Raw genomic sequence first — 144,179 nt, 5'->3', positions numbered from 1 at the left:
ACGAACATTAATTTATAACCCACAAGAAATTCGTTTCTGCTTGTTTTTACTGACACTGCGCGCTAAGTTGAGAGAAATAAGATAAAAATAGTGGCAAGGTTCAAAAATCAACCGATATTTTCTTAAAACAATCATATTCAAAGTCAAAACAGACATTAGATAACTTAAAGAAATGTCTAGATTCATTTATACCCCCTAAGACATGATTGGATCTTTGAATGGGGACAATAGGTCATTTAACTGCAAAAAAAGATGACAAACGAATGTAAATTTTTGCCTATTTTTGTCATTTTTTGTTGTTGCACGGCATATAAACTGATAACAATAGGTCTCAACTGCTTTCACACTACACATAACTCAACCTATTTAAAGATTTCAGTTTATAGCTGTTTGCTTTAATGACATTAAAAATGAAATAAGAATTTTGTTTAAATGTATCCCTTTGCTTTCATTTGTTCTACTGAAGTATAAAGACCAAACTATTCATATATTTACAAGGCGATTTTGAAAATGAAAATATTTAACCAAACGTTTTTTTTGTGGTTATAACTTTAAATTTATATTTTTGAAGATTAAAAAAAATTCAAGAATAAAACAAAAATTTTTTTACGAAAACATTTGGTCACAGCCACAAAAACCATGAGCCTATTTTGAAACCGTGTTATAATCTCGTTGGACCTCATTTTTTGTGAATGCTATCTGTCACTCATTGAGCCCTGCTTTGAATTTCTTGTAAGTAAAAGAAGTTTACATAAAAAACTTTTAATAGCCGAAATATTTTAAAAAGTCGCGACCCATTAAAACCTAAAAAATTTATTCTCTTGAGCATCCATGGCGAGATCAAGATCATCCCAGATGTTACTACGCGTCTAACAAAATATTCATTTTTTCAAATGTTTGCAAAATAGATCAATTTTTGAACAAAATTCTTCAGTTTGTCAAAAATAAAAATGCATTCTTTATGGTTTTGATTTGCAAAAAACTGGCAAAATATTAATTCCAGAAGACTCTCAAAGCCAGCGGGTGTAGAACTACCTCGTTTGTCAGCTTAAACAGAATATTGCTGCTGTTTCAAGCTATCTATTTCCAGCAAATATAAGATAAGCAGACTAAAAAAGCGAATTTGGTCCCAAAAAAATCGAATTTTGAAAAAATTTTCTAAAATTCTAGCCAAAAAACTCACATCAAAGAATTCAGCAAACCTCCTCTGAGTAAATTTTAGCAAAATTGACGAAAATTAGGTCAAAAATACCAAAAACTTGAATAAAAACAGATGAATTACGTCAAATATTCACAAAACAATAAACCTCGATATCTCCCTATAAAAAGCGAAAATTGAAAAAATCTTTTTAATTCCATATTCTACGCTGGACAAGCTTTTTAATGGTACCACTCACAACTCTCTACGATCATTATATCGATCGGCCAAAATTGACTGAACAAAAAAAACCCATTTGATTATATAGTTCCTCCCCCACTAAAGTGGGTCGGAACAAAAATAATAAAAATTAAAATATAGCAAAAATAACAAATCATTAAAATTACAAAACAACTTCGTTGAACTGCTTCACAGGTAGTTAAAATATCAAAGATTAACAATACAGTAAATCATTAAAAATTAATTTCTTTGGATTCTAATCTTGGTATTAACAAACAACTTTTTTCACAACCAGGTGTATCAGTATTACTATTATGTTGTTTCTATCATGTGCAGTATTTCAACTACAGCTGGCAATTGAACTAAAATAAGGACATCATTTTACTACTATGCAAACTTTATATGTACAATTATTTACATTAAAACATTTTATTTCTTTTTAAATTACATCTACTTCATTTCCTGTTTTTAATAACTGTGTAACATCTTTTTGATCTTTTTAACAATTTCCTTTATAGGCTTTACCAAAACTTTGTTGATCTGTGTGCCAGGTTTCTTTATCAGTGAAACTGACTCGCATATCAAGTTGCTATTACATTGGTTTTTAACAACTTCACCATCTTCATTGGTAATTAACTTCGGTTTATTGCTGACCTTCTTTGAAGCCAACTTGTGTGTGACAGATTGATCTGTGTACCAGGTTCCTTGATTTGTGTAACCGGTTCCCCGATGGCTTCACATTTATTTTTAATACAAACACCACTGAAACGACTACATTCACACCCATTACAGCTCATAATATCTAAACCATGTTTTTGAAGACATGGACTTAGATTTGATAATAGCTTATACTTTCTTCTCCTAATTATTTAATATGTTTTATAAACTTGCGAAGTTTTCTGACTGAGAATATCCTTCAGTAATTTATTATTTCTTTCAATTAAACCTTTATTAGTTTCATCACAGTAGATAAAACTGTAAAAGAGTCTTCACAATAGATCAAACAAAATTTACTAACATCTTTAAAAACCGTTGTTTTCCATTAATGCATCATAAACTAAGTCCTTTGCATAAAACTTCAGAAGTCTAGTCTTTTTTATTAATACGTCTCTTTAAAAAGTGTTTCAACATTACCAGATAGTGGTTTTTCATAGTTGCAGCGTTTCCTGTTTTCATCGTTGTAGTGCTTGCTAACTTCATCATTTTGGTCTTGCCGTACTTCATCATTGTCGTGTTGGCTAACCTTATCACTACCTTCATCACTAACTTCATCTGTGTTGGCGCTACTTCAAACCATAAAAAGAGCCATCAGACAGCAAGAATTTGAAACTTAAAAAAAACTTTTGAACCTTTTGAAAAAAAAAACAAATGAATTTGTCAAAACTCAAAAATGACAAAACAATTGAAAATTTTACAAGTTGGGACTCTAAATTTGTCCATCCCCCCACCCCGATTTTCTGAAGGAAAAACCTGAGCAACTAAAGATCTTTGCACTAAGCTAACCATGGACCCCACGAACGCTCTTGCATCAGACCAACAAGTGTGGATATTAACACTAATTTGGTGCAAAAACGCAAAAACGCAATCCGTCATTATGTCAACAAAAACAAATATTTAAGTAAATTGACATCAACAGTGTAAATTTTAACCTAAATCACTTTATTTCATTGATAAATTAGGATCGAGTTATGATGATGTTATAGATTATATTTACCAGATTATTCGCCTTTCCCATTTATTTGGATAAGGAAATTGCATCGAATTTAGAACCATTAGAAACTGTTACCAAGAGCAGTTGGCTCTCAGAATAGACTCTAATTTGATTTCTCATCAACTTTAATCTTTTATGCTAAGTTTTGCTAAATATTAACATCTTTCAAGTTTTAAGCTAGTGGAGCTCTCTAAACGAAAAGTTAGCAACAATACTAGCATTCCAATTAAGCAGTGCTGAACTAAATACAAAAAATGCATAAACATGTTGCAGACAAAACATCAACAAAAGGATGCCAATTCCAAAATGTTTGAAAAAGTGTTGAATAGTTTTTCACATTTGGAAGAGGAACGCTGATGTTTCTCAGAATAGACTCTAATTTGATTTCTCATCAATTTTAATCTTTTATGCTAAGTTTTGCTAAATATTAACATCTTTCAAGTTTTAAGCTAGTGGAGCTCTCTAAACGAAAAGTTAGCAACAATACTAGCATTCTGATTAAGCAGTGCAGAACTAAATACAAAAAATGCATAAACATGTTACAGACAACACATCAACAAAAGGATGCCAATTCCAAATTGTTTGAAAAAGTGTTGAAAAGTTTTTCATATTTGGAAGGGGAACGCTGATGTTTCTACATATAACAAATATGAAACAAATAGAAACACGACTAAACGGCAAGTGAAAAATCTATTAATGAGTAAAACATGAAAAGTTTTGCTCCTGAATCAAATCAAAAATAGTTAAAAAAACAAATCTCAATTAAGGCGCTAAAAAGTATTCAGAAATTTTTTTTTCAAGTTTGAGTGCATTCGATGGCGTGAGAGAAAACGTTGAGTTACCAAATTTCTTTTAAACTTAGACAAATTTTTCATACAGATTTATAAATTAAAAAAACTATATGACGTAAATTACCAAAACAACATCGAATAAAGCATTGGGCCCTGGATTCTTTCCCAAAAGGTCTTCTAAATGTATAAAACTTATCTACTGGACCGCTTTTACAGTTTGCAATTAAAGAAATTAGTGCAAAACCATTTTCCTGATGTCTTTAAAAAGCATGTAAGGCTGTAATTCACAAAAATGTTGTGATCCTCGTGATTTAGAGATGTGCAGGCCAATTTCAGCGACACCAACTCCTGCTAAAAAAATTTGTACTCCAACAAACATGTAGAAAAAAAGCGAGATATCAATCATTCCGGTTTCTAAAAATGTATTGAATGACTTTGTCAGCTCATTAATGGAATCAATAAACAAAAGATGGAACAAAACAAAACTGTTATTAGTATTTTTAGATAAAACAAAAAGCGTTCAGCCCAATTCTCTCAAAAATTTTCTCCAAAAAGTTATTAAGCATGCATTTGGCATAGAATACCAAGCGATGCTAGAATCAATTCAGTCTTATAGAAAACAAACCGCTAAAACGGATACATATAAATAGATTTTGTGATAATGAACCATATAGTAGCTGAGGCAACAAACCTCGTGGCCCCGGAAAAAGTGACAAACAAAAAAGCTTTACAATTAGCAGACTACGCACGTATTATATCTCACTTCAAAACAGATAAAAAACATTCTAACGAGAAGTTGCAGCCTTTTCGAAAAACAATAATTATATGAATTAGGATATGTTAAAATTGTATACAAATAAACACAAACTTATTGTTCTTTCACAGAGAGATCAGCTGCACAACCAGGGTTTTCGTTATATAGAAAATATCATAAAAACAAAGGGTCGTAATCTGGGCCGAATCAACTGATCTCTCACAGAGAGATCAGTTGCACAATCAGGGTTTTCGTTATATAGAAAAAATCATAAAAACAAAGGGTCGAATTGTCGTTATCTGGGCTTACTCACTGACAAAAAATTGGAATTTGATGTCAAGCTAAACAAAGTTGCTAAAACTGTCGACTGCAACTAGGTCAATCTACTTAGTAAGGCATCTAAATCAAAAATTGTACTTTTTAAATCACCTTTCAATTTTAGAGCAATTTTTCTCCTATCTTTGCCAGCTTCATAACTTGGCCAAAAAACCGACAAAATGATTGGGATATTAAGGCTTGCCATATGCGTTAAAAAAATTGATAGAGCAAGGGATTTTCAGTCGAATATCACAGATCGAGATTTTTAGAAAGTATGAGATGAGAAAAAATTCTGAAGGTTTTTTTCTAAAGAATATTTTTCAATCTAATTGGAGTGACCGATTAGTAATCAGAAACTTCTCGAGAATGTGGAACAATGTACTAATAAAAACCGGAAAGAAAACCAAAAAATAAATTTAAAGAGAAATTAAATAGCGAAATGATCAAATTACATGAACGTCTTCCAATACACAGACCAGTACAAAGTTTTAGAAATTATTTCTGTGGTAGTTTAAGGACGAAAGTATTCATATAATTATAAAGTGTTTCTCAGAATGTAAACGCTTAACGCAAATTTTTTGTTATTGTTATAAAATTTTGAATTTTTCTGTTTTAGATTAAAAAAATTGTTTTGATTGATAGTATTTAGAACCAATTAAAAAGACAAAAAATCTACTATAAGAAATATCCCCGACATAACGCCATCAATTTGAGAAAAAATGAATCCTGAGATTTTTAACTACAAGACTAAAAATCGAGATACGTTTAAATAAATTTCAGCAAAACTGTCATTAAATATAGCTACAGTATGAATGTTCTACTCGCAACCGGTTTATGTTGCAAATGGTAATCGCATCTTGCTATTTTGTTCTTCCTATCACTGTTGAAGATTACCAGTGTTAATTGCGTAATATTCGCTCGATCCCAGTCTCTCAAGTGCACAGTGCAGTGTCGACACTTGCGCTTTTATCAGTCCAGCAAGTTGGCTTAGCTGCTCTTTTGTTTCCAGAATGTCAATGGACTCCGTGAATGCGTCGTAATGGAGAGTGAACGGCTTGGCGATTTTGGCAGCGAATTGTTTCAGTTTCTCTTGTGCATCTTCAAAACTCTGTGTGTAGAAATAAGTTGGCTGGTATTCTGTGATTGGGTACTTTGTCACTGAAGTCACTTCTGGGTCGAATTCTTTGATTGCGGGCTTGTCACCTGTAAAAAAACTATTCAGCTAATTTTTTCTCACAAAAGAGCTTTTGTGGCTCCAGTTTGGGATAACATTGATGCCCGTAATTAAATCCAAATTTGATGCACCCGCCCAAAAATTAGCTGTAATCAGAATTCCGGTTGAAAATTGCAAAATGGCAAGCCACTGTCGTCATCCAGGGTATAATTAAGTGTTGCAACCCTATTTCGGGGGAGAGGGTGGTAAACTTAATGCTATTTATGCAGAACTACACAAAAACACTAACTCAACGCATACTGTAGCTCCCCAAAACTACTCAGCAACCCCGCCCCGAATGCTCTCAATTTGCCATCCTGTTTGCACAGTCCAAACTCAACAGTGAACCAGTAGAGGGCGGCCAGTCTCTCTATCCACACATCTGATGCTCCCAAGGAGGCAATTCCGATCTCCTGCGAAAATCTGGCGAAAGTTGGGTCACACAGCAAAGGCACATGACCTGGTAGAACAAACAAGATATTGGCTTACATTTATTTCTCTCTTTTTTGAAACAAGTAAATCTCTGCTTAAACATACTTGCGATCCTGGGCATAGGTGTCAACGCTAAAAAACGCAAAATTATGTAAAATAGGCGATGAATGAGTTGAATTTAATTACGATCTACGCTCAAGCGCAGATCTTACATAATTTAGCGTTGATTTTACCCAAAGTTGCGTTTCTAAGCGTGGATCTTACAAAAATTTGCGTTTCGAAGCGTAGATCTTACATAATTTTGCATTGAATTTAGCGTAGATTTTACATAATGTTGCGTTGAGTTTAGCGTAGATCTTAAATAATTTTGCATTGAATTTAGCGTAGATCTTAAATAATTTTGCGTTGAGTTTAGCGTATATCTTAAATAGTTTTGCGTTGAATTTAGCGTTGATTTCATATAACATAAAGAATGTGATTCTTAATGGTAATTAGGTACGGTGGCTCAGTGGTAGAAAAGACGACAAGCACGCAGGAGGTCAGTGGTTGAATTTTGTAAGGTATACTAAACGCAACGCAAAATTATGTAAGATCAACGCTTAGGAACGAAAGATTACCGCAAAATTATGTGAGAAAACCGCGGCGAATTTTTCTTACTTGTCAAGGCCATGTAAGAGATTATGTAAGAAAACTCTTGTGAGTTTTACTTACTTGTCAAGGCCAGTTACCGCTTATCTTACATAATTTTGGCAAAATTCCTCGGCCTGGGATAAAACAAAAACAATTATTTCAAATTTTATAAACCATACACACATCAATTAAAGTTAATTCTTTGTTAGGTTGGAATCATTTTTTAAAACATTGAATTTTATGTTGCATTCTTCCTAAAATTAAAGATAACTTTCAATTGCTTCGATCTTACTGAACTACAGAATTTTTTCAGGCTGACGAACAAAACAATCTGTTCAGCTTTTCTTTAAAAGAGTAATAGTTTCTTGCTGATGGAATATGTCGTGGCAACTTGTTTTTTATTGGTATAAACTGACATAAAATTGAATTCACACCAAAGCTCATTTTGATAATTTGCCTAATTTTTAATTGTTTAGCTCGAGAGTTTTGGTGAAATCTCTAATCATATTTTTCATAGTATTCCAGCTGAAACACTTCACATCAAAATGTTGTCGTTATCAGATGATCTCTAGTTCAATCGAGGTTTCGGTAATGAAACATACCTTTATGACCCAATGAATTTGTCGGTTTTAAATTTGTAAGTTTTTCCGAAAAAACTGTTGCTAAATACAACTGCCAGAGCAATGAGGACTTCAAAAGAAGATATCTTTTGAATCTATTGCAACAATAGACGGTGCAATATTCACCCTAGATGGCACAATATGGCGAAAAAATTTCTTCGATGGTCATTAAGAAAATCAAGGAGACCTGATTTTAACAAAGTTACAATCACAGATCCCAAATTGAAATTCAGAACAATAGAAGAAACCTGTGCCCCAACTTTAAGCATTTTGACGATATTGTCAGCCTTTCGTTTATAAATCACACAAGACATGTTATTATTGAGATAACAAAAAGAGACATGACAAGAAACAAATAAGTATGGACAAGGCTCAAAGTCCACTAATTATTTTTATACCACAATCGAAGTCAAAATCGATCGTAAAAAAAATCAGTACAGATACTTGCCTGGCTTCACTGGAAAGAGGATATAAAATTTCATTAATGAGACTAAAATACAAGTGCAGAAGAAAAACAGTAAAAAAGAGGCGAAAGTCAAAATTCAGTTATTATTTCGAAGTCAAAAATATTTCAAAGTATAAAGGCAGTGTAAACTTTGACCACTTTGAAATAAGCACAAAATATGAAATACTAAAAAGAGTGAACTGATGAATGCTGAGAGAGCCTGTTCGTCTTTTAGCTAATGAGTTTTAGTGATTATACCACATAAAGACGTGGTGTCAAAGCCACCAAAACCATATGTGTCCTACTGAAATCATATAATAAAAAATGTCTCGTCAAAAAACCTATTGGCACCTGTCATTAATTAGATTTAATGACAGCAAAACTAAAACGACAAGTAGAGGTAAAACTGAATAATCCAATAAAAGTTCAGGTAAACATCTTGATAAAAGTTTAAGTAACGTCTTTCTAAAGCCATAAAAACCATGCACTATTGACTGAAAACACTGTAAACGGGTACTTATATCTCCTTCCAGGCCCCAATTTTCTTTGATCAACTTGAGTTATCAGACCCCAAAACAAAATAAAGGTGACACTCAGAAAATAACCAACATTTTAGGAGACCCTAATGTCAATCGTAAAAACAAATAAGCTGTTAAAAAGAAATTTTGTACATGTTCACATATGCCTGTTTTAACCGTCCATTAGACCTTTCGTTAGCATTCGTTAGCAAATTTAAGTGACAGCAAAGCAAAAAACAACAACTTACACGATTAAAACTAAAAAAAAAATAAAACATTTAGAGAAAAAGCCATAAGAAATAAATTGGTGTACATTGATCAATTTAAACAAAAGCATCTATGCACCATTAGATCGTATCAGCTTTTAAAGCATTTGCAGAAAATCGAGAGAAACAGCAAAAACAGCAGTCGAATCGCCGCTCGCAAAAAATTATCAGAAATCAAAAAATCTATTTACTTTATAATTGACATAATTGGGCAAAATATCTAAAATTGGTCAAAAATGATGCCACAAAGGGCAAAAAATTGCGGTAAAGTGTCGAAAAATTTAAACCTGGATTACTCCTCGAAAAAGACGAAATTTGAAAAATTCTTACTAAAATATTCTACGCTCGAGGGGTTTTATACTGATATAACTCATGTCTTCCAACGTCAAATATATCGATCGACCAGCATATAAATCCCACCCCCCCCCCCTCCAATAAATGGGATCGGAACACATCAATAGTTCACATAAAATGTTAACGAGCGATCAAGGGAGCTCTCTACTTTTGTCACCTATCAGTTCGTGACAAACATCTGGCTCGGGTGTGTACAGAGGTTTGGAAGGGTGCCGAATGTACTGCGTCGAGTGGAACACCCGAAATGCAAGTCCAGCCAGGAAGTCACGTGACGAAAGTAGTCCTGCCACTGGTCGGATTGAGAAGCCAGTGCAACTCTTGAGGAATTCAGACACGTCCTGCAGTTGGGGGATGTTGTCCGGAATGTAGTCACAGTTCGTGACCTAATTAGAACCAAAAGGTTATTGTAATTTAAACACTTGTCAGAGAAACACCACTGGAATTAACAAACAATATACAAACGAAGTAAATGTACACAAAATTTCCTATTACTGTCGAAGCTGTAGATATTTTAGCGGCACTAATTTGCAGAACGTTAACAGTTGAAAAAGGTAGCTGCTGTTAGGGGGTCTATGCAGGTGCAACTACTGTGAAAATGAACCAGTACTGGATTCGAACCAGCATCTCTTACTTGCAAGCCTAGTGTGCTACCCATTTACACCAACTGGTCTTAAGCTCTCGAACTTGGGCATCTCTTATAACCCGTTCTCACATCTTCATTTCTCTAGCCAAGTATACGTTGAACAAGTAGAGTTTCTTGCCAAGCTTATCTTATTCAAAATCCACATTAGGTTGTTCTTTCTCGACCTTCTAACAGCTGCGATTGAGAAAAATGGTTTTAGTAGTTGACTTATCCTTTTCTAACCAGAAGAGGAAATATGTAATTGAACTCTGCACAGGCGTGAGTCTTAAATAGAGTTGTGAGACTGTTCAGCACGACAGACCATGTCTTGATTTCTTCAGCTGTATACTCCACCCTTGGAATTGGAGTCCCATGACGGTAGTTGAAGGCAATGTCCGCAAACATCTTCCTCCGTTTTGTGTACGTTATGTCCTGAACATAGAAGCATTGCTCAGCATTTCAATACTTTTCAAAAACCACGTTAAAGTAGAGGCAAAAACTATTGGTTGGCTGGATCTAGTACCAAATGTAGAAGCCATCATCTAGCATGGAAAAGCGAGCCAAATAATCAGAATTTCTTCTCTTTTTTAGAAATCAAATAAGCAATCATCGTAGCCGGCGCACAAAATTGGTGCGGTGACGTGTGCCACCTGTTCCACATCTGAATAGACCAGTCAAAAAATTTTATGTCAATTACACTATAATAAATGCATTGGTATTATGCTTAACAATGTTATAGTTTCAAAAATCAACAAATTAGCACAAAATTAATTAACATCTCTTGGTAGGGGTGCAAGCTCGTAATGTGATGGCAAAAGCTGGATGCAAAACGAGGAATGTCTTTTGAAAAAACTTGCGCAGAATCGCTCCTATCAACTTTTACCAGCCCACAAAATTTGGTCTAATTTGGTCGACAAGTTTCACTGTTTTTCGGGGAGCTTTTGCATGTGAGCCTACATGGGCCGATCTGCAATGCCTGATCACAGGTCTTATAGATCTGGACCTAAAACCACCATGGAAAAATTTTTTACGGTATCCTATTAGAAAAAGGCACCCGACCGTGAAGCCTGGATGATCAGAATCAAGCTCAGATCCATAACTCAGAATCCTATGAGCGAACTGGTCCAGGTCCTTCTTCTTACGCGGGAACCAAGGTACTGACTCCTGGGATCTCTCACTTCTGCTCAGGACCTGTACATAACTCGCATTGTCTGTCAACTCGCCCAGAGCCGCTTTCACTTCGTTGTCATTGACTTGGCTGTCTGTCGTAATGAGGAACTCGTAAGTTGCCTCGGATCTCTTCGAAGGTCGCGATTCGATGTAGTTCAACGTAATTCCATTGGCTTCAAATGGTTTAAGCGCAATTGCAAGTGCGCCCACTTTCTCTTTGATTCCAAAAATTATGCTAGTATTGCTTTCAGATTCACTGCCAGAAGGTCTGTTTTTATTTCCGACTACCATTACGGCTCAAATATTTTTCAATTGGCAGAAATATTTCTAAGACCTTTGAATACTATTTTAGGCTATTTGATATAAAAGAATAGATTTTGAATCTTTTGAATTTCAAGTGAATTAATCAAAAATATGATTTGAAAAATGAACTATTAAACCTAAATCCAAATTCTGAGTAAATGAATCGAATTCTAGTTTAAGATGATAGATAGCACGGCTTAGAGGGCAAGATTTTAATCCTTTGAGTCAATTGAATCGCCAGGTCATCGCCCATTTTCTCACACCGTCAATTGATAAAAAGAACAAGTTCTTGCGTAGTCACAAATATCACAAGACAAGAAGACAAATCATATTTGTGATTCCCACACTTTACAGAGGTCAAAATGGTACTTGTTTCTGTACTTGTTCCTCATTCAATTATTGTACATTCTACAAATCGAATTGCGCTGAATTAATGTAGAGAGAATAGCCCAATAATTTTCTTGGAAAGCTTCAACACAGAGAAATGTGGCAGCTCGAATATATCTGCCATCATTAGCATCAATGTTTTGCCAAAAATTAAGTAAAATTGACCGAAAAATCGCTTAATGTATGATTGTGAGTTTTTTTGTTGCCAGGTAAAGCCAAATTCTAACATTTTGTGTTCAAAGTGCTATTGTATATTTACGTTTCCTACGTTTGATTAATATAGCTTCAAAATGATACAAACTTGGGCTCTAAACTTGGGCTTTTTTAGAGCCCAAGTTTGATGTTCAAACTTGGGCTCTAAAAAAGGAAAATATGCAAATGGTACGCATCTGCTATTAGTTTTTTATTATCGTAATCAAAACGGTTTTTTCTAAAACATGCATATGTCACACCAAATCATTAAAAAGGATCAACACAAAAATGAGCAATTATTGACCAATTTCGGTGACACTAACAATTGCTTAACATATTGAAAAACTTCTGCTTATGTAAATGATGAAATACATCAATCAACAGAAAAAAGAATTTGGATCGAAAACAAAAAGTCTGAAACAGCAAAACAAAACATGGAAAAGGGAAAAAATGATGCAGCTTTAAAAAACGAAGCTTTTAAATTTAGCTGCCCCTGTAATCAATTTATTACAATCTTTTTTGGAAGAAAGATCTCGGTACGTTAAAATAGGCGCTGAGATATCTAAAAAAATTGCATTAATCATGATGTGCACCAGCTTACAGCCTTAGGCTCCTTATTTTTTTATACCTTCACGCTAATGAATTCTCCCTAAAAATCACAGGCTGCTGCTATTTGCTCACTATATCTTATCATATACCCGTATCAAAAACCATATACCCTTGAAAACAAAACTGCATGTTTTCAAATCTTTAGTCCTCTCTCATCTGTCCTTAAGTGGAGTTTTCTTACAAAAATTGTCGGCAAAAAATTTACAGCTTATAAATTAACAGATTAACTGGGGCATAAAAAGATTCCTATATGCGCCGTAAGTATCAAAGCCGATATTTCCTTCTAAACTTCACACAGAATTGAGTCAATGAGTTACATCAAAATTTTTTAAAAATTTAAACCACCAACAGTTACAGCAGAACAAACGCACAGCAAAACAAGCTCATCGTAAGAACGCAAATGCATACTGAGCAGAGAAAAAGGTCCTTGGTTTTCAAGTCAAGAGCATGCAAAAGTGGAAAAAAATTACCATTCAATGTAAGAGCGAAGGGTTAAAATTACGTTTAAAAAGGACTTTAACAAAGTTTTTGCAATGCCAGCCAGGAAATATACCAGTAGACAGAAAATTAGGATCATTTGATTTTTAATTTTATATATAGGAACGAAAAGCTTAATGGGTAATATCAATGAATAACGAGATCATTAGTAGAATAATGTATAATAATTATTATTTCCATAGTTAATTTAGACTATTCACGTGTAATTTTTAACCCCTCCGTTATATTGTTAATTGTTACGTATGGGAAAAAATTACAGATATTCAATTTGGTTGAAGCTCAGAGCTCATCAAAAACATTAATTGAACTTAAAATAATGTAACCCAATCAGCACTAGCTTTTCTAAAGCGATTTAATGTTTATACTGGGGAAAATAGAACTGCCTCATGCAACAAATAAGAAACAAACTCATTTAAATTGAGTTGTAATGTCGCTAATTTCGAGTACTTTAAAACATCAAGAAATATATTTATTAAAATTTGCCGATCTGTTTAGGCATTAAACATTACTCAGCTTTCTTCCTGCATTTTAAATATTGACGTAATCCTACAATTGACAGACTGGTGGCCTATAACAATCAAGTTACAGATTTTAGAACCTGACCGGTGATTTCATTGCATTTTGCAAACAAATTCCGGATCTTTTCCGTTTGTGCCCCAGCTTAGTGGGTGCATATTATTTGCATCCCCCCAGACCCACGAGCGGTATTCTAACATAGAGGTTTTCTATTAATGGCACGTGCTGTTACGGGGGGGGGGGGGTGCATAACGTACTGGAGGGGGGGCACAAATGGAAAAGAACCCAAATTCCAAATTAAAAATTTTAGATGTACAACTTCTTGCACAATGTATCACATGAGACCGACTTATATTGCAACAAACAAGCCCGAAGCATATGGAACGACTTGGACAGAGATGTTGAAGTTCTTAAATTTCTTAAGTTGCACGTGTATTCTACAGATAGAACCTGTTTAACTGAAAATTTTCCAATTTATGATGTCAAGGATCACTACATTGGAATCCTTGTTCCCATCCCGCTTAGTAGGGGGACTATATGCTCATGTGGCTTTTGATCAGTCAACTTTGGACGATCGATATATTCATGGTAGATAATTGTGAGTGGTATCATGAGAAATTCCGTCAGGAAAAAGTAACAATTAAGTTCGAGGGTTTCTTGAAATTTAAACTTTGCGAGGACTTTTTCAGCTCATTTTGCTCACTTTTAGAGCAGTTTTTTTCCCACTCACCTTAATATATGCAATATTATATGGCCATTAAATAATAATAAGTTACGAATTTTGTGGATTTTTTCAGAGAATGTGCCATTACCCCCAGTCACACCCCAGTTACAGAGCATCATCATCATCGGGTTTTTCAGTCGGGGTTGACCATTATCGGCCACAACTGTCACGAATAAGAGCTCTCCATTGCGGCCGGTGCATATTAGTTTCTTTGGCGATGGTGAATCACTCTTCATTCCACTTTCTGTGAGACATCCTTGGGGGCTCGAGGTGTTGTTTCAATTCTTCGCACGCGATGCTTCTCCGGGTGGTTTTTACACGACCGGGTGGCCGCTTCCAGGAGGGCCCCTTGACGAACTCAAGGATGGCGTTGGGATGACAGTCCTCAGGAATCCTAGGAACGTGACCGAGCTACCTCAAGCGTCTACGTTTGATGGAGATGTCGAGGTTGCTGGTAACTGTGGGGTCTCCAAGAGTTCTTCGCCGGCAACTCTTGTCGAATCCCATCAGACTTTTTAGCTCTGAGGGGCGGAGCGGCCAGGTTTCGCAGGTGTAGAAAAGCACACTTGTGATACAAGCGTTGTAGACTTTGATCTTCAAGGAGCGCTGAATGTCATGCACCAGAACTTATCGAGGTTCTTGTAACTCTGGGCGGCTCGGCCTATGCGGGACTTCACTTCTCGGGCTAGATCGCCGTTTAGTTGGATCGAGCTCCCCAGATATGTGAAATGTTCGACCAGATTGAGTTGGGCGCCGTTGCAGGAGAGGGTGGTGTCTTCTTGGTTGTGCAGAATTCAGTCTTCATTACGTTAATTTTCAGGCCACAGGACTCGGCTTCAATGTTAGGGGCATCAAGAATTCTTTGGATGTTATCAATGTTGTCATCTATTATTGCTACATCATCAGCGTAATTTAGATCTGCCACGGCAGTGTCGTCCAGTCTGACACCAAACACACCTGGTCGAGGCCTGGAGATCACGATATTGTTGATGACTAAGTTGAATAGAAAAAAGGCTAAAATAGAGCCTTGGCGAGCTCCGGAATTAATATCAGAGGATCGCGGTGTCACATTGTACACTCTAACTTGCCGGCTCCCGCTCTCTGTATACATCGGGCGTAGCATACATGTCACTTTGGCGGGAAGGCCAAGGCTTGCAACAATCTTCTATATGCAGTCGTGGCTAACGCTGTCGAAGGCTGCTTTGAAATCGACGAACACCAGAGATGTGAGGCGTTGAAATTAGTTTCTCTGCTCCAGAAAATTTCTGAGGGAGGAAATTTGCTCCCTGTAACCAACACCGCGTTTGAATCCTGCCTGATTCTTGCGCGGAAGGCGGCATAGGCTGGTTCAATTCTCTTGCGCATCAACTTTTCAAGCCCCTTAAACGCAATGTTCAGTGAGGAGTTGCCCCGATAGTTGCAACAAATGGCCTTGTCTCCCTTCTTGCGCACAGGGACAATAATGGCGTCTTTCCAATCACTGGGAATATCTGTGCCTGTCCATATCTTCCCGAACAAAGCCGAGAGAGGTAGCAAGAGCTCGTCGGCTGCAAACTTAAAGACCTCGGGGGCAGCTGGGACTTTGAGCGCAAGGGTAACCTCTGCACTACTGGGGGCGGACTCGTAGACTTTGGCAAGGGTATCTGAGACTCGCGGGTTGATATCTGCTGAGTCGTTGACAGAATTGTTCAGGAGTGACTCAAAATAGGCTGCCAATGCTTCGATCTTGTCCTTGCTGTCTGCGATGGGTCATTACATAGTAAATAATTATCTAAAAAATAGGGCACGCGCTTCCTGGGGTGCAATATGCACCCATTGAGCTGGTGGCACAAACGGAAAATATCTTTTGTCTCTGCTAACCATACGTACGTTATATCATTTTGGACAAATTTTTGCTAATTTAACCAACAATAAAATATTTTGGCAAATCATCTTTTACCAATTGTGAGCCAAAAACCAACTTTTGAAGAAACGAGAAATCAGGATTCTAATCTGATTTGATCAGTTTTAATATTTGTTCTGACCCCACTTTTGGGTGCAGGAACTATATACTCAAATGGGTTTGCCGATCAATTGTTGCCGATCGATATATTCGTCGTAAAGAAATATGAGTGGTATCATTACAAAGCTCGTACAACGTAGATTTCGAAATTAAAATGAGTTTTTTAAATATTGGTTCTTCTGAGGAGTTATCAAGGATTGAAATTTTGTGTAAACACGGGATATTTGGCATGATTTTGTTCACTTTCATTGTATTTTGTAAAAATTAAGATATTTTCTACAAAATTATTAATTCAAAACTACCTTGACACGCAACAAACTAATCAATTTTGTGTTCCTAATAGGCGATAAAAAACTAGAAGACTAGCTCTGGTCTCACAGGGAAGTTTACCATACAAAAATTAAAATTCTATTTGAGAATTGTTTTTTTTTAGAAAACTTTTCTTTTTTTTTTAGGTCACCTAGAGAGTAGTCACTTCTCAAATCGAGATTTCTTTCGTTGATGGCAAACCTCTATCAAACTCAAACTAAGCCCAATGAACGCAAAATTCGTTTTCGAGGAATCGCTCATGTTTTTTTCTGCTTCGACTCAGTTTTCGTAGTTTTTAATGAAATTTTGATTTTCTTTTGAGGTTAAACTAAACTTTGGAGTCTTATGGCATAATTTCGACGGCTAAAAAGGCAATAGACTTCGTAATGAGCATGAATTGAACCTATCTAGAGCTCTGAGTGGACAGCTAATGGCTGTTGAGACTTGAAACATAATTTTTCAAAAACTTTTTTTGAACATTAACCAATCTCAAACCTGTTTTCCTGAACTGCAAGTCCATCTCAGTAATGACAGGAACCCATAACTTTCTACTGCAGCCAAAATTACTCTGTGAGGCGGCTTTATCTTGTAACTATTGGTTCTGTGGCTTCAATTCCACAAGATTTCAGAAAATTTTTTTAAAAAATTTGGGTATTTTTGTATTTTTGGTTCCTGTTGACATATTATCACATTATCTTAATAATGACAGCTCCCATTGGCTTAGAGAAAAAGTTCAGTTGATCATAGATCAAATTTTTAGAGAAAAGCATATGGTTTTAGTGGCTTCCACACTTTCTTCTCGCTCTTTTCTACAGAATTTTGGGTTTTTGTCTGTGTCTGTTGTTGTTTTCATAGTCATGAGACTTATTGTGATGTCGTATTGCATACCTATACATGACGATCATGCTTGTCCTCTCAATGAGGCTTATCTTAGTGTTTTGATTGGCTTCCGTTGAAAGATATTGAATTTAATGGCTGTTAAGTCTTTAAAACTAATTTTTCGATTTTTTGGATTTTAACCGATCTTAAACTTATTTTAGAGAACTCTCAGCCGGTCTCCGTATTGATATGACCTTTTTTACTGCAGCCAAAATTAATCTAGTTATCATCTAGTTTTATATTACAATCTAGTTTTATCCTCTAACTATATTTGATTCCATTTCATAGCTGAAATATCCTATTTCTCAATGAGATTATACAGTGGCTAATATCAATACCAATAAGCATTAGAGATGGTATTTAAGACTTATATATAAACAAAGTTCAAATAGCAGTTCTCCAAAATTCGGCTTTATGAAACTATCCCGTTCCTAACTTTGATTTCGTTTCCAAGCAACGAAAAAACGACCATGAAAAAGTATGACAAAAAGCTGTCGCAAAAATAAGTTGGACATAAGCTTATTGATAAAAACTTGTGATACAATTGTTCTTCACTCGTCAAACCACCGCCAATTGAGGGATGAATGAATAAAAAATGCATATACGAAGAAAAACGAGGAAAACAAAACTATATTGTTCCGGAAATTCTCGATCAAAATGATCCAGAAAATGCTAAGACGCCAGTACACGACCACCATTTTGAGAAAAAATTATTATTACTTCCTTTTCTCGAGCATGCATCCCTCCAACACCTCACGGAAACATTAAAAAATAATAAAACAAAACGCAAAAAATGAAAATTGGAAAATTCTGTTTTGTTTTTCGTATAAAAAGTTCCTGGCCTAGTTTTAAGGGACAGACTTTAGGAGTAACCCTTAAAGAATAGCTCAAAATCAAAGAAAAAAGAAAAAACAAGGAAAGCTACAGCGAGAAGCAAAAAACAGAACAAAAATTCACAACTTGCCGTAAAATAGCCGCCGTTGACCCGCTTGACGCACGTAGGGATTGAAACAAGAAAAATGAGAGATAGAAATTGACAAGATTTTCTTACTGTCAAAGTGTTCTTATTTGTTGTGTAGATTCTGCATTTTCGGATAGATTCTAAAATTACACTTAATTCAGAGTAATGTGTATATGGTGGCCTCCGGGCCCCCGAGCCATGGAGACATATACACATATTACTCAAATTTTCCATTTTTCATATTTACCTTATTTTGATTGATATTTACACAAAAATTTTTTTTCTTGTAATTTTTTACTTAATTTAGAAAAAATAATATAAAAAATAATTTAATATATGTTGTCATACAAATATTATAATAATATAATAATTTATTATTTGTTCTCATACCAATATTATAATTCAACGAAGTTCTTTTGCAAATTCACTGATAGAACCTAAACTCACCATTACTATCTTTAATACCTTTATCATCAAATGGATCTATAGCTATTTTATATTGTTCTTTTGTTTCTAAATTATGCCTTTTGCTATCAATAGTATAATTAGTTACATATTTACTTTTACCTTCATATATAGCATTAGTATAATCTTCTAAATTAATTTGGTTTCTAATAGTAGCCTTAGTTATTCCTTTTAACTTCAAATTTTGCTATTGGCTGAATCCCTTGTTTTATCCACTAAATATTAGCTCTAAATTCAATAAAAACAATCAATTAAAATAAAAAAAAATAAGATAAAAAAATTAAAAGATTAAAGCAAAATTTACATTTCACTCTTTAAGAGCGATTCACTCTTATTCGGAGTGATGTCCCAGTAGAGAATATCGCTCTTTTCACTCTTAAGGAGTGATTCCCTTTTTTTAATATTTTTTATACTTTTATTTCAAATTATCTATACTTTTCAATAAATTTATATTTTCTTTTACTTTTTCTATATTTATTCCATTATTAATAAGAAATAATACAAAATCATAATATTTACATGAGCAATCTTCTTCATTTTGTCTAATGGCTAAAGTACTTTCAGTTCTAGAACTTTGTTTTTCAGTTAGATTTCTACTAAATCCTTTAGTTAATTCTACACCTGGATGCTGTTTCTTTACATGGGCTCGTATCCCATCATATCTCACAATAGAAGCACAATATGGACAATTAACTTTAGCTGAAGTACAACTTCTACATGTATACTTACTCTCATCAAAATCAGTTAGTGGTTTTATATAATTACATTTATTACAATTTCTGATCTGCGGGGCAGTTGGGGTACCCAGGACTTCGTCCCTTTCACTGATTAATACTTCTGAGTTATAGTTAGGGTTAGGATTAGGGTTAGGGTTAGGATTAGGGTTAGGGTTAAGGTTAGGGACTGAGTTATAGTTAGGGTTAGGGTCTGAGTTAGAACTGGTGTTATAACTAGAATCAGAACCAGAACTAGAGCTAGAACCAGAATCAGAACTAGAGTTAGAGCTAGAGCTAGAACTTGAGCTAGAACCAGAACCAGAACTAGAGCTAGATTCATTTTTTAAAGAACAACCCCATGGAGAAAAATCATTAGCACAAATAGCACTTATTGTTATATTACCACATATACATTTATCAATTTTATCTTTATGACATGATTCGTAATGATATTTTAAACAAGCAATGTTTCCACATTTATAGTTACACTCTAAACATTTTATAACCATTTATAATTGGTCAAATCTGCGAAAATGTTTGGTAAACCACGAACAAAGTTCGTTGGAGAACCACGAACAAAGCTCGTTCACTGATTTCAATTACACTCAACATATTTACCCAAGATTTCAATTACATCTTTAGTATTATCTTTAGATTTGATACACTCTGCTAAATATTTATTTCCTAACGTATTGAGTTTATTAGTTTTACATCTCTTATCTAAAATTGCTTCAAGGTTTAATTGCATTTTATTTTTAACATAATTTATAATTTCGTTTCTAAATTCTTCATTATTTACATATAGACTGTTTAAATTCTCTCGTCCCTCTTTATTTAAAATTCCAGTATATTTATGTATATAACTGCTTCGCTGATCTGTGTAACAGCTTCGCTGATGGGTCTTCGACCATGTTTCTCCATCTGTATATTCCCTTTCATGTTCCAGATCTTGATCTTGATCTTCATTTCTGCCAAATCCATAGTTCAATAATGTACTTGTCCTATTCAACATAGAACTCGCTGCAGTTGCCACATGTCCGGCATTTCTTACTGTTATATCAGGACTCATGAAATTATATATCATTAAACCTGAACTTATAATACGTAAAATAGTTGAAAATAATCTAAGACCATTTGCTTTAACCACTTCCTGAGTTAAAACATCATTCTGTATTTTAATACCTTTTAATGTAAGAAGTTTATTAAAATAAAACTGATAATTATCATGACTAATAGTATTTCTATCTGTTGCATTTATCATGAGTGGTTTCATATATGCTATAAGTTTATTTATATCTTCTCTTCCTAACTCATCTTTTAAACTGAGAGCTTTTAAATCAAGGAAACCAACTCTTGAATCATATATCATTGTTCTATTACTATTAATAATAATAAAAGTATTTTCTTTCTTATTATATTTAATTATACCATAACGAAGTTCATCTGACATTCCGTCTGTACGATTATAATGGTTACTATTTAACTCATTAATTATTTTACTAAAGTCATGTTCACATTTATATATCTCATTAAAGTTTTTAAATAGATCAGATCCATTATAAGTTGTTAAATAAATAGTTAAACTTATTAGTCTCGGGATTTATCCAGTATCTGTCATCTTTACACACTATAGTTATATTTTTTGGTTGATCAGTGAAACTGCTTCGCAGATTTTGATCTTGATTTTGATCTTGATTTTGATCTTGATTTTGATCTTGATTTTGATCTTGATTTTGATCTTGATTTTGATCTTGATTTTGATCTTGATTTTGATCTTCATTTTGATCTTGATTTTGATCTTCATTTTGATCTTGATTTTGATCTTGGTTTTGATCTTGATTTTGATCTTGATTTTGATCTTCATTTTGATCTTGATCTTTGACTGAGTATAATTTTAAGTATTGTCTAACAAAATATGTTTTACCCGTACCAGTTCCACCATAGACAATAGTGTGTAATGGTGACTTTTCATATTCAAATCTAACTAGATTCCTATTCATAAATCCACCAAAGCTTTCTCCTAGTTTTGCATATTTACTCGGTATTGAATCATATACTATAAAACAAAATATAATTAAGAAAATAACAATTATAACCACGCTACCTGTCTCCATTTTTATAAATGAAAACATAGATAAATATAGACTTATAATTAGACTTATGGGTCTTCGACCACCCGTGTAGCGGTTCCACCGATGCTTCGCAATAATTAGAGTTATAATTAAACATTAATAATATTTATAAGAAAATGCTTATCCTAACTTTTGAGGAATTCAATAATAATTTTAATATTGATAATAGTGCTATGAGTGATATCAGAATAAAAGATATAGGTAAAGATATAAGTCTAACACCAATTGAAATTGTAATGAGAGATCAGACTCCAAATAACATAAGTGAACCCAACTCCAACATTATTGTAAATTTACATCCAACTGAAGGTACACATTGGGTTTTAGTTATAAGAAGAGAAGGTGGTCCAGTGTATTACTTTGATAGTTTTGGTATAGAAACTCCTCCATTATTTTTAGAAGAGTATGTCAATCTAGGCTCTAATGAAAGAATACAACAATATGATGAATCTTATTGTGGGGCTTATTGTTTATACATGATCTATCTTATTGACAGAGGATTTAGAATTAACAATGCTTTGAATATTCTAATTAATCAATGTAAATATCCAGGAATGTATAATGAGTGTTTTTGTTTAGGTTGTAGTAAAGATCTACGAAGTAGCTTTGCTAATAAGGTTGATGATAATGCTAACCAGGGAACGGACTCTGTCCGTGGCATGCCAACCTGCTTCACATATGATCTACGAAGTGGCTTTGCTAATAATGTTAATGATAATGATAATGATAATGATAATGATAAAGATAATGATAAAGATAATGATCTACGAAGTAGCTTTACTAATAATGATAATGATAATGTTAATGATAATGCTAAGGATAATGATAATGATAATGATAATGTTAATGATAATGATAATGTTAATGATAATGTTAATGATAATGATAATGTTAAGGATTATGATAATGTTAAAGATAATTTTATATATCAGGGAACCTGCTTCGCAGATCTATTTGATGAAAAACATCGAAGGGGTAAACCTAACAACAAAGAATGTCCTACTAATAATATCCGTGAAGCGGTTTCACCGATATCTGTAAACATAAATGATGATCTACAATCATGGCTAAATGATGATGATATAATTACTGAAGCTGAATTCCCAGATAACTTTAGATGTATAATATCTGGTCCTAGTGAATGTGGTAAGACATTCTTATTAAAAAAACTATTTCTAGCTAGTATATATTTTGATAAGCTATACATCATTGGACCTACTGGTGATCAGTAATATGATAGAAAGAATAAACCCAAAAGCAGATGTTGAATTTATTAAAGATATAAAAGATTTACCATCTCCCGATAAACTACCCAAAGACTTAAAGAAACTAATGATATTCGATGATGTTAGAGCCAAAGAACCAGTTATTAATGAATACTTTTGTAGAGGTAGACATAATAACTGTAATATGATATATCTTAACCAAAACCTGTTCTCACTGGATAGGCAGAGTGTTAGAGAGAACTGTAATCTATTTATTTTATTTGAACAGAGAGGCAAAGTCCTCATATCTATATATCAAGATTTCTTTAATAATGTTAAACTTAGTTATAATGATTTTGCTAATATATGTAATAAGGTATGGAAAGAGCCTTATAATTACATTGTCATTGATATAACTAAAAACAAAAATATTAATGGTAAACTAAGAATTAATTGGGATCGGAAAGTTTTGTAGTTTAGTTTAAGTTAAGTCAAAGATTAAGATTAAGATTAAGATAAAGATAAAGATAAAGATAAAGATAAAGATTAAACTAGATGTAAAGTAAAACTTAATACATCACCATTAAAGTCTATAGGTCTTCCATGCTCATCTTTAATATGAAACTCTATATATTCTATTCTATCTTTAGTTACATTTTGATATAAGATATTAGTTGATATAATATTTATCAAGTAACCTGGTGGTTCAGTTAGATTAAAAGTATATAATATGTCTTTATCCTTACCATTATCTTTAACACCAGATATCACATTACAATGAATGTTAATATTACTAAAACCCATAATATCAATAATCTTTTGAGATGTATATTTACCTTGTTTATATACTATTTTTCTAAATCCTAGTAATGAGGCTATTGAGTTCTCTACATCAAAACTAAGTGCTCCTTGTTTGATTTCCATTATACATTTCATTGTGTTCTTATCAGGTTCTATTATAACATTACCATCAGTTTCTTCTTTTATTAATTCTGCTATTTCATATAATTCATATGCACCTGGTGTAATAGTTGAATATAACAATGGGATTCCTTTATAATTATAATTAAGAACAGATGTAATGTTAGATTCAGTGTTATTGTTATTGTTAGATATAAGAGGTTCTGCCACATCATCATGGGGCTTCGCCCATGCTTCACTATTACCATCTATAACCGTACTAGCATATAAAAATTGATTATTCCTTCTATTCACATTAAAAACTGAGTTATAAACTGATAATCTAATTAAACCTAATTTTGTTTTTTTAAGTATAGGTTCACTAAAGTTAAACTTTTCTGTTGGCTTTATCATTCTAAAATTAAGTGTGTGTTCTTCCTTAGTTTTAGTTAAAGCTTCATGTATCTTTTGTAGTTCCCATAAGATTAAGTTATCAGTCATTTTTTATCTAATAAAAATGGATTTTAATTTGGATGCAACTTATGGTTATAATAATGATATACACAAAAGTAAGATTATAAAGTATAAACCAAATAATCTGGCAACAATGAATACAATCAATACTAACATTAATTTTATACTCAATAGAGAAGAGAATCATTTAAATATACACGATTCATATCTAGAGATAGAGTTTGTTGTATCAGATGATGCTGGGGGTGTATTTGCTAATAATGCTAATATTAGATTAGTTAATTATGGTATGATGGCATTGTTTAGTTCAGTTAAACTTGAAACTAGTGGTGGTAGGACCATTGAATATATAGATCATTGTCATCCTAATCTATTGATGTATAAGTTATTAACTAGTACTGATGATGAATATGAGAGTGGTTTTGTTAGAAACCAAGGTAATAGAGATAGTCAACTTAAAGGTGACCATATTGCTGCAGAACGAGGTCATATGTATATGATGGTTAAGATGAGTGATCTATTTGGTTTTGTGAATGATTTAAAAAAGATTATATATGGTTTAGGATTTAAACTAATATTAGATTAAACTAAAGAAATAATGATAGAGCTCTATATAGAATTAATGCTGGTGCTGATGCAGTAGCTAATGATGGTAATATAGAAATTAGAGATATATCATGATGTGTGCCTAGTATTGATCCTAGTAATGACAATAGAATTATAGAATTATTGTACAGAAATTATTAAATAAAAAGAATAATATAGACTTCGGTTATTATGAAAGAAAAACATTTTATAAGAACGTACCTAATGCTACTAATTTCTTGTTTGATCTAGGTATGGAAAGTGGTATGGAAAGACCACAATATATAATAGTTGGTTTTGAAAATAATAATGTTAATGAACAAACTCATGATGCAAGTACCTTTCATATAATGAATGTTACTGAATGTTATTGTAAGATTGGTAGTGAGTTTTATCCCGAAGATAGAATGAATATTAATTATGGCACTAATAATTATAATGAGGCTTTTAAAGAGATTGTTAGCTTTAATAAAGATTATAATGGGCTACCATATAATATAAAACCGTATATAAATCATAGAACATTCAAAAGTAGTTATAGAATATATGTATTTGATACTAGATATCAAAGTGATCATATAGGTCCACAACCAATAAATTAATTTTAAATTTAGTGCTGCAGTTGCCGATGTTATATGTCATGCATTAGTATTAACTAGAAAGGTTATTAGTGTTAGTAGTGATGGTAATAAGATGGTTGATATAGTCTCGTAGAGACTAATCAGTGAAACTGCTTCGCAGATAACCGTAGGTCTATCATATCATAGATATAATTATAATTAAAGTCCTTATCATTGTTTCCTACTAGTCTTAACAAAACCTTTAGCATAAATAGTATCTAATTTCTTTTTATTCTCTAGAGATAGGACTCCGTCCATGCTACGCCATAAGCCTCTAGCTTCAAGTTTAGTTTGTGGTTCGGGTTTAATCTTAGGCTTAGTCTTCGAGCTTCGCTCGCGGGTGAAACCCGTAGGCTTAGTCTTAACAACAAAAGGATTATACTTTTTAACTTCCATTATTTTTTATATATAGAAATGAGTCTTTTAAATAAGTTCAAAACCAATTCATATTGTGTTGGTGGCAGACATTATAGTGGCACTAATAACATAAGAGGAGCTATTACACCAAAAGGTACTAAAATGTTAAGAGGATCCTGCACTAAATGTGGAAGGAATAAATCAATGACAGTATCTGATGCAACAATAGAAGCAGAGGGATTGAAAGATTTCTTTAAAAGTGTTGGTAGAGCTACAGTTAACTTTGGAAAGAAAGTTGCTAATAATCCAATAAGAGCATTAGAGATTGCAAGTAAAATAGGAACTGCAGCGGCATCTAGAAACCCTAGAGTTGCTTTATCAGCCACACCTGATTTAATTAAATTTGCAACTACTGGTGAAGGTATAAAGGTAGTACAAAAAGGAAGAGGTTTATATTTAGGTACAAAGAAAAAATAATTATTTGATTATGATTATATTTATGTTTATGTTTATGATTACGATTATCGGTAAATATTTATACTAATATTATTATTACTAAAGACATTGTTATTACTAAACACTAATAACTTTAGTTTAAAAAAACACTTAATTTATTTTTCTTGTTCTTCTTATAATCCTCATATACCTTGACTAATTCATTATATTCATCATTATCTATTTTATTATCATTCATTGATTTAGTATATAGTTTATTAAATTTATCACTAAACTGTTTAGCTAGAATATACATTTGTGAATACTTTATAATTTTATTTCTTATTTTAGTATTAATTGTTTTTGATAATGAACCACAAACAGTTGCTGTAGCAAAAGCTGTGGGTATAGAATAAGGTAATCCTATACCTGTTAATGCAACTGATGTTGTTGTTGCTGTTGTTGCAATTGATGATAATAGTATTTCTGTTATCTCAGCTACGTTAATATAATTTTTATATCTACTTAACTTCTTATTATAATTATTAGTTTCAGTTTCATAATAATTTCTAATACCTTTTATAATGTTAATATTGTTGTTAAATTTATTATTAGCTTGAATCTTTTCATTTATCTGCTGTTCATTGAAAGCAGCAGCTTCGCGCATCAACCGTTCCGATACTGATGATAAATCTGGATACAGCAAGCTCTCACTCGGTGCTGTTGGATCAGTGAAACTACTTCGTAGATTGGTCATTTTCATTAGTGAAAAAACTTTCTATTTCTTTCGTTATATCTTCTTGTTTAAATCCATAATGCATCTCAAGTCTGTCTTTTTCTTTATTATCAAGTAACTTACTTCGTAAAAGTATAGAAATTATATATATTACTATAACACCTCTAAGAGATTTATTGTGTTCTTTCATTTCCCTTAGACCATTAGTAAACATATCATCTAAACGTATGTTGGTAATATTCTGATTAAACTTATTATTATCAATCTCTTGTTTTAATTGATTATATTTAGAGATAGTATCAGCAGCAACTTTATTACAAAAGTTAACAACATTTGTGACTTCATTTGCTGATTTAATGAATTCTTTAATTAGATTTTCATTAACTTGTGTTTCATTTAGTTGTAATGTTTCAGTTGTAACTTTATCAAAATCACCTTTTCTTAGCTCAGTTATGTTTCTACTTAAAATATCAATTTTATTAGAAGAGGATAATAAGTTATTGTCACAATACTCTTTATTAACAACATCCTTTTCTTCTATTGGAGGATGAACATTTGTAATTTTATAGGTATCCTTCATGTCAATATTATCATTATCTTCTAGGAATAATCCACGAGCCTTACTTAGTGTTAGGTTGTTTGTTGATCCGAGAAGTGAGTTCCCTGATTGATTTTTAGCCTGGTTAAATCTATTTCTTGTCATTATTTATATTAAGAAATATCTATATTTAATGTTTCCAAGACTTTATTATTAGATTCAAAGTCAAACTCGGATTTTAATAATTCCTGTTCGTAATATTTACCTTCTATTATCTCTCCATTAATATCTTCTATTTTATATGTTGGTGGTTGTGTTTTTAGAACTTCATTAACTTTAAACAGTTCTCTATTCCAATTAGAAGTGTAACCTTTAGAGAAGATATTACGTTTATCTGCGTTTCTAACATAATCACCAACTTTAAATTTTGGCTTAATATTCTTAAAATTAAAAGTGTATTTAACCTTATCAGGATTATTAGAAGCATCAACTGGTGTCATATTAATTGTTGAATGAATGTTATTGTTATATGTTAAGACTGCATCATTTAATATATTTACCCAATTACCATCACCATTGATGAACATTGGTTTATTTATTATGTGTAATAATGTTCTATTGAATCTCTCTATAAACACAGCTTTTAAATCACTATAAGTAGAATATAGTTCTATCTGCGAAGCAGTTTAACTGATCCCTGAAGCGGCTTTGCCGGTTTCATATTCCTTAAGTAAAGATTTAAATGTTTTATTGTAAAACTCACTACCTCTATCTACCCATAACTTTTCTGGTTTTCGTCCGTCTGATAGGATTGTTTTCAAACCATTAGTTATAGATAAACCAGATTTATAATTTAATGGAATAGCCCATGCATATTTTGTGAATATATCTATAACTGTTAATATAAACTTATAATTATTATTGTATTTACTTAAAGATGACTTATCAATTAAATCAGCTGACCATGTTTCATCTTTATATAATGGTATTATTCTTTCTCGTCTAAACTTTGTTATTTGGGGGTTGAATACTTCTTTAGCTAGGAGTTGTTGTTGTTTATCCATCATTATGCGCGTAGTCAGGTTTACCCTTTATTTACCATAGTTAAAAACAAAATTATCTAGTTGTTCTTGATTAATAATATTCATAGATAATAGTTGCTTAGATATATCTAGCATTTCATCATATAATCCGTCATGACCAGCTTTTGTTTCTAGTATTAATAATTCTGATCTTTCTACTAAATTATTTGGATCTGCAAAGCAGGTTCCCTGATCCACGTAGTGGTGACAACTTTGCTGGTTGGTATCTAACCCTCTGCCAAATATATCATCTCTTACTTCCATTATACGTTTTATTGTTCTATATCTAGCGCTTTTCTTATCCCCTTTTCCTAAATCATATCTAATATCCTTTAAAAACCTTTTAATTTTGTTTTCATCTTCTTCGATATCATCGTTATATGTTACATTTGGGTTAGTGAGAAATTCAATAAATCCTTCTGAGAATTCGTATATATTATACCTAACTAAAAATGCACCCTGCTCTAGGGTTATATCAACACCATTCATTTTGTATCTTCTAGTAGGCAAATCTACAAGAATTAATTTTAATTGAGGATTAGTTTGAGTACCCATTTTATGAAGATTCTTGGCTATCTTTGTATCAACAAAAACTGGTGCTATTTCTTGAGTTTCCTCTATGGTCCCCTTTAACGTTTCATTAATCTTAGAAGTGTTTTCACTGATCTGGGAACCAGCTTCCTGGATCCGTGAAGCGGTTTCACCCATCTGAGAAGCGGCTTCTCCTATCTGAAAACCAGCTTGTTCGATCATCTTAGTTTGTTTATCCAACTCTTGATTTTGCCAATCTATTGCTCTTAATGTTTGTTCCTTATGAGCTAGCCATGTTTCATTGTTTGCATTTAGTGTTTTAGTTAAAGGATCAAATAACTCTTCTATTTCACCATAATATTCTTGTTGTTTTAATTTATCTTCTAATCTATTCTTTCTGTTTTGTTTTTCTAAATAATTTAATTCTATAAGTGTTTCTAGTTTAGTCATTTTTATAAAAATAATTATCACAATGCATTATATAATCTAATAGCGGCTTCAATAAACTTTCTATCATCATTAATTATTAATTCTTTTATAAACTTATTATAATTAGTTATAGCTTTACTTCAATCTGGGAACCAGCTTCGCTGATTGGTGAAACCACTTCGTGGATATTATATTTCTTTGCATGTTCTAAGAATCTTTCTTTTGTATGATGAAACCTATATCTATGGAGATATATGCATAACCTACAAAAGAAATGTTTAAATCTATACTGAGAGATGTGTTTATTTACTTTACACATTCTGCATACTAAATATTGATTAGGATCATTATGATGCTTACTCAAATGATCATGTCTCTCTCTATAAGTTATAATTTCCTTACATACAAAACATTGGAATGGTTTACTCTGACAATCGTCGCAACACCAACACCATGCCTTATTTTTACATTTATCACATTTGATGCTAATCATTTTTATAGTATTGAAAAGATATAAAAATAATATTATTTCAAAATTTGGTATATAAAAATGAATCAACAAGATTATACCGGTTACATTCATTCCACTAGTGAGCAAGTCCAATCTGCAAGTGAGCGAGCTCAATTTGGAGGTGGACAAGTCCAATCTCATGGACAAGTCCAATTTGGGGGTGGACAAACTCAATCTAGTGATAGTAGTACAGCTATCCAAATGTTAAAAAACAAAAACAAACCAAGGGAAGAAATCAAACCTGAAGATCTGCGAAGCAGTTTCACTGATAAAGAAGCAAAAAAGAGGGAAGCAGAAAAAAGTTTAGAAGCAATCAGAAGGTTTAATCAGGTAAATGAAGAAGTAAAAGAGTTGCATGATAAACAGGTTGCTAAAACAAAACAAAGGAGTGAGGATATGAAAAATCTAATGCTTGAGGCTGAGGCTAAATATCATCCAGATTTAGATCTGCAAAGCAGTTTGGTAAACCACGAGCAAAGCTCGTTCACTGATCAGTCTAAAGACTTAGATCTGCGAAACAGTTTCATTGATCAATCTAAAGATTCAGATAGAGATTCAGATAGAGATTCATCTAATGATTTTGTCTATGTCCAAAAGCCTAAAACAAATAGGTTTAAATGTGAAGAATGTAATGAAGAGTTAACTCAAAAGAATTCTCATAGACACACTCAATCACTTAAACATTAAAAGAATGTACGATTATACAATAGAAATAAAACTATTGAGAGTGCTAATGAGGATTGAATAAAATTTACTAATGAAGATATAGAGCAAAAGATAAATGAACAGTATTCTGAACTAGAGGGAATAAAGTATTGTAATAGTTGTGATATGTATCTTGATAACAATACTGCTTATAATAAACATGTGACAACATTAAAACATAAGAATAATGTAAGACTAAATGATGGAGAGATAAAAAATGGAGATAAGTTTGATTGTATAACATGCAAGACTAGTCTAAGTCAGTATAGTGTGGAACAACATTTTAAAACAAAGATGCATCTAGATGATGTTGTAGGAATAACTAAAGATAATGATAATGATAGAGACAGTTCAGGTTATTGTGGTATATGTAATACTAGATATGGTAATAAAAATGAACACAATGAATCAGATCATCATAAAGAAAAGGTTAAACAGAAAAAGCTTACTGATAGAAAGTGGAGAGAGAAAGTAAATGAATTAGGATTAGATCATAACATGAAGCATAATCAAATAATAATAACGAGTAGTGATCATGAAGATCCTAAATTCTTGAACATACTAGAGTCATTGCATAATATACATCCATATATTAAGTTTAACACCTTTGATGTAGTTAAGTATACAAATCCTACAGATGATCTACGAAGTAGCTTTACTAATCAAATAGAAGAAAACGAATTCTTATTTAGACTAATGACTAGACAATATAATGGTCCTAATGATTTGGATATGTTGAATAGTGAACTAGAGACTAGAATGCAAGAACAAGAGATGAATCAATCTGGATGGAGTATGCAAAGATTTATCAAAAGAACTATGTATATACACAGGTTTTATCCTACTGGTGGATGTACTACTGAGTTACCATTCACATCTAGATATATACTTAATATAATGAATACTGATAACAAATGTCTATTGTGGTGTTTAATTGCTTATCTACATCCGGCTAAAGATCATTCCTATAGAGTTAGTAATTATAATAAACCAGAATATATTGATGAGATAAAATTACCAAATGGGGTTACACCTCCATGTGATTATTATCATTTAAAGAAAATACAAGAATTAAATAAAGATAAAGTATTATTTAATGTATTTAATCTAATTAAAAATAAAACTATTAATCCTGTATTAATCAATCATAATGATTCTAAAGGATGTAATATATTATTTTGGGATAATCATTACTTCCTATGTAAAGATGTATCATTCCTATTAAGAAAATCAACTAAACATAAATGTTATCCATGTCTGAAGTGTTGTGTATCATTTAGAACAGAAGATGCATTAAATAAACATTTAGAGATGTGTAATAATACTGGAAGAAGAACATTCCATAAAGATGAATATCTGAAGTTTGATAAGTTCCATTATAAGAATAGAGTACCATTTGCTATGTATTATGATTTTGAATGTATAATAAAAAATGGGAAACACTTACCTATTGCTTGTGGATTATATTTAAGAAGTGACTATCCTGATATATTAGAAGATAAGTATGAATGTTATTGTGGAGAAAAAGTAGTTGAATGGTTTGTAGAAAGAGTAGATTATTACAATAAATTATTTGAAGATATATTTAGTATAAATATTCCAATGAAAGAAGAGACTATTACTCCGTTATATAGTATATGTTATTATTGTAATGAGGAAATGGGTGAAGACGTTGTTAGAGATCATGATCATCTAAATGGTAAATTTAGAGGATATGCTCACAATAAATGTAACCTCCAAGCTAAGAATCCGCGAAGCGGTGGCAATGCCAATAATATTGTACCAATGTATGCATTTAATTCTTCTAATTATGATAATCACCTATTTATAACTAAACTAGCAAAGAAGACCAGAGTTAAAGTATTAACTAAAACTGATGAGAATTATATTAGTATTGATAAGGGTTATGTTAAAGCATTAGATATGTTTAGGTTCTTCCATCCACTTAGCTTAGATGCCATAAGTAAGACATTGAGTAATGAAGAATGTATAACATTAAATAAATGTGGCTTAGAAAGACGTAAAGGTATATTCCCATATGAATGGTTTGATAGTATAGATAAACTACATGAAACAGCACTACCACCTAAGGAAGCATTCTATTCTAAGTTGAAACAGTGATATTACAGATAAAGAATATAAGCAAGCAATTGATTGTTGGAAAGATACTAAATGTGAGACAATAAAGGATTATATGATGTTATATCTTAAAAAAGATGTATTGTTATCAGTTGATGTATTTGAGAAATTTAGAGCTATGTGTTTAGAATATTATGAAATAGATCCATGTTACACTTATTCTACTCCTGGGTTGACCTGGTTGTGTGGGTTGAAATATACTATTGTTTGGCTTAAGTATTATAAAGAAAATACAGTTAATATTTATGATACAATACAACACGGTATAAGAGGTGGGTTAGCTTCAGTATTAGGTAATTGTCATGTAAAATGTAAAAATAAAGAAATAGATCCTGAGTATACAGGGACAGAGAATTATTTAAAGTATTTAGACTTCAACTCATTGTATGCTTCTGCTATGGTACAACCTTTACCTACTGGTGAGATCAGAGTATGTGAAGATCTGGCATACACTAAATCTAGCTCTAATACTGGATACATCTATACAATTGATATAAAGTATAATGATGAGTTGAGACAGAAAACAAAGAAATATCCATTCTTTCCTGAAAAGACAAAAGCAAACATTGATCATTTTACAGATTATCAAAATGAAAATAAAAAGAAAGGATATAAACCTAATGAGAAGTTAATGCTAAAGTTAACAGATAAAGAAAACTATGTAATAGATGGAGAGATGTTAGATTGGTATTTAGATCATGGTTTAAAATTGGAAGATATTACAATTAAACAAAAGTTAGAATATAGTAAGAGAGAATGGTTAAAACCTTATATAGAGTTCAATATTCAGAAAAGAAAAGAAGCTAAAGCTAAGGGTGATAAATTTGGAGATGTATTCTTTAAACTAATGAATAATGCCTTTTATGGAAAAACAATAGAAAATGTATATAATAGACAAGATGTAGAGTTAGTTAATGATGTAGATAGATATATTAAATTAGTAGAAAATATTAGTTTCAAATATGCTGTAGAGTTTGATGATGATCTAGTAGCTGTACATAAAACAAGAGGTAATGTTAAATTAGATAAGTTTAATTATATTGGATTTGTTATATTAGAAAAAGCTAAACTATTCATGTATAAAGCCATATATGATTACTTTGAGAAAGAGTTAGATTGTAGTTATCATTACACAGATACTGATAGTATATTTATAAACATAAATGTTCCATTGGATAGTACTATAGAAAAAGAAATGAATAAGATAAAAGGTATATTGCATAATAATGAATTAGGTAAGATGAAAGATGAAATACCTAATGATACTATTATGGAAGCTTGTTTCCTTAAAGCTAAAGCATATTGTTACAATACTGTTAAACGAGAAGAAGAGAAAAAGTTAAAAGGAATAACTAAGGCTACTATTAGAAACCAAATTAATTTAGAAGATTATACTAATGCTATATATGAAGGTAAAAGTAAATATGTAACTAATTATACTATTGATAGCAAAAGGCATAATTTAGAAACAAAAGAACAATATAAAATAGCTATAGATCCATTTGATGATAAAGGTATTAAAGATAGTAATGGTGAGTTTAGGTTCTATCAGTGAATTTGCAAAAGAACTTCGTTGAATTATAATATTGGTATGAGAACAAATAATAAATTATTATATTATTATAATATTTGTATGACAACATATATTAAATTATTTTTTATATTATTTTTCCTAAATCAAGTAAAAAATTACAAGAACAAAAATTTTTGTGTAAATATCAGTCAAAATAAGGTAAATATGAAAAATGGAAAATTTGAGTAATATGTGTATATGTCTCCATGGCTCGGGGGCCCGGAGGCCACCATATACACATTACTATTCAGCTTCTAAACAAGGCTTTCAAGCACAATACTAATGCCAGCTAGCAATCGCTTTAATGACTTTCAATAACCTAACGCATTATGACTTAATGACCGGGTTTTATACGTTTATCGTGGGATTTATACTGTTAAAAACGCCTCTAACATGGCAAAATGGTAAATTAGTCTTAAAGTGCTTTATTTGCTTGAGATGGTCAAAAAAACTTTTTTTCTCTCTGCTATTTAATCCGTTCAACAGCTTGACATAAACGTTTAGTCTGCACTTGCGGCATTTACTTTTACATCCTGTTTAAAATACACTCCAATAATTATTGATAAAAGACGCTCAACTAATACTACTCTGAGTCGTACTTTGGTGCGCAATAATAGCCGGTTGAGAAGATGACGGTGGCTATTAATAATCACCAATAGTTAATAGTTTTAGTAGCGTGGCTGTCTATCCACATATTGCTTAAAATTTGGCCACGTTTCTGTATCTACACCATGGTGGTCGACATAAGATCCCGAGTACGTAGAACCAGATGAGGAAACGAAAGCTGAATTCTATGCGGCTTGCGATCGTGTTAAGACCAGACCAATGATAATGAATGAAACCAATCTGTAACCGCTAACGGTTATTCCCAAAGGTTCTTAATGCAAGTGAAAATGTGCTTGTCAATAGGCCTTTCTTTGCATTATGGACAGCAATTTCAACAGTACAGATTCACGCAGGAGTTTAATAGGAGCGCAGTATCGCGTTCGGATCGATGCGTGCCAATTCGACCGTTAAAATTCCAGGAACGTTAATTTCCGTTGTTGATTACTCAAACGCATGCGAACCTTGCTTCCGTGTATGCTTTAAGCGCGTGTTTATATTCTTAATAGTTTATTCCCTCTATTGTTTGTAGGTGTGTGACGCAGGAACTATAATTATTACTTGTTGGTCCCATGTCATAGATACTAGTGTACTGGATGATTTGTAGTGGCTCTGGTATTTTATTAACCCATTCTTCGGTGGACCAATAAATGATGCGGCGCAACACCTAATTTTGTTGATTTGACTTGATTTAAACGATACTAAAGAAGTCAGGCTCTAAATTGTGATTTTCATGAGCAACTCATTACAGTTTCAGGCCAAACAAGATTTAATCTATTTGACAAAAATACTTTTTTTAAAAAAAGCAAAATTTCCTTAAAACAAATTTCAAAAAAATCAAATATTTGTTTTCTGCTGATTAAAAAATAGCGTAACTACCAATGTCTTTCTGCATCGAAAACTCATTGAAATCAGAGCTCTTAAAATACCGAAAATCTACATTGAAACTGTAAAACTACACGCAGAAATGTTTTCTTTTCTAAATTCCAGAGTTGTTGAGAACAAATCTTCGTATTTCATAAGAATTCACCATTTCCTCAATTTAAAAACCGCAGCCGAGACGTAAACAATGTTTAACAAAAAACAAAAAAACAGCAAAATTTAAAATAGGAAAGAGAAAATGGAAAAGTGCTTTTTTGTATTTTTTATTTTGTCAAAGAAGATCGCTCTAACTAGTCTGCTGTAGTATAATGCATTATTAAATAACTTCAGAATTAGAGGGTTAACAGATCGCCAGGCTTGTTTTGATTTCTTGTCTGCGATTCTGTCCATTGAAAATTGAAAAAACCGTTGATTGTGAATAAAACCAAATAAAAACTAAGAGGTTTTTGAAAAGCTAACAACAATTCTCTTTCTCAGTTCTTGTATAAATTATATAATCGTTCCATTTTCATTTAAAAAAGAATCTAAAGAGTCAAAGTCCACCACATGAAAATTACCGCAAACAAATTTCTTCAGCATTACTAATAAACTTCCCGTTGGGACAACGAAACCACTCTTTTACATGCAAGAGACAAAGTTGGTAAGCCGTCCATGGGGCTTTGGAAAATTAATCGGCCAATAAAATCATTAAGCATCAATAACGACAAACTTTTTTGAAAAACTTAGAAAAGTTTATTTCAAAGTTTGGTGTCGAAGTTTTATGTAGCCTTTGTTTTGTCAAAAGATTGTGCAAAATAATTTGCTATAACATAATGCAGTACCAACGAAACTTTGAACTACAGGGTTAGCATGGCATCAGGTTTGAAAATATACAAAAGTTGAAATTACTTTTTTGAAAATTTGAAAATTATTTTGAAATAGCTCTCCGACCTGATCAATTCAAGTCGGTGAACAATTCAGTCAAATGAAACCCGACAAAATCCATTGATTGTGAGACTCCAGCAAGAAAAAATAAAAAATATCTTTGAAAAATTACTATATTAACTTTTTATTCAGTTCCTAAAATTTAAAATTTTGACTACTTTAAGAATAGAACTTATAAAAAGAAATTATGAGTGAAATGGCCGCACCACAAAGAAAAATGAAAATAAAGGTACTTCGAGTCAGAGTAACGACCCTTTGGTCCAACAAATCCTCTCCTTCGCATATAAGACCCAAATAGAAGACATAATAGAATATTAGATACAAAAGACACACCTCAATTTCATACCAAAGAATTTGAAAACGAGAAGGTTAGCAGATCGCCACTTTTTAAAATTGACAAAAGTTTGCAAATGAAATTTTTTTTGGATTACTACTTATAAAATCGCTCTTCGACCTGGTCTTTTCATGTCTGTGAGCGATTCTTTGATTCTAATTAAAAATCGAAAAAGTTAAATGTTTATTGATTGTGAAATTCCACGCCTAATAAACTAAGAAATTTTGTGAAATTTCTTAAAAGTTTCTTCTGAAATAATTTTCATTCATTTTTCTTTGTAAATTTCTTTATTTTTCGGTTCTTGATAAAAAATCAGAAAAATTTTATTTGTGCAAATATAGAATCCAAAGAGTGCAAACTCCGCCACTTGAAACTTAGTGACAGATTTTCTTCAACAATACTAATTAACTGCCCGTTGGTCAAACAAAACCGTTTCTTTGTATGTTGAACACAAAAAGAGGCAGACTGTAAAAACTGGTTGAAATCTTACAAAATTAGAAAAATTATCTATTTTTTTAAAAAGCTTTTTAAAAACTTTTCTAAAACAAATTCGTTTTCATTTATTTAAGCTAGTAACCCATGTGCAAGATTATGAAAAATTAATTGTCCACGCATCTCAATCATTGAAAATCACACAATATTTCGAAAAAATTGTTTTCACTAAATCAAAATGGCAACCCATCTGCCAGATCTATAAAAGTTTCAATTCGAATTTTAGAGACAAAATTACGATTACCGATGCATTTGCCTCAAAAGTTCACACCTCGTATCCTAAATAAAGAGGCTAAAGACTTAAATGGATCGTGACGAAACGAGAGTTCTGAGAAATTACCGATTCTTGGTGTCGGTGTTTGAGTTTATGTATGTCCGTGTGCATGTGTGTGTGGGTGGGTGTGAGTGATTTTGTGTGTGTGTGTAATAGGTTTTGTGTTTCGTTGACTGAAGTAAGAAACAACTTGCTTTCGGATAATCTGAAACATTTCTCTGACATAACCTGAAGTTTCTTCGGCCTTCTATAGAGGTATGTTGGAACATTATGTGCTAAGCACAGACTCGCACGAGCCTTCATGTTCTGATCATAACCAGCCGGAAATTAGCTTTGGAAAATACAGCGAGCACTCTCTACGTTTTCAGATTACTTGTAGTAAACATAGCCGGCAGATTGCCGGAAAATAGCCGCGATAGACGCTTGTGGCCTTCCATGAATTGAAACAACTACAGAAACAAGATTGGCAGATTGATCAAACGTCCTTTAGTAGACCACTAGATTTTTTGGGTTAGATACCTACTGTCATTTTTATGATACACATACGTTCTATAAGGAAAATTCACTATAAGAGCTTTTTCAAAATTAATTTTCAAAATCAAAAACTCAAGACTAATACTCAAGAATTAGAGCATATAAGTTTGGCACTCCTTAGATGCACACTATTGATCTTTAACTAGTAAATGTTCATAAAATAAAGTTCTATAAGTGAGTTCGGAAATCAATTTTTTGAGTGATGTAAGGCACACACTCGACGTAAAAGCAGAAATGACGTCACGCAGAGAAATTTTAATTGCAAAGCAGTAGAAGCCACTGAGTCATTGAAAAAGTCAGGGTAAGACAAAACAAAAATCTGTTAGACGAAGTAAAACATGGCAGGACAAGTCCTGACGTACAATTCAAAGAATTTTCATTAACTAAACAAAAAACTAGACCTAGAACGGCCTATCAGTGAATTGCGAAAACAATTTCTAAAACAATCAGATAAAAAAACGAAAAAAAAAAACAGAAAACCAATGTAAAAATGCCGCATGTGAACGAAAAACCATTAGCGAGAAATGAAAATTTGGTTCAAACAAAAACACTAGGTCTAAAATGAACTATCAATGGATTGGCAGAACCATTTAGAAAATAATTCGATCCAACAATTGAAAAAACAGTATAAATCAGAGTGTAATTGCCGCATGTGAACAAAAAGCCATTAGCGAGAAAACGAATTTTTGTTCAAACACCGTTTTCTCACTCACTTTACTTTAAAATTAGAGCGGAAAAATTTCACGCCACAAAACCACTCGCTTTTTCGCTCCATTTCCTGTTTCGGCGTGACCAAAATCACTACTCCAATTTGACTTCAAAAATCATGAAAATGTGTGAACAGATCTTAGAAAAAAGCCCCCCAATACAATTCAAATTCTTTGAATTGTAAAAAAAATTAGGAGCGCAATAATAGCCGCCTGGAATTGCTGACGCGGCTATTAAACACTAACTAAAAAACTGAAGAATTATGAAAACAACAGAAATACTAAATTGGACAGAACATATTTACACTATTTTTCAGTCAAAACTATGTACAAACTGTACAAACCTGCAATGCAATAAATCAATCTTACAAAATCAAGCTACTTCTAATCAATGAATTCGGGACGATGAAATAGTATTGATGCCGGTTAGATCCGGATAATACGATGAAGCAGTCTTTGGCAAGCGTACATACAGATAAGTTTAAGTACTAGAAAAATGTGACACAGCGCAAAGATTAAGGCGAAAACTTCAATTTTCCATATGAAATTAGAATTGAAGAACCAGTAGCGTGCTGATATATTAAATGTAAATGGTGGTGTGTGTGTCCTAGGTAAAAGCAGAAATGACGTCACGCAGAGAAATTTTAATTGCAAAGCAGTAGAAGCCACTGAGTCATTGAAAAAGTCAGGGTAAGACAAAACAAAAATCTGTTAGACGAAGTAAAACATGGCAGGACAAGTCCTGACGTACAATTCAAAGAATTTTCATTAACTAAACAAAAAACTAGACCTAGAACGGCCTATCAGTGAATTGCGAAAACAATTTCTAAAACAATCAGATAAAAAAACGAAAAAAAAAAACAGAAAACCAATGTAAAAATGCCGCATGTGAACGAAAAACCATTAGCGAGAAATGAAAATTTGGTTCAAACAAAAACACTAGGTCTAAAATGAACTATCAATGGATTGGCAGAACCATTTAGAAAATAATTCGATCCAACAATTGAAAAAACAGTATAAATCAGAGTGTAATTGCCGCATGTGAACAAAAAGCCATTAGCGAGAAAACGAATTTTTGTTCAAACACCGTTTTCTCACTCACTTTACTTTAAAATTAGAGCGGAAAAATTTCACGCCACAAAACCACTCGCTTTTTCGCTCCATTTCCTGTTTCGGCGTGACCAAAATCACTACTCCAATTTGACTTCAAAAATCATGAAAATGTGTGAACAGATCTTAGAAAAAAGCCCCCCAATACAATTCAAATTCTTTGAATTGTAAAAAAAATTAGGAGCGCAATAATAGCCGCCTGGAATTGCTGACGCGGCTATTAAACACTAACTAAAAAAACTGAAGAATTATGAAAACAACAGAAATACTAAATTGGACAGAACATATTTACACTATTTTTCAGTCAAAACTATGTACAAACTGTACAAACCTGCAATGCAATAAATCAATCTTACAAAATCAAGCTACTTCTAATCAATGAATTCGGGACGATGAAATAGTATTGATGCCGGTTAGATCCGGATAATACGATGAAGCAGTCTTTGGCAAGCGTACATACAGATGAGTTTAAGTACTAGAAAAATGTGACACAGCGCAAAGATTAAGGCGAAAACTTCAATTTTCCATATGAAATTAGAATTGAAGAACCAGTAGCGTGCTGATATATTAAATGTAAATGGTGGTGTGTGTGTCCTAGGTAACTGGGAAGTCGACACAGTAAACATACATTAAGCTTTCACATTTTTCAGCAATACATTTTTGTGACTAGTTTTTCAACAATACCGTTTCCGCAGTGACACGCGAATACTCGGACAGAACTTCTAAGAGCAAATTCATCATTTCACCGGCGAAGGGAGCCTTGGAGTTTAATATCTCTTCAACTCTGGATCTGTACGCCTCGGTTTTGGAATAGATCTCGATTCCACTATCATTTGGAGTCATAATCTCATCTATGTCATCTGTGGATAAGTCTAGAATCTCAGCAGCCTTTGACCTTGCAGCTAACATGCCTTGTGAGTACTTGCTTTTATTATTTTCCAGCTTTTTGGTTGCAAGCTCGCGCGATTGTTTCGACATTTTTGAGACTAATTCATTCGCAAATGAGCGAAACAATGTGATGAATTCTTTGACAATTATTCCGGCGTCTTTAAGTTGACTCTGTAACCTTTCAATCGCAGCTTCGCTTTGCATCGCTAATCCCTCCAGCTGAGAGGTGGCAACATTTTCCATTTCATTGGCAAAGTTCTCGTACTCGTGTTTTTTCGTTTCCATACTTCTAAGTTGCTTTTCCAGCTTCTCAACTTTCTGTATGGCTTCGACATTTATGCTTTTGTAATGTGTTAACTGGGTTCGAAGGTTTTCAATTGTTCGCTTAGCCGACTCAGCGGTTTCTTTCAACGCTTGAGTTTTAGCGTCTAAGTCATTCTGTTGTCTGAGATCAACTTTAACATTATCCTCGAAAGTCTTGATCTTGAATCGAAGATTCTCGATTAGAGACCGCTTCTGAGCAATGTCTCGTTCGAGACGCATTATTTTGTCCTGCATATTTTTGGTGTCGTTTTCTTTTTGATCACGCTCTTCTGTTATCGATTTGACTTCTTGTTTCAAACGATTTCCTTCACTTTGCGCATTTCTCAATCTTGTTTCTAAACTTTTCATTTCCGAATCATTTTTGGAAGTCTTTTGACTTTCAGCTTTTGCTTCCAATTCAACTTTGACCTTTTCCAACTTCTCAACTTCCAGCGACCATTTTTGCTCCTTCATCTTGGCGCATCTCAGCTTTGAGTTTATATTCTGCTGCTCATTTTGCAGTTTATCTACCTGAGCGTACAAACTATCGATTGTATTCTGCAATGAAGTTTTAGCTGACTTCAGCACCACATTTTGCTCAGTTAAATTATCACATTTTTCAGACAAAGCCGAAACTTCTAGCTTCAAATTCTTGATAGTCTGTTTCGACTTGTAACTTGCACCCGATGAGTTACTCGAGGCTTTCTGTTTCTTTACAGTTTGGTCAATGTCCGGTTTGAAATTGAGCGAAAGGTCAAAACTATTTCTCGATTTCGCTTTGGAGGTCATTGTTGCCACTGTGTACGAAGACGATTCGATAGTTCCTCCATCATCGGTGGTCACATCTCGAGGTGTATTAGAGTTGGACATAATTCCTACAAGATGCGCTAAAGTCGTCGCATTTGAGAGATCAATGTCAGTCTGAGTTGATGACGTTTTATTCACAACGCGTTTTGATGCTCGCTCAATTTTCTTGTTTGCTTTGGCAACTTCTTTGATTCGCTGTCCGAGACTCAACGACGAATTGACAGTTTGGAATGTGTCTGACTCCTCGTAATCACTTCCCATGATTTCTTCGTACTGATCAGAATCTTCACCTCCATTGGACAACGAGGCTTTCTCATTTATGTTGCGTAATAAAGATAGATTGTTACGTAACCTACTTTGCCTACTTGAGGTCTTTGACTTAACAGATCCAGTCTTTCCCATTTTGGACTTGGATGGTTTTTTATTAGCAACCTTTGAAGCTTTGTCGTTAGTTTCAGTTGACTTTTGAGCTTGCAATGACACTTTCAATGCTTCTGAGACCTCAGTCAACCTGTTACACTCTTTGGCTAAAGCATCTTTAGCCTGGTCGGAAATTATCAACTCTTCTTTCAGGTCCAAAACTTTGGATTCCAGCTTTCGACATTCGCTCATCCACCGTTTTATTTCATCGTCACTATTCTTGTTTTCTATCTCGTCCGCTAGAGTTTGCTGCAACTCATTCAACAGTGCTGAGTCTCTAGCACGCTCAACTCTCAAACGATCAACCGTTTCTTGAAGTTGTATCTTCTGATCTGTCAAACATCTATTCTCATTCTTCATTCTATCAATTTGCTTCACTAGTTTCTCTTTTGGAGATTTGAGAACTTCGTTCAGATTTCGAACTCCTGCTTCCGATTCACGTTCATATGTTTGCAGCTGCTCTCGAAGTAGAATCATTTCCTGTTGCAAACTCTTAAACCTTGACAACCTTCGATCATGTGCCTTTTTGACCTCTAAAAGCTCACTTTCAGTCGCCTTCAACTTACTCGCCAGACTCTCAGTCTTCTTTTCAGACACAGAAAATTTTCTTGCGAGATCTAATGCGTTTCTGTTTGTAGCCAAGGGCGATAACGATCTAGTTCTTGAGTTTCCAGATTTAGGATTACTATTTGAACGCTTCCGATCTGCACTGCGATTCCTAGCATTCATTTCTTTCAGTTCTAAGGACTGTATGGTTCTGTTTCGCTCGTTCAACTTCGACTGGAGTAGCTGAATCTCATTTTCGTATGTGGTCAACTTAATAGTACAGTCGGGATATACGTCACACAGCTCATTTCCAACTACAGTTCTCTTAGGCATCAAATCCTTCATTTGAGCTTCCAAACTTCTGACCTGGCTTCGCAACGAAGAATTCTCAGAGACAAGATCAGTTTTTAGTTGCTCGCACTCTAATCGCAGCTTTTGTTCTTCGCTTACTGATTCCTTGAGCTTTGTGGAGGTCTCGTAATACATTGATTGATAGTTCTTCTTCTCCGTATTGTAGACGTCCTCTTGGTTTTTCATTACACCTTCAGTATCCTTCTGTAAGTTTTGAAGTTGACGAATCAGTTCTGTTTGACGTCGGTTATCAATCGCGAGCTTATCAAAACTTTTCTGCAAAGTCGTTAAATTATCTTTTAGAATCTGATTTTCTTCAGAGAATCGGTTCAACTCCTGAGTTGCAGTCATTGACTCATTGCATTGAGATTTCAGCCTCAATTCGAGATTCATGCGCTCTTCCATGCTTTGGCGATGCTCCACGGAAAGCTTATCCAGCTCAAAGCTCCTCTTTCGCAAATCCTCCTCCAGTTCGTTAACTTTCCTGGAGAGGAACCCATTTCTGCTGCTCAGTTCCAAATTTGTAGTGCGCAGAGTTTCGACCTCGCATATTAAAGCATCGCAGCGCGCTCGGAACCCGACTGACTGCTGTTGCAATTCTTGAAGAGCCTATAAAATGACTCCATGTAGACTATAAATTTTCTTATAAGTCACTTAAAGAGTTCAGCTACTATTTTTCGTGAACAACTACAGGTCAAATAACTTGAGCATTTCTTCTGACAAGGAAAGTTAAGTTATACCTGATTAGTGTTCTGGTGTTTCAAATTCGACGCGTGTTCCCTGTCACTCACGAGTAATTCTATCTCCCTCACCCTCTCCGTGATGGCATTATTGTCAGCCTCTAACTGGTGCTTGAAATGAGTCAGTCGTTCATTCTCCTCACTCTTGGCATCCAGTTCCCCGTTCAACCTCGACATTTGGCATTCCAACTCACGGATGAGACTATCCTTTGTCTCAAGTACAGCAAGTACCTATTACACAACATCAACATTCGCTCAAACTCATATTCAAAACAAGGACGCTCAACTCCTCTCAACCTCAAACTTACCTCAATTCTCTATCATAAAGACAAATATTTATAACATAAAATAGATTTGACATTTTGGGACTTGACAACTGTAACTATGCAATCTGTTCAAAATTTACGTTTAAGATATGATTGGAACTTTTGACAAAAAGAAAAAGCCACTTTTAATGAATATTCATTAACGGGACTTTTTTGAACTGCCGGCAAAAATAGCATTTGCAATAACACTCATGAGCCTTTTTAAATACTGTAATTTAAACATAGCCGGCAATTTTCAATTTTATAAGTGTGCTCAGCATTTTTTGATGAAACTAATGCGTGGCTTTCAAGGTGTCGCTATGCATATGCATTTGTTCGAACATCTCACTTTCATGATCTGCGAAGGCGATTCAAAAACCTTTGCTGTTTACAATTTTCAATTTTCTTTTCAATTTTCTTCTTTTGTCATCTGATTGTCAGTTTTACTTCTTTCTGGAGGTAATTTATCTCACTTCTTAGAGATCTAATGTCATCGCTATTAGCACTTTTGAGTTCTCTTCGCTTTCTCCTTTTCAGTTATACCAATTTTTGTGTCTGTACCGCAGGGAAAATGTTTTCTGTTGATGAATAAACCTTCTAAGGATTTGTGAATCCGTTCCACCAGATTGATGCTGTACTGATGCAGATCTTCCTTACCTGGATACTGCGCTGGCTAAGGATTCAACGATCAATTGAAACATTCACTATATCACTGTAGGACATGGTATTAACAACTGTTCTGCTCAAAACGTCAGCTAGTAGAACAGCAATTTTTCAGTTCAGTGCGTCTTCTGTTTGCTTGCGGTTTTCAACAGCAGAAAATTGGCTTCCATTTAGCTTCTGTGCATCTGCTACCGTTTGCCAATAGGACGGACGATCGCGATACATTGTCGCATGAGATCCCAACAGTTTGAGCTTTTGACAATTTCTTTGTATGGCGCATTCTTTAACAATATGCTCTTGCGAGCAGCGTAGACAACGAATTGTATTAAACTTCTGGCATTTGAAACACTGAATTACATGAGGTGGGTCTAGGATTGCTTCACGGAAGTAAACAGCCAACCTATCTTAACCCCGCTGATTACTGGATTCCATTATAACTCGTATTAACTTTGTTGTTTGCCCAGTTGCTCGACTTGTTATTCTTGCGCCTTCGCTAAAAGTAATTGCGTTGTTGTTCGAAAGCTTAGCTGTTATCTCATCTTCACTAATGCCGTGTTGAACGTTCACGATAAGAAAAGTTGGTTTGGTTTTAGGCATTGCATGTGTGTTTCTATAATTTACGGTGCTATTTTGAAAGGCTCGCTTTAGGTTAGCAGGCAACATTAGGCTTTCTCTTCTCTAGAAGCAAGGTCCTCTGGCTGAAAAAATTCGGCTTTGATTTCAGTTCTCTGATATTCTTGATCCTATTCCTCTCGTAAACTGTACTTGTGATGGTCTTGGGTCGATAGAAACAACAATTAGTCATAGGAATTTGGGATTGGAATTTGAACTTGTTTTCCTCAATAAAATCGCCTTCACCTTGTGTTGTTTCATCTGCTGTCATTTTGGCCTCAGGATAAAAGCCTATCGATTTGGCTCAGTTTAAAGAGCAGTTTCAATGAGGGTCTGGCTTTTCAAAATTTTGCTTTAATAACTAGATTTGGCAAATTTTTTAGAGAAGATTTGACAAAATTTGGTTTTTAAAAGTCAAGGTTTTTATAAAAAATGCCTCAGTAAGGACTAGAAAGACGATAAATATAAAAAAAAGCTAAATCTAAGGAAAGCCAGAGGTTGAATTCAAAATTTTGGAAAGAAGAGTTTTTAGAGGAAAGAATTAGAATTAAAACGTGAGACGAAATATCGATCAAGTGAAAAATTGCGTAAAAGATCAGGATGACTAATTGCTAAACTTTGTCTGAAGTTTTAACGTGAAATTTTGAGAAACAGATGCAGATGACGTAGAGCGAAAATTCGCTTTCGACGTTCAAGAGCATCCTTGGTGTTCTCATCAGATTAGCTTCTATCGTCAATAATGTAATGAGCATTACCTTGACTTGTGGGCTGCCACAACAAAAACACGAAAATGATTCTAAACCAACTTCATCAAGAACGTTCTCGTAAATTCAAGATTTGCAAGCAACCTTAGAAGCAAGCTGTCAGCATCCAAAATTCAAAACCATTCAACTAAAAACCCTACTCCATTTTTAAAACGCCATACGAGTAATGTGAATTGATCCTCTGATCTCGTACCTTGTTATCCCTGTCTTCCTGTTTGGCCTTTTCATGTTTCTGGACATCAGTGACAGCTGAGGTCACATCTGGATTAGCAGTCTGAAGTCGCTTCCAGAGAGACCAGACGAACTCCTTGTCCTTCTCACACTGGGCCAACTCCTCCTTCAAGCGAGAGTTCTCACTCGACAGACGAGTCACCTCGACCGAACTGTCACTCAGCATTCACTATCTCTCAAAAATCCCAAATTATGAAAATCAACTGTGCTAAGCATTTGTTTCCTTCACATGTGTTTCTGCACTTGTCATAAACCCCTTAATAAAAAAGTTTACAGCTTAATAAAACGTATTCGACGGATAAAACGATGCTTAAAATGTATAGACCAGTTATTAAGTCGAATGTATCTCATCTGCCTGCATCGCATTATTACCTCCCTGCTAATTGCGTAAAAATAAGATGGCTTGAAAGTAAGAGATGCGACCTAGACCTTTAAAGCTTTCATTTGCACGAAAGTGTAAAATATGTAACATTTTTTCCACCATTTCTGTGCTGCAGAGCAGAGATTTAATTACTCTGGAACCCAAGAATTGAAATAACGTGAAACCACAAAATAAATATTACTTCTGTGGGGGAAGTGAGCGCGTTTAAGAGCAACCATCGGTTTCTATCCGACACTTCAGAAATCTACAAACCGTATATTTTATTCCAACCGGTAGTTTGTTTTGCACATCACTCATAAACTATCCGAACACACTTAATGACAAATATACACCAAATTCAATACACCTTGATGCATTGTCGGACATTATTTTCAATATTGCTCTTTACAAAAGAAAATTAGCTTTCCATTTGATCATCATTACTATCAACACTGTTATCAGTTTTCTGAACTTTCTCAACTGGTGGCCTGTTCTCATCATCCGAGTTGCTGCCGCCGTTACTGCCCGCCCCTTCAATATTAGCACCGATGGAAGACTCTGAATGCCCATTTATTTCAATACCCCCTTCAAAAAACGACTGCTGCTGATTTTGAGTTTCCAGCACTTTTCGTTTCCTTACTTCTGTTGGAGTCACCAATGCTGAAATTCTAGAATATTCTTCTTCCAGAAGCGTGATTTCTTGATTCAATCTTAAACATGCTGCTTCGATGTCAAAATTCTTATGCACTAAGTGATTCCATTCGTCATTTGCAGATAACAGTTGTGTACTTACAGCCATCTGGTCAGATTTACGTTGCCAATTGGTTTCTTGAATATCTCTTTTCAAAGCACTCAACTGTTTTTGCGCTTGTTCTACCAATTTAGAAATCATTTCATTTTGTGTTTTCCAAGCATTCGAGCCATATTTTTCAAGCAGCTCTAAATTTTCAATTCTGCTTCCCATATGTTCTAATTGGGCTAAACTGTTATCAACACACTCGTTCCATGCAGTTATGTCATTTTTCTGACCAGCAGCGGGTGCTGGTAATTCGTATCGTTTCATACTTAGCATTTCCATAGGTTGTCGAGCCGCAATTCGTTCAAACTCGACCCTCATAGTTTCTGTTTCGAACAAATTCAGTTCTAGTGGTAAGTAATCCAGGTAGTTTTTAGTAGGACGATAACGTCGACACTCTTCTTCAATCAGCGCCAAAGCTGCATCGCGAACTCCCGGTAGTTCATATTCCTTATCAATGTACGGCAACGCATCGATTAGATTTCTATCCGACACAAGTTGACCAATTGTAACATTGGAAGGAGCAGGCAAAGAAAGCTGGCTCGTCATTTACTTCTGAAATTTGTTGACATATTCATGACTTCTTTTGATAATTGAACGCAACTATCTAAGCACATATGTACAATTTATGTACAACCATTCGGTGAAACAAGTATAACACACATTAAAAAAGTGAGGTTAAAAGTAACATTGAGAAAATAGTTCTTGTTGGAACTGAATTTTTGATGACAATGGCTTGATTAATTGGCTAGCCTCGTAGACTTGGTGTGACAGGCAAGTTTCAATTTCTTTAGGTAGGTCTGATGCATTGTTAGACGACTAAAACTGAGAATTTTAAAAGTTCGATGTTTGTGGATCCGACTCGAACCCCTTGTGTGCGGTAATGTTGCGCGGTAATAGCCCACTGCACTATTTGTCTTTTGCGATCGAAGTTAATCTGTTTCATCGTTACGTTCTTCTAATTTTCAAATCATCGCAAGATAACAAAAAGGAATCCAATTTCAACAGGTTGGGTTTCGAACCGACGCACTAATTTCTGATAATGTGACAGCGGACCGCGCTAAGTAAGATGGCACATGCGTTTAGCTTTTCATTTAAATACATTAGAAATTCAATTCGAAGCAAATATAGACGTAATTTTCCGGCGCTCTAATGAAATAATCATGTTTCGAAGTTGGAATCAGACAAGGAGAACAAACGGTTAAAATTATTTAACGTTTTATTATTAAAAAATAATAAAACGAACGTTAGTTTTGACTTCAAAAACAGAAAGTAACAAAATTAAGAAGTGTTCAAATAGAAGTGCTACGCCGACCTGAACCATAAAAAAACTGAAAGCAAACCACGCGCAGCACTGAACTACATTTATTTTAATGATCTAAGCGAATGGTTCTGAGTAGTATAACGTGAGCAGATCAGAGGGGGGTAAAAAGACGTACCTATGTATATAAAGATTACGTATAGCCCATTTTCCCTCAAATCCCAAAGACGTACCTCACAGCATGATACCCAAGCTGTTCAAGCGAGGGGGATTAGCAAGATAATCCCTTAATATTAAATTAGGTCATTTACCCTTTCCCATATTACACTTTAAAAATGTAAATTTCCAAAAGTGTACCTCACAGCATGACAACCAAGGTGTTCACACGAGGGGGATTAGCAAGATAGTGCCTTAACAACAAATCAGTCAGGTCATTGACCCCCTAACATATTACACTTTACTAATGAGTCATCTGATCTGCTCAGATCAGAGGGGGGTAAAAAGACGTACCTATGTATAAAGATTACGTACAGCCCATTTTCCCTCAAATCCCAAAGACGTACCTCACAGCATGATACCCAAGCTGTTCACTCAAAGGACATTAGCTAGGTAATGTTTTAATATTAAATTAGATAAGATGAACATTTACACTTACGTACGTTTTACGTGATTTTCAAAAATGTACCTCAGCAGGATACCCAAGCTGTTCACACGAAGGGGATTAGCTATAAAATGTTTAAATATTAAATTAGATATGATGACTCACAGTTATGTACGACTTACGTGATTTTCAAAAATGTACCGCACAGCATGATACCCAAGCTGTTCTTACGAAAGGGATTAGCAAGATAATCCCTCAATAACAAATTAGTTTGGCTTGCTCATATATTAGCCACTACTATTCATTATTTCAATCAACTTCTAGAAAGCAGTTGGTCAAAATTCTCGTTTAATTTATTATTTTTTCAGATAGTCTTTGTTTCTTTCTCCTTGCAGCAAGAAGAGTTTCAAGTTGAACACTTGCAGTGTTGAAGCGGGTAAGCAAACAATTTCAACTAATACAATTTTTCCTTTGTTCCTGTATTTAAACTGGACCATTTTATCCAGCCAAAATATCGCCAAATAGTAGATATTGCAACACTTTACTTCGCTTCCAAATCCAAAAACAAACTGGTGAGTTTGTTTTTATTAAGCCACTACTCCTATTCCCAAGCCTCTACTCCTATTCATTATTTCAAACAACTTCTAAAAATCAGTTGACCGAAATTAGTTTAATTTATCTTTTTTTTCAGATAGTCTTTGTTTGTTTCCCCTTGTTGACAGTTTCAAGTTGAAAACTTGCAGTGTTTAATGGGTAAGCAAACAAATTTAATTAATAGAAATCTTCCTCTGTTCCTGTATTTAAACTGGACCATTTTACCCAGCCAAAACTTACCCCTATAGTAGATATTGCAACACTTCACTTCACCTTTAAATTCAAAAAAGAAACTGGTAAGTTTGCTTTTATAAAAACCTGTTTTTCAGTTAGGAATCTACCCAATTTTTGAATTTAAACAACCATTGAAAATAAATTAGTCACTATTTTATAGTCATAATTAATCCTAACATCACAATTACATCATAGTACGTCACAATTAGGTCATAGTTTTGACATAATTACGTCATAATGGCATCATATTTACGTCATTCTGTCGTCACAATTACGTCATAGTGTCGTCAAAATGACGTCATGCTGTCGTCACAATTACGTCATAGTGTCGTCAAAATGACGTCATTTTGTTGTCACAATTACGTCATTCTGACGTCATAATTACGTCCTTTTGTCACAATACGTCATTATGTCGTCATAGTTACGTCATTTTGTCGTCGCAATTACGTCATTATGTCGTCATAGTTGCGTCATTTTTATGTCGCAATTACGTCATTATGTCGTCATAACTACGTCATATTTGATAAAGGATATATTATTTCCGTTTTGTTTTCATTTTTCAGATTTACAGAATTGAGTGCAGTTGAGTATAATAATCATTCCAACTTCTGACAAATATTTTATTCCATCGCAAATTCCATTTTAACAATTTTTTTGTACTCCTCGTTTCTCACTTCTAATCTTACAATTTAATTTATTTTCAGAGATGCCTCGAAAGTCGGACCAAAAGGAACTTTGCAGTTCTTGCGATAAGCTTATTTTGAAATCCAATATGAGCAGACATCAGAAGCTTCACGCAAAAAGATGTCAACAATGCTCCCAGTCATTTCCAGACGACCAGAAGCTGCAGCGTCACATTGTTTCTAAACATGTACCATCTCTTATTCAAAAGAAGAAGTTTTCATGCGGCAGCTGCAATTCAACGTTCTCCACATATTATCAACTTCTTCATCATAAACGAAACAATCACCAGCATTCTGTTCCAGTGGCTTACGATGACGTTGAATTATCTATCTATGGAGACTCTCCCGCTCTTCATAGTGAACTACAAACGGTTCAACATTTGCGTGACTCGGTTCTTGAATTGTCCAGAAAGAAGGTTCACAACTTCAAAATAATGAGATCAGTCATGAAACAGTGATAGAAAAATTGGATTGATGTTACAACGAGTTACCCAGTTCAGCTAAAATCAATATTTCGTTTGGATTCGTGCTGCAGAGTATGCAAAATCCTGAAGAGTTTCGCTACTACTACGCAGCAGATAATAACCCCATATTTTTAAATCCTTTGGTTCTCTCTGATTACTCAGATCTCAATTTCATCAAATCAATGCTGAGAGATAATGAAATTCTACCAAACCTAATCAATCAACGTCCAGACACAAAATGGAAGTTTTATTGCGTTACAAATGTCACTTTCTTTGTATTTCTCCTCAGTGGCGTTCCTCTAGGCTGTATCGCTCAAAACATTCCGTCTGTTCTGCTCAAGAACAAGCACGTTAAGTGTTTTGTTTCGGATTGCGATAAAAAGCCCTACCAAGACAATTTGTGTATGTTCCGTGCATGGCCTACGAATTACATGGCAGCAATGAGTTGCAACAAAATACAATGGAACTGTTGCAGACGTTCCTCTCAGCAACAAGGAGAGATGACGAAACCTTTCCAGGAATACATGAGGACGATATTCCTGTTCTTGAGGCTATAGTTGACAGAAATATTCAGATTTACTCCATATTTATTGAGGAACAAGCTGAAATGTTTGCTGAACTTACTCGTCGCTCCTCGATGAAACGTTCAAAGACAACTTCATTACTTAGATATGGAAATCACATTTGTTGGACAGCAGACATCAACAAGTTCCTCAAAAAGTTCCGGTGCTACGTATGCGATCAGTTTTTCGACAGATCCTTTAACTTATTGCGGCACATGCAAAACTGCTCGGAAAACACGCAACACAAATATCCAACAGGAGCCTATCAGTTATCTGAAACTATTTTCGAACGATTGGAAGATATAAATATTAATGTTCCGCAAGAGCTGAGATTGTTTTCTCAGCTTATCGTATTCGACTTTGAGTCTATAACAGTCCCCGACAGTACACTCAAAAACACAGATTTGACTTCATCGATTGGAAAACATGTTCCCATTAGCGTGTCGATAGCTTCCAACCTACTTGATGAGCCCATATTCATTTGCAACGAAGATCCAAATCAACTAATTCGTGAGTTTATATCCAGCTTAACATATATAGCGGAAAAGAGCACGCTTCTAATGAGGGAAAAACTAAATTACTTCGTACTGGAATTGGAGGAAAAATATTGGGCTCTTCGACAATTGGTTCCAGTGAAAGACAAGCAGGTACCCACCGGAGCGGAAGACTTTTTTGACAACGAAGCTGAACCCGAAGAGGAGGAAGACGAAGATCTTGAAATTAGGAGACTGAGAAGCGAGCTCAGGGTGATATCAAAATTCAGACAAGATTTTGAAAACTATTACAGTACCATACCTGTTTTTGGTTTCAACAGCTCTCGGTATGATTTAAACCTGATAAAAGAATATCTTTTGCATCATCTCTGAATAGAAAGAAACGTTGTTCCCAAAGTGATTCGAATGGGTAACAAATATATTGGAATGAACTTTCTTGGCTTGCAATTTCTCGACATTTTGAACTTCCTGGGAGGAGCTACAACTCTGGATAACTTCCTCAAAGCATATGGAGCAAGTGAAGAAAAAGGATTCTTCCCATATGAGTGGTTTGACAGTGCTGAAAATTTGAATGTGACCCAGCTACCTCCAATAGATAGTTTCTGGAGCAAGCTGAAAAACCACAACGTACTTGGGGTCGAGTATGAGAAATTCATGCAAATGAAAAACAGTGGAATGCAAGAGGAAGCAATTTTGAAGAAGATGCGACTCAAGTCCACAAAATGCTGAAGAAAATTACTTGGAGCTCCAAAATATTTGGAAAAGAGATGGAATGCAGACGTTTCGCGATTTCGTCAGGTGGTACAATAACAAAGATGTCGAACCTACACTTGAGGCTATGAGAAAAATGATTGATTTTTACCACTCAAGACAAGTAGACATGTTAAAATTGGGTTTCACTCTTCCCAACTTGGCAAACAGGTTTCTCCATTCCTCAACAGATGCAGCTTTCTTTCCATTTTGTGAAATGGACAAAGACTATGATGATTACATTCGAAAGTGGCTAACTGGGGGACCCTCAATTATCTTTACACGTTATGCAAAAGTCGGGGAAACAAAGATCAGAGAGTCTGAAAATGTTTGCAAGTCAATTGTGGGAATAGATGCCAGTCAGTTGTACCCTTTTCCCTGACAAAAGAGATGCCAACAGGACCCTATACAAAATGGGAGTACAATGAAGAGACTGCAAAATTTCATCCGAACAGGAACTGGAGAAGCTACTTTGAACAGCAGGTCATGGACTACTTCCAACAGGTTCACCCCAATTGTAAAATCCAAACCCAGTTCACACACAAGAAACAAAAGAAGCTCGGTCCTTATTTAGTTGATGGGTTTTGTAGTCATTGCAACACAGTTTTTGAATCGATGGGTTGCTTCTTTCATTTTTGTCCATGTCAAGAGGAAAAACGACTTCTCTTCGCGGACATTGAAAGCGGATTGATGAGACGAGAACGTGACAATGATAGAAGAGAGTACCTGAAGGGATTGGGGTTGAAAGTTGAAGAGATCTGGGAGTGTCAATGGAAGAAGTGGAGGAGCGAAAACACAAATGGGGTTAAAAACTTTCTCAAGTCAAATTATCCCTTCCAACCATCGATGAACAAAAACTCGCTCATTGAGAAAATTAAACGTGGAGAAATGTCTGGTGTCGTCGATTGTAGTCTTGAAGTTCCAGAGGAAATGTATCCATACTTTGAAGACTTTCCTTCAATTTTCAAGAATTGTGAAGTGGGACGAGATGATATTGGGGACCGTATGAAAGAGTTTGCAGAACGCAACAAATTACTACCCAGACCCAGAAAAATGCTCATTTCCAGTTTCAAGCTTGAACGAGGACCAGTTATTACACCACTTTTGTTATTTTATCTAGAAAAAGGTGTGATCCTAAAAGACGTCTTCTGGTTTCTTCAATACACTCCCCGGCGCTGCTTTGAGACTTTTGTTCAAAATGTTGTCGATGCCCGCCGCGAAGGAGACCAGAATAAGGAGTCAACAGTCGTTGCGGAGACAATAAAGCTGATTGGAAACAGTTCGTATGGATATCAGATCATGGACCGTAGTCGACATACGAACACCAAGTACGTGAAAGGATCACAGGTGTACAAATTTATTAACAATAGATTTTTCAAGACTATGAATGAGCTACCAGAGCAGATATATGAGGTAGAAATGAGCAAGACACGCATCGAGCATAAGGAACCAATAATTGTAGGCTTCTTCATCCTCCAGTACGCCAAACTCACCATGTTACAACTTAAATACAACTTCTTCACCCCTTTCTGTGATAAGAACATGTACGAACTCATTGAAATGGATACTGACAGTCTCTATATGGCCCTTAGCGAGGAAAAAATTGAAGACATCATTCGACCAGAAATGCGATCAGTGTGGTACTGGATGAGACAGAGCGACTGCAACGATAACTTTGCAGCAAACTCTAGCAGCAATTTCTTCCCACGAGAATGTTGCAGAAAACATGCTGCCTTTGACAAGAGAACTCCTGGACTTTTTAAGGAAGAATTTAGATGCTCTGAAATGATTACTCTTTGTTCAAAGACGTACTGCTGCTACGATGAGGAAACAGACACAGTTAAGCTATCAAGTAAAGGACTCAACAAGAGCAACATTGAGGAGCCCCTAAACAAGTATAGAAAAGTTCTGTTCAATGAGGAGCGAGTTTATTCAACAAATCGTGGCTTCAGAGTTGTTGACAACAAGAAAGTTTGTACCTATGAACTAAAGAAAGTGGGACTTTCATATTTTTATCCAAAGCGTAAAGTCTGTGAAGATGGTATTCACACTACTCCTTCAAATTTATAACTCATTTTCATTAATCTTATATTTAAATCGCCTCTTTACTTTAATTCACAGTTTTCCTACCAAAATCACTTTTCAACAAAAGACCTTTTTTTTAAAATAAATGAATTAGATACAAATACAAATACAATTAAATACAAAATTTACAAAACCTTAAAATTTTGAAAACCATTTGCAACATTTTACGGATGACTGTTTAAACATTTAAAGATTTTGGTTTTCAAAACTCACAAAACATCAGCAAAGAACTTCAATATATGAAAATCATTTAAATATTTAGACGATACTTTAGAAAAACACATGTGCAAAATAAATAGCATATAAACCACACAATTCTGAATCTTGGAGTTTCTCCTGTACTAATGAACCAAAGTTTGCTTTTGTCCTGATGCCATATTTTTCCAAAACTTCTCCCATCGAATCACCGTAGAACAACTTTCCATTCTTATTCGCAAGCAAAATCCAGTGGGAGCCCGGTTGAGTAGATGGATCTATGTTGATTATACAAAACGTGTTTGTAGGTAAATTTTTTGGTCGAAGATCTGCAGGGAAGGAACCGAGGTATTTGAACTTTAGGTGTGGGAACCTGTTGACAACATATAAGAGTTGTTGGTTATCCATTTTTGGTGACTGGTCCCTCCTTATCAATTGCAATTGAACTTATACGTTCACCACTAACAAATAATTCTACAGTATTGGTCAAATTGATAGAAAAGTAGAGCTCTAAACGAATTCCTGCTCCAACTACATCAGGAAAATGCATTTCGACATTGGCCTCCTGTGTTGAAGTAAGATCGAAAAACAAATGAAAATGGTTTTCGAAATCCTTGTATTGAATGTTAGGACCGTCATCATCAAATTTGAGTGCTTTCATTGTTTCAGCATAAGCTCTCACGTGATTTTCTGTTTTCAAGTTGACTATAGTTTGATTCCCACGCACAATTTTAACTTGCTGAAGACCAAATTTACGAAAATGGAACGGATTCGTGTTGTATGTTCCACTGAACTCATTATTCAGATTCATAGCAATATCAATCATTCGAATTGGTTTGTTTGAAAATATATTTTCTTGTATACACTGGTTCTGTCCTGCGGGAATAATAAACGTCTTTGGAAGTTCTTCATTATAGTAAAATATGGCAGGTTCTCGAAGCAGTCTGCTTTTGAAACTTCTCATCCAGTTATCTGAGATTGCTACCTGTCTAGTAAAAAGGCAAGCTTCCAAAATTATAGCCTCAGAGTTCAGCCCACCAGTATCGATCATATAGAACGCTGGAGAAGACCGGATCAATTTCAGTCTGAGGTTGACATTTGGGAGAAGTAAAGTTTCACAAGCAAATAGACCTATTGCCAACGGACCGTAAAAAGTAAACTCATCTTTATCTTTTTGAAAAACAACATCTGTAAACGGTCTTTTAGTAAAATCGTTTGGCTCAATCTCGTATCGATATCCTTGACATTGAGACAAGCTTTCCTTCGTTCCTTTTGTACCTGAAAACTCAGCAGAAACAAAAGCTTGATGAGCATAAAGAGAATTGGCACTGTGAACTTGTTCATTGTTTAGATAGACTTCGCAATTAGAGAAAAGTGAATGAGCATTGTTTACCAATAATGTTTCTTCGGCATTATCCAAACGTGTTCGATCGCCTTTAATAACCCTTCCTCTGACGAATAATCGAGTAGATCGCAAGTCAGTGAAAATATTACGATCAGTTTCCAATTGAAATTCGATTGTTGACTCGTTTAAGGAATTTGTTGGAAATATTTGTTGTTCATTGGACCAAAGAATTGGGTCTAAAATTGGAGTTTTCCCAAAAAAGTCGAGCATAGAGTGAGATAAGGAATTCATTTTAGCCGACCGTTTTTTATAATGATAATTGAGGAAATGATCAAGATTTTTTCTGGAATAATAAAGTAAGTTGAACTTGACCAATAGGGAAGAAGGGAACAAGGTGTCCAGCAACGTTTCTTAATTCTACATGGATACTGTGGAAGTTCGATTTGATTACTTTATGGAATCTCAAGTGTTCGAAACTGCGATAACTCAGAACTTGCGATCTCTTAATTTCATCATTATGGAACTCTCGGTGTTTGAATGGAAAGGAGCGTAGAAGAGGACATTTCACATCACCGACTGAATTGGGTTCAACTATATCCAAGTAGAGTAAAACTGTATGTGTTCCAGTAATATCAAAAGGGAGATCTGCCGTTGCCCAGGACTTGGTGTTGTATGATCTTTTCGAATAAGGCATAACAGGTTTGTCAGCTTCAACGCCCAAGTTAGCAGCCAAACTTTTGCTGAATGATACATTTTGAGATTCTCTATTGCAAAAAGTTAGTCTTCGACTTTTTTTGTCGATGTTGATGGAAAATTGAGGATCTAAGTTTTTGGGATGTCGTGCTTTTTTGGGAATATCTGTAAGACTCTTTACAAATTCATCCATAGAGTTAAAAACTGCTGGTGGAATGGCAAAGACATGCTTAAATTTCTCATCATAGTGAAAGGTCATCAATCCTCCTTCAACGTTATAACATATACCGGGATATGATACTACGACTAAAGCTACTTCCCAAGATCCATCCAGTTCAATTTTGTCGGGAAGAAAATTAGTGAATGAAGCCATTGTATTTTGAGGATAAACTTGAGAGGAAGCGTTGGATACTAATTCAAGATAAAACGAATTCATGATGTTTGACTGTACACTGTGACGTTTGTTTGGGAAAATGATTAGTCAAGGTTCTTAAGAAAGTCTTTCCGAATTTTTTGCCGAACGATACTTTGTCTCGTGTTTTTCCTCTTTTTCATACCACCACCAACTTGTTTTCGTATTGTTGATTTCGCAGTCTTCTTTACTGCTCTTTTAATTGAAGTCTGTCCTGATAAAACACCTCCAATTTCGGGAATGGCTGACTTGATTACATCTCGTCCAATTTTTTGCTGCAGGTAAAACGTATTTCTTGAGAATTGGGAGAGTTGTTCTAGCGACTGTTCTAGCCAAGGCTCCAAAGCCACGCCCTCTCTGACGAGGAACTCCTTTAAAATAAGGCAGACTGTAACCGTCCATTTTCTAGTGCGACTAATTGAAAAATGATTATTTAACTTTTGACAATTCTTGCTCGTAAAAGATTCCATCAATGTTTTCTCCTTTCTGATCAACAACAAAGTAAGTCGGGAAAGGAGCCAAAGTGTTTATTTTTCGAATTAGGAAAATTTCATGTGTATAGTGAGGCTTATATCCTTTTTGAAAATTGTGCCCTACTAATACCAACCGAACTTTATCACCTACTTTAAAATTAGGCTTCTTGTTTTTTCGTATTTTCATCCGCTTGTACATGACAGTCAAAAAGTCAGCATTTACTACATTTTTGGGTGCCAAACCAATACTTCGATTTATTCTAGAGTTGATGATGTCAACAAACATTTGCAGGTCTTTGATGTAAGATAATGTGTCCTTTTCCTCCAGGTAGCGGTAAATTAAGTTTTTCAGGGTTCGTATAGCTCTCTCGCCAAAAGCTACTTTTGTTTCACTATAAGTGTGATAATATTTGACTCCCACATCCTCGCAGAAATTGGCCATATCTCCGAAAAACTCTTTTCCTTGATCTAGCCATAATTTTTTCGGGAAATTGAGTTCGTTCTTTTTCGAACACATTTTGATAAAAGCTGTCCCCCAAACGGAGTTTCTCTGTTGATTTTATTCAGATCTACACTTTCGTCCAAGCTTCGACAGACAGCCAAAAAATAATTTTTGCGTTTTGTATTTCCAACAAAAAGTTTAATGATTTCTTTCTCCAACGCTACAATTTCCTCAATGTTCATATCAAACGCTACAATTTCCTCAATGTTCATATCAAGCAACTGTACTGGAACATTAAATTTTAAAAAGTGATTAAAGACAAACATCACAACATACAATATAAAAATTTTCAATTACTTTTATGCACGTTGCGATCTTTTTTGGTTTTTGACTTTGTTCAGCACTGAAATAATTTCATCGCTCATTCTGTGTAGTTTCTCCAGCTCGCCAATTCTGACCGAAAGAAAGCATTTCCTTCTAAAACTGTCCTTTTCAGTCCCTCGTGTGAACAGCTTGATTGTGAAATAACATCGATTCGGATCATCTTGGAAAAATATTCTAGTCACAGACACCTTCCGTCGAGCAGTCTCACTCACCTCCCAGAACACATCAAATTTTGCTTTTTCCTCAACATCAGTTGGTTGGAACACAGTTTCGTCAATCACCAGCTTCGCAGTACCTACAGTAAGTTCGAACAGTAGCGCTTCTTTTATCATCTCAGGTATCTTTTCAATAACAAGCTTCAATTCTCTGGCCGATAGCATCAGAAATTGATGCAGAATATATTCAGTTTCCACATTTTCGCGAAATACTTTCAAGTGAGTCCAGTTAGAGTTTGTGTTGATTGTTTCCTCTGGGATGCTGATTTGAAACTTCCGGTTACCGTATTCTTGAAAGGACCAACAGTTGTTTCTTCCATCGTTCTCCTCATTTGGTTTTGAGTCGGTGTTGTCTTTATCGTTCATGTCTTTAAATAGAGAAAACATGCTCTCATTGTGGTAATCAAACTGTGGAGAGGGAACAACTGGTTTTCCCTTGTAATTTCGTTTGCGGATGGGAAAGGAGAATTGTTTTTTGGAATTAGGTGAGACTGAGCTTTGATCCATCAGTAAGTAAAAATGAGAGAAAAAAAAGTAGAAAAGTTGGGTATACAAGGGTAACTGAATATTGAAAGTGGAAAGAAACAAATGAATGAATTGTCTTCAAGAAAGGGCTTGATATCTTGAACCAAAGAAATTTAAGTAAGAACGAGAACAGTAGCGAAAAATAAACTTCGTATCCAATGAGATGTTATAAAATAATTCGTAACCAATGAAAATAGAGCGTGCGTCATGACGTAATAGTTATGTCACTTCTATTTTTAGTAACATCACGTGATGCCAAAGATGAGTTTTCTATATTTAGTCACGTGAGGGTGAATTTAGCATCGAAAAAAAGCGAGTTATCTCACTATTCTATTGGAGAACACCTATAGTTCGAGAAAGAATATTTTGATGAGATGATTGACTCTCATCATTGTCATTTTCCTGGATCGGAGGAAGAATAAGGTCTTTGAAATCGGGCAGATTGAAGGCTTCTGGTTTTTTAGAAAATGAGTCAGCATGCTTGGAGAACATGTCTTCTAACCACCAAACACCGTAGTGATTTATGTCACGAGAGTACGGGAACATAATACCTTTGCTGTCTTTCAACGGGTGAAACCCTTGTTCTTTTCGAATTCTTTCAATGGTTTGAAAATAAGTTTGGAGAGAAAGCAATGAATTGTTGACTTTTTCTTCGGCTAGGTGGAGGTCATGATGTCTAGCTGCCTCTAAAGTTCTCCACAAATCCTTCGGAAGTGTCAAGCTAGTTGTCTGAGTTTTAATTGTTACTCTAGTGCAATCCACCTCAAAAGATAATTCCAAATTGTTATCGGTTACTACCGTTTTAAATATTGATGCTTCCGTGATAGGAACGTAATCTAAATCTGAATGCAGGGTAGAGAGAAAAGATGTAGAAGGAAGTAAAGGAAGAATTGGAGTATTTTGCATTTTTTTTTAGGCTACTTATGTTCAACCAAGACAAAAGACAAAATGAATCGATAATGTTTTTCAGCATCAACATTCCCAAATCAGATCTGACAGATTATTTGATTGGCTGAAAAAATAAGAAATGTACATTTCCAAAACAATAATACAACTTTTTCTGAAATCGGAAAATTGGAACTTCAGTTTAAAACGACACAGTAAAACACTATTTAAAACAAAAAAATTGATTTAAAAATTGTAAAAAATCTGTAAAATCAAAAATTAAAAAATTGTACTTTTTTGTTAATATGGGAATGGGTGGGTAAATGACCTTATTAATTTGTTGTTAAGACACTATCTTACTAATCCCGTTAGTGTGAACAGCTTGGGTATCATACTGTGAGGTACATTTTTGAAAAGTCGTACGTAACTGTAAATGAGTCATCCTAAATTATTATTGAAGGATTATCCTGCTAATTCCATTCGTGTGAAAAGCTTGGTTATCATGCTGTGAGGTACGTCTTTGGAAATTGACATTAGTAAAGTATAATATGGTAGGGGGTCAATGACCTTACTGATTTGATGTTAAGGCACTATCTTGCTAATCCCTTTCGTGTGAACAGCGTGGGTATCATGCTGTGAGATTCATTTTTGAAAATCACGTCTAACGTACGTAACTGTAAATGAGTCATCCTACCTAATTTAATATTAAAACATTATCCTGCTAATCCATTTCGTGTGAACAGCTTGGGTATCAAGCTGTGAGGTACGTCATGGAAATTGACATTAGTAAAGTGTAATATGGTAGGGGGTCAATGACCTGACTGATTTGTTGTTAAGGCACTATCTTGCTAATCCCCATCGTGTGAACACCTTGGGTGTTATGCTGTGAGGTACACTTTTGGAAATTTACATTTTTAAAGTGTAATATGGGAAAGGGTAAATGACCTAATTTAATATCAAGGGATTATCTTGCTAATCCCCCTCGCGTGAACAGCTTGGGTATCATGCTGTGAGGTACGTCTTTGGGATTTGAGGGAAAATGGGCTATACGTAATCTTTATACATAGGTACGTCTTTTTACCCCCCTCTGATCTGAGCAGATCAGATGACTCATTAGTAAAGTGTAATATGGTAGGGGGTCAATGACCTGACTGATTTGTTGTTAAGGCACTATCTTGCTAATCCCCCTCGTGTGAACACCTTGGGTGTCATGCTGTGAGGTACACTTTTGGAAATTTAAATTTTTAAAGTGTAATATGGGAAAGGGTAAATGACCTAATTTAATATTAAGGGATTATCTTGCTAATCCCCCTCGCGTGAACAGCTTGGGTATCATGCTGTGAGGTACGTCTTTGGGATTTGAGGGAAAATGGGCTATACGTAATCTTTATACATAGGTACGTCTTTTTACCCCCCTCTGATCTGCTCACGTTATACTACTGTTCTGTCTCTTTTCTTTAAATCAGGTGAGTATTAAGAAAGAATGAGGTCGCAAGCCCTGGTCTTCGTTACGTGTAGAACATATTGTAGGAAACGAATGTATCATCAAAGAAACAAAAGAAAATAGCAAGACTTCGCACTGCTATTGGCTATCTTTGTTCTTTTTCTGTTCGCACTTTCAACCACTATACAACTTTTTTAAATGAACTTGAGATATGTGTATCAAACAGGTGAGAGGGAGAAGAGCCTAGAAGAAAAAGAAATCAAAGAAGACTTGGCAAGAGTGGGGTTTGGACAAGAATTGTAAAAATGCCGAAACTCTATCACGGTTGTAACAACTGTGCAAAATACCGCAAGACGAAAACAATCTCTACAAATTTCGTTAGAAGCAATTTAAAAACTTAGCCAAAATGTAAATGCAACTAGAAAATTGGAAACAGTAAATCATTTTTTCATGTAGTACAAGAACGCACGCAAACAATTAAATGATTGATGCAGTTTAAGTTATTGGTCCACACACTATCAACAAGCTTTAATAAGCTCACAAACAAACCTACTTCTGAAAAAACAGGAATTCAGAAAGAACAGTCACAAACTTCTGAACTTTGTCGAATTTCATGAAAAAATTTGCTTTATTCCAATAAACACTTTATTCATTCTGGCATTGAAAATTCTACGTATCAAATCCTTCGATTCAGTTAGCAAAAAATGCAAGAAAGCAATACAATGGGGGCAAAATTAGACCAAAAATTTGTAAAATAGTTCAAAAGATTCAAATTAGCTTAACTCTCTTTAAATACCAAAAAAAAAACAAATAAAAAACAACCTGAATTTCATTATTTCAGTCCATACCTTCAAGACAAAAAAAGTTTGAGACCAAACAAGCAGATTCAAATGGCCGAACGTGAGCAAATTTTGCTCACTTAGAAAACAATTTTTCATCTTCATTTCTCGCTCTGCTTCAAAAGAAGGTACGAACAAAATAACTACCTTCTTTTCTCGGCTCCTAAAATTTGTTCATCAAAATTTTTTAAAACTTTATTTAAACCCTAACCTTGCGCTCTTTTGCTCGCTCACTTACAAAACAAACAGAAAACCATTACGCCCCGTCGAGTAGCAAAAAAAGCGCACCAATACAATTCAAATTGTTTGAATTGTAAAAACCAAGAAAGGGCCAATAATCGCTCTGCTGGGGTCTAGCAGCTGTTTAAACATACCCGGCAGATTGCCGGAAAAAAGCCGCCGTTGATTCCAATAAGCATGATTGGGATTGAAATAACAGAAGATATTGAAAAAAAAAAGATTTTTGTACAAAAACATTTTTTTGAGTCCGATTTATTTTGATGGCATTTCGTAGTTGAACATAACGTACTTCTGTTTCTTAGAGAGAGGCTACAGGGGCTACTATCAATATCAATAAGCATTAGAGAGAGGTAACTAATACTTATAGGAACGACGTTCAAATAGCGGGCATCTAAAATTGGGCTTTATGAGTTTATCCCGTTTCTATTTCTGACATCCATTTTTGTAATAACTCTGTTCGTTTTGAATTGCTTTGCTGAGCAACTGCTGTTCAAAATCACTTTTAGCAGAATGAGAGAAGAGAAACTAGCCTAGAGAAGTCAAAAAGATTTCACGCAAAATGTTGAAAAGGCGGCAAAATGAGGTAAAGCGAAACATTTTTTTTATTCGACGAAGTAAAAAAACATAGCAGGACAAGTCCTGAAATACAATTCAAAGAATTGAATGAAAAACTTAGATTTACTCTACATGAAAAGCAGATCAATTCAACGATGCCAGCCACAACACAAACCAAATCATCTCAAAAAATTGAGAAACAAACAATACAACTAAACAAATATATAATCCTTGATAAAACTTGGAAGCTTTTACCCCTAAGGCAAAATTTGACCCCATTAAATATACCTATTTCAAAAATATGTTCAAAACCAAAATTTGTTTCTGAAATTGGTGCAGTATTAGATCTGCAAGGCCTGAAAGAATTCATTGGCCCTTGAAGACCGATTAACTCGGAAATTTTCAAAAACTAAAAATATCAATTGAAATTTAATGAAATGTTGCTGAAAATCGTGACATTAATATCTTACGAATCATTTCTTGAAAAATGATTCTAGTGTCTTAAAAAATATTTGGTTCAAAGATCGATAGGCAATAATTTTTTATAAAAAATTTCATATTTCAAAAAAGAAATTCGTTCTACTAAAATGTTGAAAACCATCCAATTACCCCCCGGCAACTATTTAATAGCATACTATCAAACCCTGTATGAGATTATCTGGCTACTCAGGCAAGAAAAACTGAATAAAAGACAAATGTCTTGAATGAAAACTTTAAAAAATTGCAAGTTTTATCAAAAAATTTTCAAAATCCGAAAGGTTAAATTCTTGAAAACAAATCAATTAAAACTAACAACTATGCAGTAACTGTTTTTAGACCTTGGAATCAGTTTCCTGGCATTTGAGAATGGACAAATGTCAAAAATTGACAAAAACTTTAAGAAACCTCAAAAAAATTGCAGATTTTATCAAAAAAAATGCTAAATTCGAGACATTAAAATGTTGAAAACCCCTCCATTGTAACTAAAAACTATAGTGCCCTAATACCAAACATTAAAGGAAATTCCCTGGCCCCTGAAGGTGGAAAAACGCAAAAAATGACAAAATTTTAAAAAAAAACTTGAAAAAAATTGCAAAAACTAGTATATTTTGTGTGTTTTTGTTTGTAGTACCAGAACATATAGCTCACAAACTGGTCAAAACAAGTACTTTTTTTCTCGCAAAAGGCCTTCATCATTTTTTAAAAACTTCAACCTAAGAATAATCAAGCAAAAAACTTAACAAAAATCACAAAAAACATGAATAATTGCACCATTTTGAGCCCAAAAACTCCTAAAAATGACGTTTTAACCTTCAATTGAGGCCATCCCAGCAGCTGCAACACTCTAAACAATTGAAGTACCACTAACGTCCACTTTGGGTCTCTAATGAAACTTAATGCCCGCTGGGCTTTAGCAGTTTATCCCGTTTTGAAAGATCAAAGTTATTGAAAAACGTGTGAACACATCTTAAAACATAGCAGGACAAGTCCTGAAAAACAATCCAAGTAATTGAATGAAAGAAAGACCTAATGAACTTCACCAGCAGATCAATTGAACAACCCCAGTTAACACGACAATATCTCAAAAGTTGAGAAACTAAAATAATCAAACAAACTAACCAAAAAAACGATCTTTGCTAAAACCCTTGAAGCTTTTAACTTGAAGGCCATATATGACTCATTTAAAAATACTCATTAACTCACGCAAAAACCTTGAAAGAGATGAATCTGCCACTAAAAGTAGATAAACTGGAAAAATACGACAAATGCATCAAGAAACTGAGAAAAAAAATGAAAGAAAATTTCCAGAAAAATGGCTATAAAAAAGGTGAAAACTTTTTTTTTGACTCTGGAGTTCTGTTTTGTAAACCGTCTACATTTAAAAAAGTTTGTTGGCCAGTATAGTTAAACTCAGAGAATGACAAAAAATCGAAAAATTTGAAAACAATAGAAAATTTTAAATTGCAAGCTTTATTTAAAAAATTCCGTACAATTGCAAAATTAAAAAATTGGAAACTATTTTATTGCCCCCAGAAACTATGTATTAACATACTAGCAAACCCTATAGGAGGTTTCCTGGCCACTGAATAAAAATTTCAAAAATTTAAAGAAAAAAATTGCAACTTTATCAAAAAATTGGTAAAAGAAATCAAAATGTTGAATACCATTCCATGGCCAAATATTATTTTCAGTAAACTGTTAGCAAACCCTAGATGAGGCTTCTTGCCCCCTGGGGCTGGAAAACTTAAATAATGACAATGTCAGAAAATTTGAAAAAAAAACAAAGTTTGATTTAAAAAAATTGGTAAAATTCATGAAGTTAAAATGTTTAAAACCACTTCATTACACCTAGAAACTATGCAATAACCTCTTATTAAACCTCAGAGGAGCTTTTTCGACATCAAAGTCTGAAACAACTCAAAAAATGACAAACATTTTCAAACAATTTGAAAAAAATAGTATAAATTACCGTGTTTATGTTTGGAGTAGCAATAGATATAGCGCTTAAAGTGGCCGTAAAAAGCAATTACGTCTTGCAAAGGACCTTTATCAACTTTAACAAACCTCAATTTCAGACTGGTCTAACAAATCCAAAAAATGACGAAAAAGTGCTAAAAATTTCATTATTTTAGGCTCAAAAACTCCCAAAAATGACCTTTTAACCTTGAATTACGGCCTTCCCAGTAGCTTCACCACTCTGAGTACTTGAGGGACTACTGACCGCGGGCCTCTAATGAAACTTGATGACCGCTGAGCTTTACCTGTTTATCCAGGTTTGAAAGCTCAAAGTCATGAAAACAGGTGTGAAAACATCTTACAAAAATAAAAAAAACATAGCAGGACAAGTCCTGAAATACAATTCAAAGAACTGAATGAAAAACTTAAATTTACTCTACCTGAACAGCAGATCAATTCAACGATGCCAAAAAATTGAGAAACAAACAATCAAACAAACTAAACAAATATAAAATCCTTGATAAAACTTGGAAGCTTTTACCCCTAAGGCAAAATTTGACCCCTTTAAATATACCTATTTCAAAAGAACGTTCAAAACCAAAATTTGTTTCAGAAATTGTTACAGTAATATATCTGCAAGGCCTGAAAAAGTTCAATTGCCCTGGAAGATTGATTAACTCGAAAATTTTCAAAAACTAAAAATATCAATTGAAATTTTAATAAAATGTTGCTGAAAATCATTACTTTAAAATCTTAAGAATCAATTCTCGCAAAATGATTCTAGTGTCTCTAGAGGTTATCCAGTAAAATTCCAAGTCTTAAAAAAATAATTGGTTCAAAGATCGATTGGCAATAATTTTTAAAAATATCATATTTCAAAAAACAGAAATTCGTTCTATTAATATGTTGAAAACCATCCAATTACCCCCAGGCAACTATTTAATAACATACTGTCAAACCCTGTATGAGGTTATCTGGCTCCTCAGATAAGAAAAACTGAATAAAAGACAAATGTCTTGAAAAAAACTTAAAAGCTTGCAAGTTTTATCAAAAAATTTTCAAAATTCGAAAGGTACAATTGGTGAAAACAAATCCATTAAAAATAAAAACTATGCAGTAACTGTTTTCAGACCGTGGAATAGCTTTTCTGGCACTTGAGAAAGGACAAATATCAAAAATTTTCAAAAACTTTAGGAAACCTCAAAAAAATTGCAGGTTTTATCAAAAAAATGCTAAAATTCGAGACATTAAAATGTTGAAAACCCCTCCATTGTTACTAGAAACTATACAGTGCCCTATTATCAAACCCTAAAGGAGATTCTATGGCCCATGAAGGTGGAAAAACGCAAAAAACGACAAAAAATTTTCAAAAAACTTAAAAATTGCAAAAACTAGTATCATTTTGTTTGTTTGTGTTTGTAGTACCAGAACATAGAGCTTATAAACTGGTCATAACAAGTACCTTTTTCTCGCAAAAGGCCTTCATCAACTTGTAAAAGCTTCAACCTAAGACTAATCAAGCAAAAAACATTTAAAAAAAATCACAAAAAAAACATGAAAAATTGCACCATTTTGAGCCCAAAAACTCCTAAAAATGACCTTTTAACCTTCAATTGAGGCCATCCCAGCAGCTGCAACACTCTAAGCACTTGAAGGACTACTAACGTCCACTTTGGGCCTCTAATGAAACTTAATGCCCGCTGGGCTTTACCTGTTTATCCCGTTTTGAAAGATCAAAGTCATTGAAAAATGTGTGAACACATTTTAAAAAACACAGCGCCCCAATACAATTCAAATTCTTTGAATTGTAAAAAGACAGAGCACCAATACAATCCAATTCTTGGATTGTAAAAAAAAACACAGCGCCCCAATACAATTCAAGTTCTTTGAATTGTGAAAAAAATAGGAGCGCTATAATAGCCGGCTGAGAAGATGAGGGCGGCTATTAAAAAGTCTACATTACTCCTCTTGGGTGCGCCAAAATAATAGCCGGTTAAGATGAGAGCGGCTATTAAACATCAAACTTTTTTTATGATTTCAGAAATATGCTAACTTAAAATCCACTAGCATTTTACTACAGCGTCCGTTCAGCTTTTTTGAGTTATATTTCCAATCTTCGATATACGGTTTTAAGAATAAAATGTGTATTTGTATGTATATGTATTTATATGATAGGAATAATTGTTTAGGTTTCCATTGTTAAAGCTGTTTGGCAAACTTCCATGAAATACAATTCGCGTTACAACAAAATGGACAGAAACGCCATTAAACTAAATTATATAGCACCTGAATAAGGAAGTATACAGATGGACAATTCATGAAGCATTTGAGCTTTACTTGAGTAAATAAAACTTTAAAACGATTAAAGACAGCCAATACCATCACAAAAATGGCCTGAAGCCCTCTTCGATCTCTAAAGCAATTGGCGATCCGGGTTCTATTTCCCTCAGTGGTGCTCTAACGCAACCAGGACGGAATCCAAGAAGAGACATTGCGTATTTGAGACCAACTGGCCCATATTTCTTGGTAATCAAGTTGTTCGGCGTCTGAAATGAGTCATGAATCTTCTCAGCCGCCACATTGTCTCCATTTTCAAATTTCTGAGAAAAAACAAATCGATTTACAACTAGAAGAACCACTGTTCATAATATGTACTGACTAACTATTACAAAACTCTCTACCGAAAGACTTCTCATTTTCGCGTCTACTCAGTTTTGCAACCTTCAAGCAAATAAAAATAATATAACCACTAACGTCGGCGAATTGCTTTCAAACCACTTGCGAGCGGTTGAATCTCGGTAGTGCTCAACTGGGGCTTAGAGATTATAGCATGGGGGGGGGGGGGGGGGGTGGAACGGAATGGTCAAGTGTGTGTGTGTGTGTGTGTGGGGGGGGGGGTTTAGCGATGGGGTAGGGTTGAGAAGGTTGGATGAGAGGGGATCCATGCCGCCAGGTGGAGGAGGGTGAGCTGGCTGAGTGTTGGGGGCAGGGGGTGGGGGTCATGAAATTATCTCTTCAAAACAATTTTGGTGAATTGTTTCTTGGAGGCTGGTAAGGTTCTAAGAAAACAGTAAAAGAACCCACGGTACCATTTCATCGGTCACTAAAACCTAAAATTTCGTGGCAGAGAGCTCAGTTTGAAAGATTGAACTTCAGAAATCTAACTTTTGACACTCAAATCAAACCGCTATAAATAATTGGCTGCTTCGCTATCGGAGACCGAAACGTTTGGTTATTTTACTTTTAACTTCACATTCAAATAAAATTCAACACTTTCGTACCCATTGGTTCTCTAAATACGTTAGACCAAAATCTTAGTCCCCTCAGTCATCGTGCCTAGCACTCAGGCGACTAAGATTTTGATCTAACATATGCTTAATGTCCTCCTGGCGTTGCCTGTTTATCCCGTTTTTGAGGTCGAAAAGACAACCCAGCGAAAAATCGCATAAAAAAGACCAGAGACGTAATATAATTGATACAAACTTTGTCTGAGAGCAAATAAAAATCTTCAACTTTAGATTACAAATGCCAACGTTTATTAATAGCACCTTCTTAATAAAGCATAAAAAACAAAATAAACTAAAAAATGATAGCAAAAATTTAAAAAAAACGATATATAAACATACCCGGCAGATTGCCGGAAAATAGCCGCCGTTGATTCCAATAAGCATGATTGGGATTGGAAGAATAGAAGATATTTGTACAAAAAACATTTTTTAAGTCCGATTTATTTTGATGGCATTTCGTAGTTGAAGATAACGTACTTCTGTTTCTTAGAGAGAGACTACAGGGGTTACTATCAATACCAATGAGCATTAGAGATGGTAACTAAGACTTATAGGAACGACGCTCATATAGCGGGCATCTAAAATTGGGCTTTATGGGTTTATCCCGTTTCTACTTGTGACTTCAATTTTTTATACTGACTCTGTTCATTTTGAATTGCTTTGCTGAGCAACTGATGTTCAAAATCACTTTTAGCAGAACGAGAGAAGAGAGAAACTAGCCTAAAGAAGTCAAAAAGATTTCACGCAAAATGTTGAAAAGGCGGCAAAATGAGGTAAAGCGAAACATTTTTCTATTCGACGAAGTAAAAAACATAGCAGGACAAGTCCTGAATACAATTCAAAGAATTGAATGAAAAACCCAGACGTACTCTATCTGATCACCAGATCAATTGAACAATTCCAGCCAGAACACAAACAAAATCATCTGAAAAAAATGAGAAATTAAAAGAATCAAAATTAAACAAAATATACTCATTGCTAAAAGTCGAAGCTTTCAAACCTTTAAAAATACCTTTTTCAAAAATGTGTTCAAAATCTATTTTTGTTTCTGAAATAGGTCCAGTATTATATCTGCAAGACCTGAAAAATATTCATTGGGCCTTGAGGATCGATGATTAACTCGAAAACGACAAAAATTTAAGAAAAAGAAATCAGTTGCAAATTATTAGCAAATGTTGCTGAAACTCGTCATATAAATATCTTCAGAATCACTTCTATGTCTCTAGAGGCTATCCAGTAACCGAATTCCAAGCTTAAAAAAACTCATTGGCTCATAGATCGATAGACAATAATTTTTAGGAAAAATTTCAAACTTCAAAAAAAAGAAATTCTTTCTATTAAAATGTTGAAAGCCATTCAATTGCCCTCTAGCTTTTAATAACTATTTATTAACATAATATCAAACATTGGATGAGGTTACCTATCTACTGAGACAAGAAAAAATAAATAAAATAAAAATGTTTTGAAAAAACTTGAAAAAAATTGCAAATTTTATCAAAAAAATTCCAAAAGTCGAAGGGTTAAATTGTTGAAAACAAATCCATTGAAACTAAAAACCAAGCAGTACCTTTTTATCAGAACCTTTTTATGGAATAGGTTTTCTCGCACTTGAGAATGGACGAATATCAAAAACTGACAAAAACTTTAGGAAACCTTAAAAAATTGCAGATTTTATCAAAAAATGCTAAAATTCGAGACATTAAAATTTTAAAAACCATTCCATTGTTACTAAAAACTATGAAGTGCCCTATTAACAAACCTCAAAGGAGATTGCCTGGTCCTTGAAGCTGGAAAAACTGAAAAAATGACGACAATTTTCAAAAACCAGAAAAAAATTGCTATAATTTGTGATATTCAAAAGTTGAAACCTATTCCATGGCAACTAATAATTTTTCAGTAACTTATCATCCAACCGCTAATGAGGTTCTGGCCCCTGGGACTCAAACAACTTGAATAATGACAATAAACGTCAAAAAATATGAAAAAAATGCAAGCTTTCTCAAAAAATGCTCAAATTCATGATGGCAAAAAGTTGAAAACCATTCTATTACCACTAGAAACTATGCAGTAATCTATCATCAAACCCTTTATCAAACCCTAGAGGAGGTTTCTTGGCACCTAGGGCTAAAAAAACTCAAAAAATGACAAACATTTTCAAAAAACCTGAAAAAAATTGCAAAAAATAGTATCCTTTCACGAGTTTGTGTTTGTAGTACCAAAACTTATAGCTCATAAAATGGTCATAGCAAGCAATTTTGTGTCGCAAACGACCTTAATCAACTTTTAAAAACTTCAACCTAAGACTAATCAAACAACGAAACTCAAAAAATCACAAAAACATGAAAAATTGCACTATTTTGAGCCCAAAAACTAAAAATGGCCTTTTAACCTTAAATTAAGGCCATCCCAGCAGCTGCACCACTATTAGCACTTGAAGGACAACTAAAGCCCATTTTGGGCCTCTAATGAAACTTAATGCCCGCTGGGCTTTACCTGTTTATCCCGTTTCGAACGATCAAAGTCATTGAAAAATGTGTGAACACATTTTAAAAAACACAGCGCCCCAATACAATTCAAATTCTTTGAATTGTAAAAAGACAGAGCACCAATACAAACCAATTCTTGGATTGTAAAAAAAACACAGCGCCCCAATACAATTCAAATTCTTTGAATTGTAAAAAAAATAGGAGCGCTATAATAACCGGCTGAGAAGATGAGGGCGGCTATTAATTATCTAAGCGTAACAATCGTTGAAAAACGATACATGAAATTAAAAACATAACCAGTAGCTTGCCAAAAAAACCTCATTGATTTTCATAACCTCTATTAGGATTGAAAAAACAGAAAAACTGGAAAAAAACAGAATAAGATGAAACATTTTTAGTGTGAACTATTTCATTTCGTACTTAAACATACTCATGTTTTTTAATTAGAAGATGAGATAACAAAGGGGCTAATATCCACACCAAAAAGCATTAGAGATGGTAACTAAGACTGATAGGAACAAACTTCATTAATGAAAGAGCCTCCGTGAGTGCTGGGTACAATTTTACCTCTTTGTTCAAATTAAACGAAACAATTACAATGTTCTCTAACTTGTTGTCTATCAGAGGATTGAACATTTTGATTCTGATATATCAAATTACAATTGTTATGTCTACCTCTGCAAAATTATTCATTAATTTTATTCTTTATTGGAACAACGACAAATATCAATAATTTTTTTTAATCTAGTTCTACAGGTTTATGCAAGTCCTTAATATCGGGTGTAAAATAATTATCAAAATCAATATCATTGTATTGATCACCGGTTGGACCAATTATAAAAAGATCATCAAAATAAAGTTCATTAAGTGATAAATTTTTCAACACCAAAGCAATAAAAATAAAAAAGTTTACCATTGAAGCGCTCTCTACTAATAACACAGCACCAATAAGTACCTTCATTGGGATCTAAATTTAGAAGGATATTAAACTCCTTTTATTGATTGTTTTCGTCTCTCATTATAAAAAATTTGCATATTAGACATTGCTTCATTCTTAATATTATATTTGATTAAAAAATCTTTGAAGAAAGATCTTTGACAGAATATTTATATTTGATATAAATATCTTGACAAAGTTGTTGGTGATATACTTAAATTCTGAAATATTTCTTCCCAAGATAAATTAAGGTATTCCAATTTTAAGAAAAAAATTTATTTTTAGATTTTCTAAGTCTTATTTTATCATCTGTGTGAAAGTTCATTTATTATAAAGACACATTGGTAAAGATGAACTTTTCAACAGATCATTTAAAAAAAATACTCTTAAAAATCAAAATTAAAAAAAAATCTGATAAATTAGAACATCCTAAACTATCTCAGGAAGAAATATGTCAGAAATGATATAAATCACAAGAACATTTTGTTGTTTTGAAGTATAATTAAACAGCAAGTTGATGTAAAGAGAGCTTTTAGGTCCAAGTCTCACTTTCAATATCATTAATATATCTTCTCTTATAGTCAAAAGAACAGCCAGTTTTTTAACTTTATGCGAACAAAATTCACGTTTTAAATTTCTAATAGCATAATTATTTCTTTTCTTTATATATTCTCCTCCAATTAAACAATTATGATAGTCATCAAACGAAACTGTTTTTCGTGTCGCCTTAGATATTCCTTTGAGCTTTTTCACCTGTTTAATCACATTTGTAAGCATATGATTCAGATCCTAAAGCAATCAAAGCATCAATCCAAATAATTTCATGATTTTCATTCTTAAACTTTCCTACAACTCATTCTTTTTATCATAAAGTTCAATGTTTTTATCCAAGTAACTAAAATAAAAAATCTATTAATGTTTTTCGTATCATTATTGAAATCGTGTGTTTTGATACAGAGAATGAAAGAATCAGAATTTATATAATGTATTTGCAATCCATCTATACCAAAATATGGTTGAAATTTATCATGCTAAGTTTCATACGTCAATAGTTTAGATAACTCTAAAATAGAAAATACTAAGTATTTTTCATCATACATAATTATCTTCATTAGCTCAGAACTTCACTTCTAATCTATTAATTGAGGTTTCTGTAGTTTTTCCATAAAAACACTCAAAAGCTTCCAAAAAATCGTTTTCGGAATTATTTTTCTCTTCTGCTCTTTAGGCATTGTTTCCTTCTATATATTGGTTCAACTAAGCTTTTTGCTTGAAGCTTACAACCGTATGAATTGTTTCAACAATGATTTCGTGTCTAAATAAAACTTTCAAAACTCTAAAATGAATTAAGTTTCCGATGTCTTCCTATTTTTAGTTGAAAAAAAAACATTGTGAAAAGCACAAAAAACAACAGGCCAATAAAGTGTCAAGTTATAAGAGAAGATATATATTAATGATATTAAAAGTGAGCCTTCGACCTAAAAGCTCTATTTACAACAACTTAGCGTTTAATTATACTTCAAAATAACAAAATGTTGTGGTGATTTATATAATTTCTGACATATTTCTTCCTGAGATAGTTGAGGATATTCTAATTTAAGATATTTTTAATTTTGATTTTTTAAAAGTCTTTTATTTTAAAATGATCTGTTGAAAAGTTCATTTTTACCAACGTGTCTATATTATAAATGAACTTTCACACAGATGACTCCATTCATTTTCGATTGCTTTGCAGAGAAACCGCTGTTTTAAACGAATTTAGTAGAATGAGCGCCAAAATAATCTAGCCCAGAAGTAAAAAAAGAACTCATGCAAAATATTGGAGAAGCTGTGACTTACGATAAAGCGATAATTTATTCGACGAAGTAAAAACCAAAGTACAAACGCTGATTTTCAATTCAACGAATTTACGTTGACTAAACAAAGAACTAGACATCAAACAGCGTATGAACGGACTGGGAAAACCACTTAGAAAATCCGATAAAATCGAGAAAAGAGTAGAAACCGAAGTTAAATTGCCGCAAGTCCACAGAAACCACGAGAGAAAAGGCATTATCTAAAATTTTTCAGTGGCTTAAAAACTGAAAAACAAACTGGCCTGCAAAATATAAGCCAAACAAATCAGCCAAACCCAAATCTTCAGAGATCCACTATTTGCTCTACGAATCAAAAGATACAATGGGTAAATAATATATTTCAAGATGAACTGGAACGAGTCAAATTAAAAAAAAAATTTAGATACAGAAACAAATGTTCGATTTGACGTCACAGCGCTTCATCAAAATACCTACCGACAACGTAGCTCGTTTAATGATATCTTTGAGAAAATAAAATCAGTTCATTTTGAAATTAAAATTTATCAGGAAAGAGAAAAATAAACGAATAAAATTTAAAAAGCATAAAATCAGTTATTACTAAAACCTAGTCCTATGCTTCAAAAAAAGTTTGAGTATTTGTAAGTTTCAGAAAAATAGTTTGACTAAGTTATAAAAATCTCACGTATTTTTATAACTTAAATTTTTATAAAAAATCTCATGTATTTTTATTGTTACATATTTATTGTTACATTTTTAAACTTACAAAAAGGTAACAACACCAACTTTGAAAATGGAAGAAAATAAGGAAGGCTAAATTGGGAAATTTTGATATAAAACTATCAAAAAAGCGAACAAAAACTATAAACTAAAGAGCATCGCAAAAACTCGTCATAGCTAATTGCGAGAAAAATCAGGAAGGCATCTGAAAAATTTTTAGAAAATTGTAAATTAAAAGCAGCAAAAAATTTCAAAATTAAACATCGGTCGTTCAGTAAATTCATTCAGCCATCTTTATTTGAAAACAAAACAATGAGCACAAAATTTGAAGACAAAAAATGGAAAAGTTTTTGAAGACAAAACATTGTTTTTGAAGACAACAACATTTGAAGACAAAACATTGTTAAAAAAGCCGTTTTGAAAAAACTTTTACTGGAATATCAAAAATTAATGCAAATTTGATTTTGATTAAGAACGAAATTTAGAGCTCTGAAGACGCACAAAAATTTTCATTTTATTATATCAAACCAAAATTGATAGCAAAACTTAAAAACAGCCAGCAGATTGCCGGAAAATAGCCGCCGTTGACGCACTTGATGCACATCGGGATTGAAACAAAAAAAAGAAGAGACAAATTGACCAATTTTTTTCAGTGTCAAAAAGCGTTTTAATTTGGCGGGCAGTTTAAGTTAGATTCTAAAACTATACTTAATTCAGCTTCTAAACTGAAAGCTAATAAGCTTCATACCAGTGTCAGCTAGCAAACACTAATGAACGTTGATAACCTAATTCTCAATTACTGAATGCCCGGGCTTTATCGGTTTATCCCGTCTCCTTTAATTTTGCTCTTTTGACTGACAGTATTCACCGCATTGCATAGTTCAATGCGCGAAAAATTTAAAATCCATTCAGTTGAAACAGTGAGTGAAGTAAATCCGAAGTCAAACGTGAAAATCATGACATGTAAAACGGAAGAAGTGATAAAAAAAAGCAATTGAAAAAAAGGAGAGCGCCTAAATAATAGCCGTTGAGTGAACTTAACCAGGCTAACTTAACCAGGCTGACGGCGGCTATTAAAAAAACTAGACAAAAATCACAGAAGAGCGGTTTTACCTATGCAAAAACTTACAAGGAATCCACTTCACGTTAATAGTTGAAAAAACCATTGCCAAATCCACTAATTGCAAAAAGTCCAGAAAAAAAGCCAAAAAATAACACAGGAATGAGAGTCGTTTTGCTCTTAAAAACATTACTGCACAAGAACACCAATAATTGCGGACCGTTATATAATAATAAAGCTTTGATTTAAGAAATTGCTAGGACACCAAACTAAAAGCATAAGAAATGAACCAAAAGTGCAAAAAAAGCTAAAAACAGTTAGATATATGCACAAAAACAATTGGAATCAAAGAGTCATCATTTCATTCAACGCACGAGCAAAAAACTTTTCAGAAAAATTGGTTCACACAGCAATTTAACTCGGTTGCAAAATGAGCACCCCCAAAAAATTATACCGCATAATCTCTAATATCTGCAAACAACTCAAAATTGAAACGAAAATCAAAAATGAGCAAAACTGCTGGAAAGACTAATTATAAAAGACTTTTTATAATTTGAATTGCGAAAACTGAAACAACGTACAAAAAACTAAGCATGCCCAGCGGATTACCTGAAAATAGCGACCATTGATTCCCATAACACCGATTGGGATTGGCGGAACAGAAAAACAGTGATAGAAATTGATTGTTGTACAAAAAGATAGCAAACTAATTTGATTGGATTTCGTAGTTCTGTATACTGTTTTTTATTGTGAGGATGTACCGGCTCGTATCAATGTCGAAACACATTAGAGATGTTTGACTTTGAAAAGTTCAAGAAGTGGGCATCTAAAATTCGACTTTATTGGTTCATCCCGTTTGTATTTTGATTTCGTTTTTAGATACTGACTGTGTTCACTTTAGCCTGCTTTGCTGAGCAACTCCCGCTTAAACTTGACTTCATCAATTCAATTTGACTTCATGAAAACGTCGGGACAGATCTTCAAAGATAGCTTTTTAAAAAAAGCAGCAGTAAAATTCCGGAAACGACTCAAAGACGTATCTCCCGAAAAACATGGGTTTACAAATAGCTAATATCTCATTGCGGTACGCATCAATGCAGAGAAAACAACAATTTAAAGTAAAAAAACAAAAGAAAATTTAACCAAAATAATTAACATGAAAAATTAGGAAAAATCACATATACAAATGAAAGACATTGCTCTAGGCAAAGAGAACTAATGATCTAAACACACAATATCAGCCAAGCCTTAATGAGCCCACAAATACCTCGATTTTCGAAAACAAAAAAAATGAAAATATTGCGTAAAATTTCCCAATTTTTCGTTGAATTTCACAGAAAGAGACACCTATGTAGCAAAAAAACTTGAATCTTTTGTACGAAACAGAGCTTACAGGCAACAAAGGTTTTTCAACAATTCTGCTGATTTTGTCTATTTTTGGCAATTTTTGTCCCGTTTTATTGCATTTTTTGGTAAATGAATAAAAGCGTCATTCCTGTAAGCTCTGTTTACTGCAAAGGATTCAAAATACTTCATTTTGAGTATTTTGAATCCTTAGTAGTAAACAGAGCTTACAGGCTTTAATTCATTTCCAAAAATTTAATAAAAGGGGACAAAAATCGCCAAAAATAGACAAAATCAGCAAAATAGTTGAAAAACCTTCATTGCCTGTAAGCTCTGTTTACTACAAAGAATTCGTGTTTCTTTTGCTACATAGGTGTCTCTTTCTGTGAAATTTGACTAAAAATCGAGAAATTATACAATATTTTAATTTTTTCTCTTCGGCAATTGAGGTGTTTGTGAGCTCACTAAAGCTTGGCTGATATTTTGTGTTTAGATCACTAGTTCTCTTTGCATGGAACAACGTTTTTCATTTGTATATGTACTTGTTCTGTATGAAAAATAAATTGAATTTTTATTTTTTCATGTTAATTTATTTTGGCAAAAATTTTTGTTGTTGTTTGACTTATGAATGTTGTTTTCTCTGCATTGATGCGTACCGCAAGGAGATATTAGCTATTCGAAATGCCAATTTTTCTTCGGGAGATACATCTTTGAGTCGTTTACGGAACTTTTCAGCTATGTTCTTTGAAGCTGCTATCGTATTAGCGTTATATTCCCGTTACTTACAAAAAACTTCAAAAAGGCATCGAAACAGGCTGAATATTATTACTTTTGTCAACACGAACCTGTTAGACAGCATAAAAAATCTGAAATAAAAAACTTCAAGAAGCACGTAAACAAAAAAACTCACTCGCTTCGCAATTTTCTCACAGCTACATTTTTCGCACTCTTTCAAAAGAAAGTATGAACAAAATAACCACTCTCTCTTTCCCCCACTCTTATAATTTGATCATTGAACTAACTTTTTCAAACGCTCACTGCCTGAACTTCCGGTTTCTTTGCTCGCTCACAATTTCTTTGGTCGCTCGCGCTTTCTTTGCACGCAAAGAGCACCCCAATACAATTCAAATTCTTTGAATTATAAAAAAATAGGAGCGCTACTATAGCCGTCTGAGAAGATGAGGGCGGCTATTAAAAAGGAAAAAAATAGTTCCAAATTACATCTAAATACCTTAGAAATATCATTATCGTGCAAACTCTCAGAATTATGCATAAAAATCACGTTATTATTCTCATTCCCTTTTCTACTGTTGACCTCTGTTAAGCAGCTCAGCCTAAACGCTTTCTTTTCAGGTGGGGCATTGACTTGCACCTCCGATTTCACTCACACTACCGATTTTTTTAAAATGGAATATCTTAACGTCCCCTCGGTTCGTAGACTCATATTTATTCGTAAAGAAAACACGATAAGGTCTTTTTATTTTATAAGAACACGAAACCTTTTTACCTGATGCAGTTGCACAACAGCGTCCGGCAGAACTGTGGCCACGGCTGATATTGTGCCTACTGCTCCATTTTTCAAAGCTGGCAAAAAGGTACCTCCGTAGGCATTCATGACTGAGAAACTGTTCCCTTTCGTGCCTTCGACAATGTTCTTCATTCTCTCTTCATCGAACAGATCCTTTATTCCGATTATATTAGGGTGCTCAGATAGACTAATGACACAATCCACGCTCATGTTAATGTGAGTGTAAAAAGGAACGTTGTATATCACAATCGGTTTTTTGCTCCTGTCGGCCACGGAGAAGTAGTGCTGCTTATATGCCTTATCGTCCAAGAACGGGACGAAGTAGTGTGGTGTCACTATCATGAAGCAATCAGCGCCCGCTTCAGTGAACAGTTCACACCGCCTAAAGATTCCAGCATACCAGAGAAAAACTCTAATCTAAACTATTTGAATTCATTGATATATGACGAGCATTTAGAGTAGCGAACAAGTCTCTCGCTTTGACTTTTCATGAAACACAAGTCTCCTGTGTGGATACTGATGTGCGCACACAAACACTTGAATAGCAACTAATTTAAACAAAAAGATACAAATTGCTGACTAACGTAACGGACCGATTTAAAATGGCCATATTAGTCAAAATTCATATAACTTACAAGTGATCAAACTACAAAAAGAGAGGAATTAGATTAGACGCTAAATTCGAACAACAAGAATAATATGGTAACTTAAACGAGTCGCTTGATCCCTTAACAAAATATTAAATGAACAGACCGAAAACAGCGTAAAATCAAAACCAAAAAAATACAAGCAAAAAATAACAGAGAAAGAAAGAAATAGTTTCGTTGTTGAATAGATGTAAATAAACGAGCAACGTAGACAAATGACGAGATCAGAGCGATCTTCTTTTTCAATTTGCCCAATAAATTATTGACAACGATGACTTGATATACGTTCGTTAAAAACATGCAAAATATAGCAAACAAACAAAATGATATCAATTCTATAAACTAGAGTAGCACATGTTCAACATTGTTGTTCACTTCAGTTAAAAACGAATCTAAGTAGCTCACACCAGATATGAGTTTCACAATTTATGACAGAAAATTGTCACTTCAGCTTGACTACCATTCTCTAAATTAGCGGAAATTATCTGCATTATCTTTAATTTGTTATGTAGTTTAGCACCTCTAAAACGTATTGAATTTCGCTCCAACTTTTTTTTACAAAACGGTTCCTTTAGCAAGTTAAGAATCCCATTTCTAGTTTTCCGGTTGTTCGATTTAAATTGAAACAAATTGCTGCAAAAATATTGCTGGTGTAGACCATTGATTGATTTCAGAACAAATTTAATTAATTCGTATATGTGTAGCTCGTAGATAGTCAACAACGAGTGCCTAATAAAAATATTGCAAAGATCGCCTTTTTTCTAAATATTACTTTTAAAATGTTTTTCTGCAATAGGTAGATCGGTAGAAGGGCTGAGTACGTACAGCAACCATAAAGCAAGGCACCATATTGAATTAGTGGTGTCACATTTGAATTGTAGTAAGAAAAATTAGTTGATTCCGAGTAACATAATGTCTGAGTTTTGCTAGTATACCAGATTGTTTACTTAACTTAATTTGCACATGATCGATGTGAGCTCGAAGGCAGAACTTATCATCTAATTTTACCCCAAAATATTTACAGTAATGCTCAACTTTGATGTCAGTCTTGTACAATTGGAAACTAAGATTGGCTGGTCCTTTTTTAAAGTTAAGATTGAACTGTTTTACTAAGATTAAGCACAAGCTTGTTACTCTCAGACCAAAAAATTATGCTATCTAAATCTGACTTTATAAATTCAACAGAACACCCAAATGCTTCTATGTTAGTATCCCCAGCAAAAAGTAAAAATTCAAAATTTTTATAGACTAAAGGAAGGTCGTTTATATAAATTAAAAACAGAAGAAGGCCCAAAATCGATCCTTGAGGAACACCGGATTTTAGTTAGCACCAATCAGAAGAAGTACCATTAATTACAACTTGCTGCATTCTATTACTCAGATAAGAGTTAAACCAATTCCAGCAGTTGCCTCTAATTCCATATCTCTCTAGTTATTCCAAAAGAAATGTATGATTGATAGTAAGAAAAGCCTTTTTTAAATCCAAAAAGAAACTAACTATGGTCGAATGTTGTTGTCTCACTCGAACAGTTAAGATTGAACTGTTTTACTAAGATTAAGCACAAGCTTGTTACTCTCAAGCCAAAAAATTATGCTATCTAAATCTGACTTTATAAATTCAACAGAACACCCAAATGCTTCATGTTAGTATCCCCAGCAAAAAGTAAAAATTCAAAATTTTTATAGACTAAAGGAAGGTCATTAAAAACAGAAGAAGGCCCAAAATCGATCCTTGAGGAACACCGGTTCTTATTTCGCACCAATCAGAAGAAGTACCATTAATTACAACTTGCTGCATTCTATTACTCAGATAAGAGTTAAACCAATTCCAGCAGTTGCCTCTAATTCCATATCTTTAGTTATTCCAAAAGAAATGTATGATTGATAGTAACAAAAGACTTTTTTAAATACAAAGAAACTAACTATGGTCGAATGTTGTTGTCTCACGCGAACAGTTTTGGTTAGCTCAACTAGTGCATCAGTTGTACTATGCTTAGATCTAAAACCAAACTGCTTTTCCAAATTTCTCAAAATATTGGTACAGGCGATTGTAAATTGCTCTTTCAAAAACTTTACTTAAAACTACAAGATAAATTGGCCTATAATTATTTTGGTCAAGTTTAGACCCCCCTTTGTGCAGTGGGAGAACTCTTGCTCGTGCCAGTTCTTTAGGAAAAATACCTTTGTCAAAAGAAGAATTTATCAGAAACACGAGGTAGGGGTTGATGACATCTGAAGATAATTTTATCAGTATGTTATTTATATCATCAACACCTGAGGACGACATGTTGTCAAGATTGGTTAAAATTTCCCCCACCTCGCTCGCAGTAGTTTTGTAAAGATACATGGAGCATTGGTGACTAGGGAAAGAAGGTTGGAAACTTTTATTTAGGTGCCCACTGACTTGATATCCCATGGAAGCAAAAAAACTGTTGAACTCGTTTGCATTACCTTCATCCGAAGGTTCATCAAACTTCTGATAACAGCTGCTTAGGATAGCAAAACTCTGTGATTTATATGATTTGCCTTTAATCTCATTGAGTAGTTTGAAAGTCTGTCTAGAGTTTCCTAAACATCTTTGGAAAGAATTTAGATAGAATTGTTTTTTGCGCAACTTTAAATGCTTTTCCAGCCTTATTCTACATTCTTTAAATTTCTTCAGCAGGTCATTATTATTTTTTTCTTTATATTTATAATAAGGACGGTTTCTTTTTTGACGAAAATTTTTTAACCCATTATCAAACCACTTTGGGACTTTTTGTCTATTATCGACGCTTTTTAAAGGAGCAAAGTCTTCTTTCACTTTAAGAAAAAGTTGGTTAAATGTGGAAAAAACATTACAAGGATCGACACTTTTGTAAATAATGTCAATGTTGTTGTTAAGATAAGCTTCCAATGCCATTTTAAAACGGCTCACAGCAATTTTTTTATTTTTTACAAAGCTAGTATCTCGGAACACTAAAATTATTTCATTTATATCTTCACTTGTTCTTCAAGTTAGAAAACCTGGAATATGATCAGTAAAATTTTGATGTTCTAGGACTTCTACAGAAACATACTTATCCAAATTTTGATAAATGAAATGGTCCAAGCAAGAACTGTACTCATTAGTTGAACGTGTTGATTCGGGAGAGGAAATACAGAAACCATTTGCTGTAAAGCTGTTCAAGTAATTTCTTCTCAGCAAATTATTTTTCATAATATCCAAATTCATATTACCACAAATAATGACCGACTTGTTGCTCGAACTTAGATTTTCTAAAAATTTATCCATCAGATTGATAAATTCAACTTTGTTTGGGCGTGGTGGGTTATATACAACTACAGTTTTGAACGTTTGTTTACTTTTGCAGATATCAACACAAAGAGCTTCCTGAAAGTCGATCTTGCTTTCCGTTGTAATACTGCAAAATTTGTTACATTGCAACATGACTCAACCCCCTTTAGAATTCCTATTCGTCGCTACAAAACTATTGTATCCAGTAAGAAGATAGTCGGAAATTTCATCTGTTTCAGAAAGCCAGGTTTCAGTTAAACAAATTGCATCAGGTTGTACATCCAGACTATAAATAAAAGCTTCTAGGTTCAACAAATTTTTTCTACGAGATCTAACATTTACATTGAGGATAGTTATAGTTTTTGTGTTACTTTTATGTATTGAACCTTTAGCATTGGGGACAAAAAAAAAGATCTTTGTCCAGAAACTTGGTCCAGAAACATGAAATTTGAAAAATTTGAGGGCATCGCTGAATGAAGTTGGGTTTTCTGTTTGTCGTGTGGGAAAGTTGGCTGACGAAAAGTTTGATTATAGATATTTGCGCGTGGTGGTGGAATAAAGGAGTTGAAACAATTTAGTACGCTTTCTAAGCTGTAATTGAGATCAATTCCACCTTCGTACAAACCATGAAATTTGTATGCTAAATTGTCGCATTTCCACTTATAGATTAAAGTGCCCTTCCTAGAACATACTGAATTAATTCTATCATCGGCCTTCATCAAGTTGATAAAATTAACTCGCGCTTTACTGAAATCTTCAAATACTTTGACGTTTTTGTAAGTGTACAATTGAGCCAAGTTTTTTCTTTTCCATGAAAGTCAAGTTTTATTCTGCGCAAAAATTTTGCTATTATTGGTTTTCTTTCGGAATTCGACGGCAGTTGGTGCGCAATTGAGATGTCCCCCTCCTTCAAATTAATACCGATGTCCACTGCAACGTCAACAACAAACTTCGATGTCTGTTGATAATTTTCTTTACCTTCAGTTGAACATGGAGATAACCCAAGCAGTTTGATATTATCTCTTTTGTTATACGTTTCTAAGAGCTCCGATTCAGAAGTTTTGAGCTTAGATTTGGCAGCTTCCAAGTTGACTTTACCATTGAATTCATTTCTTAGGTCACTAATTTTGGCATCGACAATTTCACTGATAGTTTTGCGCAGTTATGTCCTATTGGTTTCAAGTATACACGGAACTAAGTTATCAATTGATCTTATAATGCTAGATTCTACTGTCTTCTCTAAATTCACATCTGAATTTGACTCTTCCACCGGACTAAGAACAGTACAGCTCCTTTTAAGTTTGCAACGGGAGTATGAAGGCCTTCACCATTTCTTATTGGTATTTCTCAGTGAAATCTGAGTTCGCAGTGAAATCTGCTAAAATCTTGCTTTTAGCAGTTCCAAGATATCAAAATCTCAAAATCAGCCTGTGCTGATTAATAAAAATATCAAATTGCTAAGGAAGCATTCATTACTTGTAGAGCGTTTCATCCAAATTATAAGCGAGCAACTAGTCCACTGCACTTTTAGCACCACAGAGTCAATCACTCAGCAACGATCTCAGACGGCAGCTCAAAGATAACGAAGTCTCAAAAGCTGCCCCAGAGATCAAAGCTAAGAAACCGAAACTGACTAGCGAAAATTATTGACAAACCAACAAAAAAAGCATACAGAAATTTTGAATTACTAAATGTTAACTTTTTTTTGATTTTTTCTTATTTTTCCCCTTTCTGGCTTTTGATCTTTTCTTTAATTTGTTCAATTTACGTTGGTGCTGAATAACTGTTCTAAGCAAATTCACTCCAATTCGTGACGCCGGATGAATTCGCTCTAGTTCTGCTTTATAATACTGCGACGGCGACTTCTTTCTTGGGGAAATCAAATGACGTCTCAAACTAATAACAGGAGCAATTTTCAGATCGCAATTTTTTGAAAAGATCGGGTGCCACAAAACGATTACAGCAAACGCCTAATATTTGATCGCTGTATTTCGTCAGGATATGTTTCAATTCGTTGACTGATAAAGGATTGTTTCTTTTGCTCTTGTGTGGGGTCACTGAATTATTCAGGAGCTCATGCCAGATTATTAGGTCCTTTCGTTGTTTCAATGGCGATTTTTCGAGCAGCTGTTGCAGATGGAGTCCAGCGCCGCTTCTGTGATTTAGGTTCAGACCTGATTTCGAATAAGTATGTCCTAGAATGCTGTACTGTTTGAGAAGAATGTAAGCGGTTCGTGTGACTGCTCCAAGTCTTATCCGATTCGTCGGCAACTACAACTGAAAAGAACTTATTAAACAGCAACGAATTGTTATTTAATAAGTTTATCACAACAATTGGGCTAGAGAAGTTTAAGACAACACAAAAGTTTTAGAAGTTTTAGAATTCCCATTATCATTGATATTACCAGATGATAGAGGCAACAAGTTTACATATAAAAACATAAACCGACAAATGTCGGAAGAATTGCTCTTGAACGACAGGCGAGGTAATTTAATTCAGGGGCTGTAGCCTAGATCAATTTTTCAAGGGTGCAAAAAAAACTTTCCCCCGCCGTGATTCAAACCACTGACCTCCCGAAACCTGGCCCCAATCACTTACAACTGCGCCATCAGAACCTTATTCTTAATATGCTGCGACGAATTTATATTAGCAACAAGTTTTACTTCGGAGTGAGAGCAATAGATATTACTCAAAAATGAAGAACCAAAGCGTGAAAAAGCCACTCGAGAATGTTCTAGAAGAAAAGCGCAAAATTGTCAAGCGAAAAATTTGCATCAAAAAAGACACACGTTTACAATAATTGCTATGAACTTCATTCAAGAGCAATTAAAAATGAGGTAATTAATTGTCTAGTAGAAAAGGGAAAATAAACTGATAGACTATTTGATTTACAACACAAGGACGCATCTTCAAACATATATAGAAGAAATGGTATAGAAGTGTATCTAACTCCTAATGGTATGAAAATAAAATGTAACACAAAGGATTTCACTAAAGGTTTCACTATGTTTGTTGCTAACAAATTGTCACTGTACAAGACATAAAAGAAAATTCGATAAAAAGTTTCCAGTGGATATTAATTAGACAAAAAAGAGATAATAGAAATAATAGAGTGGGAGTTATTAGAAACTTAACAAAAAGAGCATTAAAAGGTGATGTACAGAGTTCCAGAAAAGCTCATACTAATTGCGATAATGTTGAAGAAGAATTTCAAGCTAGTGAACTAGCCGCAGGCTCCACCCACTATTTGACATCAATACAGCTACGCTGATCAGAGACCATTATACAAAAAAGAAATATAGTCGGCAGATTTATTAGATAAATCATCTTTAAGGAGTTAATAGACAACTACAAACTATAAGTACTAACACTCATGGCTCTATTGACAAAGTACGATTGGGCTATACCTTTAAAAAATAAAAATGACATACCTATAACAAATGCTTTTAAAACAGAATTGTGTGGTCAATGGAATGGCTTCAAAAGTAGCGTACCAAACAAACTAGGGGTTGGTAGAGGTAGTGAGTTTTATAATAAATTCTTCCCATCTTTAATTAAACAAAGCTGAACATATAGTGACCTAAAAACTGAACATATAGTGACCTAAAAACTGTCTTCATTGGAAAATTTAACAGAACGCTCTTATATTCCCCTTAAATTACAACCCAATGTTTAAAAAACTACATTCAGTATAATACTATTCACATGTAACTAAGTAATTCATCACCCTTTTCATCTATTATAAACACACGGTGTCCTGTTTTTTCACCCCTATTCTTTTAACCCCCTATATTTTAACCCCGATTTTTTAACCCCTACATCATTTAACCCCTCAATTATTTAACCCCTATATTATTTCACCCCGATTTTAAGCTTCCTATAATTGAGGATAATTAAGCCTCAATTAATTCTATTTTAATTAATGGAGATTAAAATTGGGGTGAAATGACTGAGGTGTTCACCTCGATTTTAATCTGTAAATTCATGGATCATAATTGTCAGGGACATAGAGCTAACGACACAATAGTTTAATGCAAAACTATAACAATTAGCGAATTAGTTATCTCAACTAATCCTTAATGGGGCAATTAAGAGCAATTGAAAAGTGGATGGAACTCAAGAACATTTCTTGTTTTATTGCATTTTGAATTCAGCATGATAACTGCCGACTTTGAGTTTACTATTTCTTCAAAAAACAAAGAAATATTGGTTGTAGAAGGCCATGAGTTTTATGTTAAAAGATTAAATAAGTTTACCACTGCCTGGAATTGCTCAAAATATCAAAGTTACAATTGCCGCGTTTCCGCTTTAACACAAAATGACCAACTTATTCGCGTGAACGGTGAGCACAATCATAGTGCGTCGATTGGAAAGCCGGCCACACGGAAAGTTATAAAAGAGATTAAAGACCTGAGTGAAAGCCTAACACCCGCAGCAGCCGTCGCTTCCGCAATTTTACCAGTAAATGGCGTTCTTTCGACCCAGTATGCGTTGCCGTCAAAACCAAATTTAATACAAACCTCGCAGCGCTTGAGAAAGGTTATACAAACAGTGTCAATTCATGAGCCATCGGATCGAAAGCTCCAAGTTTTGGCTTGGGGATGGAACGTTTAAACTATCACCCAAAAACTTCTATCAAATATACACCCTTCATATATGTTCTCGGTATTGCCCCTGCTTGTTTATATGCCCTACTTCCCAACAAAACGGAAAAAACGTACAGCCGATTACTTGATGCCTTAGACACCTTTGCCCCAGATTGTAAGCCGGATAAGGTTCTGTTGGATTTTGAAATTGCCCCTATGAATGCCTTTCAAAAACATCATCCAGCTTCTATGTTGTCGGGCTGTTATTTCCATTTAACTCAAAATTTTGTTAGAAAAATTGGAGAACTTGGACTAAAAAAACTGGTGTCAGAAAATCGTGAAGTGGCCCTGGCGCTTAAAATGATCCTTGCTCTAGCTTTTGAAAAATATGAGCAAATAGAAAAATCTTTTGAATTGATTGTCGAGGAAATAACGAATGTGGCGGATCAGCAGAATTTAGATAGCTTCGTTATTGAGAAAATAGACGAGCTTTGTTTATATTTCCAAACAAATTATATCAAGTGTCCACTATTGAACCGTCCTGCCACATTCCCCCCACAAATATGGAATCAAAGAGACGCAGCCATTGAGGGAATTGCCAGAACAATCAATGCTGTTGAGGGCTGGCATTATGGGATACAAGCCTTATTTAGCGGATCCCACCCCGGAATTTGGAAACTTTTGACTAATTTACAAAAAGACGCCGCGGTGCAAAAATTAAACTGTTTGAATGCCTCATCCGGTCACAAATTCCCAAAGAAAAAGAAGTATGAGAATTTGAAAGGGAAAGTGCAAAACTTGATGAAAATTTACAGGACAGGGATGAAACTGATATTCATTTTTTCAGGGCTATTGCAAGTTTGACTTAGTTGTGTATTTATTGTGTATTTTATTGAGTTTGTTTTCGTGTTAATTTAAATTCGAAATCCATCTTAATATTTTTGAGTTGGCGCCCTCCTTGCGTCCTCACGGAGTTACGTCGAAGCTTCATATCGTGACTCATTAGGGAATTTGATCCCGGGCGTTAACCCTATGATGGGACCCCTAATTGGGAACACAGTTTTGCAACATTTAGATATGAAGCTTGCACAGCGTAGCTGCTAGCAAAAATATCAATCTGGATTTCATTGGAAATTCTGTTAAATACACGGTGGAATTTTGTTTTGAATTGCTATTTTATGCCTGCTCAGAAAGTAGGTTTTAAAATTTAGATTACATGCTTTCATTTGAAAAGTACCAGTTCTTCCGTCTTCTAGACTAGGACAGTTTTTGAACTTTCTTGATTCAAATCAAAGTGCAACATAAAAGAGGTCAGACTTGTCAAGTGTTCTTTTTCGATCAACGGCATTGTTCTAAAAAGCAGTCTCGTCATTATTCTTTGATTTGAAACAAACGCAAGATGTTCAATGCCGTACTCTTGAAGGTCAGTAGTTTTGTGTTATTTAAGTCCTTTGAACTTCAGCTTTGCTAATTGTTCTTTTGGATGCCGAAATAGATAAAAGATTTCGGTGTTAAACCGATTTCGGGGTGAATAAATTGCGGGGTTAAATGACTGAGGGGTGATTATATACGGGGTTAAATTATAGGGGGTTAAATAAATCGGGGTGAAAAGAAGTAGAACCAAACACACATCCTCTATAATGTTCTAAATTACCACGTGTTAAGGATTTAATAACACCAATATTTTAACCAATCACATTCATCTTTACAAAATAAACGTTCTTGAAAAAAAAAACAACTTTAGAAAATACAATCTTGCAAACACAATACTCATTTCTGAAAACAGATATACATGTTCCAGTTCCAATTTAAACAATCACGTGTACTGGTTGTTGTTCACAAAATTGTTCTTCAAAAAAATTGTTTCAATTGCAGTTTTTTAAATTCTGTGAAACTCTTAATTTTGCATACTTATGAGGTGCGGTAAAAAATTAAATAAGACCTATAAAGATACCACTAACATTATCGACAATTACATCATCCAAATAAAAGACTGATTTAAAATTTAACTGAATTTTGATCGCAATATGGAAAAAAGAATGAAGCTATGAGCAATGTTGATATTGAGAGGATTGGTGAGATGCTAGGCTTAATTGATATTGAAGTTGTAATGAGGAAGCAAACTCCTACAATTAAAAATGATAACTTTACCATATTATGATATTGACGGGCTTTCTAATGATACACCGCTCAAAAATCTCTACGATAAATATATCGATCGGGCAAAATTGACTGAACAAAAAAACCAGCTGAGCATATAGTTCGTCCCTCAAAAAAGCGGGATTGGAAAAAAAAGATGCAAAAACGAAACGGACAGAGAGGAGATGTTAAAAAAAGTTTTTTACAGTTGACTGCCCAACTTTTTACAGTTGACTGCCCTGCAATCAACTGCAGTAAGTACACGCAAGCAATTGAGTTCAGCTGTATAAAATTCAGAATAAGCGATTTAACAAAGAATAAAGCATTCAAGCGTTAAAATGAGTCCAAAAGCCAAATTGTTTAAAGATAAACGGATATACAAATATGCTTAATGACAAAGAGAACAGAACAGAAAAGTTTGCTACAAAACTCATTTGAGAGCAATTAAATAATGAAGGAGCAGGACAGATTTGGTCTAGAAATTCCATTAAAAGCTTTAATCATGTTGAAAATGGGCAAATTTATTATGATGATCAAACAAAACCTATAAAATTTTATTATAGGACGTTAAATCACGCGTATTCACATACTATTTTGGAAACCTGTGAGCACACAAGTATTGGGATGCTGATTATTCTACCGCAGGATTTCGAGTCACTTTATAAAAGACAATACCTCACTGTGGCTTCAGTTGACTCGCAACCAGCTCCAGCAATGAGCGGCTTATTCTGTTCGTGAGCTTTCTCGGCTGCAAATCGTACAAAATCGACTGCCTCTTCTTCCCTTAAGGACACATACTCCCCAGCACTTCCCAGTGTCACGTACCCATTAACTGCACACTCCTTCCACTTATCAAAGTTGTACGCTAAAAAAATCTGTTATTTTCTCTTACTATAAATTTCAGTCATAGCAAGCACAGGAATCATTTGAGCTGTTGGTAAAGAAAAGCTCTCTTAAAGACAAATTTATTGACTCCTTTTGCGCCCAAGAAAATAATTATGGGAGTTTGATAATAGATCGAACTATCTGGTTCCAGAACAAGCAACCCAGATCAGTTTGAACAGCTAGTCCAACCTTTTACTTGCTTTTTTGAAAAATGATTATAAATATGGGCCAAAAACGCGTAAATTAATTTATTTAAGTAAATTTAAGTACATGAATGAATGACAGCGCGCTTAGGCTGGACAAATTTTTGATCGGTAGCCTTTTTCACCGTTATTTTAAAAGCAATTGTTAGTACTATTCTTCAGTCAATTGAACAAACAAAAAAGTACGATAAGTATATTATTGAATTTAATTAGACCAAAACGCAATCAAAAGTTAAAAATCTAGATGTTGATCCGCCACCTCAGTTAAAAAACTGAGGTGGCGGATCAATTCCTGATGTACAATTCGACTCGATCATTATTGATCAAAACTCTTCCGTAAAAATTTTCAAATCGATTTGCATCATTTTTTACAATTTGGGAATTGATTTCAGTGTCTTGTGATTGCGGCCAAAACCAATGATATACGACTCGTTCTAAGGCAGTAATTATGCGTTAGAACCAGTAAGAATTTCACTAAGCATTTTTTTCAGACAAAACAAGAGATAGTAGACTGAAAACCGATTGATCAATTGCAGGGAAATTGACAGCTATGGAAAAGTACGGCAGCAGAAAGTTGAACAAAAGTCACCAGTTCTTAACTAGCGATTTCAGAAAGTCAAGAGAAATTGAAATTGGTCAGGTAACCTCCAACGCTTTGTGCTCAAGCAACTATCAAGGTGCTGGTTTTTTGTGGGTGCATCTCTTAATACAACTGCCCATGGCTTTCACCAGTTTATCTAACTTTTGAACTCGAAAACGCATATTGGTCGACAAAACTGAAACTACTCGAAGTATTGCGCAAACTAAAATCTGGAAACAACAATACCAAAGATAGCCGGTATATTATCGGAACATAACACCTCGAAATATACACCTGAGGCTTTAAGTTAAAAAAAAATTAAATGGATTCAGGGAGAAATATTACTCACCAAACAAATCGAAACGCTGATTTCAACTTCATTCTTACTTTCAAACCAAAATTAAAAACCATGAATGTCTTTGAATTAAAGTACCTTTATAAAAAATTTAGCTTGCGCCAGCTCTTATAAATTTCACTCCAAGAGTGTACACTTTCAATTTAGAAAATATTAACACATTTTTTATGCGTTCTAAAATGTGAAAGCGTAGACTCTGAGTGTAACTCTGACTCACTCACTCACTCACTCAACCCCCCCCCCCCAAAAAAAAAATTCACTCTCACTCTTACTTTCCCTCACTCACTCACTCTCACTCTCACTCTCTCTCTATTTGGAAAAACGTAAACTTGCGTCCCTATTACAAAAATGGTAGCAGATCGCCAATTAAGAATTACAGGCCAATTGCAATGCTCTGCGTAATTTCTATAGATTTTGAATGAACAGTTCACAAACAATTTGAGAAGACAGTCGAAAATAAGCTATGCACTGGGCAATATGGTTTTTGGCCAAGCATTCAACAGCTACTCAATTGTTACTATACTGCTATAACTTACATCAAGCTTCAGATGAGAATTCATTCCCGATACGTTTACTTGGATATTGATAAAGCATTTCAAACAATTAATTTCAAAATTGTTCTTCAGAAATTCGCTTTTTTGGGACTGAAAACTTTTTGAAGTTTTCTGCTTGATATCTGGTTAATCGACACCACAGAATAAAAATTAAGGTAGTTACTCAACTTTCTCACAAATCTAAAGATGGGGACCTCAAGGATCAATATTTGCTCTTTTTTCGGTGTACTTGAAAGATCTACAGGCAGAACACCCGATTATCAAACCTTTCCCATATGCCGATGATAAAAGGAGAGATTTCAAAACATTCAGAGCTTCAGTTTGACAAATAGAGCTATTGAATGGTCTGGTTTAGGCAAATTAAGTTTCAACTTTGACGAATTCAGCTTTCTCGAGCTCCTATTAAAATAACAAATGATTCATCTATAGAATTATTTGAAAAAGAGAATGCCATCGAAAATCAAAAACAAATCTTAGGCCTGAAATTAATTTTTACATCAACGTGATTCGGAATTTTCACTTCGATATGGCCATACAGATAATTTTCAGAAATAGAAACATCCAGAGCAACATGAAGAGCAAAACCCCGGACTAAAAAAATGTCAACTGGACATTATGGATAACCTAAATCTTCTCCGCACTCTTATGAGTCAAACTTCCGGAATCCAGGAGCTGTGTCTTCAACGGTCGTAAAGAGTACAAAGATCAAGCTTGAAATTGATAAATTGCGGATCAAACTTGGATGACAAGGAATACGTTGAGAATCTCATTCGCTATCGCCTACTCCAGTCAGTTACTTTGATTTTTAAACCTCATTCCAGTTAACAAGATTCTAATTAGTTAAACTTCTGCGAACACCTCAGCCGACTGATCAATAACTTCTGGATGTGCAAAGACAAGATCTAGCGAAATATTATTTAATGAAGCCAGATATACGTTTCGGAAAAGTTCCGAAGATCAATACGTTAACAGAGTAGCCCAATTCAATATTTTTTCGCCGTAAAAAATCAATACCAGCTTCAAATAGACAAGTTTCCTCCGGGATGGAAAGTTATGAATGTCATTTAAACGTGATTTTCCCCTAATCTGGGGACTAGCCAGCTGGTTGTAACTCTGTTTGTTTGAATTCATCATTACTATCATATGAGATAGAAACAGTTATTGGAAGGTTGCCCCAAAAAAAACCATTACCAGTAGGGTAATAAAGGCAGACAAGCACACATTCAACTACTGAGTTGAAGAAGTAGTAAAAAGTCCAACTCCGATATCTGGAGCGTTAACAATTGAATGCAACAAATATAGGTGTGATGCATTAAAAATAACCTCATGATTTTGGAAAAGAACTAGTGTTCGTACCAACTTAAAACAAAATTAAGACTTCCCTAAATTCTCTCTTTTTGGACATCATGTACTGAATATCCATTACAAAACAAGAAGAGGAGTTTGTTAAAATGAAAATGATTATATATGGACTTACCAAATCCATTACGGTATGCTAGTCTTCGGATTATAGTTTTGTTTGTTGGTTAAAGTTCAGTGGAGTTGAATTGGATATTCAAGATGAGCAAATTTTTAAAAAAATTGTACAGATGGTATAAGCGGTAGTATTTGTGGTAAAACTGAAGATAGATACGTTTCACGCTTGAGCGCAGGTAGATATGTTTGTAATAATAATAGGTCAATAAGGTTAATTGACGCCAATAATCTCTATGGTTATCCTTTAATGCAAAAGTTACGTAAGAATTTCAAATTTGTTAAGGTTACACTAGATGAAATATTAATTACAAGTGATGATTCTAATTATGGCTATTGGGTTATTCATAATTTTGAGTTTAGTGATGAATGTAAAGATAAGACCAGGAATTTCTCATTATTACCACTTAAGAGAAAAGCTGATAATAATGAATTAGGTTACAAGGAGAGAGGGTCATTGTAAAACTGAGAAACCAATTTTAGATCAATATGATAAATATGATTATGCTCTAGCTCATAGAATATTTAGGTTTGCTATTAAGTTGGGTACGAAGTTAACTAAAAAACTAAAGAGTAATTAGGTTCCACAAGATGATATAATTAGAGATTATATAATCAAATTAATACCAAGATGAGACTGAGGCTCAGGCTCAGGCTAGATATCCTTAAGTTGATGAAAAACTCATTGTTTGCTTAAAATTATGAGAATCATTAAAATATAATCAGAGTACGTTTTTAAATGGTGAAAAAATACTTAAAGAGTGGGAGTGAACCAACAGGTAAGAATGTCATTGAATAAAACCAAAACACTAGCTGAATTTGTAAAAAAGAAAATGAAAAGCCATATCTTGGTTCTTGTGTTTTAAATTTAAGTGACCTTCATATGTTCATATTCTTCTATGATGTAGTTCAACCTTCATTTAGAGATTTGAAATCGCATTATATTGATACTGATCTTTTATATTAACTTTAGATGAGGGTAAAATTAGTAGTGAACACTTTGATTTAAGTAATCTTGTTATTCCAGATAAGACTAATAACAAACTTCCTGGTAAAACTAAACCTGAAATTGGTTGAGGTCATAGAGGCGTTCGCAGTTTTGAAACAAAAAACAGTTTTAAAAGTGGTGTTAACAAGAAGAAAGGGATTAAGAAAGAAAAAGGTACACAATGGTTACTACTATGCATTGATAATGTTTGATATAGAGTGAGTTCTAACTGAACAAATAATACAAGAAAGATGATCAAATGGCTACAGCTAGTCAAAGATTCCTAAGAATTCCTATTTATTTACGAATGAATAACAAGCTTAAAAAGTAGTCCTGCTTCAGAAAAAGTAGGGGGCAAAAAATCAAAATAAGAATGCAAATATTAATTATATTGATATAAATGAATTGTATAATAACTTAAAACTTAAAATCGGTGGACCTACTTAGTTTTTTATTCTCCAGTGAGTTTCAGGTAAACCTTTAACTTCAACCTGGCGCTTGGCTTTAGATTTTGTTTTGAGTGTGACTTTTTAAAAAGGATTATATTGAACCGACTCTTGTATGATTATCTTGTATGATTAAAAAGTCATAATTTCATAAGTATAAAACTAATTCAATTTGTGTTAGTGGGAGACATTATTCTGTGAAGTAAAATGTTAAAAGGTGCATGTAAATAAGTAAATGAAATTAATCAATTATTGGATCTAATGCTACAATAGAAGCTGAAGGACTTGAAGAATTTTTCAAGAGTTAGTAAATCAGAAGTTAAATTCGGAAAGAAAGTGGCAAACAACCCAAGAGGGGCATCAAAAAATGCAAAAATGTTACAGCTACAGCAGCCAAAAATCCAAAACTAGCTTTAGCTCCAACTTGTGCTTTAATTAATGTTGCCACTACAGGACAAGATATTAAAAAAAAGGTAGAGGATTATAATTAGGTACAAAAAGAAGGTAGTTAATAATTAAAAATAAATGTTCAGCTGTAATAAAAAATCAACTTAATTAACAATTAACTGTAATCAACAATTAACTTTTATGTTTAATACTAAAATTGATGATTAAATCAAGATTTAATACTATTACTAAATATATTCAAGTTATTACCATATATTAAAGTTATTATTAATTTTCTTTGTTATCTAACACATTATCACTGATAGATTTACTATATAGTTGAGTAAATTTCTGACAAAACTATAGGTAAAATGTACATCTGAGAATCTTATAAATTTATTTCTTAATTTAAAAATAGGTCTTTGAAATTGAACCACACTGTTGCTGTAGCAAAAGCTGTTGGCATGGTATAAGATAATATAACTCATGAGACCCAGGTTATTGTTATTGTGATAAAACAATTTCTGTCACCTCTACAATGTTTTATGTCAGATTTTATGCCACCTAACTTTCTCTTACGCTAATTAGTTTCCTTTTCATATTAGTTTCTAATGTTTTTTTTAATTAAAATGGTTATTAAAATTATTATATGTTGAGGTCTAGTCATTTATTAGCTGTTCGGAGACATTTGAGTCAATTGCTCATTTTCAATAGTAACTCTCAATTTGTCATTATATATTTTTGATCAAAATCATATTGTACTTCTAAACGTGCTTCTTCCTTATTATCAACTAATTCAATTTCACGTATTATTGCAGTTCAAAGTTGAATTGTTGTCTTTCTTATGAATATATGTTCGTGTCTTAATCCTCTCCATCTATCAACACAAGCGTCACCTATTTAAATATTAGTAATTGTCCGATTAAACATGTTATTACCAAACTCTTGTTTTATTGCATTATATTATGAATAGTGTCACTGGCAAATTTATTACCAAACTGAATAAAACTGTTTTCAGTTTCTTTCAGTTAATTTATTAGCTAATGTGGGTAAATTACTTGAGTTAAGAGAAGCTTGATCAGATGTCTCATCAATAATTGAAGAGTTATTAAAATGAATAATGTTTTTTGAACTTTCTTCATTTTATCCTTTGCATATTTCATTCATAAATTTACCTAATGTATTAATATTATTTACTGATTATTGTTTTGTCTGGTTTAATCTGTTTCTTCATCTTTGCTGTAATTTATGATAAAAAAAATTTTCGAAGAAGTTACACTTTATTTAAACTTCATTTCTTAAACTTCATTATTATATTCATAGTCAAATTTAGTCTTTGGTAACTCTTGTTCATAATAATTACCTTCTATTATTTTTCCAATAAAATCTTGGCAGATCAGTTTTTAAAATTTGATTAATCTTAAATAAGTCTCTATTCCAAATTGAAGTACATTCCTTGGATAAGACTATGTTAGTCTGCATTTCTTACATAATCCCTAGCCTTTAGTTTGTGCTCACAGAGGTCTTCATTAATGCGGTATTTAACTTTCTGTGGATTATTAGAAGAATCAACAGATGTCATCTTAGTAGTACTATGAATGCTATCATATGTTAGAACAGCATTATTCAATAAATATACCCAATCACCATCTCCATTGATAAACATTGGGTTCTTAATTATGTGTAAAAAAAAGTTCTATTGAACCTCTTCACAAATACAGCTTTTAGGTCACTATAGATTAATAACTTATTTTAAGAATTATGCTCAATCTATAGTTATGCTCAATCTATCATTACTTTAATAACTTATTTTAGGAATTATGCTCAAAGTAATGATTTAAAAATTTTTACTAAAAACTCACTTTATCAACTCATAACTTTTCTGGAACTCTACCCTCTGATAGGAGGGACTTTACTTTGTCCATTTTTTCGCAATGGATATAGAAGCATCGGCAATAGATATTATACCTGTTTTATTTTTCATGGTAAAGACAATGCACACTTTGTAAAAATATCTATAACTGTTTATATAGATTTTTAAATGTTATTGTATCTACTTAAAGATGATTTGTCAATTAACTCTGCAAACTATGTTTCATCTTTGCATATCGGTATCATTCTTTCTCTTTAAAAAAACTTTGTTATTTGTGGACTAAATACTTCTTTAGCTAAGTGTTGTTGGCTTATTGTTGACATAGTTTTGCTCATCTTCGAAGAAGTTACAGTTATTTACCATATTTAAAAGTAAAGTTGTCTAGTCACTCTTGAGAAACAAATTGCATTGATGATAGTTGTTTAGATGTCTTTACCATCTCATCATGTAAATCATCAATCAAGTCCGGTAGTAGTATAGCAATTTGCAATATGCTTCAAGTCGACCAGACCAAAATCCTGATTTCATTCGAAATGAAAGTTTGTTTAAGTTTCAGCAGTCTCGCGTAGACTCTTGGTGCTATACGGACTGCTGAACCTTGAACAAATTTTCGTTTCAAAAGAAATCATAATTTTTGTCGACTTGACTTCTTGTAGGGGTCGGGGTCCGGAACCCCCACCTACAAGCAAATGGCAACTTGCGCTTAATGAAATCGTTACTGTAGAGAGATAAACCACTTCTGAGCCGTTTAGGAAAAATAGGAAAAAATTCATATTACATATAATAACGGCCACAAACTTGAAAAATTGTCAAAAAATTTTTCGAAAAATTTTCAAAGCTTTTTGAAGTCCTAAAATGGTCTGAAATGGATTTTTCACTATGAAAGAGCACTCAAAAATAATTTTTCGTGAACTTCTTTTTGTTCCACCCAGTAGGACAGGAAAAAACTCGTGTTCTGAAATGGTCTGAAATAAGTAAAAGAACAGTCAGTCAGATACCGTTTTTGTTGACAATACTTGCAAAATGTGCAGTATGATGTGGAAAACATATCTTTGTTTTTTATATACAATTGTAACTATGTATGTGTCTATCTGATGAAGTATGTATGTTCGATTGCATGTGTTCATAAAGGAATTTTTCATGTAGGAATGAACTGAATGAGATGAAAGAACAAAAGTTAAATGTATAAAATTGTGCATTCATGTATGAAATCTTGAGACCATGTATGTTTGTACATAAATATACCGGTGCCTAAATTTAGCCAAATGATATTATGAGTTTAAAACTGAATGTATGTATGTGTGAGTTTGCTTTGTTAATGTGTATATATATCGAGAAATTTTTGCTTGTATGTGTGTACGTTTTTAAATATGCATACGATGGAATGTATATATAATTAATATATATATATATATATATATATATATAATGTATATATATATATAAATATATATATATATATATATATATATATAAATATATATATATATATATATATATATATATAAATATATATATATATATATATATATATATTGTATATATATATATATATATATTGTATATATATATATATATATATATATATATATATATATATATGTCTGAATGTGTTTATGTATTTATGTATGAATAAGCATGCAAGTCTGACAACAAAGAGAGAGAGAGAGAGAGAGAGAGAGAGAGAGAGAGCGAAGTCCTTGAAGGATAATTAAATTGTTTAGAAGAATGCTTTATTTGTCTCCACGGTCCAATAGTTTTATATGTTAGAAACAGATTTTGGACTTCAGCGTTATTGAAGTCATGCTTTCGTCGTTTGAACATTGGCAAGCAAAATGTCACAACCGGAGACAATGATTTTTTGATGTTCTGAGCATGCATGTTTTGAAAAAAGAATTCTCTACACCAATCCAGCTACCATATTAAAACCTCTCAAGATTATTTACAGGAGAAAATTTTTTCACTGGAGTGCTTTTCATAAGTTAATTAGCCACTTGATCAATTAAGCAAGAACGAACACAAACAATGTATCCGCCGGTGTTGCTAGAAACAGCTTCAGTAGTGCATATGTCTTGTTTGCGAATTAAGATTAGCACTAATGGATAATGCATGATGGGACTGAAATTTAAACAAAAGCAAATCAAGTCGTCCGTAAAAGCTTCCAATAAATTCAACTATTGAACACTGCAAGTAAGTTACTAGAGCACCTCAAGGAACGAAAAACCAAGAGTTCATTATAGTTCTTTCTTGAATCAAATTTACAGTGCGATCAGTTACCCTGTGTTAATATTTTGGATTACTTATTGTTCTGTCGACGTTTTGAAAAAACATTACCGAAACGATTTTTGATAGAGCATCAGAAAAAGATAAATCCAAATGAATATAAAATTAGAAAGAGCACAGTCTATTTAACATATAATTGGGCTAAGAAGTCCTGCCAACATCTCAGAATCGAACACAACATTACTGCTACCTACTACTGCTACTACCTTCTAATACTACCTACGACTACTATCTACAATTAGTACCTGCTACTAATACAACCTTCTAGTACTACTTACAAATACTAATAGACACTCCTACTAACTACTACCACTACTTGTTGTTTCTATGTTACACTAGTACCTACTACTACAACGTACTTTTACTACCTTCAAATATTACTTTTTTTTCACTGACTATCTACAATATGTTTGTGTTATTCTAAAAAACGAAAACAAATCTTATCTCTAGAGACTCGTTGAACATAAGCAACAGAAGCTCTTATCTAATTTAAGGTAACGTGTCCTGACTGACGCCGACCGACAGACTTTACCCGCCAGTATTTTCAACACATCAAATACTTTAAAGTTTTTCGAAGATATGAAAAGCGCTAAAGCTTTGCTGCACATTTTAACTCGGAATTTTTCAACTCAAAGTTAATTTTCTGAATAAAAATTAACTAAAAAAATCCATAGTATGATAAATCAGGTGGTATTTTTTTAATTGAATCAAGAATGTAGGGTTTTTTCTGTTTGGAAAACATATCTAATTTTTAGAACTTCAAATAAGCTGTATTGCATGTTCTTTTTTTGAAGTGCTACTTTTTTGTGTACTTTTGTTACTTATGATGGATCAGTGATAAACTTAAGTTTTTAGTTCAAAAGCTTATTTTTTCACTGTATGACGTCTGCTTACATTTGCAATTAGTTGAAACATACGAAAACAAACTTTTTTTACATTTCTAATTTGAAGGATTGTATAGCGTAAAAATTGAGTGCTTCTCTATGGCGCTGCACTATGTCTATTTATAATATCAGCCTTATAGAAGAAAAAAGTTTGCTTCCAAAAAAGTCTATAGTGTATAACAAAAAGGAAACAAATACTGTACAAAGTACCTATGTTGTTCAGACAAATGAGTTTTTACTGTATATAGTTGTTTTCATATGTTTTTTGTAGCCTATTTTTCTTTCTTCATTTTGTTTAAATCTATAAGTCTTTCTTGTTTACTCATTTTACTCTATCACAATTTCATGATTTAAATTAACTGTTTTAAAAATACTTATGTCGGTAATTCTTGACGGTAAAAATTGTCTGGGTGATTATTGATCTTAACTCATATTTTTATTGATCTTAACTCATATTTATAAAAAACATATGCTAATTTTATTACCTCATAACGTACAGTAAAAAAAAATAAATATACTTGATATACTAAAGAAAAACTGCTAATTTTTAGCTATTCCTAATATTAATACATTACTCCAAGTACTTCAAAGTATTATTAATTACCACTCAATTCCTAATCCTAATACGTTACTCCTATAACACTGTGTGAAACCAGCGTTTACTTGCTGCAACAAAACATGAATCTACATTTTGATTTGAATGAAAAATTTGAAAACGCATTAAAAATAGTCACAACACAATATTCTGAAAGAGGTAGTGATGAACTGTTCCATCTGTACCACCACTCATTTTCACAACTCCTTCAAGAATGTTAGTTGAGATAAACTACTAAAAGGGAAGCAAAAATTTATTGTGTAATCTTATGCGTGATGAGAACTGTGTGAGAGCAGTGGATAAATAGTGCTATTCAGACAAATTTTCTTTTTGAAAGTGGTGGCTGAATATCACTATTTATCCACTACTATCAGACAGTTCTCATCAGTTCAAACCAAAACTCAAATCAGATCACATGCTCCACGATGTACAAACCTGTGCTGCAAGATTTGTTGACATTGAATATTCTTAAGTCAGAGTGACGCTTTCAAAATGTGCGCATGTTTTTGTTTGAACTCATGAGAATCGTCTGATTAATCACAATTGTTAAACTGTTAATGAGACCGTAAGTTTAATACAAGTTACGACATAAACTTGCCTTTTTTACTGTTACTGTGGTGGCATATTGTTACCAGTTATAGCGCACTTGATTTTAATGAAACCGAAAAACCAAAAACGAACGATGTAGTTCGCGTGAAAACCGAATCAAGCAACTTATTGTCAATTCTTAGACAGAGCGTTACAATTCAGAGAAGAAAGAGCCTGACATAATTTGCTCAAACGTACACAAACATAGATGCCCGGAAGAAGGCGGCCATTGACATGCTTGATGCACATCGGGATTGAAACAGAAAAAGACAAAAGAAGAGATAAAATTGACCGAGTTCTTTTTTCTAAGTATCAAAAAGAGTTCTAGTTTGGTTTGCAGTTTCAGTGAGACTCGAATACTATACTTAATTCAGCTTCTGAACTGAAAAATATTAAGCTTAATAAAATGTCAGCTAGCAATCGCTGTAATGAACATTGATAACGTAATGCACTATGACCGGGATTTATTGGTTAATCCCGTTCTTTTAATTTCGCTCTTTTGACATTGACCGGATTCACTACAATGCGTAATTCAATGCGTGAAATAATCTATAATCCAGTCAGATTAAACAATGAGTGAGGTAATTCACGAGGCAAAGGTGAAATAACAAAAACCAGATCAAAAGGTGAAGCAAATTGAAAAACATAAGCAGGACAAGTCCTGACACAATTCAAAGAATTTTCATTACTAAACAAAAGACTAGTCCTAGAAGGGACAATAAATGGACTCCGAAGACCAATCACAAATAAACTCCAATCAAACTTGAAGAAAATAGCAAAATTCAAATTATCGCATGTGAACAAAAAATCACAATCTAGAAAGCGAATTTTTGTTCAAACACCGTTCTCCCACGCACCTTAAAATTGACGTGAAAAATAATCAATGAAAAAGTATCGACCAGAAAAGCTGATAAAGCATTTTCTACCAAAACAACTATTGGCAAGACCATGCGACACGCTTAATTTTCATTCATTAAACAACTACAAATTGACAGAACAACCAACAAAAATATTCCAAGTGGAGAAAACGGAGGTGAAGGAAAGGAAATGAAGGACAGAATTAAATAATATTCTCTGCAAAATTTCAAAACACATTAGCTAAAAATTATGCAAAAATTAGCAGAAATTGACAAAAAGCTACTTCCCAAAGATTATTTTAAAAAACAGTTATTGCTGCTTCTGGTCAAGCGTCCATCCACCCAATACCTTGCAAGTTTATATACAATAAAAAGCAAAAAAAACGAAAAAAAAAGATTAGAAAATTGTTTTAATTATTCCAATGAAGTGCCCTTTCTACCTTCCAGTGGCTTCCACCAGCGCCCCTAAAATAGCTCTGAATAAAAGACTGAACAAGAAAAAGAATCAGAACGCACAATATCAGAAGAAAAAATTATCAGTTACCTTTACCACAAACAACTCGAAATGAAAATCAATTCAATCAAAAGGCAGTCAAAACAATTGAAACAACTAATTTGATCCATAGACCTCCCAAAATGCTAAAATAATGAATAAAAAACATTTCAAAACAAATTGAACTATAAAAATTAAAAATTAATTAATTATTACGAGAGCAAGTAGAGCCAGAAAAGATCATTGGAGAAAATAATGTATTGAAAGGCTTTCAAAACAATAGGTAAGCCATAATAGGCTACTAAATTTTTCGAAGATTAGAAACAAAAACGAAAACTGTAAAAAAAAACAGTATAAATTTCCTCGATTTATAGGCCAAGAAAATTGTCTAAGATTAGAAACAAAAACGAAAAACTGCAAAAATATTAAAAAGTATAAATTTTCTCAATTTATCGCCATATTTTCTCAACAAAAAACATTTAATACCAACAAAACTAAACTCTAATCACTTGGTATCTAAAAACTCCGTAAGTAATAAGCGTCTATTCAAACCACACTTAAAGTAGTAAAACAAAAGGCGAAAAACACTAAAATTGCATAAAAGTCAGCAAAAAACATGAGAAACCTCTAAATTACCATAAACTCATTCTAAAGCGTCAAACGACTATAACAAACAAGCCTAAAGTTTAAACAATATCATAATCAAACATTCTAACCAAAAAAAGCTTTCAAAAGCCGCGCGTTAACAACTTTCGCTCGCTTACAGAAATTTCTTTAACGCCTCAATTTCTCGCTCTCTTCAGCGGCTCCACTCTTCAGTTTGTTCAGCACCCACAGCACTATATATTTTTTACCGCGTTTTATATCTTGCTTTAAATTTCACTCCAATAAAATCGATTCAAAGCAGACACTTCTCCAATACTCTTCGAGTCGTAAGACAGCATCCAAGACACAAAACAATCAAATTCTTCGAATTTTTTAAAAAAGGAGAGCGCCTAAATAATAGACGTTGAGAGGCTTACGGTGGCTATTAATGAAAAATATGAAAAATTAACTAACGTGAGTTGTACCTGCTTTCTTGTAACAGATCTCCGAATTAGGTGCCGAAAACGTCGTCACAATCGCAGGAAAAACGCCCTTCAAATGCATAGAGCGGACAAATCTCAAACTCAATTTCATATCTGGAACACAGTCTAGTGGTTGAGAATCGTAAGCAGGTAAACTCTGACATAGTTATAAAAGGTAATGATAAATATGATTGATAAGAAAAAAATCAATTTCAAGCAAAAGTGAACCAACAGGAGAATTCTGATTATCGAAATTTACAATGCATTACATTCAGGAGACAGTTCCGAAATTCTCCCCCAGAACAAATTTACTTAATTTTAATAAACTTATGTTCGCACTCGGTAATGGACACTTCACAGCTACCATCTTGATCATAATCATACCAGCCATCGCTTTCCATTTCTGCGCCATCCGCAATTTCAAACTTCTTGTTAGAATTCTCTGCAGAACAATTCCACTCACCGTCAAACTTAAAACTAACTGGCTCAATTCCCCGAAACTCTGCAACTAAAATGGTTTTAAACTTCTCCGAATCAGACAAACTGTACGTAAAATCATTTTGTAATATATCAACATTGCTGTGCTTCTTGCAGAACGAGCAACTCATTACCAAATTTGCAGATCCTCGACTGCCCTGAATTTCATGAGATTCGGATTTGGTAATAAAGACATCATTTTTGTGTTCTTCACCGCATTGGGGGCACTTAAGGGTTAAACACCAACCGAAGTTGTCTCTGTCTGAAGGAGCAAGGTCTGTAACATTAAATAGGGTGCATTTGATTTGCAGGCCAAGCTTAACCATAACTATCTTAACGATAAAGAAAAACTACACTTTCAAAGCAATTTTAAATCTCCATAACTTTTTTTATATATACATAACGTCCAATTTCTCAATATATGCTTTGAAAAATAGAAAATATGAAACAACCGATTATACGGGGCTGACAGAGGGGGTCAAACTTTTATGATGAAGAACCACTCTTCACATCGTGAAATTGTGTCCTCAAAAAAGCTTTGGTTAATTGCACACTTACATACTATTAAGGCGTAAGCCTCTAGGAGGGCTGCTCAGCCACTTAATGCCCCCGTGCTTTACCTTTTTATCCCGTTTCTGAGGATGAAAAGTGAAATGGGTCAGACGAAAAATCGTCCAGCAAAAATGCATAAAAAAGAACACAAGAATTAAATAACTTCGTTTATGAGCAATTAAAAATGACCAATTGTTGGCTCCTCGTAATGAACTGTATATCTTAAGACTTATTAGTTTTTTTATAAAGCAAAGCAAAAAATTCCAAAATCAAATATTTTGTGCAAAGCATAAAAATGGTTCCCACCCAAATACCTCCGCAAAAAGTTTACACACAAGAACGCACGCACCCACCCACCAACCCGCGCCCACACACGCACGCATACACACACGCACGCACACACACACACACACACACACACACACACACACACACACAGACCCACACACACACGCACACGCAAGCACACACACACACACACTAGTAAGATAAAATACACGTATTCTCACGGGAGACGTCCCCACAGTGACCAACCGTGTATCACGTTTTGTCACGGGTGGGGACGTTCACATCCGTTACCAATTGTGTATCACATTTTGTCATATGTCGGGACGTCCCCACCCGCGACAAATGCGGTACACTTCCTAATTTTTGAAAGGGACAAATTTGTTCAGTGGGGTAAAAGTTACATACTTATCACGATTTGAGAGACAAAATTTCAACTCATTCCTTTTCCTCCGTTTTATGTGTTCAACAATCAGTGCTATTTGATTAAACCGTTGCGCAACTTTATTCCTTTAATTAAATCCTTATGTTTGGAAGAAACTGTTCCCAAAATCAGCTTACTTTGATTACACAAAATTGTTTGAGTGAAGGAATTTACATTCTCATCAGAGTACTTCATGAATATACCTTTAACATTAACGCTATCCCTATAATGGCGAGATTTTATACAACTTTTTTTCATTTACATGAATTTTCGGTTTCGAAGATTAGTACTCAATCCGATTCACTTTGTATAACTCGGCGTTTTTTTCATAAAGCAGTGGGAATAAAATTCGGAATTTCTCTCCGTTTCCTCAGCTTCCAAAATTACAAATTCGTTACAAAACCGTTTTCCATTTTTGTCATAAGATCCATATGCACTACCGTTTGAATCTTGCTCGCTTTCCTTTTATTCACATTGTTTATATCCATCCCTAGTCAACTTGCTGGAAACTTGTGTTTGTTAGTTTCTCTCAGTCCTCAGATTCTGAACTGTTATTCTCTTTTAAACCCTGCCCTGCTTTACCTTCTGAATAACCAATTGTATCACTTCCAATGGAACAGCATATTGCCTGATCCGTAGTCATCCCAGTTTTGTAGTATTTGGCAGAAGAAAACACCAACGACAACAGAATTGTGACCATACGGTAGGCTTTCCATTTCATTTTTGAGCGCCAATAGCCTCATATGCCTTAAGTCAGTTCTAATTGTTGCAGTTTGAACAGTTGGTGCTTTTCCTGCTTAGTTTATCGCTCTATTATTTTCACCGATTGAGAGAACGTTCCTGAAATATTTTGTGTGAAGACTTGTTGTTTCTTTCTAGTTACTCCTTTCATTTGTTCTCGGTTCTTGTGTACTTTTATGTGAAACTGTTTTCGTTTTTTCTCAATGCGTACGCAAATTAATTTTTCAATAATATTTTTTTAATACTTTCTTGATGCCATTTTTTTCCTGTTGTCTGAGTACATTTTTGATTTTAAACCCACAAAGTCCTTCAAAACTGCAACGCGCAGTTCATCTTTGAAAAGCAGAAGTTTTCTTATTTGCTGTGCTATAAAGCGGAGATGCTTCTGGGTAGTTTGAGAAATCGAAGAAAGCGTTCAATTAATCGTTTATAGCCAATTCTCTAAATTGTCATGAAAATATAGCGAAAATTAAACATGTAGAACTTCGAAAGGTCTAAGATACTTGCTCCAATAATCAACGGTTTAGACAACAAGAATTTCGAATTTCGAGTTTTACAGCAGCAAGATCCTTCGTAAAAATTTCAAACGATTTGAAATTAAATTGCGCTGTATATTCAAGGAGGTCCTCTTCAAATTAGCCAAATTTTCGTTCAGCCGATGTCTGGGGTTTTCGCACATCTTGACATTCCTCAAATCTGATTTGCACTTGCTATTCAATTCAATATAACCAGCTAACCATTTTCTTTGAACAAACCGCATGAAGCGGTGACACAACTAATCATAAGCTAAAGTACAACTTAAGCGTGACGTAGTGCACAGTAGTTTTTCTTAGTATAAAATGTCTGCAGCAATTTCTTGATTTTGCTGATTGAATGCATATTCAGTTTTGCTCTTAGCTTTCCTGGTACTCTGTAAACAATTAAAATTGAACTGCTTCTTTTGTTGGAGCTATTGGAAAAGTGCAAGCTGTGCATAATGACCTTTTCACAATGAGTATTACCAGCACTTCCCCCTTTCTCTCTTAGTACCTAAGCTGCTGTTAAAGTCCAATTTTCAAAAAAAGTCAATGATCGAAAACTTGCGTCAGCTAAAAAATACATAGCGCGTAGAGTACCGCAAACCACTGGAAGAGTCGTGCATTATAATTATTAACCTGACCTTACCAAATATAAATGTCAAAGCTGTCAAAGAAACGAAATAACAGCTTTATGAAACTGTAGACATGGTTTCAAAAAATGAGGACAAAGATTTTAGTTTAGGGGTCTGGGTACCTACGGGGGGGGGGGGGGGGGGGGGGCGGTCAGGCCTAGGTGGACGCGGGCTAGTTTTTTGAGGAGGGCGGTAGGGGGCACGTGGGGTAGGGGGCGGTTAGGTGTGAGGGGGTTAGTTGGCGGGGGTGGGGGTAGGTGGGTGGTGTCTGTAGTTTGAATAGGGAGAATAGACTGTTATGGGAAGAAAATTTCTCATAATGACCTCTTTTTTTTTGTTTAAACAAGTAAATTGAAAATATAACCCGGGGGTTAAATATTACAAGTTTAAAATTATATATACAAAATTAGTACAATGTTAAAAATCAAAAATAGTGGTTCCGTTTTTTAAAAGTAAAAATAACTTTTGAAGCCACCAACGTTCCTTTCCAACGGTACAAGTTTGAATTGTTGGAGCAGATGCTGTTTTAACATGCGTTTAAACTTTGAGCGTGATCTGTAGTCCGGACTTCACGCGGAAGTTTATTCCATTTTTGGATGCTTCTTTTTTGTAATGATCGACTGCTCGACCTTAGGAGAATTAGCTGTTCAGTTCTGTTGCTTTTTCTTACTAAGACATTACCACTCAGAGAAAAACTCTCAGTGCCATCTGATTTCAATAATGAAATATCATTCCTAAGTTTTGAAACGCTCATCTGGCTTATTAAAAGTTCTGCAGGCAAAGTGTTAGATTTTACTAAGAGATCTGTAGATCTCTCAGACTTTTTTCTCATATAGCAAACTTTAATTCCCCAATTGATTTGTCGATTAATTCGCTGCATTGCAGAGAATTTTCACATCGAGTATTACCAGCAGTTCCTACTTTATCTATTAGTACCTAAGCTACAGATGTCCAATGTTCGAAAGCAAGTCACCGTTCAAAAACAGAAGTCCACGTTCGAAAACGTCAAAAAGACAAGTCATTAACACACTTTCGTCAGCTAAAAAAACTGTAGAATCGCAATACTCGTCCAGACGAAAAAAGACCCATGACACAAGTTAGTTAATAATCAAAAGTTTGTTTTTGAGATTAAAATAGGTTGTCGCGAAGCTCCTCAAGACAATTAAACGGTTACCTATAATGTCCTGTTGCTCGTGAATATTTAGCAAAAAATGGCGTCCCAAAAAGTTTGCAAGACACAAATCAAACATCGTTATTGATCTTATTCAAAGGTTTTTCTCTCTTAAATGTAATTTTATGTTCGCGAGTCCAACATTTCCTTTTTGAAAAATGCGTCTATTTATTAAGACAAAACTTTGGTGTTTAAATTAGACAGATTAATTATTTGAGTAAAAGTGATTCAAAAATGATCAATAAAGTTTGATCAATAAACGAAATTTAACGTCAGAGACAGCCTTCTCAGTCGAAGACAAATGTTTAAAAAAATAACAACATAGCTGGCAGATTGCCAGAAAATAGCCGCAATAGATTCGTAGACCGGTAGTCTAAAAAACACTAAAAAAAGACAGACCAAAAAAATTCGTCTTTTCACTGAAGGCTGATCTGTTATATTTTGATTAAAAATCTGTATAAGTTATTGCTGCCTCTATTAGCTGATCTCAAATAACCTTCATTTAGAGTGACACACACACACACACCCATTTGACCCTATCTCTTTGAATTAAAGTAAATAAAAGTCAATTTCAAAGTGAGGAAGTCATTTTTGAGACTGAGGTAAGTCAAGTGTGACCAAAAATTTAATCACGCGCATAAACAAAAAAACTCGCTCCACTAAGAGCGAAAAATGACGTCACACATGCAATTCAGTTGAAATTGCATGAACGAATGAACAAAAAGTGGCTGTGACGTCATATGGTTGTAACAAAAATCATGACGAAATAAAAAAACATAGCAGGACAAGTCCTGACGTACAATTCAAAGAATTTTCAATTACTAAACAGAAAAACTAGACCTGGAATGGACTATGAGTGAATTGAGAAAACCATTTTTAAAAAATCAGATCAAAAAAATAAGAAAAAACTGAAAAAAAAATCAATGTCAAAATGCCGCATGTGAACAAAAAAACCACTAGCGAGAACATAAAATTTAATTCAAACAAAAAAATTAGGCCTAGAATGAGCTGTGAATGGATTGGGGAAACCATTTAGAAAAACGCCGATCGAAAAAATCGAAAAAAAAGTAAAAATCAGAGTGAAATTGCCGCATGTGAACAAAAAACCAATACCGAGAAACCGCATTTTTGTTCAAACACCGTTTTCTCACTCTACTTTAAAATTAAAGCGAAAAAAAAATTCACGCCGCAAAACCACTCGCTTTTTCGCTCCATTTCCTGTTTCGGCGTGACCAAAATCACTACTCCAATTTGACTTCAAAAATCATGAAAATCTGTGAACAGATCTTAAAAAAAAGACAGCGCCCTAATACAATTCAAATTCTTTGAATTGTAAAAAACCAAGAGAAGGCCAATAATAGCCCCAGCTATCGCTGTGCGGCTATTAATAATATGTTGCCATATGTTGTCAAAATAAGACCCCTTGGACTGCTCCAATCAAATGCTTACACCAGTTTAAGTCCAACCAAAATTACACAAGAGAATTAACGGAAAGATTGAAATAAAAAATAATACAGCTAGCCATGATCTATGAGGCTATTGGTGTATCGGATTATTAACTTAATTATGAATTATACAAAGTTATCAATTTTTCTCCATCATGATAAAGCACTTCACCTGATTTTTTTTTCAATTTAATGAGACTATTTGGATCATGCAGATAAGTCATGCATAAAATTTTTTGAGACAAAAAAAAGAGACCAGACCAAATATCACAAAAAAAATTGATATCACTTGAACAAATGCAGCAAATTGAACGCTGAATAAGCTTCCGAAGCAAAGTACGGCCATTTCACCAAGTCTAAAAATTCCAGCTTTATTATAGACCCTAAATGAGCCGACTTAATTGTTTCAATGGCTGAATCAATGGTTCATGATACCATTCCGTTTTCTGAAAAACTACTATATTTTGTCTAGGTGATGCTCCGATAAGCATATTATGGCATTAAATTTTTATTAGATTGAGTAACAAGAATGCAATCACCAGTCGAAACCAACTGCATCAGATTAGTTATCGCCACCTTATTTCCAGGCATTAAATAACTTATTACGGGTTAATAATTGTAAGCGCTGATTTTTGTCAATTTAAAGATTAATTAAGCACAATTAGAGACAGTAACAATAGGGTGGTTAAGAGTGAATCCTGACCTACTCAAGAAAACCGAGATTTCAAATAAACACCGAATGCGCACTATTGGTCACTCGTTCTCAAATAGGGCAATTAATGATACATTGACGTGCAAAGATGAAGCCTTGAAAGCATTAAAAAAGGCGATCTGAAAAATTGTTTCAGAGGTCATCTACACTCAAGATAGGATCCATTTCATACTTGATTAAGCTGTGCACTTATTTAGTTATGTGCCACAAATGACAAGACAGCTTGTAGCCACAATGGCATGAAAATCTTCCCTACCAACACGTGTTTTCCAAATAATTACGACGCAAAATTAATAGTTATACCGATTGCTCATCAAGACTAATTCAGTTTAATGAGATCCAACGTCGGAACACTGATTATTTGGGTGCCAATAACAATAAAATAATTATAAAATAATTCAACTATCCTGATGTATATAATTAAATATTTTTTTTCGAAACTATTCTTGTCACTGTACTCAACTTGACATACAAATAGCATCTGAAACTATACTTTTTCAGATCCTCCAAAGTTGTTAATTAAATCTGCTAAATTGACAGGAAGCGTATTTGTCATACTTTCGTGCGCATTGAGGTTCCAGCAAGTCTTGACTCGAATGGCAGAATCCTCATAGTTCACGCTCTATAGCGGAATAAAAGCCTCCATTCGGAAACAACAGCTTGTCACGAATGGAAGTCCAGACCAGATAAAAATTATCCTCATTTTAACAGCCCTTCTTGTGGAACTCAGTTGGAATTGAAAAACTTGGAAAAAATAAAATGCACGGAAAATTGTCATTAGTCGGTTAGTATTTCCTGTTTGATGCTTTATTATATCACAGAAAAAATAGCCAGCACCACTCCTCATCTAATTGCATCCATTCGCTCATCTAATTAAGTAATATGTGCGATCTGCTTAACATTGTACATAAAACCCCCGCCTTTTTTGTGACAGTTCACATAAATGTCATCTTTTTGAACTTTGTCACCGACATGACTGGAACTTCACTGTTTAGAGAGATTTGAAAAATGCTATTTTGGAATTACTGACACAGTGGGAAGAACTTTCTTAAGGCTATAAGAACTCACACTTTAAACTGCTTTTCAGTTTTGGCGTACGCAACAGTCATAGCTTTCTGCGTGGAGCCACCACCTCCGGGAGCTTCACAGGACGAACTGCAGGCTTACCGACAAGCACGAAGAAGCGAACTTGGCATTCAGACAGGGGTAGAACCACCTCCTCCAGGCGCATCGCAGGCGGAGCTACAGAAATACAGGGAAGATAGGCGAAAAGAGCTTGGAATCACAACTGGAGTCGAGCCACCTCCTCCAGGCGCATCACAGGCGGAGCTACAGAAATACAGAGAAGACAGGCGAAAAGAGCTCGGGATCACAACTGGAGTCGAGCCACCTCCTCCAGGCGCATCACAGGCGGAGCTACAGAAATACAGAGAAGACAGACGAAAGGAGCTCGGGATCACAACCGGCGTTGAACCCCCGCCACCGGGCGCATCACAGGATCAACTAATGAAATACAGAGAAGACAGGCGAAAAGAACTTGGAATCACCACTGGTGTTGAACCGCCACCCCCAGGTGCATCACAGGAGGAGTTGCAAGCATACAGACAAGCCCGTCGAAGTGAGCTCGGAATCTCGACTGGTGTTGAGCCTCCACCACCTGGCGCTTCTCAGGAGGAGTTGCAAGCATACAGACAAGCCCGTCGAAGTGAGCTTGGAATCTCGACTGGTGTTGAGCCTCCACCACCTGGCGCATCTCAGGAGCAACTGGTCAAATACAGAGAAGACAGGCGAAAAGAACTCGGAATCACCACTGGTGTTGAACCGCCACCCCCAGGCGCATCACAGGAGGAGTTGCAAGCATACAGACAAGCCCGACGAAGTGAGCTCGGAATCTCGACTGGTGTTGAGCCTCCACCACCTGGCGCATCTCAGGAGCAACTGGTCAAATACAGAGAAGACAGGCGAAAAGAACTCGGAATCACCACTGGTGTTGAACCGCCACCCCCAGGAGCATCACAGGAGGAGTTACAAGCATACAGACAAGCCCGACGAAGTGAGCTCGGAATCTCAACTGGTGTTGAGCCTCCACCACCTGGCGCATCACAAGAGCAACTGGTCAAATACAGAGAAGACAGGCGAAAAGAACTCGGAATCACCACTGGTGTTGAACCGCCACCCCCAGGCGCATCACAGGAGGAGTTGCAAGCATACAGACAAGCCCGACGAAGTGAGCTCGGAATCTCGACTGGTGTTGAGCCTCCACCACCTGGCGCATCTCAGGAGCAACTGGTCAAATACAGAGAAGACAGGCGAAAAGAACTCGGAATCACCACTGGTGTTGAACCGCCACCCCCAGGAGCATCACAGGAGGAGTTACAAGCATACAGACAAGCCCGACGAAGTGAGCTCGGAATCTCAACTGGTGTTGAGCCTCCACCACCTGGCGCATCACAAGAGCAACTGGTCAAATACAGAGAAGACAGGCGAAAAGAACTCGGAATCACCACTGGTGTTGAACCGCCACCCCCCGGCGCATCACAGGAGGAGTTGCAAGCATATAGACAAGCCCGACGAAGTGAGCTGGGAATCTCAACTGGTGTTGAGCCACCTCCCCCCGGAGCTTCCCAGGAGCAATTGGTGAAATATAGAGAAGACAGAAGAAAAGAGCTTGGAATTACTACTGGCGTTGAGCCTCCTCCTCCAGGAGCATCACAGGAAGAATTACAAGCCTACAGACAAGCCCGCAGAAGTGAGCTCGGAATCCAAACGGGAGTTGAGCCTCCACCGCCTGGTGCTTCTCAAGAAGAATTGCAATCCTACAGAACAGCTAGACGAAGTGAACTTGGTATTTCAACAGGCGAAGATATGATGGAAACCAATGTTACAGGGCTTTCTTAACATGGAAATAGAAACTAACCATCATTCTAATATTCTCTAATAAACAATATTAACTTGGGGGTGATTTTCAAAATATGTTGCTTTCAATTCAATCTTGGAAAATGGTTATTCATCCTTGAAACAGGCATTTTAGCATATATTACTAAGGCCCAGAAACATCCGAAGTTTTCAAACTATCAGATAAACTATGGATGACGAAATCAAATTCTAGGCATTGCAGATACTTCATAGTACAAAGCAATGAACTTCGGTCATTAAACAATTCTTACTGCTGCTTATCAAACGAAAGAGAACTCGTGTTGATAATAGACAAAATGGGACCATTTGCGCCGGATAACAACTGTTTCAATTTTTTTTCAATGTTTCATTACCAATGTTCAATCACCAAATATGAGGAATAAGAAATAGATACAAATCATTTAATAACAGTTCACAGACTGATTGATTGTTTTCAGACTCGCAATACTCAAAGCACATCAGTTTTACTTTTCGGCAATTCTAAATTGTAGACAGTACTCTGAGATTATTATTATTTTGACTTCGTGGATATGCCACTGGGGAAATATGCCACGCAGTTAAAATGTAGGATTATCACGATAATTTTCACACAAACAAATGTAACTCCAGGTACAGCTGCTGGATCTATTCTGCCCCCCCCCCCCCAGTGTTTTTACGCCTCCAATTACAAATTATATGTTGTTATTTACCACGTTGCTATGTAAAAAAAATAGCACGTGCGCCTGGGGGCGAAAAGATATAAGCCCACTAAACTTGGGGGGGGGGGCAAAACAGAATAGATCCCAGCTGTTTTCAGTCCAGTGTCTCTTAAAGTAAATCCACATGAGTTCATTCAGTTTATATTTCAAGTTTTCTGGGTTAAAGAAATCTAAGATTTGTCGAATAACTTTGACTCTGAATCCAGTTGTACCAAAAATTCTGCTTCTGAATCTCATATCTTACTACTGGAAGAACAACACGTCTTCTGTCGGTATCTAAGTTTATAATAAACTTTGCAACACTTCATAACAGGTGGCACTTTAGTGCAATCTAGGGGGAGGCACTTTAGTGGGGGGACTACATGCTCGACTGGGTTTTTCTGTTGACAATTCTCTTTAATCGATATATTCATCGATGAGTTGTGTGGTACTATTAGAAAGCTGGTCCAGCGTGAATATTAAATTAAGTTTTTTGGAATTTTTGCTCAAACTTTGATCAATTTCGCTAAATGTGATGCCCACTCATTGCTGCAAATTTGTCCAAATCATTTGAAGTAAATATGAAAAATGCTGACAGAATTTCGTATACTCTGATGAACTCCAGTTCCTCAGAACATTTTCTGGAACTAACAATTTGCCGGCCTCTCGCAAATTTAATTAACTTTTATGAAAAAAGCATGATCTTTTCCGTTTGTATTACCAGCCCCCCCCCAAGCTTAGTGAGTGGACATTATTTGCACCCCTTATACGCATGCGCCACATTTTTCAAAATAAATCACATTTTTCATTAGCCAAATTTTTCATAAATAAATCATCGATCATCGTTGCTATCGATAACGATCATCGATCAAAAATATATTTCTCTTTATGGATATGAGAGTCAGACTTATATAATAATAATAATAATAATAATAATAACAAAGGATTTAGGATAAAGTAATCCACGGGTTCGCATAAAACCCGGTTATTGAGTTGTTCAAAATTTATTGTTATTTACGTAAAGATGAGTTTCTTCAATTCTCTACAGTTATTGCAGCCACACAAGAGACGCCAAGTGCAAGGGTCTGATTCGTTGTAGCGGGATATGAAGAACCGATTGTAGAAGTTCCAGGAGTTTGCTCTTGTGCTCTCGATCAAGGAGGATATCATATTGGAAATAATCATTGAACAGATTTGCAAGGTGACAGGCTCGGTACCAAAAATCTGACTCACTCTTCTGCAACCGCATTTGCATACAGATAAAATTTCTAGTGACTTGGGCTCTCCGGGTTCCCACCTCAGCGAGAGTGACATGGCTTTGTCAGTCTATATCAACTTTTCCCGATAACATTTTTGCAAATAATAACACGACATGAAGTTCTTGATATAGAGACAGTGGCAAGATGTTGATTTTCTGAAGTTTTTCCTTGTATGAGAGGACGCTGTTGCTGGTCTTGAATATCCAGTCCATTGCTTTTCGTTGAACACCTCCAAGTAAAGTTAAATCGCCCTTTGATGGTTTCCACAAGGCCGCGCCATAGCTGACAATTGGCACGACGTAGCAAACATATGCATTTTTCCTGGTTGCAAAATTTGCCTTGCAAAGGTTTCGTTTTAGCAGAAGGAATGCATTCTTCGCGTGTAGTATCCAGATTAAAGAGTCATTAACAAAGAGGCCCAAATCTTTAATCGATTGAGTGGCCTCGAAGGCATAATTGGGCAGAGATATTTGGGCAGAGCCTTTAATACACAGCAGCTTGCTTTTCGTAAGGTTCCTTGGCATCAGATTATCATCGCACCACCTCCACAGTTTTCTGACATCTATGTTGAGCGTCACAGGATTGGTCCCTACAATTTTGTAATCATCCGCATAGCCAAAAGCCTTTGACATAACACAGGACGGCAAATCGTTTATGAAGACTAGGAAGAACAGCGGGCCTAGAATGGAACCTTAGGGGACGCCGCTAAAGACATCAAGTTCTTTTGAGGTTGTACTATTTATTCGCACTGTTTGTTTCCGATTTGACAGATAGCTTCGAAGCAGACTTAGGCAGTTTCCTCCGATGCCAAGATATAAAAAAAGAGTACTAAAAACTTCGGGCTTCAAGATCAAATTTTTAGTTTAAAAATTAATTTATTACCTCGCTTTGCTGACAGAAGGTTGATAGAAGTCAAGAAAACAAAAGACAATTGACAAGACAAATCTCGGCTTCGAGCTGTATCATGAAAAAAGCCGTACCATTGTTGACTGCTTGTGTTGGAGTTTGGGTTGAGGCAGCTTTCATATAATAGGAGGTTGTAGAAGGCATAGGTGCCATTGTGTACTGTTGAGTAAGATCTCCAGTCATATGTAGCAACTGTTAAGAATATTCTGGGGCTGTTTCAGTGTTGTCTGTCCCTTGTTGTTGTTGTGATGTTGTAATCAGTAAAATTTTTAAGTAAAAAAAATTGACAGATTTATATTTTTGGATTCTTGATAACGGTTGTTAACGTCTGCCAATGTTCAGGGATTGTTACATAGGTTATTTTTACTCAAGTGTCATAGTTCTGTTCAATTCATAGTTTGACGCCCAGTTTCGTATTTATTTTGTGTTTCATTTTAGGAAATGGTGCTAATTTTAAAAATCGAAAACATTGTTCCATCATGTAGAAAAGTGGAGTTCAAGTCAGCAATTATCGTGTCATCTAGATAATCCAGGTTGAGTGCATAATGACGGAATTTGAACGGATGGATTTCAACTTTGTGATTATTTAGGGAAGTCGGGGCAAATATATACATAACACTGTTAAGGCTTTCTTACACGCTCATTTTGTATTTAGTTGAAAGAAGTGAGCAAAATAAGACGTGTTCTGAGCTTACCGTTATTAGGATACTTCTGGAACTGTCTTATGGTTGTCTCAAGAATAAGGTGTACTCTTAAGGCTTACCTGACTAACTAAAGTTCTATATCTCTAGTCTGTTACTCTTCTATCTGAGCTTCAGTAGACAGTGCACGGGCCCCAATGCTAAAGTCTAACGTATATCTCAATACAAAACAAGAGCGGAGTAGAGAGAGAGAAATATACTTTATTATTATATCAGGTGGTTAACTGGTACTGAATAAATAACTTTCTCTTCTGTCTAGAGGGGTAAATGGGTAAACATCTAAAGGAAAGAAAGGAAAAGATATTGTTCCCTTTTTATCCAATCAGGGAAGAGTATTTTCAGTCTTTATTTATTTAAATAATAAAGTCTTTCAAATAGTCTTTTCTGGAAGTCATATTTGACACCCTCTTTCCGGGGTGTCGAGTTTTTTGAAAGTCTCTTGTACAATCTAATAAGTCAATTTCTCTTTATTCTCTCTGAAGGATTTTCTTTCTTTTTTGAATGTGTTGCTTGAGATCGGCTCGTCTGTAAGTCGGTTCCCAGACACAGGTTGCCCAAGGAGCAAGAATTGAATATCAACAACCACAAAATTATCTATTCCATTACCACGTCCAGTGGGTGAAGATCCTTTCGGGTAGGTCCGGTGTTGATGCTTGGAGGCGATCCTGATGTCCAGTGACTTGACTTACCTGACTTACCTGAATTGGTTTGTTGTAAGGTGTTAGATGTTAAAAAAAAGTTTTTCTCTATTGTAACCTTTCGTTAGGTTTTAATATTCTGTTATACCTATTATCCCTTCCGGTTGGAAAGAAAATAGAGATTTATATGATCTGTGTTAAGTATATTTTGATATATGTTTTTATGGAATTCGATGAATCAATTGAGGGTAGTTCTTGTTAGGTCAACACAAGGTGTGTGACATGGTCTAGAAATGTTTTAGTGACATGTGAATGTGTAGCCATGTTGGATTAGTTCAAATTTGATTTTTGAAGATGAACATGTATTAATAATTTGATTTCTTCCTGAAACCAGAAGTTATTCTGATGCAAGCGATTCTTATGAATTGTATTGTCATACTTCTATAATTTGTGTTGTGTTATGTATTTTGTAAAAGGTTTAGAGATCTCGCTTATTGTTTGTTATAATGGGTAGGCCCCAAAATGTCAATTGCCTGATCCTCATTAATGGTTATTTCATCAATTCTGGAAATTAAATAATATCTCTGTCTGCGCGCTTAGATCCAATATTCCAAATAATCCAAAGACTCTTTCAATATTTGGAGTACTACAATGTTAGTTGTTACTAGGTAAAGGTTAAGCTGTTAGTTGTTACTATAGCTTAAGGAATTAATGTAATGTATCCATATATACATGTGTTTTGTTCTTTTATAAATGAATGCATGTTTTACATATATTTGACCATCGCGTTTATTTATATGTTTTTACATGTGAAAATTTCGAAGTCCAAATATTTTATGTTTTGATTTATGTTGGAAGTTGATTTATTGTTACAGTCTGTTTGGAAAAGTATATAACACTTTGCTATGTCATTATGATTTCAAACTGATATTATAGTTTGTATGTTTTGCAAACAAATCGGTTCTATAAGAATCTAGGATGAGTTTTGTTGAAATGTCATGTCAATGACTCAAGGTCTGAAAGTTATTATTACATGTTATACGTAGAGTTAATATGTCTATTATATGACTCGTTTTTCGTCCATTTACACTTTGTTTACATTGCAAGTGAATATTATTTGTTCTAATTTCCGTCAGTTCTGTGTCTTATTTCAAGTTGTTGTTTTTTTTACAAAATTGCATATAAATGACTAGGGAAAAATCTTTGCATATATACATGTACAATTTAGAAATTAGGTTAGAGCTTATAGAAAGAGTAAAAAATTATTTTTTGTTTTTAGACTTTATTGAACAGATAAAATATCTAATAATCGGCACATTGAAAGTTATGTAAATAGGAAATATAACTAGAGACTGCTAGTTGGAAGTATGGTTATCGGGATACAGATAAAAATATAACAGTTTACAAAGTATTTGAAGACTAAATATTGGACTGTTACAAATACATTTATCAGAAAAGGGGTTAGTTTCGGGTATCAGAAAACATAAATAAGCATATATGCACTGATTAATTTCATAGTTATTTATTGTTACTTGTCGAAATTATCAAAAGTTTGTTACTTGTACTTATGATAATATTGTTATAATTTCTCCGTTTGTTTCGGATAGTTTGTCCGTTCTTTATAATGGCGTTATTCCTTTACAAAGTTATCGTCTTTCGATAGGAAATATGCAAGTAAGTTCGTTAGATCTTTTAATGGGATGTCTGTAATGGATGCTTTCACTGTGTTGCACAATTCTTGTTCAAGCTCTGTTTTAGTCTGATCGTTGTTGAAATTTATTCTATTTGTGAAAGCGCGGTTTGTTATAGCTCCTTCGAGGTGATAAACATGATATTCCTCTCACGGTTCCAAAGCTTCGAGCGGTACCATGAGAAGCCGCTCCGGTGTATTTTTTGGTTGGAAAATAAAATAGTTCTTGATTGGGTCAAAGCTTCTAAGTGTGCCCAATGTATATTCCCATTTCAAACGATATCCGTAATTTAGGAAATAAGGTGATGTGAGTTGATCGTTTATGTGTATATAACTTCTTGATGTATTATTGCTTTTGTCACGTAGAAATGTATAAAATATAAGGTTGTGGATTAGCTTAGTTTCATGTACTCTGTAGTTATTGTTCTGTACATCTTTCGGTGTAGGATGCAGAAAATTGAAACTGAGTTGAAATATCTGATGATCGTAAATACTGTACGCAGATAAGTCTTGGGATGCTTTTGCTATAAGTAGATCGAAATGACACGTGATTGGAATTTTAAACTCGTAGTCATAATCATATAAAAATCTTTCAGTGAGACTATAAAACTGTTTGAGTTTCGGGTACATAGTCTAGTGGAGTTTGTCTCTCCCCATGTTTTTTGTACTGCGCTTTACTGTATTTGTATTTTCTGGTGGCAGAGGTGGGAAATACTCTGACACACGATCTTTAAGGTTATGAAGCGGTGCCATGAAAAAGTTATATTCGCGTGAATCGAATGGCATGTTTGCCCAATTTCTGTATGATAATAATGGATTGTAATTACTGTTGTGTGGGCTATTTAATGTTCTAGGATCTTTGTCCTGAAAGCAAATTGTTTCCATAACTGTTGTTGTTGGTGTCTGCTCATTTGTTGATTGGTGAAAAAATGATTTACTATTAGTTGATCTTGGTGTAACCGCGTATGGGAATCTTAAATTGTTCGGTCCACTATTAGCTGTAAACAATCGTTGTTGAGCATATGTTTGTGTTCTCGGGTGTTCTGTGATTTTATTTGATGGTGGTGGTGGTCGAACTGGTGGTGGGTAGTTTGGAAGTGGGGGTGATGTATACCATTCCGTTGTTGAACGGTTTTGAGTGTTAATTAATCTGTTGTGTTCATAGCTATGTATATTTGTACTTGTTCCTTGCTCATTAGTGTTTTTGTTAGTGTTAAAGGATTGCAAGTTCCGTCTGTTGTCAAATTTATTCTTGATTTTACGTGCAATCTCTTGTGGAGTTTGAGTAATCTTTGGGGTATTGTCCAAATGTACTCTCATTGTAGTGACTGTTTCAGAAATTTTCCCCATTTGATCGTCTGTTTGAGTTCCACAGTCCGATGCGTTATCTCTTACTGTGCCAGGACTCGATCTTCCTGATTCGGAACTCAGCTCTCCTTCTTCAACTTCGTAGCTGAATGGTGAATCGGATTTGTATGGCGATTCGTAGTCCATGCCTGTTGCCATTGTGCTACAACTCATAGATTATTACTATTAGAATAACACATGGTTACCAATGTTATGTTGACTGTTATAGAAACTGTTTGTAGTTTGATATGTTAAAAACTCACTCGTTAGTGGTTACATTGTTATATGTTAAAAATGTATTGTCATTTTTACTGTAGGTTTCTTGTGTTTTGTTATGAATATACAATTTTATGAATACACAATTTTGATGAGTTAATAGTAGTGGGGGGGGTATACTGTTAGATGTTCTTTAATGTACATTTGGTTTTGAATTTCGTATGTGTCAGCCGAATGAGTGTCAAAGTATGTGACTTCATTTGTGTGTGGCTGATCATTTTGGAGGACGTCTAGGCTGTGATTGCGATTATGCATTTTGTTAGCCCTTAATTTTAGTTGTTCAAAATCAATTGGTGGAGGGTTTTGTATATCGAGTAGTTTCGATGTAGGTATTAAGTGTCTTTGTTCGTTAGTTGTTAATGAAGGATTTGGGATTTCATATGGTTTTGGTTGATTAATTGGTATTGGTGTTTCATACGGATGGTTGTGGAATAAACTATTATGTTGTTCATTTTTTATGCACTAGGGATAGGTGCTGATAAACTGTTTCCGATGCATTGATATGCCGGGGGTGGTGTAATTAGTTGTGGTAATATTGTTTGTAGTTTATTCTCTTTTATTGTTTCTAATGGTTCTATTTTAAATGGTTCTGGTTTATATTTCCTTTCTGGTAATGGTGGTTTCTGTATCTTTTTTGTTGATTCTAAAGTTCGTAATTGTAATCCGTTTTCTGTTCTACGGATTGTTGTGTTGTAATGTTTATAATTTGTATCAAGGTAAATTTTTGTTGGTGGCTCATTGTTGTTATGATTTGACGTTGTTACTTCTGCTGAATGTCTACGAACGTTAGGTCTATTTTTTCTCGTTTTGTGATTTAAGTTTCCATAATGCGAATTGTTATCGTCACTGTCGTCATGTAGATTTTCTTCTTGTATTTGTGCTACTAGTTGTGTAAGTGTTTGTGAAAATATTCCAAATAATCCGGTTAGTAGTATTTTTGTTATACTTGCTTGTTTTCCGATTGCTTTGTGAATAGCAAAAGCGTTATAGAATTTAATAATAAGATTTGTTATGAATAGTATCATGCTAATCATAGCATAAATAATAGCCATTTTCTCTAATATGTACCATGGCCAACCAAAGATGGTTAGGATTTGGTCTTTGAGCCATGCGCCGTCAAAAATTTCTTTCCAGTTTACGCTTGGTTGATCAATCTGAAAGTTATATCCATTGATATTCAAATCTCGTAGCCATTTTAGTGATTGTTCATAATTTTTATATGTTTGTAATAAACCTAATTGTTCGAGCTCTAAGAGTTTTAGTGCATTAGCTGACTGTGCGTCTTGTAAAGGTTTTTCACGGTCTCTCATGTATTCATGTAATAGGTCTCTTTTTCGTTCTTTTACTAGTTGTTCTTTACTGTAGATTCCGCTTTCTATTAGACTTGCTTTACTAAACATATTGTCTAATACTATTTCTTCAGGTGATATAGTGTTTAGTATTGTTTCAACTTTAACTGGATACGGTGTTAATCTGTATCGAGATGCTCCTTCCGTATCTATAGATATGAGTTGATCAAAATTACTGTGTGAACATGGTACCTTTTTTGCCCAAAGGTATGTTTGGCGTGTTAGTTGGTGTACATATTGTACTCCGTTTTTGTATAGAATTGGTATTTTATCATAACATTCACGTGTTTGTGGTACATAAAGTGGTGATGATTTCTTTGCAGATTTGTACATTTTCATAACGTTTACTCCTTCTTGTTTGACAAATATTGATCTGTCTCCGGTAAGGATGTATCCTAGAAGTGGTGTATTTTTTTGTACTTGTGTTACTGTTAACTGTCGTAGATTTCTAGTTTGTTCGCAAATTTGTGAATAAAATTCTATTGCTTGTAAACTGATTCTAGAGTATATGTTACTCATATATAAATCCATTATCATATTTAAATGTGTGTTTTCGTTAACAAAACCGTAATAAAATTGGTTGTTATCTTCATCTTCGTAGCGTGTGTGCGTTGAGATGATTTGTTTTGGTGTTATTTTTATGAATTTTTCATCATCGAATTTATCTTTCTTTCTTGTTACTTTCTGTCCTGTATGCATATCAAAGCCATATTCATATATTATGTAAATATCAGCGTATTCTGTTTTATGTAGGGGTTGTAGTGATCCGCATTCGTGTTCAACTATTGGATATATTTCAAATCGTGTTGCTATTGAGGCTGTTTTATTTAATTTTATTTTCTCTTGTATATCTGGTTTTTGTACTGTTGTCCATTCTGCGTTTGTTTCTATCCAGTATCGGTCTTGGTATTTTACCATGTATGCATCAAATCTAATTAGTTCAAATAATTGACAATGTGTTTGGTGTTCCCAAACTATTGTTGCTTTTGTAAAAGGTGTTGGTTGACACTCTCCCTTGCGGAGATCGCATGGTAGTTTTGTTCCCATGTATGAGATTTCTTCGTATCAAGATTTAGTATGAGTTATACTTCTCTGATTTCTAATGTCCAATCTAGTATGTCTATTCTATTTTGTTTTCTTACTCCGGTTAAGCAGTTTGATTGTGCGTTTTTTATTACGGAGGGTATCCACGTTGGGTTTGTGTAATCATACACTTTCCTTCCATACGGTGGTACGATAGGAGTATCTAAATGAAATTGTATTTTGCCTTGGAGGTCTTCAATTCTCTTTTGTAATGGTGGATTAGCTATGTAATTGAATGATATGTTGTATCTTGTGGGTTTATATTCTGTATTTTTCAGTAAGTTAGGTCTGGCCAGTTCGTTACGAACTTCATCCGGGTCTAATATTTTTGTTCTTTTTGCGTCTGATACATAATAGCTAGGTCGGTTTGCTCTAATGTAGTTGGTGTGTTGTGAACACCATTCTACTCGTTCTTTAATCGTTCCTGCAACTGCGTATGCTTTAATCTCTACTGCTTGTGCTTTTGATAACAGCTGAACTTCTGTTTTTGTCATATCTAAATCGAGTGGTTTAAATTTGCATGTATTAATTTTGTTTAGTTCGTAGTACTTTACGTTCGTGATTTCTTCTGCGTCGCAATCGTAATGTTGAATAAAAATATCTTGAGGTCCGATTGCTGAGCCGTTTATGTTTTGTCCTGTTAATTCTACGTAGACTTCCTTTGTTTGACGTTTTTGTCTTTTATTGTTTAATTGGAATTTTTCTAGAATACTGTTTGTGAGATGTTCTCTATAGAAATTCCAGTTTCTTGTCCATTTATCAATAGCTATGTTCCACATTTCTTCATAGTCTGAACTGTTTTTAAAATTCTCTAATTCTGTGATGTTATAAATGTCTTGGATTGAGTTTGAGTCTGTTGTTAGTTCTGTTTGATTGTCAGATACGTGTTTCACAAGTTTGTTGAAGTTTTCTCGTTCTATTGTATTTGATGTATGTATTTTTATTTTGTTTTTATTTTTGATGTTTTTGATATGTTTCTTCATTCTTTCGTTGATGCGGTCTTTAATATGTTTTTTCAGTTTGTTTTCTATCTTATATTGTGATTGTATTTGTGTGTCTATTTTCATATAAGTAAATATTATTATTATTATTAATATTAGTATTATGGATTTTAATTGAAACGGCATGTATACAATAATCCTGTATGAGGATTGTAAAAAGTTGCAAAACCTAAAGTTTGTTTAGTATATCTATCAAACTTATAGACAAAGTCAATACAAATAAACTGTGCTGGTGTCGTTGTTGTTACTATAGAGGGTGTTGTTGCATGAAATGGATGATTGAATATTGTATCGTATTTAATCGTTGTATTAAACTTTGGTTCTAGAGATGGTGTTGCTAGAACTTCAAGTGCTAAATTTCGTTGGCGATGTGTTAGGTCTTATTATAATTGATTCTATATCAGTAGAATCGTATGAGACTAATGTAAAGTCCTGTGTGGGAAATGCGAGTGATGCTCTACGTCTGCCTCTTAATAGGTGTCTAGTTTCTGTTCTCTCACGCCGTACTGTATACGGGTTTTCGTTTCCAGGGTCTGTATCGTCTACTTCAGGCGATGTTGGTATATTTGTTAGATCTGTTACTTCGTTATGATGTGGTTGTTCTTGAGTATTGTTACGGTTACTATTATTATTTGATGACGCAATTTTTGCTGATTTTTAATTATTTAAGCTCCGGAACCAGGTCCATGTGGTGGGATTTGCATGTATGGTGGTGTTAATATCAGTACTGGTATTAGTTCTTGTTCTGGTTGGTGTGTTTGTGCTCCTATATTCGATATCCAAATTTCGTTATGTTGTATTCTTAGGTTTAACTGGTATATCATAACGTTTCCGTAAAATGGTGATTCTGCAGGAAATCCAATTTGTAGATAGAATTTTTGTGAATGTAATGTATGATATATAGATTCTTCTATGTCGGGGTTTGGATCAATTTTTATGGATTTACAAAGTTCTCTATTAAACTTAAGCACATGCGTACTAGGAAATATATAACTATTGCAATTTTAATAAATTTAAATATTTCCAGTTCCACAATATCTATGTTTGTTTTACATGTGTGGTATATATCAGGATAAATTTCGTGCATTTAGTTACTGTACTGGTGGTCTTGCATATACTACTCTGCGATTTCTAATTACTTCATGTATTGTTACAATCGCTAGATATGTGGATATTACTACTGTGCAAGGTACTAAGATTATAGTAAGAAATAATATTATTTTATTTAATATTAAATAAAGTGTTACTAATGTTTCTGAGAAATCAATTGTTGAAACGTATAAACGAGTGTTGTTGTTTGGAAAAGATTTTAAATGCTGCACTGGAAAATGACAGTTATTTTCTTGTATAACTGACACTTAACGGTGTCGCACTAATTGTATTAAATTTAAATTCACTGGTAAACTACAATAACAATAATTGGTATCATATTATCTGTTAGGCTTTTAGTTTATCGTCTACAAGTTCAATAGCGTCTTTTTTACAAACTACTATGAAAACTGTGTTTAGTTTGTTGATATCAACACATGTATCCGTGTGTATTTGTTGTTCTAGTGTTTGGAATTCTGTAATAGTTTCGTTACAGAGCGTTATGTCTTTTAACAATTCAAAATGTTTTTCTCCCCAAAAGAGTTTTACTTCTTGTCCGGTTTCTGTTATTCCTTCAATTATGAATAAACAATCTTTAGTTGAAATTTTACAATCAGTGGTTGTGATACTGTCGTTATCAAAATGTGTATGACTATTTAATGGAAATTTAAATTGAGCAATTTTGTCTATTTGTACTTTTATTTTTATACAAAGCTGGTTTCTGTTTAAAGAGTGCATAAACTCTGATGCTGCTAACATTGGCGGTTTTTCATCACAGTGATGTGTATAGTGATGAATTAACCTTTCTGAAATGAAATTAAAGTAATTCAGTTTACCTGTTAAGTTGTGTTGTCGTGCAATTGAGTGTTGTTGATAAACTTGTTTTCTGAAAGATGAAATTGAGAAATAGATTATCTTCTCTTTCTAATGTGATATTGGGTGATTATTACAGTATAGAAACAAGGAAAGAATTCTGTTGAGATAGAAAATTTTTGAATTTTGAGTGTACAATTTCGGTTTTTCAGCTTAGCTGAAATTTTGCACAATTTTTCAAATTTTTCAAGTCAGTTTGGCAGTTGTGAATTGTACGAGGCAAAATCAGAATTATGATTTTTACTTTCTCGTTTCTGGTTCTCTACAATGTTTCTGACATTTACATATCTTCCGTTTTTCATATTTGAGTTGTTAAGTTGTCAATTTTTATAATTACTAGGTCTAATTAGAATGTTAGTTTCCTATTTCTTGAATTGGATTTACTTCTGACATTTTCCAGAACTTTTGTTCTCAAGATGCTGTTTTTCTGTGTAATTGGTGTATTGGTATGAAATTTACTATCTTTGATGGTAGTTGACGTGCTTCCATCATGGTATGTTATGGTAATTAGTCTGATGTTGGTGCCAACTTTGTTGTTATCTTTTGTTTTGAAGTAGGTTCTTTGATCATTGGTATGGCTCGTGGCGTCAGGTTGTACCAAGGAATTTGGTGCAAAAATGTCCAATTACTGAAATGGTATGATTGCTAATGGGATACTTTGTTGCAGTCTTCTGCAGTTTTGCAATTCTGCAATGTTAATTGGTAGTTGGTACAAATGGTACAAAATGCTTTGTTGAGAAGCATTGACGTAATTAAAATGTTTTTCAACTACTAATGATCTTGGTAAGATCAGTCTTGTTAATCACCATCTTGTTTATGGTGTTGGTAAATGTTAATTGGTATGACATTTACGTTTTGTTACTAATTGCGTTTGCAAATAGACAGTTAGTCTACTAGAAGGTTTAGTTAGCTTATTTTAATGAGACAATAAGTCTTTGTTAACTTATTTTATCATCCTGTCATCTTCATAGAGGATGGTGCCATTTTGTTCATCTCTTCCTGCTAATTGGGTCCTTTTTGGGTTTTAGTGATTATCACTAATGGTTTGCAGTTCGAGTTATTTCTAATTAGGTGCGCTAATGATGTTTCTGACGTTAATTGTAAGACGTTAGTTGTTAACGTCCGTTTTTCACTAGCGTCCGTATTTTCACTAATGAGATGTATGACGTCCGTATTTGGTATGACGTGTGTATGTATGACGTATATTGTTCTGTTCTGTGCAAAAAGGTGCACTGCGGATTAACCGTTCATAGTATCGAAGGTCTATTTAGCCGAATGTTTATGTTTCAGTTCAAGTTCTATTTGACCGAATGTCTGATAGCCGAATGTATATTTATGGATGTAGGACGTGTATGTTAAGAATGTGAATGGATGTATTATCCATCTATGTGAATATAGGTATTCAAAGATAACGTGTATGACAGTAAACTTGTATTTTAGATCCTGTTGTTGGAGATTACTGGATGGGCTTTTATTGCGTGTTATTACGGAGATTGTTATTACGGAGACTCTTATACGGAGATTGTTATACTGAGATTGTTTCCGTTTCTTTCTCATTACTTTTTGAAAAGAAGTTATTCCTTTGTTCTGGTGAACATATTCGTTCACTCAATACGTTACTCTATTTTTAGATGTGTTTCTTGTTATTAGTTCATACTCATTATTTTTAGCTTCCGTTTTTACTACTATTATTACTGTTTATCCTGTTATTAATTATTTGTTGCTATTTTTTACTCTTTCCCGTTAGTTTATTACTCATCGTTGTTGTTTGTTATTTCTAAATTTTCCCTTTTTATATTGATAAATGTTTCTTTTTTATTTTTATTAATGTTTGTGAATGTTGGCATCTTCAAAATATCTATTCCATTCCGTGAGGTGGATAGATCCTCGATCTTTTTTATAAAAGATAAAATCATTTGTTCTTTGTTTGTTTGTTATTTGGATATTTGTTGTTTGTTTATTGTTTACTGTTAATATCAATTATCTCTAAACGTCTATTCCAGTTCTAAGCTTGTGAACATCAAATAAAATATACCTTTTGTGTTTTGAATTTTGTGTTTTTGAATTTTGTTTATATGAGAAATTACCCTTTGTGACAATCATAGTTGAGGTTTCAAGGGCTACTATCAAAACCTATTTGTGTTAGAATATCCTGTATGGATATGTTTGATTTGTTATTTGGTGTATGAATCTTTGTTATTTGTTTTTATCGATGACAATGGATGCTGTTGTCAATTACTACTTAGTGGGATGTTTGCCAAGCTGGTTGGGCGTTTGACAACTGGGTGGGCGTTTGCCAACAGGGTGGGCGTTTGCCAACTGATGGTTTGTCAGAGAATGGAAGATGCATTCTTCAAATGTATTTATAACGTATGTCTGAACTTCCAGTGTTCTTAAACAGTTTTTATCTCCTTTATGTTTTTATATGTTGTTGATTTATATAAGTTATCCACTAAAAGGTGTTAAAATATTTGGTGATGGTGTTTCCAAAGATATTGATGGAATATTAATATCGGAATTGTTATTTCATAACTGGTTCGTAAATTATGATGATGTATTTCGGGGTATGATCCAATGTGTCATAGTCGGTTAGTGGTTAGTTGAATAATAGCACCTTTTAGTACTATTTATTTTAAATTCTATTCATGTGTGTTTATGTTTGTAGTATGCTCTGTATTAATTTAGATATATTTATCGATTCTTTTCTAATATATTTAGTTCTGCACACAAGGTTCGGGTTAGGTATGTGTGCCCGTAAAAATAGTGAATGTACATAGGAATATACATAGGAATGTACATAGAGATAGATTTATTGTTGTAATGTGACAGATTTTTTGGATGGTTCATAGATGATATTTCGAATATTCTATGAAGATGATTTTTGAAAATTGACTATTTTAGGTAGTATTAGAGCATTAAACGGTTACGGGATCTGTTTAGTAGTTTTACTAATGAGAGCTGTATGCACGGATTATCATTAAATGACTTTTGGTATAATCGGTCAAGTGAAATGAATATTTTATAATGTTAGAAATTTTCGAGTATGTGTGTAATATTATACGTGTTAGTGAGAGTATTAGAGTGAGATTATTAAAGTTGAATCCCCAATCCATAGTGGGTTGCTTTACGGTATGTATGTATTAATTCGTCAATGTCGGTTGTTACAAATACAATGAATAGCGTTGTATTGATACGGATTATTAAATGACACGGGTTATTAGTATTAGTGTTAATTTGATTATTATTATTATTAATATTATGTATTATTGATCTTTCGTTATGATGTTAATAGTATTTTCTTCTTACGACGATTGTAATTATGAGTTTGTTGAATTTCATCTTGTGCTATATGTTTCTTGTGTGATGTTTGTATAGTAGGTTGTTTTAATATTGGAATTTCGTTCGTTAGTAAATAGTTTTGTAATTCTAGTTTAATATGTTTTTCTTTCGGATAATACGGTACTATATGATTTCTGTGTATTGTTATATATTCTTTATTGTTATTTTTTAGTATGTATGTTGTTTCTGTAGGTTTATCGATGATAAGATATGGTCCTGTTTTTAGTGGTAGTAGTTTTTTAGATACGCCGTCAATTTGTTGATGATTTGTTACTAATACAAAAGTATTTTTCTCAAGTGGCATTGCTGTACGAAATCGTAGATTCATCTCATCTGTTAACTTTTTGCGGTTTTGAAGTATTTTTGTAATTGTACGATATGTATCATTATAGTGTTTTTCTTTATCAAGGAACCATTTAGCAAATGTTCCTTTTTGCAACTTTGCTATTTTTGGGTGGCTGAATTGTTTTTCCAAATGAGTATGTGCTGGTTGTGTGTTACATGCACTTTTTTCCGTTGGGTTGCAACTTCCCTTTTCGTCCGTTGTTGTTCCAAGTTTTATTTTTGTTGGTTTTCTTGGCTTTTGGTGGAAAACGACTTCATATGGTGACATACCTAATCGTGTTTTGTATTGAGTATTATATGCATATGGAAAGAACTTTGCCTTCCTTGACCAATTTTGATATTTTTCGTCTAATAATGTTCTGATAAATTGTCCGATTATTCTGTTTGTCCCTTCTACTAATCCGTTTGTCCAAGGTGCATATGTTGTACTTGGTTTAAACTTGATTTCAAAGTAGTTACACAATTGTGTTAATTCTGTGTTAATGTATTCTGGTCCGTTATTGGAACGAATTTCTTCTGGTAGTCCGAATTTCATAAACCAATGTTCAAATAATGCTGTAAATGCATAATGTGCATTATTTTTGGGTGCACACATAATTGTTACATAGTGTGAAAATGCATCTACTATTACAAAGATAAAATTATTTCCTTCTGATGATGGGTGGATGGGTCCTTTTGTATCGACCATTATCATTTCATTAAAATATAATTTTGTCGGTGCCAATTGTTCTTTTTTACTTTTTGTTTTTTTGTTTGCAAATACTTTGTTTGTTTGACATTGTATGCAATCTGCTATTAGGATTTTTATCCAGGTTGTTAAGTTTGGGAAATAATATTTCTCCATTATGTTTCTTTTTGTTTTTTCAAGTCCTGTATGACCAACTGTGTCTGTGCAATGATTTTCGTAGAAAACACATAGTAGTAATGTTAACGGTAAGCATATTCTTTGTATTGTGCTTTTGTGAACTCTAATGATGATTATAATTATTCCAGTTTTTTCGTCAATTACTATTGATTTAAACTTTCTATAAAATGCAAAGAGTCCCTTGTTTCCGCGTATGTCCATTGTTACTGAATGTGGTTTATTGTTATGCTTTTTCCACATTTTTACTTTGTGAAGTACTGGATCTATGATTTGTGTTTCTCTTATGAGATCTTCTGTGATTTTCGTTTTTTCATAATAGAAAACGTCTGTTATTTTTGCGTTATCGTATTTATTTTCTTGTTTAACATTGTTAATTAGTCTAAGATAATCAACGTCATGGTGAACCGTGTATGGTCCTTTTTGGTTTTTCTCAATAATCAAGTCGTCTTTTTCTACAATTGGTGATTGCCAATTTTTTGTTTTTGGTTTGTATTTCGGTATTAAATTTGTTTTTGTCTCTGTGTTATACTTCTCGTATGAGATTGGGTGATATTCGTTCTTATCAATGTTGATTTCAAAATATTTATTATTTATGTTAGCTAAAACTGGATAGAGACTGTTCCTGGATAGAGACTGGATAGAGACTGGATAGAGACTGTTCTGGATAGAGACTGTTCCAAAATGTAATGACTGTTCCTTTTCGAATTAAGGGATATAGAAAATGTTTCAGTATTGATGCAAATGCTGCTGGTCCGATTGATATTCCGTAGAATAAGCGTTTAAAACAGTATTGTTCATTTCCGATTGTAAAATGTGTATATCGCATTGATTATTCGTCTAATGGTATTTGTTTATATGCGCTATTTAGATCCGCTGTTGTGAATATTGTTCCATTAATCCTTGTTGGGGCTACATCAACTGGTTCGATTGGCCAGTTACATTTGGATTCATCTATCATGCTGTTCATGTATCTTGCATCTAGCACGATTTTTAGAGATTCACCTTTTCGTAGTATTATTACTGGATTTGTGAATGTGTTCCCTGTTGATAGTTGTTCTTTGTTAACGGGTGCAATGATATCGTATTTTTTTAATAGGTCTAATAGTTTTTGTATTCTTTCTCGAAGGTGTATCGGTACTTTGCTTATTCGTTGTTTTTTGAAAATTGCATCTTTTTCATCGGTAGGTTCAATTTTACTTTTGTTTTTCCGACGTCAAATTTTGTTGTTGCATATACTTGTTTATAGTGTAATATGATTGTTACTACTTTTTCGAACTCTTCTTGTGTTAAATGTGAATGTTGAAAATCAAACATTTGTATAAATTCTTTTTCTTGTTCGGAATATTTGTTAATATTAAATTTGCATTTAAAGTTTGGTTTTCTTTCAAATGTTGCTACTTGTTCAATTGTTTCGTTTTCTTGTATGTTGAGTATTTCATTAATATCGTGTTCACTTTCGTATGTTAGATGATACAATGCTGTGAATAAGGCAATTGAATTTGTTTGATTTATTTCGTTATCTTGTTTTTTAAATGTAATGTTTCTATTCATGAAACCAATTAACCCTGTATTTATGGTTATTCTATGTCTATTTTTGTTAACTAGTAAAATGTCTATCAAGTACTCTTCATCTGCTGTGAAGTCTTTTATATCTGTAAAAGATATATTGTGATATTTGTTTATCGGTTCAAAGTAGAAATGTGATTTATGTATTGTTTTTTCATTTGATTTTTTCATTTGTTTAAATATAGGTATTGGAAATGTTATGCTTTTATTTTGGTTCTGTTCGATATAAATTGTTTCTCTGTTAAATATTGGGTATAATCGAGAGTAATACGGGTAACCTTTTGTACTATTCATATAAAATATAATATCGTTATCTAAGATTGTGTTTGTATTTAAGGTTAGTCTATTTGTGTTTACATTTATCGTTTCAATATATTCTTTGAAGAAGGGGGTGCCTAAGATGTTATGATTGCATTGAGTTACGAAAAAAATGATTGTAAAAATTGTTTTGAGGTTTGCTTCTGTTATTCGAGATTCTATCTGGTGTTAGAGGTAATATGACTGTTCCGTATGTTTCTATTGTGGTGTTGTTCGCTGCAGTTAATATTTTGTTTGCTTTTTCTAATTGTATTTCTGGGTTATTATATTTTATCTCATTCCAAGTATCTTCATTGAGTAAATTTAATGTTGCTCCTGAATCCAGTAGAAAATCAATTTCTAAAATTGGTTGTTGTTTAGTGAAATCTTGTTCAAATTTATTACATTGATACATCGGTAATATCCATGTTGGGGTACTTTCTAATGTATTTATTAATGTATTACATGTATCTTCGTTTGCGTTATAGAATTTAATTAGTATCTCTTGATCTTCTTCTGATGACTCTGATGTGTATTCGTATTCATCAATTCCTGGTGGGTCATCGTTTTGTTTTTCTGATTTAATGTTATTTATTCTGTTTTTGTTATTATTATTGTTATATTTAATTCCTTCATTTCGTCGTTCTGTAGAGTAATTTCTTTGATTTTGTTCTCTTTGTGATGGATTTCTCCTGTCGTCTCTGTTATTGTTGTTTGAGTAGTTTCTATTGTTACTACTTGAACGTTGTCTAAATCTGTCGTTTCTGTTTGAATCTCTGCTGTTATATCTTTGTCTGTTATTGTTATTATGAATATCATTATTTATGTTATATGGTGATTGTTGTCTCTAGTTGTTTCTCTCTGTACATCTTGAACTTGATCTACTATTGGATCTGTTATGATTGTTATTTCTATTGTAGCTGTTTCCTCTGCTTCTACTGTAATTGTTTCTATTATAACTTGTACTTCTGTTATTGTAATTATGTGGTTTCCGATATCCTTGATAATTCCTATTATCTCTAGGATTTACGTTGTTATGATCATTGTTCCTTGATTGTGATCTGTATGGGGTTCGACTTCGTGAATTGTTATATATTGGTGACGTTGGTGGTAATTGTCTTCGTTAATGTTATTTGAATCAATCTTTCTGTTTGGTAAATTTTGATTATTTCTCATATGACCATAGAATGATCTTTCTTTTGGTCGTGCTATGCTTTCTCGACGTGGTATTTTGAAGCATCTACCTTTAGTATGTCCGTGTGAGCTGCAATAGCTACAAAACAAGGCAAATTTTGGTCTACCTTTAAAATTCTTTTTGTCATATGTATTATTAATTCCGTTAAGGACGTTACATATTGTTCCTTCAAATTGTTCTAGATCGTTTTGGTTAAGTTCTTGATATTGTTACAGGCTATATTCATTTGTTTTAGATCGTCATTGATATTACTTGTACTCTGATTAACTTCATATAATCGTTTGTGATTATTTGTTATAGTTCTTGTTAGATCCATCTGGTCTATTTTTTCTACCAATGCTTTGAATGGCATTTCTGGTTCTCTTGGCGTTTGTTTATGTTTCGCATGCTTTTTTAATGCTGCTGTTTTTAGTTCGTTATCCAAACATCTAATAAATGTTTTGTTCATTACGCTATTTCTGTAATCTTCTGTGTACAGTGAATATGCAGTTTTTACGAGAGTTTCTATTCTCAGTGCTAATGATCTTAGTGATTCGTTTGTACGTTTTTGTAGTTGTTGTAATATTATTTTTGCTTGTTGTTTTGACTTTTCAGAGACAAACATATCTGAAAAATTTTTGCAAAATGTTTCCCAATCTAATTTTGTTTCACTTGGAAGTGTTGAATACCATTTTTGTGCAGGTCCTTGTAGGGTATGTAGTATTAAAGCTGCTCTTTTTACTTTCCATTGATGATGTCCAGGTTTGTTTACTGGTTCTATTCCACTGCTAAATATCTTAGCTGCAAATATACTGTTTAAGTATTCTTCAACAGTATATGCTGGGTCTGTACCATCGAAAGGTCTTATTGTTGTGGGTACTGAACCACTGCTGATGCTTTGTTCTATTTGAGGTTCTTCGTTTATACTCATTGATGTCAATTGTTTATAAAAGGGTAGAGGAGGTTCTACTACGGTTGTTTCTCTTTCTTCTGTTGTGATAGAATTGGTTCTTCTATTCCGATTTTATTTTTGTCGATTGTGTTGTCTATTATTATTTTGTATATTTTTGTTCGCAATATTGTCTATATTCCTGTTAGTGAATAATTGTTCATTTTCTGTTCTGAGGTTTGTTTGTCTATTTATGTTATCCAGAGTTTTATCAAGTCTGTCGAATACCATTTCTAGTGCTTCTTCTTGTCTTTTTTCCATTCTTCTATTCATTTGTTGATATTTCATTTCCAGATTATCTATTAGTTTATTTGTGTGATTTGTTACTGTAGCTGTTATTTCATTTTTTAGTTCCATGTAATTATTTGTTTGTTGTCCCCAATATTGTTCGTGATACTCTTGGTTATCATTTAAAGAACTAATATAGATATTGTTTCTATTATCTCTCATTGGGTGTTTCCGTCGAGCATTTTGGTTCACTGATGGTGGTAATTGATTTTCAAATCTTATCTCTCTTTCTTCGGAATCTGAGATATCTATGTCTTCGTCTATATTTTGTTGATTTCCAAATAAATTCGATGTTAATTGTTTATCAGGTTTTAGTGTTGATTTTTGTTTTAGTTGTAAGCTATTATTTGTTTGAATGTCTTTAGGTGTTGATGTCGATGTTAGGCTTCTTGATAAGTTAAATGAAGAAGATCCTGTCTGACTTTGATCCGTGATTTTTACATGACTTTGTCATCCTTCGATGAAGTTTATGCTATCGGAGCATATTTTTAATGTGCTTTCAAAATGTTCTGAATAGTGTTTGCTATTCCAAATGTTCTGGAGTTCGTCACATAAATGACTAATTTCCTCCGGAAATGTTTCTCCGAATTGGACTCGTTTTTCATTAATGTGTTCGAAGTTATCTAACCAAAATAGGAATTTAAATTCAGACACTATTTTTATTATATCTAATGTTGTTGTTTTCAAATTTTGTTTTAATTCAATTATTTTTGTTAGCCAATTGTTATAACTTTTTATGTCTAATCTTAATTTATCGTTCACTGACTGTATTTGTTGACGATGTTCGTTCAGGTATCCGTCTGTATTCCTTAGTGTTTTGTACGTAGTGGATGTTACAGCTGTCAATTTTGTTTTATCTTGTGATTCCTCATGTCTTTTCAAGAGTATTTTAAACATATCCGATAGTGATGTTTCATTTTGGAAATTAAAAAATATCTTTTTATTTCCTTTTTCATCTGTTAGTGTGAATGTGTAATGTTTGTTATATTCATCTCTATCCAGTAGTATTACTGGTAGATAATGTACTAGATGGTTTCGATGTATGTTAATCTATTGTATATGTTTTGTTTCTTTGAAGAACTTGTTTTTTAAGTTTATTATTATTCTGTATATATTTTCACGATTTTCTTGTGGACAATCGTTAGCAATTGTAAATGGTATTAAAAAATTGCTAGTACTTGTTTGTTCATTGTAGTTGTAAGCCATTTTAATATTCTTCTTTCTTTATATGCGTTATGTTTACCAACAATACTTTTGTTATTTAATCGATATTTTTGTTTGTTTACCCAATTTAGTTCAGCACTGGTCGCACCAGATAAGACGTGTTCTGAGCTTACCTTTATTAGGAGTCTTATGGTCGTCTCAAGAATAGGGTGTACTCTTAAGGCTTACCTGACTAACTAAAGTTCTATATCTCTAGTCTGTTACTCTTCTATCTGAGCTTCAGTAGACAGTGCACGGGCCCCAATGCTAAAGTCTAACGTATATCTCAATACAAAACAGGAGCGGAGTAGAGAGAGAGAAATATACTTTATTATTATATCAGGTGGTTATCTGGTACTGAATAAATAACTTTCTCTTCTGTCTAGAGGGGTAAATGGGTAAACATCTAAAGGAAAGAAAGGAAAAGATATTGTTCCCTTTTTATCCAATCAGGGAAGAGTATTTTCAGTCTTTATTTATTTAAATAATAAAGTCTTTCAAATAGTCTTTTCTGGAAGTCATATTTGACTTCAAAAAGAAGAAGCGTTTCAGCCCATGATTGGAGTTTTTTGCTTTTTCTTGATGAAATTTTATAATAAAAAAACCATGTTCATTTTCTAATTTACCGCTTAATTGATGGAAAGTTGTTAAATTGTTTCAATTAGAGTAGAAAAGGCTATTTTAGATTTTAATTTAAAATGGATACGGGTGATTTAAAACGCTTTTTAAATCACCCGTATCTAAATAATGCGTCCAGTCGAGATTTTTATTGGAAGCTAGTCTTCACAGCTTAATCCTCAGGTTTTACTCCGACCTTGCTCTTTAATGTCTTTAATTTGATACCAATGCAGTGAAAAAATCGTCGAAACTATTACTGGCTGGGACGTTTAAAAGTCTTTAAGGTTAAGTTTGACTGAAGTCAGGAATTTCCTTAGTGATAATCTATGTCCAATCTCCTACTTTGGCGTTTGCAAGGTTTAAATTAAAGTACACAATTGATTCTACTTTGTTTGAGAAAACGCAACTAATTTAGAGCCACCGCTGCTTTAAAATCTAGCAAAAACTTAACACAGAATGTCAAAATTGATTAAAATCAAAATCTGGTCAAAACCAGAGCTGCCCTTTTTACAGCTACTAATGGTTCTAAATACAATACTTTTACCCAATTCAGCTGTCCGGTTATGTATACATATATCAATGGAATTTTATCTGACTGTTTGTGTTGGAGGTTGTGCTGAGGCAGCTTGCATATATTAGGAGGTTGAAGAAGGCATAGGTGCCATTGTGTACTGTTGAGTAAGATCTCCAGCCACATGTAGCAACTGTTAAGCAGATTCTGGGGCTATTTCAGTATTTCAGTATTGCCTGTCCCTTGTTGTTGTTGTGATGTTGTAATCAGTATAACTTTTTAAGTAAAATAAATGGACAGAATTATATTTTTGAATTCTGGATAACGGCTTGTTAACCTCTGCAAAAAGTCAGGGATTATTACATAGGTTACTGGTACCAAAGGTCATAGTTCTGTTCAATTCATAGTTTGATGCCCAGTTTCGTAGTTATTTTGTGTTTCATTTTAGGAAATGGTGCTAATTTTAAAAATCGAAAACATTGTTCCATCATGTAGAAAAGTGGAGTTCAAGTCAGCAATTATCGTGTCATCTAGATAATCCAGGTTGAGTGCATAATGACGGAATTTGAACGGATGGATTTCAGCTTTGTGATTATTTAGGGCAGTCGGGGCAAATATATACATAACACTGTTAAGGCTTTCTCACACGCTCATTTTGTGTTTAGTTGAAAGAAGTGAGCAAAAGAAGAAGCGTTTCAGCCCATAATTGGAGTTTTTTGCTTTTTCTTGATGAAATTTTATAGAAAATTCTATGTTCATTTTCTAATTTACAGCCTAATTGGTGGGAAGTCGTTAAATTGTTTCAATTAGAGTAGAAAAGGATATTTTAGGTTTTAATTTAAATTGGATACGGATGATTTAAAACGCTTTTTAAATCACCCGTATCTAAACAATGCGTGCGGTCGAGATTTTCATCGGAAGCTAGTCTTCACAGCTTAATCCTCAGGTTTTACTACCTTGCTCTTTAATCTCTTTAATTTGATACCAATAGAGTGAAAAAATCGTCGACACTATTACTGGCTCGGACGTTTAAATGTCTTAAGGTTAAGTTTGACTGAAGTCAGGAATTTCCTTTGTGATAATCTATGTTCAATCTCCTACTCTGATGTTTGCAAGGTTTAAACCAAAATACACAATTGTTTCTACTTTTGTTTGAGAAAACTCAACTAATTTAAAGCCATCGCTGCTTTAAAATCTAGCAAAAACTTAACACAGAAGGTCAAAATTGATTAAAATCAAAATATAATCAAAACGAGAGCTGCCTTTTCTTACAGCCACTAACGGTTTTAAATACTATACTTGTACAGAATTTAGCTGTCCGATTACGTATACATATATCATTGGATTTTTTATCTGACTGCTTGTGTTGGAGGTTGTGTTGAGGCAGCTTGCATATACTAGAAGGTTGGAGAAGGTGTAGGTGCCATTGTGTACTGTTGGATAAGACTTCCAGCCACATGTAGCAACTGTTAAGCAGCTTCTGGTGATGTTTCAAGGTCTTCTCTCCCTTTTGTTTTGATGTTATAAACAGTATAACTTGTTAAGTAAAAAAAGGGACAGAATTATGTCCTTGGATTTTTGATAACGGCGTGTTAACGTCTGCCAATGTTCCGGGATCATTACACAGATTACATATACCTATTTTCATAGTTTTGTTCAAATTATAGGTTGATACCCAGTTTCGTAGTTATTTTGTGTTTCATTGGAGGAAATAGTGTTAATTATAATACATGAAAACATTTTTCCGTCATTTAGAATTCAAGTCAGAAATTTTCGTGTCATCCAGATAACGCAGGTTGAGTGCAATTTGTCGGATTGTGAGCGGATGGTTTTCAGCTTTGTGACTATTTAGGGCAGTTGGGGCAAATATATACATAACAATGTTAAGGTTTTCTCACAAGCTCAGTTTGTGTTTAGTTGAAAGAAGTGAGCAAAAGGAGAAGCGTTTCAGCCCATGATTGGAGAGTTTTGCTTTTTCTTGACGAAATTGGATAGAAAATTTTATGTTCATTTTCTGATATACCGCCTAATTTGCGGAAAGTTATCAAATTGTTTCAATTAGAGTACAAAGGGCTTTTTAGGTTTACAATAAAAACGCTTTGTGAATCACACGTATCTAAATGTTGAAGCTGCTCCAGAATTTCAGCGAAATTCAATCGTCTCAGCCTGGTACTCGTGTTTACGGTCCTTTTTTTTACATTGATCCAGATTGAGTAAAAAATCCTCAATACTTTTTGTCACTCGGACGTTTAAAGGACTATAAATTTAAGATTGACTGAAATTATGAAAACCCTTATGGATTAGCTGTAACGAATCTCTTAACAAAATTGGAAGGCTTAATACTAAAGAAAGTATTATCTCTGATTTTGTGTAAGAAAACTCAACTGACGAATAAATTTCTGGTCTATTAAAAAATTAAAGCAAAAAGATCAAAGTCATTTAAGATCAAGCTGTAGTCAAAACGAGAGTCCAGCTGCTCTTTGTAACAGTTTCTAATTGTTCTAAATACAAATTTTGTACACTATTCTAACCATTTGGTTCAAGTAGATAACATTTAAAATATCATCTATAACATAAAGTGTACTTATCATTGATTGATTGATTGAAGTCTTCTTGTTGCATGCGAGATAATTTTTTGGCCATCGATATGGCCTTTGACTATTGGAAAACTTATAAGAGATAACATGATAACCACACTCGATATTTGACTATAAACAGACAAAAACATGAAAAATTCCACTTTTGAAATAAGTGCTAATAGCCACAGTTGTAGATATCATGCATTTCGCTCAGTTGGGTTCATGACTGGCTTAGAGGTTGCCCTAACAACGTGCTAATATCTTTGGTTAATCCTGGTTCCCCCTCCTCAAAATCGGGGATAGGGTTTACAGATATTTGCTTCCAACTTGTAAAAATTTTCAGTTTTTGCTTTTTCGAGTTCTTACAAATTCTAAGTTTATTGTCTGATAATTCAATTTTTGATGTCTGATAGTTCAAGCTCCTGCTTAATAGCGGCGTCAGCACTAAATTAATTAATAAAAATTCAAAAGAGACGCTATTTATATGTTTATTGAATTTTCACTTTACTGCTAAGTTTGGTGAAGACAAAAAATTGTCTAAGTTTAAAGCGCCGATTTCCACAAATAGTTTTCGGTGAAACGTTTAATAGCATTCGGCATTTCAATGGCGGAATAAAGCAAACTATATAATTAATTACATCATACGAAAATCGTCATTACTTTAAATTTCGGCTCTTTTCAACTATCCCCCCCCCCCCCCCCCCTGTTTGTGCTATACTTTACAGCAATTTTACTTGGCTGCAGTTTTGATAGCCGAATATCAGATTGAGCGTAATCGGGGACTACTGTTTACGGCCAAGCCTCTCAAGCTCTGCCAAATGTGGCCGGGAAGTAGCGAACATGCTCCCTCCCGTTTTGCGAAAGGGGGAATAATTGTGGGAGAGATCCTAAAATTCTGTTTTCTCTTTTTTGATGACTAGTTGTTTCCAATTGTCAGTTTTTTGTAGACATCAGCGTACTGTTTCCAATAATCTCTAAAGCAATTGAGAATATAGCAAACTACAGGAAAATATAGCAATTGAGATTATACCAAACTAACCAAGGTTCTTTCTTTGTTTCTCAGTTAACACCAGAAATCTCAGGTGTACGCAAAAATCCAAATTTATGAGATTATTGCATATAGTAGTCTCACAAGTATGGATTTTCATGTACATCTGGAACTGTTCATGATGACTGAAGAAATAAAATCCAATTACGTGTAAAACAGCATACTTTATAAAGAGCCGACGTTTAAATGTACCTGATCCAAATGGACATTTGAATTCATTTGAAATGAGGCTAATACAGAACGTTGCCCTTCTTTAGCCTGTACTCTTACCTATTACAATGAAAAACAGTAATTTGGGTGTATTGATCTCAAACTCGGTTGTGATAGCTTCATATCAAGCTCCATGGGTTACCCGAATTACCCGGTTACCTCTCATCAAATAGGCGTACCCAAATGCACAGTTTTGAACAACTCCGATTGGCTGAGAAATTTCATCAACTGTAACTTTAGGCGTTCAATTAACCTAATTTTCAAATAATCCAATTTTAGATTTCATGTCCATGGCTCACTGACACGTAGAACTTGATATGAATCCATCACAACCAAACATGGGATCAGTTTTTACTCAAAAATTCATATTTTTTCTCATTCGGCCTAATGCAATCGGTTTCTGAGCAAGTATATATCAGCCCTCAGATCCTTTTTAAAACTTGCAGAAATTGTTGAGCAATCATTCACAATTGTTGAGCAACAAAAATGCTAACATTTCCTCAACTCTGATTGGCCTTTAATAACATTTTTATATTTTGATACGTCTGCCCTTTTCACTAGCGTCCATATACCGCCCTAGTCTATTACCGACGGCTATCTTGCAAGATCTTGCAAGAATCTTGCAAGAGTCTTGTAAGATTACGCACCATCTTGCAAGATCTTGCAAGATTCTTGCAAGATCTTGCAAGATAGCCGTCGGATATGCAAGAATCTTGCAAGATAAGCATCGATCTTGTAAGATTCTTGCAAGATAGGCGTCGAATTCTTGCACGATTCTTTCAAGATAAGCGTCGAAGTCTTGCAAGAATCTTGCAAGATAAGCGTCTGATTTTTGCAAGGGTCTTGCAAGATAAGAGACGAATTCTTGCAAGACCCTTGCAAAATGGGCGTTCG

At 34.0% G+C, this 144,179-nt stretch overlaps 6 protein-coding genes across 6 annotated transcripts; 1 reads left to right on the top strand and 5 right to left on the bottom strand.

The window, feature by feature from the left end:
- Positions 1–5,350: 5,350 nt before the first annotated feature.
- LOC142344096 (phenylalanine-4-hydroxylase-like) lies at positions 5,351–11,736 on the bottom strand. The gene is made up of 5 exons (XM_075395581.1): positions 11,112–11,736; positions 10,296–10,484; positions 9,588–9,813; positions 6,416–6,625; positions 5,351–6,155 (listed from the first exon to the last, which is right to left on the bottom strand). Exons 1-5 carry the CDS (start codon positions 11,511–11,513, stop codon positions 5,830–5,832), a joined length of 1,353 nt encoding a protein of 450 aa, XP_075251696.1. The 5' UTR covers positions 11,514–11,736; the 3' UTR covers positions 5,351–5,829.
- A 29,107-nt stretch (positions 11,737–40,843) lies between these two features.
- LOC142344701 (centlein-like) lies at positions 40,844–47,489 on the bottom strand. The gene is made up of 3 exons (XM_075396568.1): positions 47,188–47,489; positions 44,651–44,881; positions 40,844–44,519 (listed from the first exon to the last, which is right to left on the bottom strand). The coding sequence occupies exons 1-3, from the start codon at positions 47,389–47,391 to the stop codon at positions 41,262–41,264; spliced, it is 3,693 nt and encodes a 1,230-aa protein (XP_075252683.1). The 5' UTR covers positions 47,392–47,489; the 3' UTR covers positions 40,844–41,261.
- Positions 47,490–47,852: 363 nt separating this feature from the next.
- Positions 47,853–48,933, bottom strand: LOC142344095 (pre-mRNA-splicing factor SPF27-like). The gene has a single exon (XM_075395580.1). It carries the CDS (start codon positions 48,929–48,931, stop codon positions 48,005–48,007), a length of 927 nt encoding a protein of 308 aa, XP_075251695.1. The 5' UTR covers positions 48,932–48,933; the 3' UTR covers positions 47,853–48,004.
- Positions 48,934–69,341: 20,408 nt separating this feature from the next.
- Positions 69,342–105,721, bottom strand: LOC142344699 (4-hydroxy-2-oxoglutarate aldolase, mitochondrial-like). The gene is made up of 4 exons (XM_075396566.1): positions 105,535–105,721; positions 91,696–91,885; positions 80,350–80,752; positions 69,342–69,794 (listed from the first exon to the last, which is right to left on the bottom strand). Exons 1-4 carry the CDS (start codon positions 105,641–105,643, stop codon positions 69,576–69,578), a joined length of 921 nt encoding a protein of 306 aa, XP_075252681.1. The 5' UTR covers positions 105,644–105,721; the 3' UTR covers positions 69,342–69,575.
- Position 105,722: 1 nt separating this feature from the next.
- On the bottom strand, positions 105,723–106,416 carry LOC142344700 (uncharacterized). The gene has a single exon (XM_075396567.1). It carries the CDS (start codon positions 106,332–106,334, stop codon positions 105,840–105,842), a length of 495 nt encoding a protein of 164 aa, XP_075252682.1. The 5' UTR covers positions 106,335–106,416; the 3' UTR covers positions 105,723–105,839.
- A 6,699-nt stretch (positions 106,417–113,115) lies between these two features.
- On the top strand, positions 113,116–115,491 carry LOC142344698 (uncharacterized). The gene is made up of 2 exons (XM_075396564.1): positions 113,116–113,272; positions 113,576–115,491. Exons 1-2 carry the CDS (start codon positions 113,248–113,250, stop codon positions 115,384–115,386), a joined length of 1,836 nt encoding a protein of 611 aa, XP_075252679.1. The 5' UTR covers positions 113,116–113,247; the 3' UTR covers positions 115,387–115,491.
- The last annotated feature ends 28,688 nt before the right edge of the window (positions 115,492–144,179 follow it).

The sequence above is a fragment of the Convolutriloba macropyga genome, chromosome 8 (genome assembly GCF_964194025.1).
Source record: "Convolutriloba macropyga chromosome 8, txConMacr16.3, whole genome shotgun sequence".
NCBI lineage: Eukaryota > Metazoa > Xenacoelomorpha > Acoela > Convolutidae > Convolutriloba > Convolutriloba macropyga.
The sequence above is the reverse complement of the archived record's forward strand: the minus strand, read 5'-3'. Positions and strand labels throughout refer to the sequence as shown.

Bases quoted from the DNA above. Each gene is read 5' to 3' on its own strand.
- LOC142344700 (XM_075396567.1), bottom strand. From the start codon at position 106,334: ATGGTTAAGCTTGGCCTGCAAATCAAATGCACCCTATTTAATGTTACA.
- LOC142344095 (XM_075395580.1), bottom strand. From the start codon at position 48,931: ATGACGAGCCAGCTTTCTTTGCCTGCTCCTTCCAATGTTACAATTGGT.
- LOC142344698 (XM_075396564.1), top strand. From the start codon at position 113,248: ATGCACGGAAAATTGTCATTAGTCG. The intron at 113,273-113,575 runs GTTAGTATTTCC...ACTGCTTTTCAG, and splicing joins CGGAAAATTGTCATTAGTCG to TTTTGGCGTACGCAACAGTC.
- LOC142344699 (XM_075396566.1), bottom strand. From the start codon at position 105,643: ATGAAATTGAGTTTGAGATTTGTCCGCTCTATGCATTTGAAGGGCGTT. The intron at 91,886-105,534 runs GTACAACTCACG...AGATTTTTTTAG, and splicing joins GATCTGTTACAAGAAAGCAG to CGTACAACTTTGATAAGTGG. The intron at 80,753-91,695 runs GTATTGTCTTTT...TGGAATCTTTAG, and splicing joins TCAACTGAAGCCACAGTGAG to GCGGTGTGAACTGTTCACTG.
- LOC142344701 (XM_075396568.1), bottom strand. From the start codon at position 47,391: ATGCTGAGTGACAGTTCGGTCGAGGTGACTCGTCTGTCGAGTGAGAAC. The intron at 44,882-47,187 runs GTACGAGATCAG...GTTGTGTAATAG, and splicing joins AGGAAGACAGGGATAACAAG to GTACTTGCTGTACTTGAGAC. The intron at 44,520-44,650 runs GTATAACTTAAC...GTCATTTTATAG, and splicing joins AACACCAGAACACTAATCAG to GCTCTTCAAGAATTGCAACA.
- LOC142344096 (XM_075395581.1), bottom strand. From the start codon at position 11,513: ATGGTAGTCGGAAATAAAAACAGACCTTCTGGCAGTGAATCTGAAAGC. The intron at 9,814-10,295 runs GTTAGAAAAGGA...GGTTCTAATTAG, and splicing joins ATTACATATTTCCTCTTCTG to GTCACGAACTGTGACTACAT. The intron at 6,626-9,587 runs GTGACAAAAGTA...TTGTTCTACCAG, and splicing joins TGTTTGTCACGAACTGATAG to GTCATGTGCCTTTGCTGTGT.